This window comes from Simochromis diagramma, unplaced genomic scaffold (assembly GCF_900408965.1).
Source record: "Simochromis diagramma unplaced genomic scaffold, fSimDia1.1 OVJJ01000304.1, whole genome shotgun sequence".
Classification (NCBI taxonomy): Eukaryota; Metazoa; Chordata; class Actinopteri; order Cichliformes; family Cichlidae; genus Simochromis; species Simochromis diagramma.
The window spans coordinates 21,114,463-21,237,229 of record NW_024387030.1 but is presented as its reverse complement, the minus strand read 5'-3'; the positions used below and the strand labels follow the sequence as shown (position 1 = coordinate 21,237,229).

Here is a 122,767-nt window from a genome sequence, read left to right as displayed (position 1 = left end):
AAGACACTTGATATTACAAGGGAGAGACCCTCACAACACAACTTAAAAATGTGCTCCTTTGTGCTTATAACATAAAAAATTGTAAAGTAAAATAATAAAATAAAATAAAATCGACAACAATTTCTTTTGTTATCGATTTAAATGTGACTCTTTGTCAGTCATAAAATGATGTTTTCAGATTTAGCATTTTGGTCTTCAAAGACAGTAGAAAGTCCCGTTTATCGACATTTGAATTTGGCCTTTTTAAAGTTTAACCTTGAAGACCACGTCCTGTTGGTGTACTTCCAACACTCTGCCTCTGACCCCACTCTGTCTGCAGGGCAATTGTGTGGCTCCAGAACCGTCGAGAGGCAACCATGGAGCGTTCTCGGCCGTCCACCACAGTGCGGCGGGACGATCCTGGTGACTTCAGGGTGGGTCGACTGAAAACAATGAACGAGTGAAAGTCCCCAGAGGAGAGACTATGATGGAATGGGCTGAGTCTGTCTGCACATCCATGCTGACCAAAAGTCTGTGCTAGAGGTGAGAGGGTGGTTTGTTTTTAACAAATAACAAAAGAAAACCTTCTGTGTCTACTGCTAGATTTGCAACATGCATTACAATTATCGGTCCGTGGCATGCCAGGCTAAGTGTGTCTGTGTGTGTTTCCAGGTGGAGTTTCAGGGTGAGGAGGGAACGGGTCTCGGTCCAACTCTGGAGTTTTATGCTCTGGTGGCTGCAGAGTTTCAGAAAACGTCACTGGGAATCTGGCTGTGTGATGATGACTTCCCTGACGATGAGTCACGACAGGTCAGTATTACCACGTTCACAAAGTGACAGGTTTAAAAGTAAAATTGGTGAAGAATCCCATTCTGTCATATTAGGAGACATTAAAATGAGGATCAAACAATGAGGTTAGTATGGCAAAATAATAATAAAAAGGGTTGTTATTGTTGCTGTTATATTATTATTAGTAGTAGTAGTAGTAGTAGCAGTAGCATTAGTGTTATATATTTAAATGTTGTAATGTCAGTACTAGTCTGTCTTAGTAGCTGTGATCAAATTTGAAGGTGGCATTAAAAGCCAGTGGTCATTAAGCAAGGAAAAATAATGTAAGTTTAAAAATAGGGATAACTTTATCAAACGGTGACAGTGATGATGCTTTTTTTATGTAAGAAGTAGAGATGGCACGATACCACTTTTTTATGTCCAATACGGATATCATAAATTTGGATATCGGCCGATACCGATATGAATCCGATATAGCGTGTTTCTAATCAATAAAACTGTTTTTATAATATCTTGTTGTTTTTTTTAAACTTCAGTTTGAGCTTATACAAAATGCAGCAACACTAAAGCTATTCTGTTATACCTGTATGCAAAAAAATACACTGCACCCAAATATTTCATAGTTCAGCAATACTGATCAATCTAATAAACTTAAACCTGCTCCATCCTCCCTATTCTGGTATTTTAAAGAGTAAGCAACCTAACTAATAGGGTTGCAAACTCCCAGCAAAAAAAAAATAGGGAACCACCCTCCACCTCATGATGCCTAATCGACGTAATCAACGTTAATTTGATACAGTGTGAAAAAATGCACAGAAATCAATTATTTTTCAAGAATAATTAAATAGATTCAACATCTTTCTTCAACAGAACTGCAGACTGCACAGATGGTACCCCTTCCCAAAGGAAAAAGTACTACAGCTTACTAGGGTATATTAGACTTAATAGTTAATATATACAGTAATGGACTCTATACTTTTTACATCAGATTAAAACTTTGGGTGTCAGATTCAGATAATTATTTATTGAGCTCGACATTTTTAAACGTAGAAAAGGATCCTGGTGTAGAAAGTAATATTAAATAAATTCTAACAACAGCTTATCAGGTTTAAACGTGCTGCTGTTGTTCAGCTGCTGGTTTCCTCTTTCTGGTGCAAAGTGGGCGATAAATAATGGCCTGGGAAGGGGTCTCAGTCATGCCAGGTCAATCGTAGGCTAGAGGTGGGGGGTTGGGATAAAGAAAGTGTCTTGGAGAAGAAGATTTAATCAGATGAAAGGTGAAAACCGTCGTCAAGCAACTTAAAGAGGTCCAGAAGAACCTATTCGTTCAAAGCTCCTTAGACTAGGTCGGGACTTCTTTAAGTTGCCTTGAAGACGTGTCAACACGTCTCATCTGAGAACTTCTTCGCCCAGACTGTTTGATTTCCAAGCCCCTTAAACAGAAACCAGGAGTTTAAAAAATCCTTTCCTCTCTCTCGGCCTTTTTATTTTTTTTTTTCATAAAAAAACATTTTTTTATTTTTTCCTTCTAGTTAAGTGCACTTTCCATGAGTGTGGGGCATATGTGTTAATGTGTTAGTATGTCATATATCACGAAAGCAGCGAAATTTGAATAGTGAAAAACATGCACGGTAGCATGTACTTAATCCATTGTCGCATTGCTGGAACCGGCACCTAGGGGTAACCACCAGAGTGGCACGGAAGGAAAACCCTTAAAAAAATAATTAAAAAAATAATAAACGGGGTCATAATGGCATGTTTGTTAATACAAGGATAGCATTGTGTATTGTAGGTTGAGTTATTCTTACACATCGGCCAGCAGGCTGGCCAATCCACCAGCACCTGTTCAAACTGTTTAATAACCGTTACCAGGGCACCCCCCCCCCCCCCCCCGCCCCAAAAAACAAAAAAAAAAAAAACAACTCCAAAAAAACCCAAACATCAGCCCCGTAAAAACAAAAAAACAGCCTATGGTTGGGCCAGTCAGTGTAACCCTTGGGCCGTGCCAGCTGTGGCACGGGTGCAGCAGTTTGCTGACCCTGTACTAGAGGAATAATTGAAGTGGCTTACGAGTTGTACACACACTAAATCATGACACGTCAGTAACAAAATAAAGTTTCCCAGCGGGTCCCGTGAGGCGGAGCCCACGGCTGTGTGTAGCATGCTTTTACACTAGACCGATGCCACTATTTACTCAGGAGGGGCACGATTCAGTAAGCTAGAAGTTTGCTGTTTGAATGGCTGTGGGACGAATGCTTGTTCTCAGCTTCAAATATTATCTCGTAGTCGTTTTAGTCCAAGTTACGCAGACCACATGTGGAGGATCCGTTCCTCTGGATCACTGGGTAAACCGCAGGAGCTGACCTCCAGCCAATCAGCTGGTTCCAGTGAATGACTGGAGCATAACGATCGTTCACCTGCTGCGGTGTTCTTTGGTTTTCCTGCAACTCCCCACCATTTGGTTGTGGTTTGTGGTGTGTGTTTGTTTTGCCAGCTTCTTCTCTCTCATGGGTGCTCAGAGCTTTCCTAACCTCACAACAGGGCACCAACCCTCACCGTTCCCATGTCCACCACCTCCAGAGTAACAGCAGCAATAAAGGTAGCACCACCAACACGGGTGTGGCGGTGGGCCCCATTTTTTACTCAGCAACCCCCTTACCACCCAGAACCAGCCGGACGTCTGACATCGCAGCGAAGGCGAAACACGGGCCAAAGGAGGCCGATTATCTCTCTCATGGTTGGTGAACCACCGCTCACCTCACATCACTGGCTGATGCGTACAGCTAACTTGTGCTAAGCCTATTGTCTCGCATAATAAGTCAGGCACACTGGGTTACCCTGGAACTGTGTAAAAGTTAGCAGATAGGAGCATAGAGCTTAGCTTAAATTTTTATTTGTAATATAACAAGAAAAAAGAAAAACATAGAAATCATTTCAGCTTGATGTGAAAAGCCCCTTGAAATCTTAACAACTGGCATCTGTAGACAGGGTGTTTCGCTCTCAGGTCCTGTGTGCCCGTGACATGGCATATATTGAGCCAAATCTTTAAAAACGGCAGGGAGGAGTTTTTTTAGCCTTTAACATAAGCATATGATTTTAAGCAAAGTTCTTAAAGGCAACGGTGACACATAACACTTGTTCCCACAGGTTCACGATCACGTTATGTCCAGGGCGTTCCCCAACCCCACGGGCCTCCGAAGACTGGTACCGGTCTCCGTGAGTCGTTTATGGTACTGGGCTGCAAGAGTTGAGGCTCAGGTGGTGAAATGTAATGGTTTTCGGTTGTTTTTTTTTTCGGTTTTCAGCATTAGTTTTGTTATCGTTTTATCGTTAACTCCAGTTTTTCTGGGGCTTTCACCACGTGTGTTTTATAAATAAGCTTCATTTTTTTCGGTACCGGGTACTAGTTTTATTTTGTGTAGATTTAACGCGCACACACTTAAAGGCCCGGTCCCCATGAAAATATTGTCGGGCATAAACCGGTCCGGTGGCGCAAAAATGGTTGGGGACCGCTGCGTTACTACATCCCTGCTTGGTGGGGGTACATACTCTTTAGAAACAAGTCTCAAGCAAGTTACTCGTTATAATAGAAAACCGTGCAGAGATCATTAAAACAAGAACATTGATCATTTAAGACTGTCTTTTCATGTCTTTGTATAATCATGTATGTAACATGGTTGGATTTGGATAACCGGACCAGAATGATAACCAAAACGAAGCTCATGTTCTAGAATTTAGCAACAATGTGTGCCAAGCGCGATCTTTTCCCCTCTTTCCCTATATCTCAGTTTGTTTAAACGACGACTTCATTCACATACTGCTGCAGTTTCTCTCCCGTTAGACGTTCCTGGACAGCTGCCGTGCCCAACACACTGTTGGCGAGGATGGAAGATGAGGAGGAACCTCCCAGAGCCGGAAATGAACGATGATGACGAGAACGAAGATGCAATCAGGAGGGATCAAGAGTATGGAAGGTCCTGGTACGTAAAGGGAGAATCTGGGCGCTTATTTTAAAGAATTTGGGTTTTTTTCCCCCTGATGATTAAAAGAATGATCTACTCGCTGTAGCTTTGTAGTTGTGTACAAAAGACCTTCAGAGGGGTGACTATGTCACTGCTGTTCTGCAGAAGAGGAGGATTATGAGGACCAAAGGATGACAGCAGGAGAGACATGGATGACTACTTTGTCCTAAATATGCAGTCCTCTGCTCTTGTTTCCTGCCTTTGACCCCCGACCAGGAAGAACCATGTCAAGAAGACGCCAAAGACCTGGAGATCCCGCCTCCAGGGAAAAAAAAAAAAATGCCAAGGAGGGAGTGTTTGCTCATGACAGACTTTCAGCTAGTTTTTTCTGTAATGCTGTTGTTGGGCATTATATGTTTATTTTGTTAGTTGTCAAGCTTTGACATCACGGCAACATAACTTGAGCGGTGATAGTCCTGCAGCAATGCTAATATGAGTTTTAATTATAAACCAGTAATTAATAGTAGAAAAAATTTACTTCTGATGTCACTATCCTGATTCTTCTGTGGTTTTTTTAAATTGACCGACTGGTGATCAGGTAAAATGAGACAGGTGCCTCCTGGTAGTGTATCTGACGCAACCCGTAGAACTAATAATTGCAATTACAGGGAAATTAGTTTTAAGTTCATTTTTCATTTGTTGAATAAAAAGTTTCGAGGTTATGATGGACCCAACGCATTTGTTTTCTCAATGTAGCCAGAGCAGGTTTAACACCTTGTTGATGCTAGGCTGAAACGGGTAGAGAAAGTATTTGATATTAATGGAGTAGTAAATAAAATAGAAAGATATTAACCAAAATAACAAGTCCAAGAGACATGAGGACTGAAAAATCCCTTGAGGCTATAAACTTGCACAGAAATTTTTGACTACGGGTGTAGCAAGCTTTTTTCAGGAGTTCAGTTTAGTTTAATTTGAAGATCTTAGGTTAGATCTGAAATCATCACTTCTTCAAAGAAAAAATCCCCTCTTTTAATGAGAGGTCTGCAGTGTCAATGTTTCCATCCATGTGAGTTTAAAAAGGGGGTTGTTCTCCTCTGTCTCCCTTGGTCCCAGGACCTCCTCGATCCCGTTAGGAGGAGGTGGAGTGTGCTCGCCCTCTCCTCACCCTCGCTCCACACCTTAAGGTCGATCATTACTTGGTGCTCAAATGAAATGTTTTTTTTTTCCCTTAAATAATTATTGAGTCAGTTAATCACAGAAGACTTTGAGTAATTTTTGTCGACTACGTCAGTTCCATCCCGAGCTGTCCATTGGTGACTTCCTCCACAGAATACTCTTTTCTTTTGCCCAGCGCTATCCGCAGTCTGTCCTGTGCGATCACAAGGCTGAGGTCCCTGTTTTAAGCACGTTTGGTCTCCTCAGATTTTTGCAGGTGCTGGTGCACAAATTGCCATGGTCAAGTTGATTGACACACACAAAAAATCCTCAGGTTTGCATTTACAAATGAACGTTAAATTGGTACGCAAAATAATTTTAGGAACATATTCAGTTTTTATATCATTTATAGCCTTTTCCTTTTCTTGCGTGTATAGTTTTTTGGACCCAGCGTTTGTTGTAATCTTCCTGTCTGTGTGTTCAGGTGTGCTGGCCTGGGTAGCCACCCGGGAGGTGGAGCTTCCTCTTAACAAACTACCGTCCACCATCTTCTTCTAATGGTCAAGGCGGCTGCCTGCAGCTCTCCTGCAACGGAGCTGTCAGACGGATAAACTGAGGCGCATCTGGGAGTCCCACGTACACTTAGGAAGGAGCATCTGAGGCAAACTTTAACTGCTTGACAGGGTCCTGGTGGAACCAATTGTTTGACTTCTGTTTTTAATGGCAGGATAATGTACGAGAGAGCTGAAAAGAACTCTGATAAAGAGAGGAGAAGTGGAAAAGATGGTTGGAATCTTGTCCAAAGGTTGTCTCTTTATGTCTGAGAAACGGATGTCCGGATGTCCGCTCATATGACCTCGGATCTGTTCCGCGTCACAAGGAGTTTTTTTGAACACAGCATTGGAGTCGGGGGCCGTTCTGGTGGCCTTGAGCCCCAGTTCAGATTTTCAGCCCAATCAGAGCAGTGAGAGTCTGGGCGGTGCCAGGGAGGGGTTTGCGCAGGAAAGCGAAGGCAGGAGGCAGCCAGAAAATGCCTGTGGGAGTGGAGGATGGCCTGCAACTACTGCGGATCTCACAGCATCGGAGGAGGACTCGGCTGCTAACGACGCGCACGGTGGTGCAGAAGGTACGAAACACGCAAGTGTGCAGACACTGAAACACCTGCCTTTTAATGCGAACTGTGTCTAATGTACATGCGCATTTGTAGTTCGCTTAAATCTGTAGCATTTTTTGGGGACTTTTGAGGACTATAAATAATATGAAAACAAAACAGTTTGTTCAACATTTCCACGTACCACATAATGAGTATATGGAGTACCTCAGTTGGAATGAATGGGTAAGGAGAACGGTGCGGTTGAACAATCCTTAGGACAAATGAGAATTTGTTGCTGTTGCTCACTTTTGATTTGGTAGTCAAACCAAAACCACAAAGCAAAAATGGGGCTGGAGAAAAAGCCGAATTAGAACTCAGGGGAAATCCACATGCCAGCTAGTGGTGGCTAAGAAGCGAAAGTGGACAATTAAGCTTAGCTTTAATAATCCAACAGACAAAAGGAGGTCTAAATAGCAGCATGATCTAGCCTGACTTGTCAGAGTACTTCTTAGGAGGAAGTGACTAACGTAAGACTGATGAATACTGTGATGACAGAGGTGGATGGTGCAGACATGCAGTACATATCTCATCACAGGGTCAGCAGGTGTGAAAATAACGCTTCTACGGAATACGGAAACGTGACGGTGTAAACATCCGCGTACTAGAGGGTGATTGTACTATGTCTGTTCCACATGCATGGGCAGAGAAAGACAAGTAATATACGACACAAGCGTGATACTGACTCAAATCCACTATAAGTCTTTCCAGCCCCTAAGGGCGAACTTAGTGTGATATCCACTATCAAGGATTGTATCAATTTATGGTTAAAAGGATGACAAGTGGGTTTTAAGTGGTGTAGAATGAGAAAATGTTATTTAAATGAATGTAGAGTGGCCTGACACAAATGAGAATATGTGACAGTTGTACAACTTTATCCAGCAAAGAAAAACAAAATCGTCAGTTAAAAAAAAAGTGTAACTGTCTTTTAGCTCTTTGACCTTTTTGCTTTAGCAGCAGTGCGTAAACATCGAAAATACTGATTGCCAATAAATATGTCAACAGGAGCCAGGTTTGTCAATATCGCTATAAATCCTCCTTCTAATATAATGAGTGGTGTCCGCCGAGGCTACTGTGCATGATTCTCGCATTGGCAAGGCACTGGCTTAGAGAGCTACAAAACATCATTTCTATTGGCCAGATCAAGACAGGATATAAAGGCTATAAAGCATCTGGTTACTGTGTGGGCCACGCTTACTTGTGCTCTTGTTGGTCGATCAACAATGCCATGGAGAAAGTTTGGTATTAACATACAAAGGAGTTTCCGTCAAGTTCATTTTTATTTCAAAAACCAACGCCTGGGTTCAAGAGACACGTTGGCTCTTTTGTATTCTGAACGTTTCTCCCTGGTGCTTTAATTTATAATCGGGAATCGCTGTTTAACATCAAGACTCATGGAAGATCTACTTGTGACAGCTGGACCAGCTACAGAATAAACTTTCGCTCCTCCTCTGGAGTGTTCCCGCGCACCTGACTGCGTGCTACTGTGCAACAACACAAAGAACCCGGCGGCAATTTTAACACCCTCAAGAGACGAAAAAGGAGGAACGAAGGGCCGCGGCCAGGTGAAACGGAGAAGGGTACCGGAGCTAGCTGCTGGCTGTGGGGTGACTCTCTCGTGCCGCGACCAGTTCCTCTCCTGTCGTTTGTTGGGATGGTGGCCGCCGCCTGGGACCGCCGAGCCGCCTGGCCTCGAAAGCAGTTTGCTTCCTCGGTGTCACGTCATCCATTTTTCCCCGTTTTGCTGGTGACAGCTAAATCTGCTTAGTGTCAAGGTTTTTCCACTCTGTAGGTCGGCCAGCCCCCTGCACGGCAGTCCACAGGTTTGGCACAGTGTTTGAATGCAAGTACCGTTGCATCAGCTGTAATTCCGCAGATAACCGTCATCAATTCGGGTTTTCTCGCTGCTTTAAAAATGGGAAAAAACAAATAACGTTCGCTCTATAAACAACAAATCATTTTATTATCTAAAGGAGGTGTTATGAAGAGTCGCTAGATTTTTGTGTCTGAACGAGACGTGGCAGCAAATAAGGATTATTATCCCTTGAAATGCAATCTAGCCCGTCGGCTGTTTTCTGTCATTGGAACTCCGCGTCTTTTAGGAACGTGGTGGGGACTTGCTGCTGTTTACCCAGGACAAAACTCATATGCAAACTGGTGACCACGTCGACTTCTTTTCTTCATTTGAGTCATCAGATGATGAAGGTCGGTTCTCTGAAAACCTTTTAACTGGTCTTTAATCTATCGACATCCGGGACCGGCGGGGGTCCCCTTTCTAACTGAATTTAACACCTTCTGATCGATCATTAAACTGGAAAGGTTGTAATATTGGGAGACTAAGACCCTTCATATTGATGACGCTTTCCTGTAACACGCTGCTGAGCTCATACAGATCACTGAGTCTTTAAACTTTAAGCAGCAATGTTTCGTGGCCCCCACATACAAAAGGGCCGACACTCTTGATCTTGTTTTCTCCCTGGGTTTAAATGTACAGGATAGGTATGTGTTGGAAAGATGTTGGGTGACCATAGTTGTATATTCTTTTAATTTGTTCATTTTAACGTGATCCTTCGAACGCCTAAATTAGATGATCCAAGAGGAAGGCGATTATAAACCAGGATGCTGCTAGAAGAGTTTTCTGCCATGTTTGTCCCCTCGAATTGCTCCAAAAGGAGATGGGATTTCACTAGGGGTGCAACGAGAGTCGTATCGTATTGAACCGTTACGATACCAGTGCTTTCGGTTCGTACCAGATGTATCGAACATACAAACAGTTGTAATTTAGTTTTAGTCAATTTTCCTTCTGAGGCGATGCTGGCTGTTGTTGAGCGATAAATCAGATGAATCTGTGTTTCAGAGCTACTTTCAAAAGCACAATGAGGCTGCCAACTGTCGAGCGGGGTCAGATCCGACTAGAGCGGAGTGCAACACAGACAGCATAGTACAGAAGGAAAGCGGCAGGGCAAGCTAGCGAGACAGAAGTTAAGGCTCTAACTTCAAACATTTCAGAGAAAATCCATGAGCTGTATTGGAATTATGATAGGGTGATTCTCAGGTGGAAGTGCTGGCGGAACCCTGAAGGCCAAACAAGGGCAGAGTCATACGGAGGCATAAAGGTGGAAGAGGACACGGAGGAATTGTGGCCGAATGTGCACTGCGGAGCTGCTCAATTACATTGGTGTGAAACTAGGGTGTATTGCGCAGGGAGCTCGTTGAAACGTGGTTTGCAGTCGAGCCCCATGCACAGAGGCGATCGGCGGTAGCTCCGTTAACGGAGATTGCGCGTGTGTGGCGGTAAGGTGGCATTTCACGAGAGTACCTGAAAGCACTAGTGGGGAGAACACAACGAATATGACTGCACATTTAACGCTGACGATCCTCCTAGTGGCAAGACAAGGTGGAAGCAGGACAAAAAAAAAGCAAGCGATGCTACGACTTTAGACCCGAGCCATTTTAGACAGGCTGTTAGCACGATGAGTCTCCTTAAATGCTGCTGAGAAATGAGAGCCCAGAAGAAAGCGGAGAGTATAGCTTTTATTTGGAAGGCATTTCTCCTGTATAAACTCTATTTTTCAAAGATGAGTGGATCCTCATCAGATTACAGGGACTGGCAATATCGCTAGGCCCGCCCGTCCCGGGGAGCTAGCCGATTTTTTCAGTCGGGCCTACCAAAATCTTCTCGTTCCCTGCCCGTCAGGGCTATTTAGGAAAAAGAATGTCAATGCTTTTGCTTCGATTCAGAAATGTAGCGGGGGTAAATTTGTATTGGCCGAAAGGGTCGTGAGCGCACTGTCAATATGGACATTTGAAGTCGCGTTTGAATTGCCTGTTATGTTGATGGTTTTTTGCTTTCACTTGGCAATCGTGGCGAACTGTGTATGAGAGCGACAGCAACCCCACTGTCTGGAGTGATGATAATTTTGTGCATAGTCTTATTAACTGGTTAGCTTACTAATGCAACAGTACAAAGTGAAATCCCACTTGTTTTCCTTTCCCCCCCCCCCCCCCCCCCCGGCGCAAGCTTAAACATGTGAGAGGTTTTGTGATCGAGCAGAAGAATCGCTGAGCTTGATGTGAGTGGAGCGTGTTAAAAGCATTTCAGTTCTGCGGAGGCCAAATAAGACGAGGTCAGGGTTGAAGAGTGACAGCGCAAGAAAAGCTTACGGCACAAAACGGGAATTATGACAAAGCGGACTGTAAGGCAAAAAAAGAAAAGTGCAGCTTTATGGTTGATGGACAAAGAATTTACTGTGGCTGCAATATGAAACGAGCTAAATAACCAGGGCTGCACATAATGGTCGCAAGTATGCGCATTCGCTGTCCAAATAAAAACACGCACAATGGTTAGGGTTAAAATTTAAAAACTGTACTTTTGAGGTAAAATATATATTTGTAATTTTGATAAATGACAAATTAAAAAATGCATGGAACATGGTTTTTGTAATCGAAAAAATTATCGAACCGTGACACCAAAAGCTATGAGAACGTCGAAACCGAACGTGAATTTTGTGTATCGTTGCGCCCCGAGGATTCACTTATTTTGGTCTTTTACCAATCAATGTAAATCTATTTTAGATCTATGGGGGCACCTCTGGAAACTAAAATTTTGTCCATGATGCTTCAATTTCTAGTCCTTGGATAATGGAAGTATTCGAATTTTAAGGAGATATTGGTCGCAAGTAGAACGTTTATGGGAAGGCTTCCGAAGCAGTTGAGGGCCATAGGGTAAATCTCAGGAATCAATTTTCTCACTTAACGACATGATAAAAAATGACCAGGAACCGGAAGATTTTGCAATCAATAGCTTCAAAAAAGAACAATCCCAGGAGTATTTGTTTTTTGATACAATTTAAAAACAATTGTCTCTCCTGATATTCCTCATGTACCATCTATAACTAAATCTACGATTGTAGATGACTTTTTGTAAACTATGTTTTGTTAAGAAGGTTCCCGCTGCTGCAGGTCTAAGTATTTTTCCATCACCTCTCCAAGTATCACACTGACACATGTGCTTTTACCTCTGATACCTGGTCCTCTTGTAACGCGCTGTTACCAATTACCCAGGTCATCAGTGACTCTGCTTGGTCGAATGAAACTGACTTCAAGCCAACTTTGAAATTTACTTTCCTCCACATTTTTCATTATGTTTTGATTCTATGGGCCCCGTATCTGGAAATAATTAATACTGGGGAGGTCTGCGTTATAGGGGACTGGCTCAGTTCCCATCTTTAGGTTAAACAAGCAATTTGTTTTGAACCAATTTAAGAAGACCAGCATTGGGGACCATCTCTCAAAGCGTGTACAGGCCAATAGCAAACTACCAATTGGTGTCAAAGATCTTGGAAAAAACAGTTTTGCAGAACAACGTTTTGGAAAAAGAGCAATGTATCTGGACAATTTTTCCCAGTCTGGTTTCGCGCAAATTCACTCTACTGGAAAGCTGCTTTGCTTAAAGTGTCATAGTGACATTCTGAATGGCTAGCAGACTCTGGAGAAGTAGCACCTGTTCTGGTTATGTTTGGGATCTCAGCTCTGCTTTTTGACTACTGTTATCCACAGCATCATGAAATAGGCTGCAGGATTGTTTGGTATTACTGGGGGTTGTTTTAAAATGGTTTAGGGCAGTATCATCTGAGAAGATCGCTGTTTTTTGTTTTAACTGGCTGGCTAAGATCATGTGCTGTCGGAAGCCCAGTGCCGTTCGGCCTTCGGGGGTACCTCCCGGAGCGGTTTTTCGGGTCCTATGCTCGTTTTGCTGATGTACTGGCGCCTCTCGGCCCTCCTTATCCGACGTGACGTCCATATTTCGTTATCATCGCTCTGCTGCACTGACCTCGTCAGTTTGTCTTACTGAATCACAGCTGCTGCGTCGTTTACACTTCTGCTGTTTCCACTCAATTGTCCTGTCAGAGAATCCAAACACTGGTTCAATGCCGACTTTTCCTTCCAGTTCATGCAGCACATCCCCCAGACAACTTTGCTTCGTGCACCTGCGCCCATCGCGCGACCTTAGGCCCCCCCCACCCCCCCCGCCTCTTACGTTTTTTTCAGACCCTTCATTTCCCGTCGAGTCTCAGACACATCGGTGTTCTTTTTCCCGTTGCACTGTCTCTTGCGACCCCACTCCTGCCCCCGGGCAGGGGGTGGAGGGGTTGTCCGGACACTGTTTTTTACTCATCTCCTCCACCTTTCTAAACTCCGCTCCCGGGTTGTCAACGGCCGAACGTGACGCTGAGCTCTTCCTGCTTTTATCCTCTTCTCGTGTGGCCGTATTTGTCCGGTCCTTTTATACGTGTCTCCTGCAACTCAGCTCTGGCCGCCTTCCAATACGAAGCGTGTCCCGCCTGCCGCGGCCCGAGGGGAGGGCCTTTTACGTGGTCCGCAACCAGCGGTCCACACACTTACTAGGCCCGGGTTTGTTGGCTTCTCCTTAGCATGTGGTTTTGCCTTTCTTTTTCCGGGTTCATTATTAACACTTATATAGTTGTAACTTTTCGCGCTCTGCGCGTGCCGCTCCCCGTAAATCTCTGGATTGGTTGCCACCCTCACATGCTTCCTCGGCGAGAGCCAGCCTTAGGATCATTCCCGTCAGCCGGCTCTGTTAGTCCCGCACGTAGTAGGTTTAAACACGGGGGGGATCGGAGGCTTTTCCAGAGCACCATAGGCTGTGGAACTCTCTTGCCGTTGTCTTTACGCTGTCGAGACGCTACTGACTCCTTGAAACGCAGCGGAAGACAGTTTTAATACAAACGTACCTTTTCGATTAAGATTTTCAACTTGTATTTACTTATCTTATTGTCAATCCCTTATTAACGTGATGTATTTTTATTTTATTTTTAACTTCTGTGACATGTGCTAATATCAAGAAAATTTTTAAAACAACTTACGTAACTCTACTATTCACAATCATTATACAACTAGTCATTCCCATTCTTTTTGGTTGAACAAGAGTAGGCGCAGTGATCCACTTACATTCGTCCGCCTACTTTGAAAAGTGAAACCATTGTTTAACAACATGAAAAAGTCGTGGGCAACCACTCCTCTGGTATTTCGGCCTAATGTACGTTTTTCCACACGTTTTTATGTATTTTTTTTTTTTGTATAAAGTTTCAAGATTGTGGTTTTTTTTCCCTTCATTGTACAAACGTCTCGGTTACTCCCTTCCCATAGTCCTGGTCGCTAGTCAACCAGTGGTATTCAAAGTTATTGCTTTCAGGATTTCGCGCAGGTGTCTGGACGGGTATGTGTAGGTTTGCAGTCCTGCCAGTCCCCCGTTTAAGAAAAATATCTTGTAAGAAAGGGCAAGACCATGGTATACTATAAACTAGCTTCAAGAAAAGGTTAAAATAGTTGCTTAGGTTGAAAAATGTTTTGCATGGTTGTAATTGTTTAAGAATGGGCCTTAAACTTGGAGGTTTTGAGGGGGGAAGGGGGCTCTCAGTTCAAAATCATTGGAAATTGTGTTTGGAAAGATATATACTGAGCTTCAGTTCAATAGCATCTCTGAAGATTTCACCAGCAAAAAACACTACAAAGATACCGGCAACAGATGAGGTCAGTTTTGTTCCAATTTTTAATCACTTAAATATTAGTATATTTAGCAGCATAAAGTAAAAAACAGTACAGCAAATATTCACTTATTATTTATTTATTTATTTATTATTTAGTTAATGTTAATTTTTTTTTTTTTAAGTTTTATTTATTTATTTTTGAGGAATGTAGTTAAAATGTTCAATCTGTCTTTAAAAAACTCTTGACCAAACCCAGAGCCAATGCTAGAGCTAGTGCTCTAAAGAGCCAGTACGTGGTTTGATTCAGTTTCCTGCCCATTATTCCTAGTTGTGACATGTAAATGATGACCCCACAGGACCAAGGAAGCATACTGACAGAGCTTGGAGCAAATTTAACTGTTGTGGAGTGTAGCTCAGCAGATGCTTGGCTCTCAACTCCTAAAACTACAACAAACAACAAAAACAAAACAAACAAAACTGAAAACCATATGATGGCACATGTACTTGTCAGTGTTGATTTAAAAAGAATGATATATTAATGAAAATCTGTTTATCTATAGTTATTGGTTAGTTAAAATAATATCCCTTCCTCTTTAAAAATTGGTTATTTGGACACATTGTTGGATCTAAGATGGGAATGTGGTAGTCAGTTAACAACTCTTTTTATCAGGCAAAAGATGTTTTAACACCCACACCCCACAAACCCCCCAAAACGAAACACTCAAGTATAGTAATTTTCTCTCACTATACTATACTATATTTTCTCTCAGGCTAGTTAGTGCTTTGTTTCATTGTGACTCTAAAGCAATATTTCATGTAAAGTATTTGATCTGGCCCAGTGTGGAGCTGCTCTGACTGTAAGCTGCTTCTCTGCTGTCTACTTCTCTTACTGTCTCTCTTTCTCTGTCTCTCTCTCGGGTCTCTGACATCTATCCGTCCGTCTCCCTCCCATCTCTCTGTCCATCCAGGCTGGATTGATGTAACCTGGGATGCTGGCGGCTCTAACTCTTACCGTATGGGCGCTGAAGGGAAGTTTGACCTCAAGCTTGCTCCAGGGTACGACCCTGAGTCGGCTGCCACAGCGCCGTCACCCAAACCTGTCTCATCCACTGTTTCAGGCCCCGCCTCCACCACGGTGGGACCCTCTGTGACGCAGGCGGCGAGCGGCGGCGGTACCACCACCACCACTCATCATCTTCCTCCTCCACATCGTCATCCTCGCTTCAGCAGTCATGGAGCAGTCTGGTTAAAAATAACTGTCCTGATAAGGGCGGGGCCTCATCGCTTGGGGGTGCCAGCTCCTCCAGCAGAAAGGGGAGCAGCAGCTCTGTCTGCAGTGTCGCCTCCTCCTCTGACATCAGCCTAAGTTCCTCCGCTGGTTTTCCAGGTGCAGGAGGTCTGCGACTGGAGAGAAGAACTGATGGGCTAGTGCTTGACCAAGGAACCGGGATAGGAGGAGTAATGGGAGGCGGGGTTGGCTCTGATGGACATCAGCAAGAGCCAATTGTCGTTCTGTCCTCTGCAGCAGAGGCCGGATCTGGTTCAGCATCCAGCTCAGGCACACTTACTGGTGATGCATCCACCACAGCAGATGAAACCAGAAACAAAGACTCATCCACAGCAATGGCCACCACTGACCCGGCAACAGCGATCTCCATGGGGCTAGTGAGCGTGAGCTCCCCTGATGTCAGCTCGGTGTCGGAGTCATCTAGCAAGGACACGCCTTCCCAGAGGCCTATGTGCTCGGTGGCTAATGCCCGGCTATCGGTCAGCTCCCTCCTGGCTGCCGGCGCTCCCATGAGCTCCAGTGCCAGCGTCCCTAATTTGTCATCTCGCGAGGCCAGCTTGATGGAGTCCTTCGTCCGCCGCGCACCCAACATGTCGCGCACCAATGCCACAAATAACATGAACCTGAGCCGCAGCAGCAGCGACAACAACACCAACACGCTGGGCAGAAACGTCATGAGTACTGCCAGTGAGTACAGCAGGATTACTGCACTAATACTACAATATTCTTACAACATACCATTAAAAGACTGGTATTACACCTCAGTCCACTATCACGGAACATCACGGGTACTGCCAGCAAGTAAATAACTTGAGTATTACAATCTAATTATCTTTTGAGTTGGAGCTGGGGCGTATGGCAACATTGTTCAGCTGAATGGTGATACATGGTGCATATAACTTATTAAATATTTGCCACAAAAGCAATATATGAGTCGTCACAGGCACCGATTCTGAAATGCACTGATCGGTATAAAATGCAAAAAACAAACTCATGGGTAATACTTCAAAACATTTTTTTTTTTTTTTTTGTCTGGACCTTCTTCAATTTTTAGTAATCTTGGTAAAATAATTTTCCGTATTTCATTCTCATGTTTAAAATGTTAATCATTTCATTGTTTTAAAATTCAGGTCCACAGTTGGTGTGTTACCTAGAGTCGACGATAATAGAAACCACCACAGCAGTCAGCCCAACCACAGCCTACTGCTTTGAGAATAATCAGTGGCAGTACTTCTTCCACTAAAACGTTGCACAAAGTAGACCAGGAATTGCCTGTGAAGGTTCTCAGTCATCCAGGTCATCGTAGTCTAAGGAGCTTGGAAAGAAAAGTGTCTGGAGAAGAAGTTTCTCAGATGAGAGGTGAAACGTCTTCAAGCAACTTAAAGAAGTCCAGACGCTATTCTTTCCAAGCTCCTTAGACTAGGTCTGGACTTCTTTAAGTTGCTTGAAGACGTTTCACCTCTCATCTGAGAAACTTCTTCTCCAGACGGTTTATTTCCAAGCCCCTTACACTAGACCAGGAGTTTAAAAATCCTTTCCTCTCTCTCCCTTTTTATTTTTTTTTTTCATAAAAACATTTTTTATTTTTTCCTTCTAGTTAAGTGCACTTTCCATGAGTGTGGCATATGTGTTAATGTGTTAGTATGTCATTATCACAAATCAGCAAATTTATAGTAAAACATGCAACTGTAGCATTTACTTAATCCATTGTCCATTGCTGGACCGGCACTGGGTAACCCACCATAGTGCATGAGAGAAACCTTAAAAAAATAAATTAAAAAAATAAATAAACTGGGTCAATATGGCATGTTTGTTAATACAGAGATACATATGTTATTGAGTTGAGTTATTCTTACACATCGGCCAGCATCTGGCCAATCCAGCACCTTTCACTGTTTATACCGTTACCCCCCCCCCCCCCCCCCCCCCCCAAAAAAAAAAAAAAAAAAAAAACCCCCAAAAAAACCAAAACATCAGCCCATAAAAACAAAAAAACAGCCTATGGTTGTGCCATCAGTTAACCCTTGGCGTGCCAGCTGTGGCACGTGTGCCCAGGTTTGCTGACCCCTGTACTAGATGAATAATGGAGTGGATTAGAGTTTTACACAAACTAATAATGACACTTAGTAACAAATAAAGTTCCCAAACTGGGTCAGTGAGGCGGAGACCACAGGATGTGTGTTTAGAATTGCTTTTAAAATTAGGAACGAATGCACTATTTACTCAGAGGGCACGATTCAGTAAGCTGAGTTTGCTGTTTGAATGGCTGTGTGAAGATGCTTGTTCTCAGCTTCAAATATTATCTCGTAGTATTTTTAAGTCCAAAGTTACTCAGACCACATGTGGAGGATCGTTCCTCTGGATCACTGGGTAAACCGCATGAGCTGCCTCCAGCCAATCAGCTGTTTCCAGTTAGATGACTGGAGCATAACGAGCTTCACCTGCTGCTTTGTTTCTTTGGTTTCTGACAAACTAACCACCATTTGTTTGTTTGTGTGTGTGTTTGTTTGCAGCTTCTCCTCTCATGGGTGCTCAGAGCTTTCCTAACCTCACCACCACTGGCACCACCTCCACCGTTACCATGTCCACCTCCATAGTAACCAGCAGCAATAATGTAGCCACAGCCACCACGGGTTTGTCGGTGGGCCAGTTACTAAGCAACACCCTTACAACCAGCCTGACGTCTACATCCAGCGAGAGCGACACGGGCCAGGAGGCCGAGTTCTCTCTCTATGGTTGGTGACCACACTCTCACTCACTCACTGAGCCTGCTTCAGCTAACTTGTGCTGCCTATTGTCTCTCATATAAGTCAGCACACTGGTTACCTGAACTGTGTAAAAGTTAGCAGATAGGAGCATAGAGCTTAGCCTTAATTTTATTTGTAAATATAACAGAAAAGAAAAACATAGAAATCATTTTCAGCTTGATGGTGAAAATCCCCTTGAAAATCTTAACAACTGGCATCTTGGAGACAGGTTGTTTCGCTCTCGTCCTGTGTGCCCTTACAATGCATATATTGACGCAAATCTTTAAACCAAGTAGTTTTGCTTTTAAACATAATCATATATTTAAGCAAAGTTATTAAAGGCAAACGGTGACACTAACACTTGTTCCCAGGTTCACGATCACGTTATTACAGCGGTCCCCAACCCCCGGGCCTCGGACTGGTACCGGTCCGTGAGTCGTTTGGTACTGGGCTGCAAGAGTTGAGGCTCAGGTGTGAAATGTATGGTTTTCAGGTTGTTTTTTTTTTTCGGGTTTTCAAGCATTAGTTTGTTATCGTTTTTATCGTTAACTCAGTTTTCCTGGGTCTTTTCACGTGTGTTATAAATAAATCTTCTTTTTTTCGGTACCGGTACTAGTTTTATTTTGTTGTATTTTATCCGCGACACCTTAAAGGCCGGTCCCTGAAAATATTGTCGGGCATAAACCCGGTCCGTGGCGCAAAAATGGTTGGGGACCGCTGCGTTACTACCTCCCTGCTTGTGTGTGTACATACTCTTTAGAACAAGTCATAACAGCAGTTACATATCTTTATAATAAGAAAAACGTGCAGAGATCATTAAAACACATAAACATTGATCATTTAAGACTGTCTTTGCATGTCTTTGTATAATATGTATAGTAACTGGTTGGATTGGATAAACCGGACCAGAATTAACCAAAAACTAATCTCATGTTTCTAGAATTTATCAACATGTTGCCAAGCGCCATCTTCCCCTCTTTCCCTTATTCTCAGTTGTTTAACCGACTTCATGTCCATCTGCTCATTTTCTCTCCCTTTAGACTTTCTGGACAGCTGCCGTGCCAACACACTGTTTGGCTGAGCTGGACGATGAGGAGGACCTCCCAGAGCCTGATGACGATGATGACGAGAACGAAGATGACAATCAGGAGGATCAAGAGTATGAGGAGGTCCTGGTACGTAACTAGATCTGGGCTTATTTTAAAGATTTGGGTTTTTTTCCCCCTGATGATTCAAGATGATCTCTCGCTGTAGCTGTGGATGTTTTGTACAAAAGCCCTTCAGAGGGGTGACTATGTCACTGCTGTTCTGCAGGAAGAGGAGGAGTATGAGACCAAAGGAGGACGCTAGGAGGACATGGGATGACGACTTTGTCCTAAAGAGGCAATTCTCTGCTCTGGTTCCTGCCTTTGACCCCCGACCAGGAAGAACCAATGTCCAGCAGACCACAGACCTGGAGATCCCTCCTCCAGGTAAAAAAAAAAAAATGCAAAGGAGGAAGTGTTTGCTCATGACAGGACTTTCAGCTAGTTTCTGTAAATGCTGTTGTTGGCATTTATTTGTTATTTTGTTAGTTGTCAAAGCTTTGACATCACGGCAACATAACTGATCGGTGATAGTCCTGCAGCAATGCTAATATGATTTTATTAAACAGTAATTAATATTAGAAAAATATTACTTCTGATGTCACATATCCTATTCTTCTGTGGTGTTTTAATGACACGGACTGGTGATCAGTTAAATGACAGGTGCCTCCTGTTGTTTATCTGACCAACCACTGAACTAATAATTGCATTACAGGAAATTAGTTTTAAGTTCATTTTTCATTTTGTTGAATAAAAGTTCTATGTTATGATGGACCCAACTCATTTGTTTTCTCAATGTAGCATATTCTGTTTAACACCTTGTTGATGTTAAAGGCTGAAACGGGTAGAGAAAGTATTTATGGATATTAATGGAGTAGTATAAATAGAAGATATTTAACCAAAAATACAAGTCAGGAAATGAGGACTGAAAAAATCCTTGAGGCTATAGAACTTGCACAGAAATTTTGACTACTGGTGTAGAAATCTTTTTCAGAGTTCAGTTGTTTATTTGAGATCTTAGTTAGATCTGAAATCATCATTCTTTCAAAGAAAATAAACTCTTTTATGAAAGGTCTGCAGTGTAATGTTTCCATCCATGTTTTTAAAAAGGGGTTTCTCTGTCTCCCTTGGTCCAGGGACTCCTCGATCCGAGGTTCAGGAGGAGGTGGAGTGTGCTCCCTCTCCTCACCCTCGCTCTCACCCTTAAGGTAAGATAAATTACTTGGTGCTCAAATGAAATGTTTTTTTTTTCCCTTAAAATAATTATTTCAGTTTAATCAGCAGAAGACTTTGAGTATATTTTGTAGGATACAGTCAGTTCCATTCCCAGCTGTCATTGGTGATTCATCCACAGAATACTCTTTCTTTTGCCCAGGCTATCAGTCTGTCTGTGCGATCACAGGATGGTCACAATGTTTAAGCACGTTTGTATCCTCAGATTTTTGCAGTGCTGTGCAAAAATTGCCATGGTAGTTGATTTAACAAAAAAAAATACCCTCATGTTGCATTTAAAATGAAAGTTAATTGGTACCAAAATAATTTTAGGAACATATTCAGTTTTATATCATTTATCCTTTTCCTTTATTGCGTGTATATTTTTGGAAAAGAGTTGTTGTATCTATCCTGTCTGTGTGTTCAGGTGGCTGGGCTGGGTACAACCCGGGAGGTGGAGCTTCCTCTTACCAACTACAGGTCCACCATCTTCTTCTATGTCCAGCGGCTGCTGCAGCTCTCCTGCAACGGAGCTGTCAAGACGGATAAACTGAGGCGCATCTGGGAGCCCACGTACACGTAAGAGAGGAGACATCTGATGCAAACTTTACTGCATTTGACAGGTCTTGGACACTTGTTGACTTCTGTTTTTAATGCAGGATAATGTACAGAGAGCTGAAAGACTCTGATAAAGAGAAGGAGAGTGGAAAGATGGTGAGTCTGTCCAAGTTTTCTCTTTATGTCTGACGGATGTCTGATGTCTCTTCATTGACCTCGGATCTGTTCCTCTTCACAGGAGTTTTGTGAACACAGCATTGGAGTCGGGGGCCGTTTCTGGTGGCATGAGCCCCAGTCAGTTTCAGCCAATCAGAGCAGTGAGATTCTGGGCGGTGCCAGGGAGGTTGCGCAGGCGAAGGCAGGATGCAGCCAGAATGCCTGTGGAGTGGAGGATGTCCTGCAACTACTGCGGATCCTCTACATCATCGGAAGGAGACTCGGCTGCTAACACGCGCACGTGCAGGAAGGTACGAAAACACTCAGTTGCACACTGGAACACACTGCTTTTATGCTACTGGGTCTATGTACATGCGCATTTTCCTTAAATCTGTAGCATTTTTGGGGACTTTTGGGACTATAAAATATATGAAAACAAAACAGTTATTCAACATTTCCACTTTAACCACATTAATGATTATATGTAGTACCTGATTTGGAATGAAATTGGGTAATGAGAACGGTGCGTTGGACAATCCTTAGGCAAATGAGAATTTGTTGCTTTGCTCACTTTGGTTTGGTAGTCAAACCAAAACACAAAGCAAAAATGCTGGAGAAAAAAGCCGAATTAGAACTCAGTGGGAAATCCACATGCCAGCTAGTGGTGGCTAAGAACAACGTGGACAATTAAGCTTAGCTTTAATCCAACAGACAAAAGAGCTAACTAGCAGCAGTGATCTAGCCTGACTTGGCAGAGGACTTCTTAGAGAAGTGACAACGTAAGAACTGATGGAATACTGTGATGACAGAGGTGTATGGGTGCAGACAAGGCTGTACATATCTCATCACAGGTCATCAGGTGTGAATACGCTTCTACGGAATACGGAAACGTGACGGTGTACAATCCTCGTACTATGGGTATTGTACTATGTCTGTTCCACATGCATGGCAGAAAGCAAGTAATACAACACAGCGTGATCTGACATCAGCCACTATAATCTGTCAGCCCCTAAGTGCAAACTTAGTGTGATATCCACTATCAAGTATTGTATCAATGTATGGTTAAAATATGACAAGTGTTTTAAGTGGTGAGTAGAATTAGAAAAATGTTATTTAAATGACTGTAGAGTGCATGACACAATGAGAATATGTGACAGTATGTGACAACTTTATCCCAAAGAAAAACAAAAATCTTCATTTAAAAAAAAAAGTGTAACTGTCTTTTAGCTCTTTGACCTTTTTCTTTAGCACAGTGCGTAAACATCAGAAAATACTGATTGCCAATAAATATGTCAACAGAGCCAATGTTTGTCAATATCAGCTATAAATCCTCCTGCTAATTAATGGTGGTCAGCAGAGGCTACTGTGCATGATTCTCCATTGGCAATGCACTGGCTGTAGAGAGCTACAAACATCATGTCTGTTGCCAGATCGAGGATATAAAGGATATAAAGCATATGGTACTGTGTGGGCCACTCTTACTTGTGCTCTTGTTGGTCGATCAACCAGCCATGGAGAAGAGTTGGTTAACATACAAAGAGTTCAGTTCAGTTCATTTTTATTTCAAACACGCCTGGTGTGTCAAGAGACACTTTTTGCTCTTTTGTATTCTGACGTTTCTCCTGGTGCTTTAATTTATGATCGGGATACACTGTTAAACATCAAAGACTCAATGGAGATCTACTGTGACAGCTGGGACAGCTACAGAAAAACTTTTCCTCCTCCTCTGGAGTGTTCCGCACCTGACTGCGTGCTACTGTGCACAACCCGCGGCATTTACACCCTCAAGAGACGAAAAAGGGGAACGAGGGCCGGCGTCCAGGTGAACGGAGAAGGTACCGGAGGCTAGCTGCTTGGCTGTGGGGTGACTCTCGGTGCCTGCGACCAGTTCCTCTCCTGTCGTTTGTTGGGGATGTTACGCCGCCGCCTGGGACCCGAGCCCCATGGCTCGAAAGCAGTTTGCTCACTCTGTGTCCGTCATCCATTTTCCGTTTTGCTGGTGACAGCTACATCTGCTTATTGATCAAGGTTTTTCCCAACTCTGGAGTCGCCGCCCTGCCCGGCAGGTCCACAGGTTTGCACAGGTGTTTTAATTCAAGTACCGTTGCAGTCAGCTGTAGATTCCGCAGATAAAACCGTCATCAATTCGGTTCGCCCTGCTTAACGTCGCTCTATAACGAACAAATCATTTATTCTAAATGATCTTTTTATTAAAGAGTCTCTAGATTTTATGTGTCTGACTGAGACTTGGCAGCAAAATAAGGATTATATCCACTTGAATGAAATCTGCCCGTCTGGCTGTTCTGTCATTGGAACTCCGCGTCTTTTAGGACGTGGTGGAGGACTTGCTGCTGTTTACCAGGACAAACTCATATGCAAACTGGTGACCTCGGACTTCTTTTCTTCATTTGAGTCACAGATGATGAAGGTCGGTTCTCTGAAAACCTTTTACTGTATTTTAATCTATCGACCTCCTGGACCTGCTGGGGTCTTTCTAACTGAATTTAACGACCTTCTGACATCGATCATTAAACTGGAGAAGGTTGTAATATTGGGAGACTTAAACCTTCATATTGATGACGCTTCCTGTAACACTGCTGCTGAGCTCATCACTATCACTGAGTCTTTTAACTTTAAGCAGCATGTTTCTGGCCCCACACATACAAAGGGCCACACTCTTGATCTTGTTTTCTCCCTGGGTTTAAATATACAAGATGTATGTGTGGAAGATTGTGAGTGACCATAGTTGTATATTCTTTAATTTGTCATTTTACGTAGATCCTTCACCTCCTAAATTGATGATCCAAAGGCGGATTATAAACCAGGATGCTGCTAGAAGGTTTTCTGCCATGTTTGTCCCTCGCATGGCTCAAAATGATATGGATTCACTAGGGGTGCAACGATATTCGTATCGATATTGAACCGTTCGATACAGTGCTTTCGGTTCGGTACGCATATGTATCGAACAATACAACATTTGTAATTTATTTTATCAATTTTCCTTCTGACGATGCTGTCTGTGTGAGCGCTCAGTGAATCTGTGTTCGACTACTCCGCCTAGGCTGCACTGTCGAGCGCAGATCCACTGAGCGCTCAACACAGACAGCATAGTCAGAAGGAAGAGCGCAGGGCAAGCTAGCGAGACAGAAGTTAAGCTCTACTTGCAACATTCAGATCTGGCGTTTGGAATTATTTTGGTTTTCATGTGACGTATGACCCTGAAGGTAAGCGAGTCATGGACTAAAGTAAAACAGTATGTTGGATGTGCCATGCAATGCTCAATTACATTGGTGTGAACTAGTGTGTTAGCGCAGTTAGCTCGTTAACGTGTTTGCCGTCTAGCCCCATGCACAGAGCGATCGGCGGTAGCTCGTTAACGGAGATTTGCCGTGTTGTGGCGTTAAGGTCATTTCAACGAGATTAACCTGAAAGCACTAGTGGGAACACAACGAATATGACTGCACATTTACGCTGACATCATCCTAGTGCAAAGACAAGTGGAAGCAGACAAAAAAAAGCAAGCATGCTACTAACTTTAGCCGAGCCATTTAGACAGCTGTTAGCACATGATTCTCCTTATGCTGCTGAGAATATAGCCCAGAAGAAGCGGATAGTATAGCTTTTATTTTGGAAAGAGCCATTTCTCTGTAATAAACTCTCTTTTCCAAAGATGAGTGATTCCTCAATCAGATACAGGGCTTGCAATATCGCTAGCCCGACGTCCCGGAGCTAGCGATTTTTTCAGTCGGGCTACCAAAATCTATCTCTTCCCTGCCCGTCGGGCTATTGTAGGAAAAATATATGTCAATGCTTTTGCATTCTTTCAGAAATGTAGCTGGGTAATTATGTCATTGGCATCGGTGAGCCACTGTCAATATGTGACATATTGAAGTCGCGTTTGAATTTGCGCTTGTGTTTTTGCTTTCACTTTGCAATCGTGCGAACTGTGTATAGAGAGCGACAGCACTGATCTGTGAGTGATGATAATTTGTGCACCAATTCCTCTGACATAGTCTTATTAATCGTTAGCTTACTATGCAAACATGACAAGTGAAATCTCCCGCAGCAAGCTTAAACATGTGAGAGGTTGATCGCGCAGAGAATCGCTGAGCTTATGTGAGTGAGCGTGTAAAAGCATTCAGTTCTGCTGAGCCAAATAAGACAGGTCAGGGTGAAGAAGTGACAGCCAAAGAAAAGCTTACCACAAAACGGAGAAGTTATGACAAATCAGACTATAAGGCAAAAAGAAAGTGCAGCTTTATGGTTTCATGGACAAAAGAATTTCTGTGGCTGCAATATGACGAGCTAAATAACCAGGGCTGCACATAAGTGGTCCGCAGGTGCGCATTCGCTGTCAAAATAAAAAACACGCACAAGGGTTAGGGTTAAATTTAAAAACTGTACTTTTGAGTTAAAATATATATTTATAATTTTAATAAATGACAAATTAAAAATGCATGAACATTTTTTTTGTATCGAAAAAATATCGAACCGTGACACCAAAGTATCGAACCGAACCGAACCGTGAATTTTGTGTATCGTTGCACCCCTAGGATTCACTTATTTTGTCTTTTAACAATCAATGTAAATCTATTTTAGATACTATGGTGGCACCTCTGAAACTAAATGTTGTCCATTCTTCAAATTTCTGTCCTTGGATAAATGAAAGTATTCGAAATTTTAGGAGATATTGTCGCAAATTAGAACGTTTATGGAAGGCTTCCAAGCTTGAGGTCCATAGGGTACATCTCAAGGAATCAATTTTCTCACTTAACAACATGATAAAAAATGCCAGAACGGAATATTTTGCTAATCTAATAGCTTCAAAAAAGAAAAATCCCAGAGTATTGTTTGATACAATTAAAAACATTGTCTCTCCTGATATTCCTCATGTACCAGTCTATACTAAATCTGATTGTAATGACTTTTTAAACTATTTTGTTAATAAGATCGCTGCTGTCAGGTCTAATATTTTTCCATCATCCTCTCAGTATCACACTGACACATTGCTTACCTCTGATACCTGGTCCTCTTTTACTCCTGTTACCTTACAGGTCATCAGTGCTCTGCTTGGTCGAATGAAACTGACTTCAAGCCACCTTGATGTACTTCCTCCATCATTTTTCATTAGTGTGTTTGATTCTATTGGCCCCTGTATTCTGGAAATAATTAATACTTCTCTTTATACTGGCTCAGTTCCCAGCTATTTTAAACAAGCTATTGTTGAACCAATATTAAAGAAACCACATTTGGACCCATCTCTTCCAAGCAGTTACAGGCCAATATCAAAACTACCATTGGTGTCAAAGATCTTGGAAAAAACAGTTGCAGAACAACTTTTTGGAAAAGAACAATGTTCTGGACATTTTCCAGTCTGGTTTCCGCAAATTGCACTCTACTGAAACTGCTTTGCTTAAAGTGTCTAGTGACATTCTGATGGCAGCAGACTCTGGAGAGTACACTGTTCTGGTTATGTTGGATCTCAGCTCTGCTTTTGATACTGTTGATCACAGCATCATGATAAATAGGCTGAAGGACTTGTTTGGGATTACTGGTGTTGTTTTAAAATGGTTTATGTCGTATCTATCTGAGAGATCCTTTACTGTCTGTATAAATCATGTGCTGTCGGAAACATCAGTTCTGCCTTCTGGGGTACCTCAAGGATCTGTTTTAGGTCCTATTCTCGTTTTGCTGTATGTACTCCCTCTAGGCCACATTATCAGACGTTACAGTAATATTTCTTATCATCTCTATGCTGATGACATTCAGTTGTACTGTTCTTTCAAAGCTTCTGAGTAGTTTAAATTATCTTGTTTAAAATAATTGTCTGTCAGAAATCAAACAATGGTTAAATGACAATTTCCTTCAGTTAAATGCAGATAAAACAGAAACTTTGATTATTGCACCTGATCACATGCTCTCAGAAATTAGGCAGCATATTAGTTTTTTAGACCCTTCATTTCAGTCGAGTCTCAGAAACATAGGTGTTATATTTTACAGTTCAATGTCTCTTGAGAAACACTCTAAACAACTTGTCCGGAACTGTTTTTATCATCTAAGAAACATTTCTAAACTCAGGCTACTGGTGTCAAAGGCAGAACTTGAGATGATTATTCATGCTTTTATCTCTTCTCGTTTGGATTTTTGTAACGGTCTTTTTACGTGTCTCAACAAATCAGCTCTGGATCGCCTTCAGTCTGTACAGAATGCAGCGGCAAGACTTTTAACTGGTACAAACAAGAGGTCACACATTACTCCAGTTTTGGCTTCTCTTCATTGGTTGCCTGTAAATTTTAGGGTTCATTTTAAAATTTTAGTTGTAACTTTTAGAGCTCTGCGCGGTGAAGCTCCCCAGTACATCTCTGACCTGTTGAAACCTCATGCTTCATCCCGAGCACTTAGGTCTTCAAGTCAGAGGCTACTGGTAGTCCCACGTACTAGGTTTAAAACACGTGGGGATCGAGCTTTTCAGGCACCTAGGCTGTGGAACTCTCTGCCGTTGTCTTTACGCTGTCTAGACTCTACTGACTCCTTTAAAAAGCAGCTGAAGACAGTTTTATACAAACGGGCTTTTAATTAATTTTAACTTGTATGTCTGATCTTATTGTAAAGCACTTTGTGATTTTTTTTATTTATTTTTAATCTGTGAAATGTGCTATATAAATAAATTTTACTTACTTACTTACTTCACAATCATTATAAAATATCATTCCATTCTTTTGTTTGAAAAGGAGTAGGCAGAAGTATACACTTATTAGTCCCTACTTGAAGTGAAAACCAATTGTTTAAAAACATGAAAAGTGTGTGCAACCACTCTCTGTACTTTCCATAATGTATTTTTCCACCCACATTATTTTATGTATTTTTTTTTTTTTAAGTTTCAAGATGTGTGGTTTTTTTCCTTCATGGTAAACTCTACTGTTGCTCCCTTCCCTATTCTGGTCGGCTAGTCAACCAGTGGTATTCAAGTTATGTGCTTTCAGGTTTCCAGGGTACTGGACGGGTATGTGTAGGTTTGCAGTCTGCCGTCTCCCCTTTATAAAATATCTTTAGAAAGGGGCAATACCATGGTACGATAAACTAGCTTCAAGGAAAAGGTTAAAATAGTTGCTTATGTTGAAATGTTTGCATGGTTGTATTTGTTAAAAATGGGGACTTAACTTGGAGGTTTGAGGGGGGAATGGGGCTCTCATTTCAAAATCTTGAAATTGTGTTTGCAGATATAGATGAGCTTCAGTTCAATGCATCTCCTGAAGATTTCACCAGCAAAAAAATCACTACAAAGATCCTGCAACAGATTGAGGTCAGTTTGTTCCATTTTTGTCATTTCATCAATCTGAAAATTTCAAGACTTTCTTAAAAAAAGACTTCTTGAAAGTCTCTAAAAAGTTGGCCTTTCAATATTGTCAAAAATCACAACTCCATTTTCTGTTAACATAATGTGTTGTAGTGCACAATGTGCAACACCAGGTTTCAGTATAGTGATTAAAATGTGTAACCTGCTGAAACCTCAGACAATTATGGTGGAAAAAACCCTAAATGCAATACAAGCTCCAGTGAGTGCTATAGTTCATTAGTTAACGATGTCAGGTTTTAATTGAATGTTTTGGTTTCCCAGGAGCCTCTAGCCCTTGCAAGTGGAGCGCTGCCCGACTGGTGTGAACAACTCACCTCCAAGTGTCCTTTCCTCATCCCTTTTGAGACCCGACAGCTCTATTTTACCTGCACTGCTTTTGGAGCCTCCAGGTGAGTGTGATACAGGAGTAAACAAACATACCACACATAACTTGAGGCATCTCAGCTCAGTTTTATTTGTATAGCTCCAGTCCATAGCAGTAGTTCCCTAAAGACACTTGATATTACAAGGGAGAGACCCTCACAACACAACTTAAAAATGTGCTCCTTTGTGCTTATAACATAAAAATTGTAAAGTAAAATAATAAAATAAAATAAAATCGACAACAATTTCTTTTGTTATCGATTTAAATGTGACTCTTTGTCAGTCATAAAATGATGTTTTCAGATTTAGCATTTTGGTCTTCAAAGACAGTAGAAAGTCCCGTTATCGACATTTGAATTTGGCCTTTTTAAAGTTTAACCTTGAAGACCACGTCCTGTTGGTGTACTTCCAACACTCTGGCCTCTGACCCCACTCTGTCTGCAGGGCAATTGTGTGGCTCCAGAACCGTCGAGAGGCAACCATGGAGCGTTCTCGGCCGTCCACCACAGTGCGGCGGGACGATCCTGGTGACTTCAGGGTGGGTCGACTGAAACATGAACGAGTGAAAGTCCCCAGAGGAGAGACTATGATGGAATGGGCTGAGTCTGTCATGCACATCCATGCTGACCAAAAGTCTGTGCTAGAGGTGAGAGGTGGTTTGTTTTTAACAAATCACAAAAGAAAACCTTCTGTGTCTACTGCTAGATTTGCAACATGCATTACAATTATCGGTCCGTGGCATGCCAGGCTAAGTGTGTCTGTGTGTGTTTCCAGGTGGAGTTTCAGGGTGAGGAGGGAACGGGTCTCGGTCCAACTCTGGAGTTTTATGCTCTGGTGGCTGCAGAGTTTCAGAAAACGTCACTGGGAATCTGGCTGTGTGATGATGACTTCCCTGACGATGAGTCACGACAGGTCAGTATTACCACGTTCACAAAGTGACAGGTTTAAAAGTAAAATTGGTGAAGAATCCCATTCTGTCATATTAGGAGACATTAAAATGAGGATCAAACAATGAGGTTAGTATGGCAAAATAATAATAGAAAAGGGTTGTTATTGTTGCTGTTATTATTATTATTAGTAGTAGTAGTAGTAGTAGCAGTAGCATTAGTGTTATATATTTAAATGTTGTAATGTCAGTACTAGTCTGTCTTAGTAGCTGTGATCAAATTTGAAGGTGGCATTAAAAGCCAGTGGTCATTAAGCAAGGAAAAATAATGTAAGTTTAAAAATAGGGATAACTTTATCAAACGGTGACAGTGATGATGCTTTTTTTATGTAAGAAGTAGAGATGGCACGATACCACTTTTTTATGTCCAATACGGATATCATAAATTTGGATATCGGCCGATACCGATATGAATCCGATATAGCGTGTTTCTAATCAATAAAACTGTTTTTATAATATCTTGTTGTTTTTTTTAAACTTCAGTTTGAGCTTATACAAAATGCAGCAACACTAAAGCTATTCTGTTATACCTGTATGCAAAAAAATACACTGCACCCAAAATATTTCATAGTTCAGCAATACTGATCAATCTAATAAACTTAAACCTGCTCCATCCTCCCTATTCTGGTATTTTAAAGAGTAAGCAACCTAACTAATAGGGTTGCAAACTCCCAGCAAAAAAAAAAAATAGGGAACCACCCTCCACCTCATGATGCCTAATCGACGTAATCAACGTTAATTTGATACAGTGTGAAAAAAATGCACAGAAATCAATTATTTTTCAAGAATAATTAAATAGATTCAACATCTTTCTTCAACAGAACTGCAGACTGCACAGATGGTACCCCTTCCCAAAGGAAAAAGTACTACAGCTTACTAGGGTATATTAGACTTAATAGTTAATATATACAGTAATGGACTTCTATACTTTTTACATCAGATTAAAACTTTGGGTGTCAGATTCAGATAATTATTTATTGAGCTCGACATTTTAAACGTAGAAAAGGATCCTGGTGTAGAAAGTAATATTAAATAAATTCTAACAACAGCTTATCAGGTTTAAACGTGCTGCTGTTGTTCAGCTGCTGGTTTCCTCTTTCTGGTGCAAAGTGGGCGATAAACAAACAAGAGAAACGGACTCGTGACAGAAAAGCCGATCAGCTGATCATTAATCAGTTTCACGTTTGAAGTAGCAGCAGGAGAGGGAGGGGGAGAGAAGAGGCAGGCGCTCCATATATCGGTTGTTAAGCTTAACACTGGAATGCTTTACAAACATTCAGAGATGAACTTACACACTTGCTTTACTTCTCTCTGGGATCACTTCCTTGGAGATAAAATGCCGGTTTGGTAGCGAGGCTCCAAATACTCAACCAGACCGCCGACAGGTCTCGCACGCCACAGCCGCTCTATCACGTGATGCATACTGCTCCAACGTGCTACGGTTATGAGCCGAGTTATGCCATGTCGCAAGTTTTGTGAGGTGCTTTTTTTTTTTTTTGTGATTAATATTTTATTGTACTTTTAGAACACTACAGTCCACTGCGGAGACAGATTACATCACATAAAACAAAACATCAGCATAGCAGCAGAACAGTAGAGAATACCAAACCAAAATGAGGGGGGGCAAACAAAGCAAGAGATAAACAAAAGCATGGAAAGAAAAACAACAACAAACAAACAAACAAACAACACAAAAGAAACAAACAAACAACACAAAAGAAACAAACAAACAACACAAAAGAAACAAACAAACAACACAAAAGAAACAAACAAACAACACAAAAGAAACAAACAAACAACACAAAAGAAACAAACAAACAAACAACACAAAAGAAACAAACAAACAACACAAAAGAAACAAACAAACAACACAAAAGAAACAAACAAACAACACAAAAGAAACAAACAAACAACACAAAAGAAACAAACAAACAACTCAAAAGAAACAAACAAACAACTCAAAAGAAACAAACAAACAACTCAAAAGAAACAAACAAACAACTCAAAAGAAACAAACAAACAACTCAAAAGAAACAAACAAACAACTCAAAAGAAACAAACAAACAACTCAAAAGAAACAAACAAACAACTCAAAAGAAACAAACAAACAACTCAAAAGAAACAAACAAACAACTCAAAAGAAACAAACAAACAACTCAAAAGAAACAAACAAACAACTCAAAAGAAACAAACAAACAAACAAACAACACAAAAGAAAGAAACAAACAACACAAAAGAAAGAAACAAACAACACAAAAGAAAGAAACAAACAAACAACACAAAAGAAAGAAACAAACAAACAACACAAAAGAAAGAAACAAACAAACAACACAAAAGAAAGAAACAAACAAACAACACAAAAGAAAGAAACAAACAAACAACACAAAAGAAAGAAACAAACAAACAACACAAAAGAAAGAAACAAACAAACAACACAAAAGAAAGAAACAAACAAACACAGCCAGCCTTTGACTATGTGGGTCTTACTGCATGCCACACTCTGACATCCCTGAGAGTGCTTCATCAGAATTCCAATGACTATCGCACTCTAAGGTCTAGTCTGTTCGTTTTATTCTGGACAGATATGGATCCCACTTCAGATGGAAACTCTCCACTTTATTCAGGAGCCTGTATGAGAGTTGTTCTAGTGCAGCGAGTCTCCCTAGTTGAATATGCCATACAGAGACAGGTGGGGTGGAGGGGGCCTTCCACTGGGAGATAATGAGTTTACGCCCCAGCATCAATGCAGTCTGTACCCACTCAGCAGCCTTAGGTGGAGCATAGTTAAGGAGTGATGGGTCTCCCAAAACAAATAGTCTTGGTGAAAAAGGAATATCCCATCGTATGGTTGATTTGATAAAGTCATGTATCTCAGTCCAAAAGATTTGGGTTTTAGGACAGCTCCAAATCATATGGGTCAATGTGCCTACCCCAGTCTGACATCTCCAGCATTCAGGGGACTGAATGAGGTTCGCCCTATACAGTCTGTGTGGCGACCAGTAAATTCGGTGTAGTAATTTGAATTGGATTAGTCTCGTTCTAAGTTCCCTGGACACCTTTTTACTATTCTGCAAAATTGCAGTCCATTCCTGATCTGTAAAAGCCACACCAAGGTCAGATTCCCAAGCTAACCGGAGGGCAGGTAGTCCTTTACTCGTGCCCGTAACAAGCATTGAGTAATATTTAGAGACTTCACGACCCCCCCCAAAGATTTTTTTGATGTAGCTGAGATATTCAATATTTGGAGGTGGTGTGGAGGAGGAACCAAAGGTTTTGAGCAATAAGTGCCGGAGCTGCAAGTACCTCCAAAACTGACTTTGTGGCAACTGAAACTGTGCTTTAAGGTCGTTGAAGGACTTGAGAATCCTCCCCTAATACAGGTCTCCGAGAACAAGTATCCCTCTCTGGACCCACAGTCTCCAGAAAAACGGCGATTTATTAATGCAGAGTTTGGGATTGAGCCATATGGAAGCCTCAGTATGAAGGTGGGAGTTAAAATTTAGTAGCAAGGCCACCTTCTTCCAGACCGTCTGCAGGAAAGAAAGAATGGGGTGGGTTTGTATATCTGGTGGGAGCTTGGTGGTTAAAATGTGCATCGGAGGGAGTGGTGAGCACAAAGTACTCTCCAGACTAAGCCATGGGGGGGCTCGTTCTGGAGGGAGAGCCCAGTGAACCATGTGTCTCAGACTGAAAGCATAATGGTAAAATAGTAGATTTGGGACCCCCAGGCCACCCGACTCCACTGGTTGCTGTAGCTTTTTAAGCTTTATTCTAGGGCGTCTGTTATTCCATATGAATTGGTTGCATAATCTGTCAAATTGATGGAAATATTTTGATGGGATTTTTAGCGGGAGTGTTTGTAGTAGGTAATTAAATTTTGGAGCACAATTCATTTTGATGATGTTAACTTTACCCCAAAGGGTGAGGAACAAAGGGGACCATCTAATTATGTCGGTTCTGAACTTGTCCAATAGAGGTTCAAAATTAGCCTGGACTATGTTGTGTAACAAACGGGGGAATGTAATGCCCAAGTATTTAATACCAGTCTGAGGCCAGCTGAAATCCCCTGGCTGGAACAGGGTTTTGGGGCAGAAGGCTGTCAGAGGGAGCGCTTCAGACTTTGACCAATTTACTCTATATCCTGATATATTAGAGAACTGGTTAATAATTCTTAAGAGAGCAGGTAGAGATCGTTCTGGCTGTGATATTAGGACCAGGGCGTCATCAGCATAGAGCATCAATTTGTGGTTATTATTGTGGACCTGGATACCTGGAAAATCAGGGTCTCTACGTATTGTCGCTGCCAGAGGCTCTAAAGCAAAAAGCAGAGGACTCAGTGGGCAGCCCTGTCTTGTACCCCTGTGGAGGTCGAAGGACTGTGATATAATACGGTTTGTTAGTATTGATGCTCTTGGATTGTTGTAGAGAAGTTTGACCCACCTTATGAATTTTGGGCCAAAGCCAAATGCTTCCATTACACAAAATAGAAAACGCCACTCCACCCTGTCGAATGCTTTCTCTGCATCTAGGGAGAGGGCTATAGCTGGAGAAACGTCCCCCGTAGGGGATTTATTCTGGGTTGCCCACATAATATCAATTAGGCGTCTAATATTATCGGCAGAGCAGCGAGTCCGAATAAAACCAACTTGGTCGGGGTGTATTAAGTAAGTCATGACCTTATCTAATCTGGTTGCTAGTAACTTGGCTAAAATTTTGCAATCACAATTGATCAAGCTTATTGGCCTGTAACTCTTACAGTCAAGCGGGTCTTTGTTTTTCTTTAAGACAAGGGAAATAAGTGCCTCTGACAGTGTTGGTGGCAGGCTGCCCTTATCCAGGGCTTCCTCAAACATTTGCAGGAGTAAAGGGGAGAGCTCCTCTGCAAAGTTCCTGTAAAACTCTGCTGTAAACCCATCCAACCCAGGGGCCTTGTCAATTGGGAGATTTTTGATTACCCTTAAGATCTCTTCCTTTGAAATTGGGGCGTCCAGGGAGTCCACCTGTGTCCTAGAGAGAGTTGGGAGGTTGAGGGGGGAGAGAAAACTGTTAATTTCCTGAGAGTTTGCTTGTATTTCTGAGGAGTAGAGTTGCATATAGAAATCTCTGAAGGCTTCATTCACTTCAGAGGGTTTTGACACCATAGTGCCATCCTGTGCTCTAATTGCTGCTATGATAGTCTGAGCTTCTTTTTGTTTAATATATCTTGCAAGCAGTTTGCCAGGTTTATCTCCATCTTCGAAGTATTTCTGCCTAGCCCGAAATAGAGAAAACTCCATTTTCTGAGTCAAAATTGAGTTAAACTCATATTTAAGTCTAGTTAGGTGGGTCAGATTTGCCGAGCTCATGTCTGCCTTAAAAGCGGCTTCAGCTATGGCAATCTTCCTCTCCAGGTCTATCTGCTTGGACAGAGCAGTTCTTTTCCTATATGAGGCATGCTGGATGATGAACCCTCTAATAAAAGCTTTCAAAGCTTCCCATGCTACACCCGCACTGGGAGCTGTAGAGAGGTTAATTTCTATATAAGAATTGATCTGCTCTCTCAAGGAGTGGAAAAAGTTGGGATCATGTAAAAGGCTTGAGTTTAGCCTCCATCTGGGAGACTTGGGGGGGGGGGGTACCAAATGAGCTCAGATGTAGGAGCACCGGGGCGTGGTCAGAAACGTGTATACTACCAATAGAGCTGAGGGCATGATAGAATTTGACACAAGAAAATAATCTATTCTTGACAGAGTGTTGTGGGGGGCAGAATAAAAGGTGTAATCTCTTGCGGATGGGTTGAATACTCTCCATATGTCCACCAAACCCAAGGTCCTACACATTTTTATAGCGACCGAAGCTGATCTAGAGTGTCGCTGTGAGGGAGTGCTTCGATCCAGTATATCATCCATGACCAAATTGAAGTCCCCTGCTATCAGGATTGGGTAGTCGCCCATATCACTAATTTTGCATTCCAAGTTTCCAAAGAAGGTGGGGTCGTCCATGTTTGGTGCATAGACATTGCTTAAAATCATCCTATGGCCTTGAATCTCAGCCAAGAGTAGCAATGTCCGCCCATCTTCATCCTTAACCATCCGGGAGCATTTAAACTGTAACTGCTTATGAATTAAAATTGCGACACCCCTACTCTGACTGCTGCCACACGAAAAAAATACCTGACCCAACCAATCCCGGCAAAGTTTATCTGACTCTTGGGGAGACAAGTGAGTCTCTTGAAGAAAGACAATGTCAACTTTTTTTGATTTGATAAATGTCATGATCTTCTTTTTTTTGATTGGATGGTTAAGGCCTTTTACATTCCAGGTCATCAAAGTAAGGGCCCTTTGTTGCTTATTCGCCATCATGCAATACGTATCAGACGCATAGCAGTGGGGTAACTTATTATTAGAACCAGGAGTTCAGTACCGAGTGGGCAATATTTGGAAGGCTGGCTGTAAGAAAAATGGGGGGGGGTTTGGAAGTAAATAAAAATAACAACTGATAAACATTTAAACAGATACGTCTGGGGCAACCGAGAACACTAGTCACCCTCAGGTGGGCTATGAGCCCCAGAAAGCAAAACATAAACTTTATGGTCCGTGACTCTAACCAGTCGAACAGTCATAAACAGGACCCGTCGCCAGCAGCAGCAGCATATTAAGTCGGCGTAATATGAGGGAAAACAGTCATTCTGGGACTTAGCTAACTGAACAGACCTTTATGCAGGTTGGTTAGAACTGTCCCCTAACAAACTGAAAAGGGCTTCATGACAACTGAATTACTAAAAGAGGAATTTAACAGTCTCAGTGAGCTTCTCTACCAAGCAGATTGTGTTGTATTCTCAAAAGTAGCACAACTGAATAAATCAAATAAAGCTGCGAAGCCCTATAATATTGAAACTAAACAGTTAAGAGGTGCAAAGTATAGCGTGTATAGCGTGTTAATTAATGCTAGGGCGAAAAGAAAGAGAGAAAAAAAAGGGTAGTGTTTAAATCCAAGCCCTGACTGTAAATAACTCAAGGTAAAGACAGAATGTAGTCCTGGGCTTTTTTGGGGTCAGTAAACTCACGTCTGCCCTCTGTCATTTTCAGCACCAGCACTGCTGGGAACAGTAGGGAGAACTTTATCTTCCTTTCGTGCAGCAGCCGTTTACAGGGATTAAATGCCGCTCGTTTGTCCGTGACAAGTTTGGAGTAGTCAGGGAAGATCATAATGCGGTGGCCGTTCCAGTTCAGCTGTCCCAGCCTCCGCGCAGCTTCCATGATCTGTTCCCTGTCCTGGAACCGCAGAAATCGGGCGATGATGACCCTCGGGGGATGACCGTCAGGTTTGCGTCTCACCAGGCTGCGGTGTGCGCGGTCAATCTCCAGCCCGCCCGGGAAGTCGACCTTCAGGAGTTGTGGGATCGCGTTGCGCACGAATGCTAGAGCGTCCGATCCCTCGCAGCCTTCTGGAAAGCCGGCGAAGCGCAGGTTGTTCCTCCGTCCTCTGTTTTCGATGTAGTCTAATTTCTGTCGTAGAGCGTTCACCTCGTCACTAGTAGCAGGAGGATTTTCCTTTAGCGCTCTGCTAGCATCCTCAAGGAAATCTAAACGAGACTCAGTGTTGCTTATTCGAGTAGCCATATCCGCTAGCTTAGCCTCCACTGCCCTCGTAGCAGTTTGGATAGCGTTCAGCTTGCTCTCTTGTGTCTCGGAGGTTTCCTTAAGTAGCACGTAAATACTTGCAATGTCTTTGGCCATTTGTTCAGTTGTAGCAGTCTGAATAGTATCCGACATTGGAGGTGAGGGCGGGTGCACATTAGCTTTCGCCGAGGTTTCCTTGCTAGCGCCTTCTTGCCGTCGAAGCGTAAGTTTTTGTTGGTGACTCGGCATTTCTGAGCTTTCACAAAGAGTCTTCAAGCTTCCCACTGTCCTGAGGTTATATTTTGTAAGTGCTGTGTAGCGTAATGCTCTAAGTCCAATGCAAATTAGCTGCCCCTGCGACGGAGCTTCCCCATTCAAGCTGCCATCTTGACCGCTTACGTCACCGGACTCGTGAGGTGCTTTTTTTGATATTTAATGGATCGGATTACTTTTTTTTTTTTTATTTCTCTTCGATATCCGATCCAGTAATTTAGGTCAGTATCGGACCGATACGTAATATCGGATCGGTCCATCTCTAGTAAGAAGTACCACAAAAAGTAAGTTTTAAAATTAAGGAGAAAACCCCCCAAAAGAGCCTTGATTCCTCTCTGCCACAGCAGGAATCTTCAGTGCCTTAGCTCATTTTAAAGTAACAGATGAGAATTAACAGATGTCCCTCTTATGTTTGTCTCAGGTGGACCTGGGTGGTGGACTGAAGCCTCCCGGTTACTATGTGCAGCGTTCCTGTGGTCTATTTCCAGCTCCGTTCCCTCAGGATAGCGAGGAACTGGAGCGAATCACCAAACTCTTCTACTTCCTGGGCATCTTCTTGGCCAAGTGCATTCAGGACAACCGGCTGGTCGACCTACCAATATCACAGCCCTTCTTTAAGCTGCTCTGCATGGGGGACATCAAGTCTAACATGAGCAAGCTGCTATACCAGTCTCGAAGCTCACCGCAGGGTAACGACCCTGAGCGGCCCCACCTGCAGCCCTTCCTGCTACTGTCTGAGGTACAGTCTGAAGCATCGACTGAGGAAAGCCAGGAGACGTACTCAGTGGGCAGCTTTGATGAGGATTCCAAATCTGAGTTCATCATGGACCCACCAAAACCAAAACCTCCAGCTTGGTACCACGGTATCCTGACCTGGGACGACTTCCAGCTTATCAACCCACACAGGTCTCGAGACAGTTTTTAATGTTTAGCGTTCTCACAGTCAGCCTGAAAGCTCATGTTTTACCCAAGCAGGTCACCCTCTAGCTCACTGCTGAACCTGAACACATCCTGTGACATGTAGTACTGCTGAAGTTAAGTTCTAAGAAAACCATGAAATATAAGATGTGAGTTTTGGTCATTTTGAAACTTCTTGAAATCTGAGCAGCCTTAATTTTAAAGCACTAACAACAGAAACTTGGAAAGTGTCTGCCAACACTAAAAGGCTTGTGTTATCATCTGCACAAGCTGATGTGGTTTAACAACATTTGGTTCAATTTTGTTAAAGTGAAGCATGACTGAAACCTCATTCAGACAGAATTAACATGCAAAGTTAAGGAGGCAGAGCATAAAAAGAATATGTATTTTAAACTTGTGAAATTCTAGGATCTGTTCTGGTCTGCAGCAGAAACACAAATGGGGAGAGAGACGCACTAAACGAGTAGGAAATGATAGTCAGAGAGAAAGCAGGTCAACAATAGAATAACTACACTACAGCAGACTCATGATGCTCTTTTCCTCTCGCTCCTCTTCCTGCCTCCTCCAGGGCGAGTTTCCTGAAGGAAGTGAAGGATCTGGCAGTGAAGAGGAGGCAGATTCTGGCCAGTAAGAGTTTGTCTGAGGATGAGAAGAACACTAGGCTGCAGGACCTGATGCTGAAGAACCCGCTGGGCTCTGGACCTCCCCTCAGTGTCGAGGACCTCGGGTAAGAAAAGACGCATACAAAGGTGCTGAAGGTGTTACTCTTGTGGTAACGCGATCTGCATCTTTAGTGTTTGCTTAGAAGGGCTAGAGGTTAGTAAAAAGCAGCTATTATCAGAATCAGAATCAGAATGGGTTTTATTGCCAAATGTTGAGCAGGTTTACAACATTAGGAAATTGCTGCGGTGCTTCAGTGCAAACATACTGTCATAAATTGCGCTTAAATAGACATGAAAAAATAAAAGTAAGAATAAGAATTAAAAGTGCTACGTAGAAAGATATATGCATGAGATATACATGAGATATATACATGAGAATAAGAATTAAAAGTGCTACGTAGAAAGCACTTGAGTGCAGGTGGTGATCAGTGCCAAAACATGGAATGATGCAGTGAACACAGCGTAGGGTCATGTGTTAGTGGTGGGAACAGTCGTACGTTTATTGTTCATGTGTCCAACAGCAGAGGGGAAGAAACTGTTCTTATGGCGAGAGGTTCTGGTGCGAATGGACCGGAGCCTCCTGCCTGAGGGGAGCAGGTCAAACAGACTGTATCCAGGGTGAGAAGGGTCAGCTGAGATCCGAGCTGCACGCCGCAGTGTCACGGTCCTCTTGGTCTTTACTGTTACGCCTATAGTCCTTTTGGGGATACCAGACTGTAGATATAGTTTTTAATGCTCTAAATTTTTCATTTTAACATTGCAAGTCTAAGGGATTCACTTCCTTTTGGAGCCAGCCTCAAGTGGTACCTAAAGAAACTGCAGTTTTGTTGTGTGTTGGCTTTGTTCATCAGCCTCAGGGGGTTCTCCTTGCTCTAATCACAGCATACACAGCACGCTGGAGCTACCCTTTACCAAGAGCTAATAATAGCATTAGCAATTCATTTAAAAATCAAAAAAGACAAATGAAATGGCAAAGAAAGTGGTACATAGTTATTTGGGAAAAGATGAAGATGAGTGGTACCAGGAAAGGTTTAGCATTTGTTTGCTTAAAATAAACAACTGGACTGAAACAAAATGACATTCACTTAACAGCACTATTTTCTTACAATAATGTTTTCACCAGAAACTGAGATGTGAAAAATCTTGTTTCATGTGAGACCACATGGGTTAGAATAAAGTCTTATGAAGTATTTGGGTACCGAGATTTGACTAGGCAATCTTTGTTGTGGTCAAAAACATCTGAGCAGAGGAGCAGCTCAGTAAATAACTTGTGTTCTAGTTCCAGCTGACAAGCACACATGCTGTCAGGACTGTCGAATACTTGAGTTCAGTATTTGCAGTGAAAGAGTTTGCACAGCAAAAGCAGAAAGTTTACGATTTTTGACTTGTTTTCCCATATGACACGGACCAGATGTTTGACAGCCACTTGAACTTTTCTCTGCAGGTTAAACTTTCAGTTCTGTCCATCCTCCAAGGTTCATGGTTTCTCTGCAGTGGATCTCAAACCAAATGGAGACGATGAGGTAAAAATGCCTCAGAGCAAGCTTCTTATGTGGATGGAAATATCTTCACGTAAATTTGCACATTTTACAAGAGTTCACTGAGTGTTTTCTATGTGTATAGATGGTGTCCATGGAGAATGCAGAAGAGTACGTGGAGTTGATGTTTGACTTCTGTATGCACACTGGCATCCAGAAACAGATGGAGGCCTTCAGAGGTAAATGTGCAAAACTGGCACATTACTTCTCTACAGTGTCCTGTCTGTGGAGAAATCTGTTTTGCCCTCTTTGCTAGTTTTTCAGAAAAAAAACAACAACCACAAAATAAAATGGTTTCCTGTTTAAATGAGGAAAGAGGTGGACAACATAAAGCAAGAAAGTAGTGCTCTGTGTTCACAGGCAGTTGTTTTAATGCTGGGAACGCCCTTGACGCGGCCTAATTGGACTTGGTCTTGGTAAAGTTTGAGCTTTACCGAGGCCAACAGGAGGAGATGCTATTGGCAACAACATGAAATTTTGAAAAATACACAGCTGCCAGTCTATTCTCACACCTGTTTCTAATCTGAGCTCCTTACTTTTTTTTCCCTAAAGATTGACTCTCATTTTAGACCCTTATGTTCTCTCGACTCATTGTCACAATAGAATTGATTCCATTGCGACAAGAAACTTTTTTGGTTCCCTTTCCCTGGCAGTTTAGTAAATTTGTGATTATTTCTAAAATAGAGTGAATACTTGGATATCTAATATCATAAATGTTTACTCTCCTCAGAGGGTTTTAATCGAGTGTTTCCAATGGAGAAACTAAGCTCTTTTAGCCATAAGGAGGTGCAGATGATCCTCTGTGGCAACCAGTCCCCTTCCTGGACTGCTGACGACATCATCAACTACACAGAACCAAAGCTTGGTTACACCAGAGACAGGTATGACATGTTACATCAACACTAATGGAAACACCAAAAGTTGATTCTGTTCATCTGGACGTAGCGTCATGGTAACGCTACGTCCAGATGAACAGAATCAACTTTTGGAGATTTACTTTCCTGGATGATTGAGAATGCTAATGGAGACACTGAGCCACGGCATCGTGTATTTAACCTCTCCTCTTCCTTCAGCCCTGGCTTCTTGCGGTTTGTGCGAGTCTTATGTGGAATGTCATCTGATGAGCGTAAAGCCTTCCTGCAGTTTACCACTGGCTGCTCCACCCTGCCACCTGGTGGTCTTGCCAACCTTCACCCCCGACTCACCATTGTCAGGAAGGTAAACTGGCTCTCTGAATGACTGAGTTTGTTAATGTGTGTAGTTTTAGTCAGTAAGCTGACTGACTGTTGCCTCCGTAGGTGGATGCCACAGACTCCAGCTACCCATCTGTCAACACTTGTGTTCACTACCTGAAGCTGCCCGAGTACTCATCTGAGGACATCATGAGGGAGCGCCTGTTAGCCGCTACCATGGAGAAAGGCTTCCACCTCAACTGACCACCGCTGCCACACTGTGCATGCTTCTCAAGTCATCTGTCCGTCTCGCCTTGTGACTGACGGATCAGCCAGCCAATCCAAACCAGCTGACTGACTGACGGCCGGACCTCCTGCTACAGGAGGAGGAGGATTTATGTTGCAGAAACAAAATGAAAGAAACGCTGTCACATCTTTCACACCTCTCTGACCGCCTCCTTCATCATCAGCAGCAACATCCTCTTCCTCACCATCCTGAGCTGCTGCTGCTGGTCTGTTCCCAGCTTTGATGCTGCAGGCTTGCGTGTGTGTGTGTGTGTGTGTGTGTGTGTGTGTGTGTGTGTGTGTGTGTGTGTGTGTGTGTGTGTGTGTGTGTGTGTGTGCGCGCGCGCGCGCGTGTGTGCTGATCTCCTCCTCCTGTCTGCTCTCAGTTTGGTGCCTGGTTTGACTCGTAGCTTCTGTTTTCACTTCCTCCTCCCTGAAATGTTCATGGATCCCCACCTCCCCCCATTTATTGCTTTTTGTTTTTGTGTGTGTGCGACAGTTCTCTGGTTGTTACTGACCAGTTGTAAAGGTCAAAGGTCAGAGAGCCTTTGGTGTTTGTTTTACAATGAAGCTATAGAGACAAAAACACTGGCTGTGTGCAAGGCACATCTAAAGAGAAAGATAAAAAAAAAAAGAAAAAAGAAAGCTCTGCTATCCCTGTATTTTCTTTGTATATTATAAACATTTATTTAACTCAAGTTGCAGTTTGAGGTAAACAGATATTTTCAAATGTGTATGCTCCAAAAAAATAATCATTAAAATGTTTGCAAAGTATGAAGTAAAGAATGAGTCTTGTGGTCTGTGGAAGAATATGAATCTTTGATATTTTTTTTTTTTCCCCATTTCGTTTGCACGTTTAAGTGTTTCAGTATTACAACTGCACTTTAACCAACATGAGGCTGAAGCAGATTTATCATCTACAGCAGTCCAGTTGCTGAGAATCACCGCGTAGAGATGTAATTGATTTAGATATTTATCTTGTAGCCTTTTTCTAAATTTTTTTTGCAAACTTATCATACAGATGTTTCAGTATTAAGGATATATTTTAAAAAAATGAACTAGTTATAGAATTTTTATTTTGGTTTTTTTTATTGTTTTATTACATATTAGACATAATACCACCAAATGTCTTTACGTTTTGGTTTGTTACAAACAATTCCTGTGGTCTGCCAATACCCCGAAAGGCAAATTAAAAATAAAAAAATAAAAATGTAATTCATTCCCCGCTAAATTCACACAACCGGTTTTCTTCCTGAATAAATTCAAACTGGCCAACTTCAGAGGGAGGCTTCCTTCTCTCAGCTGTGCAGATCGAACATCTGGATACACTGTACAGATGTGTATTAATACACTGACCAGAGTACATATGGGCACTGAGTTGTTCTTTTTATTATTTTAACATCAGTACCTTTAAGCAGATTCTAAATTCAGACTGTAAGCTGCAGGCCAGTCCTCAGCCTGAAGAACAGTTCGTGACTTCCTTTCTTCTTTTTGTTAGCTGTCCACCATCTTGTCAATAGTGGTGAGGGGTGCGAGGATGCGGCTCTTGTTTGTTTCCACAATGTGTCCGTTCTGGATCATCTCATCCAGGATGATATGAACTCGATCCAGATTGAACATTATCTGATAAAGGCGAAGGGTCAAGGAAACAAGGAAATAAAGAAAGACAAAGACTCCTACTGAACAACTAGTGATGGGTAATTTTTACATGAATATTTGACCTCAGCTCTAAATCTATTGTGTGTCTCCAGGTTATTTTATTTTAGCCATTCTCTGTCCTTGTCAATGGTCACTGTCCTTCAGCTGACTATAAAATGTATATGAAGTAGCTTTTAAATAATAATAATATTATTTATTATTATTATTTGAAATTAGTTAACAAGCAATTAAAAATTACTGAGCTTTGGTAAAATATACACTGTGCTTTTAGCATGACTCTTATACATGCAGTGTGTGCAGCTGTGGTTGTGTTACAGGATACATCCAGTTCACTCTGTAGGGAGAAATACACATTAGACTGAAACATTCAAACAGCAGCAGCTTCATGCATTTCAGCAGTGTCTTCATTTGTTGTTACAGACATCTCAAAAAGTGTACAATATATGTTTGAAACTGTAATCATTACTTTTAATGCTTGTAAGACTCTTCTGTCAAGCCAGCCTCCAATTCGAGACTTGCAGTCAAGCTAGCCTCCTGTTTGTTTTCTGTTCCCTGTGTATTCAGAGATGTGGAAACCTGACTTCAAAATAAAAGCCAACTTCGAGTGAATTAACAGATATGTTAAGAACATAATAACATATAATTTAGTCTTGTTTACACACTCTAATGTTAGATCCACATGACACAACCTTGTAGCCTAGTAGCACCCTGTCAATATCAAGGCCATCTTATTTTGGATTTCAAAGTAAAAGCCCTGTGAATTTTTATTTTTGAACTGCTCTTTCAAATAGAGTAGAATAGAATAAAGTTTTATTATCCCAGGGATGCTCCATAAATCACCCCTCCAATAGCCAAACCCACCTGTTCTCTGATTGGATAGTTAAATTTGTGATTAACATGACATTGGCCAATCAGATGAAAGGAAGAAAAACCGGGTCAAAATTCGTACTTGTAACTTGAGTGCCGAGTTTCACACCTATTTTTTGGCTAAGTCCACACACAAATCTTTTTTTACGCACACACAAATTATTTTTACACATACGAATCCTAATTTACAAGTACAAAATATTTATGACCACAATTTGCGCCCATATTTATACACCCTCACAATGGTATCATGTGTGGGAGTCAGGGTTTTAATAGTTTTGCAGTTTTCATTAGTTTTTATTTTTATTTAGTTTTGACTTCAGATTTTCAATTTTATATCAGTTTTAATTCGTTTTTACCAATTGTTTGCTAGTTTAGTTTAGTTTTTATTTTTTTGAAAATCCTTAGTTTCAGTTTAGTTTTGATTAGTTTCAGTTATAGTTTTAGTTGCGTTTGCAATAATTAAGTGTAACAAAATCCCAGTTTCATCATATCAGTCATTCTCTTCTGCTTATCCTTGGGTATGTTGCTATTCCAGCTACCATACCCTGCACCCTGGACGGGTCGCAATGACCTTGTAGTACCATATCACCCTATTAGAGCACTTCGCTCTCACTCTGCAGGCCTACTTGTTGTTCCTAGAGTATTTAAAAGTAGAATGGGAGGGAGAGCCTTCAGTTTTCAGGCCCCTCTTCTGTGGAACCAGCTTCCAGTTTGGATTCGGGAGACAGACACTATCTCTACTTTTAAGATTAGGCTTAAAACTTTCCTTTTTGCTAAAGCATATAGTTAGGGCTGGACCAGGTGACCCTGAATCCTCCCTTAGTTATGCTGCAATAGACATAGGCTGCCGGGGATTCCCATGATGCATTGAGTTTTTCCTTTCCAGTCACCTTTCTCACTCACTATGTATTAATAGACCTCCCTGCATTGAATCATATCTGTTATTAACCTCTGTCTCTCTTCCACAGCATGTCTTTATCCTGTCTTCCTTCTCTCACCCCAACCGGTCGCAGCAGATGGCCGCCCCTCCCTGAGCCTGGTTCTGCCGGAGGTTTCTTCCTGTTAAAAGGGAGTTTTTCCTTCCCACTGTCGCCAAAGTGCTTGCTCATAGGGGGTCATATGATTGTTGGGTTTTTCTCTGTATCTATGAAGCGCCTTGAGGCGACTTTTGTTGTGATTTGGCACTATATAAATAAAATTGAATTGAATTGAAAATTGAACTTTTGACAGAGTAGGATAGACATTATCAAATGAGGAGAAGGAATTTTCTGGGATTGAAGATCCTCTGGGTGAGTGGCTAAAAGCTATCATTTTGTCATTGATTGGTAATTGACTGATAACTGGCCACATTCACAGCTGTATTGACTTGTTGTGGATGTTGTCTATCCCATGTTTGAGGACTCCAATTAACAGATTGAAAACAGCAACACTAAGGGAAGAACATGCAGTGCGACCCTATCAGTTGCCAGTGTCGGTTGGGCTCTGTGATGAATCAGGTGAGCTGGCTTCATGGCTGAACCAAGACATAAATTGCCCCCAGGTGTTTAGAGGTAGGAAAGGCAAAATGTATATTGCAATTTTGTGTTTAAGCTTTAATGATCAAAAGAAACTGAATCGTGTTTAGAAGATAAGATGCCTGTGTTCGTTTAATGCGTTCCCATGAGGAGGCCGGCTGACGGTCTGGAAGACCCAGTATCTGACCGACTGAATGGGGACGACAGCTGATTTAGCGCTGACTCGACCACAGGACACCATCCCAGTTAAGAGGGAAAAGCTGAAAGGCTGAGTATCACTCTGGAGGGAACCTGTGGGACAGCAGGCTGAACGAAACATGTTTTTTGTTCACACATTAAAACGTGTGAAAGGAGGGAATGTTGGGATTGAAAATGTTTGATTTCTATTACTAAAATAAGCGGTTCTAATCATTTTCATACACACATTGGAAATGTGCCCAATAATAAGTTGGCACTAAGTCTTTTGAATTTCAAAAGCTTCGTTCGGTGTGACTGACCACACTGATATATTGTTGGAAATGACTTAGAGGTGCAGAGGGATAACTGCAAACATGCTTACACACATAGATTATGATTAGAATAAGTCTCTGGGTCAGAGAGTGCCGAACATGATATTCTAAACCAACTTTGAATCACTAGAAGAACAATGGATAATACCATTAGATTATCAAGGCTAGGCAGAGAGGTGTTTTGCTTTTCTGTCTCTTACAGACGAGGGAGCAGATACCAGACGAGGTCACGGAAATACGAGGATGCTTCGGCGCAGACACCAAGACTGCCACGTCCGTGCGGGAGGAAGATAGCTCCTTTAATCTATGTTTTTGTCTTACTATATAATGTTGTACAGCACACTTGAGGGTCATCCTTTTTGTGAAACATGCTGCTGGTTCACATAGAGGTCCACAGCGCTGTGTAAACTTGTAATTTCAACTGCCAAAAGCAAAGTAAATCCTTTTTTAAAAGACAAACCTTTCTCCTGAGATTCCTTCCAAAAATTGTGAACATGACAACTGTCAATATAGAGTGACATTAACTTGTGGAAACAGCAACTTTGCTTTTAAGAGTGTTCTGAAGTCAGTGAAAGAGTGGGTCATATATGGGCAATTTCAACGGGCCATTACTTTGAAAGGCAAAATCAAGGTGACTTGAAATTGACTTGGTATCCCCGTGAGAGTGTACACTGTTGATCTAGAATGAAATTATCCTGTGGAAACAGCAATTTTCATTCTGAAGAAATTGAAAGAGTATATCATATATGGGGAAATTCAAAGGGGCCATTAATTTAAAAGGCAAAATCAGAGCAACTTGAAATTGGCATGGTTTTACTGTGGGGTTGGACACTGTTGATTTAAGGTGAAAAATTATCCTGTGAAAACAGGAATTTTCCTATTTAGAGCATTTTGAAATCATTGAAAGTTAAGTCATATATGGGCAATTTGAAATGGCTTTTATTTTGGAAGGCAAAATCAGACTGACTTGAAATTAACATGGTATCACTGTGGGGTTGGATACTGTTGATATAAAGTGCAACTAGTCTTTGGAAATATGAGTTTTGCTTTTAAGAGCATTCTGAAGTAATTGAACTGATCACTGACTTCGTCAGCTGGTGCGAACAGAACCATCTTCGCATCAATGCCAGCAAGAGGAAGGAGCTGGTGATTGACTTCAGCAAGAAGCCACCCACTATTACACCAGTGAACATCCAGGGTTTGGACATTGAAATGGTGGAGTAGTACAAATACCTGGGTGTTCACCTCAATAACAAACTGGATTGGTCCACAAACACAGATGCACTTTACAAGAAGGGTCTAAGTCGTCTCCACCTGCTACGGCGGCTGAGATCCTTCGGGGTGAACAGGACACTCCTAAGTAGAGCAGGGCGATATGGCCAAAAATATTTATCACGATATATATTTGAAAATTTGCAATAACGATATAACTGACGATATAATTGATGCGAGACAAAATACAACTCCACAACATTACTAGCGCAAAAAGACAACCTTCCATTTATTTTCACTTAAACAAGAAGCTGGTTTTTATGTACATTAAAGCTTTATAAAAATGTAACAGTGCAAATGCAAATTCCTTGCTGAAAGTTTAACCAAAAGGCATTTCCAGTAGAAATGGGCTGACATATCCTGAGCATAACCATGTATAATATCCACTGAAGTTAAAAAGAGGTGCTTTGCAACATTAAACTGCAGTGTGCAGTACGTATTTTTCGTACCATAAGGTGCACGGGATTATAAGGCACATTAAGCGAAACAAAGCAGTCAGATAAATCAAACTTTATTAAACTCATTCTTCTTGCTTCCTCCACTTCTGTACCATTGATTCATTAATGTTGAATTCTCTGGCAACTGCTCTACTCCCATGTTGTTGCAGTATATTAATGACTAACCTCGTATTGTGGATGGATTATTTCAGTTGTTCTCCTGACTGAAGTTTGGTCCGTTTACAGCATCCTGCCATGCGATTGCATTTGTCTCTAACTATCAGGAACCTTAACGTTAACTTTTATAAGTGGAAAAGTGTTAGTGTTTGTCCTCCAGCTTCACTGTTTATGTTATGCTAACATAGCTGTGTCGTTAGCGATCACGTAGCACATCATTATATACCAACTAGCCCAACTTCAGTAACCCTACAAACGTCACTGCTGTTTAGTTTCCTGTCTTCATTTATGTTGGAAGTGATAGCAGAGCTGTACGTTTGAATTTTTTCAGAAATCTCTCAGTCAGAACATGCAATATCATGCTTAGGTAACTAGCGAGCTAACTTCCGCTAGCTTCCTGCTAACGTCTAACTCCGTTAAATGTAATAAATTTTGTTTTCATGGATGCCTGGAAGTTAAACTTCATAGTTACACCTGGTAAAGCAGCAATGCTGATCGTTTTATTAAAGATGAAAGAAATTAGACAGTTTTTAACTCTCAGTGATGCTGCAGTGTTCGTTTGACCTGAAGTATACGGAGTTTAGGACCCAGATTACTCCCACATTTAAGAGCATCTTAGTCCGACAAATACGACAATAACGACGGCCGCTTGCATGTTCTGCAAAGAAATGTGCTTTGTCGTGTATCTGACGGACAAACACCAAACCAGTTCCACATCACTGAAGTTGCACCATTTTTACAAACCAATTCTGGTTCATCTGTTTCACTCAACAATCGGCCATGTGCGTATGAAAACAAAGGCACTGCGCATGCGCGTTTTACTCATATTCTATCGCGATATTTCATTTTCCTATCGTTGCCTAACATTATACCGGTATTACCGTGAACGGTATAATATGGCCCAGCCCTACTCCTAAGGACGTTTTACGACACTGTGGTGGCGTCTGCTATTTTCTATGCTGTGGTCTGCTGGAGTGGCGGAATGGCAGAGAGGGACAGGGAGAAACTCAAACTGGTCAGGAGTGCCAGCTCTGTCCTGGACTGTCCACTGAAGTCCATCGAGCAGGTTGGGGAGGAGAGGATGTTGTCTAAGCTAACATCCATCATGGACAACACCTCCCACCCCCTGCATGAGACTGTACGAGCACTGAGCAGCTCGTTCAGCAGTAGACTTACACCCACAGTGTAGGAAGGAGCGCTACCGCAGGTCATTCTTACCTGCAGCTGTCAGACTCTATAATGCAACTTAACATTCTTTTGGTCATCTTACTCACCAGCTTGTTTACTGTACATTTTATACATAGCTCTGTACATTTTATACATAGCCTTGTACATTTTATACATGTCTCTGTACAATTTTCCAATTTTTCTATACACATTCTGTACACTGTTATCTGTATATATCTGTTTATACCTGTATATACGAACTTCGGTTGCTTATGTTTATAGGACCACATTGTGTCTTCCTTTTACATTTTATTTTCCCTTGCTGCAAGAGCTCTGTAACGCCAAAATTTCTCATCCGTGGGATAATAAAGCTTTATTTTATTCTATTCTACTCTATTGAAAGAGTAGTTCAAAAATGAAAATTCACAGGGCTTTTACTTTGGAATCCAAAATAAGATGGCCTTGATATTGACAGGGTGCTACTAGGATACAGGGTTGTGTCATGTGGATCTAACATTAGAGTGTGTAAACAAGACTAAATTATATTTTATTATGTTCTTAACATATCTGTTAATTCACTCGAAGTTGGCTTATATTTTGAAGTCAGGTTTCTACATCTCTTCCCGTAATACTTTGAATACACAGGGAACAGAAAACAAACTGGAGGCTGGCTTGACGCCAGTTTTGAGACCTGCCTTAGACCTGCACTGATAATGGATCCAATGGTTTTCACCCCTCAGCAGTATAGCTCGAGAATGAAGTGAGGTAAAATTTACCAATTCAAAAGGTGCATCTACAAAATAGCTAGTCATTGTGACTTTGACCTCAAGTTCTGAGGCTTTTTAGGATTTTCACATTTCTACCACAGATGCATCTACTAGGAGGCTGAGGTGTAGCACTGGCGGCTACCAGTATTTATCTCTGTAAGAACCTCGATCAAACTGAACTCACCACCCGGCTGAAGTATTTATCCAAGACCTCCACAAAGTTATGAACCAGCTCGTAGATGGACAGCTCATTCTGTGAGAGTAAAGAGGAGAAACACGTCCTGTTGAACATTGAAAGGACGAAAGAGGTGTAAAATACCTCCGACCACACTCACCTCACTGTCTGTGATGCCCACCACGATATACAGAGCAGCATACTGGCGGTAAACCAATTTAAAGTCTTTGTACTCCACAAAGGAACACTGCAAACAGAGAGGTGTTATAAACATGATATTGTTATGTTATTTATTTGATCTAAACAAGACTGGGAACTCGCAGACAGACACCTGATCTTTCTTGCGGCTCAGGCAGTAGCGTACTACATCGGCCTCAAGAGCTGCTCTTCTGCTCAGCTCCACAGAGTGATAATACCTGGACAGCCTGGTCTGACCCTGTCGGTTCACCATTAGCACGAACTTGATCATTATCCGATCGGTTGCTGGCTGCAGAGGAATCGTAAAGTCGATATTATCAGTACAGACCATTTCCCCGTGGTATGAGATATTGCAATCTAATACCTCACTCCATACCTGAACGTTTGTTTTACTTACCGCCAGCTGTTAGCTTGTGCCAGTTGCTACATTAACTCCATCAAACGGGCTAAAACGGGAACTTCTGTTAACGAGTTTTTGCCCCAATCTAATGTTATTTTAAACACAATGCTGTCGGTTTACAGGATTGGAGTAAAATTACTGTAAAGTACTGTAAGGGTAAATAAATACCAGCGAAAGAGGACATTCAACAATATACAGCCATAGCATTTGGTACGCATGCGTAGACAGGTGCATTCCAGGGTAACAGTTATTCCCTACATTTGAACGCAAGTACTTTCTACTTATACTTTCAAAACATGCTCGTAATATAAGCTTTAAGACATTTGAGGGAGTAATTATTCCACGCAAACAATCCAAAAGAAAATCCCATTAATGTTTGCATTTTTCTCCTTTGAAATATGCATAATACATACTTTGTACATAATTTATTGCACTGTACTCACGGTTTAAAAATGCTCGGTACGATCCTGGACGGGGTTTTAGATTCAGCTGTTTAGAAGTTGTGGTTGTGGTACTTAAAAGGAGCAATAGACAATAACCACAATGTATCTGCTAGCTAAAGGTAAAACTGCTGTATTTCCCTATACATCTTAATATATGCTCCGTTAAAGAGTTATATTTTACTACCCTTTCTTTGAGCAGTGAAGGTTCCATAATATATTTGGATAGCAGGAAGGGAAAAGGAGGATGGATGTGTCCCGTCAGGCATTGCGGCTGGGTTCTCCCACCTTGACCATCGGATCCGAGAGAGGTCGGGGGAGAGAACAGCAATGGCGGCCGGTTAGCTCTATACAAAACACCAAGTCCCCAATCAGCCGCGCGCACCACATCGCTCCGAGGAAAGCCAGTTTTACACAACACAGCGGAGCCAGCGAGACAGGGACGGAGCTGAGACACGGGCTTTAGGGGGCGGGGATCCCTCCGCGGATCGTTGCTGCCTGTGGAGACTTTCCTTCTACTTAAAAAAAAAAAATTATGGACGAACACCCCGGCGGAGGAGGGGTCGGAACGAGTGCCCCACGACAGCCTCCGCCACCGCAGCAGCAGGGAAATAACAGTAGTGCTAATCCGCCAATTGGAGGCGGTGGTGGCGGAGCAGTCATGGTACCACACCAGCCCGATGAGCTACCTCGGCCGCAGCAGCAGTACACAATCCCCGGCATCCTGCACTACATCCAGCATGAGTGGGCCCGGTTCGAGATGGAGAGGGCGCACTGGGAAGTGGAGAGGGCCGAGCTTCAGGTTAGCCCTCACAACTTAGCACTGAATTCCAACCATGCTAACCCCCAACAACAACAACATGGACAGTGTGTAGACAATTGGTTTTAGAGAGGTAGTGGCAGTGTTGCAATATTTAATTTATTATTTCATCGATTAGTTAGGCATGGCCTTGGTTTAAACGGGAGGCAAAAGCAGCTAAACTCGATATTTGTAACCCGACTGGCTAAGTGGCTAAGCTAAAGGGTCAGCTCTGGGTTACCGTTAGCTCGACTAGTGGTAGCGCTTAGCTTCAGTCGGTGTCAGACAAATTTAGCAGGTAGCCGAAGCTGTTGTTGTCGTTCTCCTCTGTTAGCTGATTTGTTCATATGAAGCTAAAACGTTCCCACTGTGGCTACTGAGTTCAGGCGCTAGCTGGTAATAGAGAAGTGAATCCAACCGACTGTCAGCTATCTAATCTCAGTCATTTTGGTTTGTCACGCTAGCTGTTAGCAGTGTTAGTCGCTAATGTTGCTTTTGAGTCAACAGCTGGGCCCGAGCGACTGTGATTCACAGCACATAAGGAAAAGAAATGAAATTGGAGGAAAACTACGTAACCATTTAAAAGTTATTCTTTTCAGTATGAATGATGAAATAAACTCAGTAGTTAACTAAGTTAGTATTGAAAGATAAAAAATTTGTGACATCAAAATATTATAAACATGAGATACAAAATGTTCAAGCCCGTATATTAGTCATATCTTACTGTCATATTTGCTAAAAAAATCAAATTTATAAATTAAAATTAAATTTAAGAATAAAAACACTTGAATTTTAAAATCATAAGATAAAAGGCAGGCCTTAACTATCAGCGTTACAATTGTAAGTTAGGAGGGTAAGACAATCAGATAAAAGGTCAAAGCTTTTAGCAGGCATGATAAAATGAGAGCATTTCTAGTTTTTCACAGTCTCAGGTGGTAGAAGTACTTTCACCTCAGTAAATGGGCTGCCCATGCACTTAAGATGATAAAATGTAATCACCTATTGAATGTGGCATGTACTAATATGATAATCAGTGGCATTAAGTAACAAACAAAGACAAGACATTTTTAAACAATGTAGATTTATTTAAATCCACACCAGTGTGGAGTGCCTTTGGTTTCCTGTAAAAAGAATACAGTGTCTTTGTTTTGTAATAAACAAGGATAATTCTTTGACATATAAATGAGTTATTATCAAATCTTTTATCTGTTTTGAAAGGTATCCATGTAAGAACAGTTTAGTGTTACATAGACTTGGACTAACTAATAGTTTCTTGAAGCTATTTATGACCACCGTTTAGAGTGTATTCACCATGAGGCCATCAAATAGGGTTATGGCAGAACCATTCTATGTATTTATTTGAACAATAGTATTTGCTTTTATAAGTTTTCTGCTACTTGTATAGTTCCTGCTTTAAGAAAATGTTTTAATTCACACAATTATTAAATACATAGAAAATGTATGTAATTTAATACTGCTCTGTATGTGTCTCCAATGGTGTAATGGTTAACACATTCACTTGGTAAGAGAAAGGGCACAGGTTTGATTTTAGCCGGCAACATAAATCCTCTTTTGGGTTGGGTCAGGAAGAACATCTGACATCAAACGTGGAGCTACCCGCTGTGGCAACTCTTTGTATCAAGCCTTTGTGACAGGAAAGCAGTCGAAAGTAGATTTTTTACATACATTGTTCTATATAAAGCTCTAATACAGGTCGGAATCACCAGACACCCCACGATACAATATTATCACAATACCTCAGTGATGATATTGCAATTTTGAACATTTTGTTTGGGATATACTGAGTATTGCCATAACATATATTATGATTTGTGACCTTTTTTGACTGCAAATAATTTCCTCAAAGTTGAACTTTGTTAGTATTTGTTTTTATCCAGTAAAATAAAGTTGTCTCACTTGAGTTATTTATTTATTTATTTGCTGCAAAATGAGAACATCAATAGCAACACCTGGTATAATTGTTGCTATAAGATGGATTCAGTCTGCTGTCAGTCTGGAATTGAATGGGGTCAGGTTGGCAATTACATCTACTGTTTCTGATAATACAGCAGTAAACTGTGATAAATCATTGAAAATCACACCTGTTGCTGTCTACACTGACAGAAATTCATATTTAAATATTACATTTGCGCTCGATAACCTTCCTGTTCTTTTGGAATGTAACCAGAATACAACTAGCTGGCAGCCAGTTGAGTTGAGTCAAACTGTGTTCACTGGTAAGGACTCGTTCAGACTCATGGCAACATGTTGGCAATCTGTCTACATTTATAAACTAAACAGCAGCCGTTTGCAAACTTATTGAGAGTGACTGCTGTCAGTCCAAGTAAAACTGTGACCTCTTCTTCATAGTATTCCCAAAATATTTTACTTTTATTTAATAAAATACTGATTTTGTCCCTATATCAATATAACCTTGCAATGCAGAATATCACATTACTGTCCTGTATCAATTCTTTCCTCATCCCCAGTAATGTTTAACCTTAAAAATGTAGAACAGTTCAAATAATATGTGATACTTAAAAGTAAAAACCATTCATTGAATAGATGGGGTTTTTTTTTTGTTTGTTTTAAAGTTATAAATAGTTATTACTAAGTACAGCAGAAAGCAGATCTCTTACAGTCAGGCTGCTACAAATCACGCCCATCCAGTTGCAGCTGTGTCACCAAGCCTGTGTTATTTTAAAAAAGCTACCTTAGTTTATGTAATGGTGGAAGCTTTTGTGTCTATATCTGTGAATACCTCTGGGTTTGACCGATTGCCTTGTACTTTGGGACCAGTTAATTAAAAGCCACCATCAATCAAATTTATCACCACTGACCGTCATTGTTTCTTGCAGGCAAGCTCGGAATTGGACTTTGTTCTGTTCTTGTTATTTGTTGAGTTGGTATGTTTATCAGTACCCGAGCGCTCTCCTCGTCCCATTGGCAAAGAGTCAAACTTGTATTGCAGCGTCACTGATGCTGGATGCCTTAAGCGTGACTCTGTCAGAGCTCCTGATAAGAGTGGATACCAGCTGCTGATGAAGCTTGAACGGAACAAATAAGTGGAGGTGTGAACTTGGCGTGCAGGAGAAGGGGCCAGTGGGGAATTATTGGACACTGGTTTATTAATACAAACTGTCAATGAATGAATGTGAGTTAGTATAACCCACACTCTATGAACTCACAGTGAAAAGAATGAAATGGTGTAGACAGGAGACAAATGTAAAGGAACAAGCGGTAAAGTGTCTCAGTAAGGTGTTAGCCTCACATGTGAACATCACCAGAACATCTTCAGACATTTTTGATCCTCAAAGATGTCTTGTCTTGATTTGGAGTGAGGCTTGCATGGTCCCAAAACATACCAACGGAATGCCTCCCACAGCAAAATCAGAGCTCAGCCCAAATGGCTGAGATTTCATTCATAGTTTCTCCCTGTTCGTATGAATTTGTATGATTAGATGTGGTTGTTTTGAAGTTACTTGTAAGAAGATTAGATTTTAGCCACATTTTTTGTTGTTGTTGTTGTGGGTTTTTTTTTTTTTTTTTTAATTTTCTTATTCTCTCATCCAAGCCCGTGTAGGGCTGAACTACAGGATGCACAACCCTTTTGAACAGACAAGTAAAAAAGACAGAATATTTAAAATTTGTGGTCCTGGTTTATTTGACATTTTTCTGTGCTTTGTTTTCTGCCCTTTCATTTGAGCTTGGTGATTGTCAAAACAAGATATCCAGTTAGTTTACATAGTTCACAGAGCACATTGTCTGTTAACTGTTCATCTGCATATTAATGTAACTTCTGGGGGCTTATTGCAGATGTTTCTCTGTGTGAAACAACGAAGTTTCGATGGAGCAGCTACAAAGTTTGTTTTTCTTCACGTCAGAGTTTTCTTATCAGGTGGTTTGATAAAAGACTCACTAGCTTTTTCCCAGTAAAAATTTTAATGGTGATTTCAGGAACAGCGCTGCTGTTTTTGGATGTTAGAAACACGTTTTCTTCCATGCTACCTGATTTCACCATCTCTCTCCTGCTGCTGTTGTTATCGGTGGTTTTGTTTAAATCTAGGGCTCTGTGGGCTTAATGACGTCAGACTTCTTACTCACACACTGCTCCTGAATACGTTTGTATTTCAGGTCTGTTTTAGCAGCAAATGTGGATGAAACCCTCGCATTTACATCATTTAACACATCGGCGCCTACTGAGCTGTGCATTAAAACGAAACATCAAAGCAAAGAATTTATGCCAAGAGTTTCTTTTAAATCGAATTATTCGATGAATCGTTGCAGCCGTAAATGTCAGCATCACAGGTGTGAAATGCCTACATATAGACAACTAAGTTAAATGGGCCAGCCCAGGTCACCAATATGTGATCCAGGTTTTTGAGTCAGGATTTGACCCATTCTCGGTCCAAATACTGGATCAGTGCATCAAGATAAAATGCTCCCTGGCAGACAGAGTTTCACTTGTGGATGTCAAAACTCTGATCCAGTTTGATGTTAGACAAGTCTCAATTCAAGCTATACAGTAACATAAGTGTCTAACTGTGTTCTAAAATCCTGTCTCAATCCACACACAGGCTTTTTAATCCATTATTGGTCTAATTTGCCTAATCTTCACTCTGCTTCAGAGTTGTTGGCAACAAACAGAAATGTTTCAGTTTAGTGGCTGTGACTGTTAAAATGGAAGGACTTCCTGTTTTCTCTGTGTTATTTATTCAAATTCATAACGTACTTCATAGTGTACATTGTTAGTGTGAGAACAAAAACCTGTTGGTGTTGTTTCTTTGTGGTAATCACTTACGTTTTGGTGACATGGATTCAGCAAGTGTGTCTCTGACGTCTTCTCAGGTTCAGTGATGTGATCTAGGGTCGTCAAAAAGATACTCAAATACTATTGACACTAAAATTGCTCATGATCTTATATGCTCATTTGCAGCAATATTGATACTGACAGTGCTGTCTTCGCCTCCTCCAGATGACACACAGCCACAGTGCTGCCCTCACGAATAGCTAAGGCCGTTTTTGTGCTCGCTGCATCGCTTGTGTCGCAAGTGTTGTGTGATTTTTTTTTTTTTTTTTTTTTTTCTTCTTTCTTCTTCACACAGTGATGACTGATGACACAGTTTCGTGGCATGTCAGCCAGTCAAGCGCCTCTTGATTTTTGTAACTTGGTGTGTATTTGGGGGGGGGGGAAAAGCTAAAAATCGCAAATTATTAGCAATATATTGGGATAATATTGTAATGTTTGGGTGTGATGAAACATAAAGTGTTATGTTAAGTGTTAAAACCCAGATTGAAAGTGAAAAAGTTAACCAGCACCTAGACAGAAACAACAGCATAAAATATTGTCTTTGTTTGTTTGTTTACTTTTAAAAGTAGTATTGAGTATGAGATTTTTTCCTGGATGTCAGTATGGAGCTTGAAATTTTAGTATCATGACAACCCATAGTCCAATTTATGTCCTGTTTTCCTGCATAAACTGGACAGAATTGATAGATTGCGATCTACCTGCAGATGCAAGCATAATTTTGTCCTTCCGCAGCTTCCCATTTGCACTTCCCTTTTTGCATTCTGTTCTGCTCAAGCCCCACAGGGATCTGCATACCAGAACCTCCAAATGTGAAGATATGTGGCAAAGCAAGTTTGGAGTTTGTCTTTATATAGATAACCTGTTCCTAATAATTCAAATAAGCCTACAAAGAACGCTGTTGTGTAAAACAAACTGACATGTGATAGGGCTGCCACGATTAGTCGACTATTAAAATCGTCGAAGACTAATTTAATAGTCGACGCGTCGTTTGAAGCTTTGTAAGATCCCAAAAGACGCAGGAATAAGTAGTGTAATAATGGACTGAAACAGAAGATGGCAGCACTGCATGTACAAGGATGCCAGCTGCCATTAAACCCCGGAGAAGAAGCTGTGTCCCAGAATTCGTAGCGCGGCCCTGCTCAGTTGTCAACAATGGCGGCAGCTAGTTAGTTTTAATATTACTCATATTATTCTTTCTAGGTCACAAAATAAACGTTTAACATATTTTCAGGCGAGAATGTAGCTGTGTAAACTTCAAACATCTGCTCAGTTTATCAAGACACCACATATTTTCAAAAGCGCTCCGATGTTTTACGTGGGTAACAGACGTCTCACCAGCTCGATAGCAAGCCGGGGTTCAAGGCTCACTAGAGCCGGTGAGAACACCGGACTCCCGGCAAATCGTTTTCAAGCCCACCGCTGTCTTTCGCTACTCAGGTTAAACATGTAATATAAGTCACTTAGATAACTTAAAAATGGTATTGTTTGGCTTTTTTTTTTTTTTAGTATTTTATTTATTCCTGAGTAAATCGGTTTGGCTGAGATTAAAGTTATAGTTTTTACACAGCCTAATAAACGTCAAGCAGACGACTGATTATCAGAAGTGTGAGATGCGCGAGAATATACTCCGGTGTCCTGTTATATTTTAGATAGCAAGGAGCAGACGGCTGAGTTTATTAAACTTCACCGAAACAATCTGCAAATGTCATTAAAATTTAATAAACTATCATCTTGTCTTTATTTTTTAGTTAGCACATACCTTAAACACTTCAAGCTGTAAGCTAATGATAGTTATATAAGAGCAGATGCATGCTGATGGAATAAGCTGTAGTTGTACGTCCAATGGATGCATGATCTGATTAGTCGACTATCAAAATAATCGTTTGTGGCAGCCCTAATATGTGAGCTGTTTGCTGCCTTTGTTCTGTGGTTCTGCGACTTTGTAGAACTCAATCTGATCTTTGCTCACAAGACGTTACTAAACCCATGAGTTTTGATCACGATCAGGTCAAAGGTCGTCTTCTTTACCTGGAGAGAGAGTAGCAGTAGTTGGGGCAGGGCAATGGTAACTCTATGTTTTGATATAGAGGACAGGGCTGTAGCAGCCTGGCCTACTGGGACCTGCTCTGACAGCCTGATCCCAGCTGGACACTAAAAGTAGACAAGCCCGAAATAACTGACACACACGCGCACACACACACACACACACACACACAGACTGAGATCCAAATACCTGTCAGTCATAAACATGATTGAACGATCTGTGACTTTTTTTTTTTATTAAACTATAATATAATTTTTAGTTAAGTTATCATTTATGTTAGAAGAGGCAGGATTGAAGAGTTCCTCTGGTCTTTGACCTGTTCTTGTTTCTCAAAACATTCAGTGAGGATATGTGAAGTAGTCAGACTCGAACGTCAAGGAAGGTGGTAGGGAAGCAGACTATGCAGACATTTTAGGTTTCCAAGGTGAGCAATTTATTTGCAGTGAACTTAATTTTAATGTAACTTAACAAAACTTCCCCCAAATCAATTCATTTAACAAAACTCAACATAACATGGCTCTGGTGACACAGCTCACCTCTCCTCTCTCCTGCATCTGGTAGAGACTGGCTTTAAATAGGGCCATCAATTTCCCTCCAATTGCCCAGCCAGTACCACTCACTCAACTGAGGGATCTAAAACTCTACTCAGGTTATCTAAAAACACAAAACCTCTACACACTTCTAATATGCACATTTACACAACTAAATGGCAGTATTAACAAAAGGAAAAACATTCAACAAATCCCTTTAAACATTAACACAAACAAAAGGAAGCATCTCTCTGGAAAAAGAAACCCCTCCACATGGTTTGACCTGATGATGTCATGTGTGACATGATCAGGTCTTTAAAATGAGGAAATGCCAAGCGGGCGTTTCCCCACACCTGACACTCATGATGACTGAAAAGACAAACAGAGTAAGTATGAACAAATGACTTAATCTGTAACATAATAAAGTATAAAGAAACATAACTTAGTATTTGTCTTAATTTGCAGAATGTTTGATTTGCCGGCAACAAAACGCTTACACAAACAAACCCGGGATAGTGAGTGAAGCAATGTTACTTGACAAATAGCAAATCATAGCAAATACATAGAAACAGAATAATGTGTACAATGTGCAAAAAAAAAAGGTAAACACATATGGGACAAATGGAGAGAATTGCAACTGCTTCTCCACTTTGTCACAGGATATTTCTGGATCCTGTGGATGTTTTGGTCATTCTCCACAACTTTAAAAGATTGAGATCTTTTTGGGTTCAGCTTAAGTCTTAAAGACAGGTTGTCAGTAAGTGTTCTCACAAAGGAAACAAGTACAAATCTTTGTCTCTCAGTCATACAGTTGTTTAGAAGAATTGCACCGATGCCCCCAACCCCCATGTTCAGACCAGTCTTATCTGTCAGTGTGGCAAATCTGGGTCAATGAGCTCATTTCACACACACGCACACACCTTTGTCATCATCACCCCAGTACTCTGACTTCACCTTGGTCTCTAAGGAGCGTTTGATTCATGCACACCAGGTGCACTGGTTGGAAGGGGTTTTGTGACCTGTACACATCCAGTGAACTGGCCTTGAGGAGCAGCCTTTCTCAGATTAATGTGATCAACAACAAAGACCTTCAAACTGCAGGATATTTTCTAATTAGTCTGAAGTCTCTCTGTAAAAATACAAGCAGTGTGAGGGTAATCCTACCTACAACTATGTCTGTGGACGTTTCAACAAAAGAAAAAAAAAATCAGAATCAAAGTCTTATCCAGTTCTGTTCCAGCAAGGAACAATTGCTGGATTTGATAAAATATTGAATTTGTTATTTGGTTAAGTGTATATAGCATTAATTATGAGTATAAGAAGTTAAACCAGTACCTTTTACAAATATGGCAAGGGTAATTGCACAAAAATGGTACAATATGAAATTAGTAGACTGGTCAGTTTTTATATATACTTTCCTTCCAGCATTGTTGTTCTGATTTTTAATTTTTAAAAATGTTTTAGATATCCAATAGAACAGTTTGGCTTATGAAAGTGGTTAAAAATTTCTGCCTAATCAGCTTACGGTTGCAGCAGCAAACATAGCAGTAATAATTTGTCTATTGATACATTGTGCTTACGTAGACATGATTCTAACCCAGACTGGGGGGTGTGTGTGTGTGTGTGTGTGTGTGTGTGTGTGTGTGTGTGTGTGTGTGTGTTTTCACATTTAAACATTACATCTCAATTTCATAAACCTGGATTCGCTTTTATCTTAACCTTAACCTTCCAGCAGTCATTGCTACACCATACGGACAAAAGGGCACCTACACAATGCATATTTATATACAGGAGCTGCTTGGCTATGGAAAGCCATGCTATAAAGCTCTGGGCACATAGATTTTGTGCTGATGTTAATGACAGAGGAAGTTTAGAACTCTGCAGTTAGTGAGTCATCAGAGCTCTGATTAATTTTATTCTCTGTGTGCCTGTGCTGTCACACCTTCTTGGCTGAGTTGCTGTAGTTTCTAAATGTTTGCAGCTTGTATGTTGCCACTTACAGATGATTGTGAAATTTCTTCCCTACTAGATGTTTCACAAACTGATTTGTTGTAGTGATGGCATGCAAATTTGATAAGCTCTTTAGAATTACATTCTTTCCCGAATATTTTTAAAAGCAGACTGCATGACTAGGGGCTTTTATGAATAGTGGCATTGTAAAGCGCTTTGGGTGCCTTGAAAAGCGCTATATAAATCCAATCCATTATTATTATTATTATTATTATTATTATTATTATTATTATTTTATACACCTGTGGCAATGGATTAAAAACACCTGAAATCAAAGATTAAGAAAGAGTGGTTCAATCATGTATAGTGTTGTAAAGATTCTTATTCTATTTACCATTTTTCTCACTCTCCCTCGCCTCACCAGACTTACCTCTTTTGCTTTCTCACCACTGATTGACTCTGGAGTTTGTCCCTTAATTGAACTCACGTGGCACACATAATATAAGGACTGAACTCACTTTAAGCTCCCTCTTTTCACTCCCACATTCGGTGGCAGCTGAGGTGAGTTTGATTTGTTCTTCTAAATTTAAACCTTTATTCTTAAGTTAGTGACTTACAGTCGAACCTTGTTTTCTCTTTCAGAGTTTAGCAGTCCACATGTGTCTTCCTTTAAATTATCACCAATTACACTGAAATAAACTCAGATATACTGCAACTAATTGATGGCTGTTTTCTTTGCATTCTGCCCGGATGAGGCCATGGTGATAACAATTTCCACCTTCCTTTGAAAAACCACCTAATTAACATATAGTGTATATGTGAAGCTGTGCAGTGAACACACTGTGACAGTCTGCCTTAAAAAAGAAAATGAGAGCAATTATATTTACACATGCCAAGTGCTGACACTCACTGTCCAAACATGTGGTCTGTGGAGCTCAAATGCGAGCCCAGTGTTGTTGTATCTCCCCAATTATAAATCAAGTGCAGGACTCGAGGCACTTAAATTAGACAAAACACTGCTGCAGAGTTTTCTTTTGGCGGTGTTTTGGCTTGAAATTGTGTCTCTCTGACCCATAAACAAAATGACAGACAGCAAAGAAGCGGTAGCACAGCAAAAAGTGAACCAAGGTGAAGTGAAAGATGGTTAAACTTGTTTTTTCAAGTGCAGTCAGAGCCTTTGTGTCTAAAAACAAAATAAGCCTTTTTAAAGAAAAACCTGTTCAACAGGCTTAAACGTGTAGAAAGCAATCTTTGCATCGTTGTTCCATTATTCAGTGACAACATGCTTATCAAGATAATGTAAACTGTTTTGAAAAAAATTAAATCAAAGCCTGTCTCTGTGTAGACTCACTACTAGCATAATGTTCCACATCATAGCACAGCAGAGATCCACATCAGATACAAACAGGTGTTGACAGACAGACAATAAAGAGAACCAACATGATTGTTAAGTTCAGGATAAGAAGTATGGCTAATGTAGATATGAAACCCCTACTTGTAGCCATGAAGTAGCTTTGCTGAGAGATGACCATACATCTATCATATCACTCATGCAACCTCTGAAAGTTAAGGGAAACCCTGAATTTAACTGCAAGTTCTTAATTTCCTATTGAATATGTATTAGGGTTGTGTCACAATATATTTATACCTGTTATATAGAATAGAGAATGTGCATCTTCTTTTTGTTTTCATATTTTAATTGATATTTTATAGTGTTGGGGTTTGCAGTGTTTTGTGTTGTTTCACTTTAAATTTGTTTAAAAGGAAAAAGCTGAGAATTTAAATAGTTAAAAGTTTAAATGTAAATAGTTCTTTTTTGTATTATATGATTTATTTATTCACTCCACATTTTATGTGGAGTGAATAAATAAAAGTATATTTGCGTTGGGCCCTAGAGACAAAGCACGTACGAACTCCAAAACACGTACAAACCCCGAAGCACGTCCAAAACACAACAGAAGTGCTCCAGGATGCTAGGAGCAGTGTTGAGCTTTTGTTACCTAGTGGCTACACAAGCCAGGAAGTACCAACGACCACGTAAATTAACATTTTTTTAAATTATGTGAATACATATGAGTGCTTGTGTATAAATACACAAACAATACACATATGCTTTCAATTGTGTAATTTAAATGATCTAGGTAGCTCTGTTTTGGAAGTTCAGTTAATGCTAGAAATGTGTTTTGGAATTTGTACGTGGTTTTTGGAGTTTGTACGTGCTTTGTCTCTAGGGGCCACCGTAGGGCTGTGCGATATGACCAAAATCTCATATCCCGATATAAGAATTCTATCGTCCCGATAACAATATAAATCACAAAAATGTAACATTTTCTGTAAATTCTGTGAATCTCAGGCAGCTCGACTTGCGGGAAGTGTTTCCAGCTGCGCGTCATGTAGCTGGAGTCGAGTGTTTGCATGAAACTATACATTTTTAGACATAAGTTGTAACGGCCGCCGTTTTCTTTGTATTTATTACACGGCGTGCTGCGGGGAAAAGCCTGTTCTAACGTTTGAGTCTAAGGTTTATTTTTTAGCACCTGGCGGCTCTTTTTTACTTCTCATCTGTAAATAATCTGCTCTTTCACGTGATTCTGTTTATTTTGAAAAGTCTCAACAGGATCTTGAGCTTTATTGTGAAAGGTTTATGTGGAACATAAACAAGCGGACACGCGATGGCGTTACCGTCGTTGTTGCTAACCACAAGGCATAAAAACAGGCGCTTGTCCGTCTGTAGTGTGGTTATATAAAATATAAGAGAAAGAGAGAACTTTAAGGAATTAATATAGCCACTACAGTGACCATCAAAACGGTGATAAAATATTGCTGTAAACAGTTTATTTTGTGACACCATGAAACAAACGATAGCGTAAAATGAAACGATAGACGTTTTTATATCGTCATCCGATATATATCGTTATATCGAACAGCCCTAGGCCACCGTATTATTTATATTTTTAAACCACGTGTTTGTTTGTTTTTTTTGTTGTTTTTTTTTCTTTTACATTAGTAATTCCTTTTGTGCATAATTTTATATTGTTGTTAATAATAAATTAATTAAAGCAACAAAACAACCTGAAGAGCCGGTTGGGAGCCGAAAGAGCCGGTTCTCTGAAAAGAGCCGGAAATCCCATCACTAGTTGACACGTAGTCCTGAAGAGTGAAAATGGATGATACAAGCAGTCTGTCTTATGCTCTTTAACATACCAAAAGCTGAAGTGAAACTGAGCGTTAAAAACAATGAAAAGTGTCCACCATAACCAGTGTCTGCACTTTTCATACCGTGTTTTATGATCTTTAGGGTTTCTTTTTCCTCATTTCATCCAGTCAGGGTGAACTCTGCTGTCGCTTTTTCCAACATTACAGTTTGGGATTTTCAGAGAACTGCATGGGAACAAGTTTGCCGGGACTGAAAAAACCCTTTTGGTAGTTCCCTACAGGCAAATACATATGTAAATGGAAATAAATGTACTAGCATAAATTAAGCAGAAGGCAGCGACACACTTCTCCTATTCCAGAGTTCACCAGGAACAGAAGAAGCACACTGTGCCGTTCTTGTAACGCTGCGTGCATGCATTCACAGCTTATACCATCTAACACACTCTCACGTACATATTCTGGTATGTCAGAGTGATCTCGGGGGTTGCCGTGGAGCTGTGGCTGTCAGTCATAGAGCTGGCCAATCATAGCGGGGCTGAAATAGTGTGGTTTGTTATGTAATCTTCTTTCTCACATCCCAGTTTACCCCTGACCACTCTCTCCTTCCCACTCTGGCTGTCTCTTTCAATCTGGGGGAGGACCTTTGGTTTTCCTGTTACCAGGCCATGTCAATATGGGCACGCTGGCAGAGAACACTGTGTATAAATGGCTCTTGGGACCTATTAGTGTTGGGTTTCAAGAGCAGCTGCTGGACTGACTGACAGACAGGTGTGGTTAGTGAGACAGGAAGCATTGCTTTCTGACAGGTGAGAGGACTTCACTGGTCAAAAAGAGTCCAGAGTCTAGTAATTCTAATTGATCATCATCTTTCTTTCTTGTCTTTGAGTTTCCACGCAAAATGAAAGAAATATTCTAATATGTGGGTAAATTTGTAGTACAGTGCGGGTTTATGGTCAGATTATGAATCATCACTGAAATTCCATTAAAGAAGAGATTTTTATTACGTACTGACATGTTTCATCCTGTAATTAAAGGTTTTTAAACATTTTAAATGAATAATTATACTGTAAACTGAACTCCTCATTAATGCTTTGTTTGTATGTTTCTCCAGGCGAGGATAGCCTTCTTGCAGGGGGAGAGGAAGGGCCAGGAAAACCTGAAGCATGACCTGGTTAGAAGAATAAAAATGTTAGAATATGCATTAAAGCAGGAAAGGTAAGACACAGAATCTTCATAATATATTAGAGGGTCTCTTTACCTTACAATATAACATGTCTTGAGGTGAATTGTGTTGTTGTTAACTGGTGCTGTGTAAATAAAATTCAGTTGAATTGTTGGTGATCCGTAGGGGTTAAACTGGACTTCACACTGAAGGCTACCAACTATAACTTTAGATCACTGCTGATCTTTAAAAAAAAAATCCCGTTAGATCTTTAATTTCCTTATTTTCAGTGCCATGAAAAAATATTTGCTGCCTTTTTGATTTCTTAGTGGGTTTTTTCCTCGTTTGTCAAACTTAAATGTTTCAGAAGATCAAACAAATTGTTATACCAGACAAAGATAATCCAAGTATGTACAATATACAGTTTTATCACAAAGTTGACCTGTTTGAAAAAGTATTTGCCTCCCTTGTTAAATCATAAAGTAACAGAGATTAACCGCATTTTTTTTGGAAATCTGCGTTTGATTTCACTAGCCACATCCAGGCTCCAAGAGGGCAACAACACTCCTGCAGGAGGCTGCTAAAGAACCCAGAACAACTCCAGGTCTTACTTGCCACAGTTAAAATCAGTGTCCAGGTTTCAGTAATAAAAAAGAGACTGGGTAAAAATTGCACCCATAGAAGAGTTCCAAGGAGAAAACTACTGCTGGCTAAAAAGAACACAAAGGCTCGTCTCACATGTGCGAAAAGCATCTTGATGATTCTCAAGACTTTTGGGAAAATACTCTGTGGACTGATGAGACAAAATTTGAACTTTTTTGAAGGTTTGTGTCCTGTTACATCTGCTGTAAAACTCACACAGCATGTCATAAATCATCAACAGTCAAACATGGTAGTGTGATTGTCTGAGGCTGCTTTACTGCTTCAGAATCATGAAAAGTGCTCTGTACCAGAAAATCCTGGTTTCCAGCCATCAATTCATCCCACTTGGCTTATGCGATGATCCAAAAACACACACGCAAGCCCACCTCTGAATGACTTTATAAAAACAAGAAAACAAACAAACCCATAAATAAAATCAAAGTTTTTGAGCGGACTACTCCGGATTTAAATCTGATTTGCTAAATAAGTCATTCATGCTAGAAAACCCTCCAATGTGACTGAATTTAAACAACTCTGCTAAAAAGTAGTGGACCAAAATTCCTCCACAGTGGGAAGGATCCATTGCCAGTTTTTGCTGCTAAGGGTTGCACAACCAGTTATTAGGGTTTTTTTCTTTTTTAAATATATAATTTTTTGCCTTTTAACTGGCTTTATTGGATAGAAACAGCGAAGATCGACAGGAAAGTGGAGGGAAAGAGAGAGAGAAAGACATGCGGCAAAGGGGAACAGGTCGGACTTGAACCTGGGCCGGCCACTTTCAGCCATGCGGCATATGGTCACCTGCTCATCTGACTGAGCTAAACTGGCGCCCAACCCGTTGTTAGGGGACTATTCATTTTTCCACATAGGGCCCGGTAGGTTTGGATAACTTTTTCAGTAAAATCATCATCTAAAACGGTGTTTTGTTTTTTGTACGAGGGCTGTCTAATATCAAAATTTGTTCAACAATCTGAAACTTGTGACAAATATGCAAAAAAAAAAAAAAAAAAAAAGAAGTCTAGAAAGGAGCAAATACTTTTATTTCACTGTGCCGAGTCTTTCACTTCAGTTTGCAGAAGGCTAATTCATTCACAGTCATTGGCATGCTTGGATAGCTTGTCAGGGTTATGTTGTGATGGATTAGAAGTTTGTCTTTGGTTGTGTCGTCTCAGTGTCTGCCACTTGCTTATTTTCCAAGCAGCACAGGTACTCTGAAATATAGAACACAAAAGTTAATATACCAAATAACCTGGACTAGTGGTTCAAAACATACTTAGAAAACAGGAAATACTTTGTATCAATAGGTAACTTCACATCTGAGCAGACAAGTATCACATGTGGAGTTCCCCAAGGTTCCATCTTGGGACCTCCTCTGTTTAACATTTACATGCTCCCACTGGCACAGATTATAAAGAACAACAAAATAAACTACCACAGCTATGCAGATGACACACAAATATATATCACAATGTCACCAGGAGACCGAGGCCCTGTACAGGCTCTTGGTAAATGCATTGAGGAAATTAATGACTAGTTGTGCCACAATTTTCTCCAGCTAAACAAAAACAAAACTGAGGTAATAGTCTTTGGCGCCAAAGAAAAACGATTACAGGTCACCAGAGAACTTCAATCTATACACCTAAAAACCACAAACCAGGCGAGAAATTTGGGTGTAGTGATGGATGCAGACCTAAACTTAGAAAAACACATTAAGACAATAACAAAATCAGCTTACTATCACCTCAAGAATATTTCAAGGATAAAAGATCTGATGTCCCAACAGGACCTGGAAAAACTAGTCCATGCATTCATCTTTAGTAGGCTTGATTACTGTAACAGCATCTTTACAGGTCTACCTAAAAAATCAGTCAGACAACTACAGCTCATTCAGAACTCTGCTGCTCGAGTCCTCACTAAGACCAAAAAAGTGGACCACATCAGTCCAGCTCTGAGGTCTTTACACTGGCTGCCTGTCCGTCAGAGGATAGACTTTAAAGTTCTGATGCTGGTCTATAAAGCTCTGAATGGTTTAGGACCAAAATACATCAGTGACCTCCTGACCCAGTATGAACCTTCCAGATCCCTCAGGTCATCTGGATCCGGTCTTTTATCAGTTCCCAGAGTCAGAACCAGACACGGAGAAGCTGCATTCAGCTTTTATACTCCTTATATCTGGAACAAACTCCCAGAAAGCCTCAGATCAGCTGAAACACTCAGTTTATTTAAATCCAGGTTGAAGACTCACCTGTTCTCAGCTGCATTTGAATAAAGCACCAAATCCACACTTTTAAGCTTAAATTTCAAAACTAACATTTTAACTACTGATTTTATCTACTGTTCTGATTTTATCTGTTTTGATTTTATATACTGTTTTGTTTGTTTGTTTGCTAATTAGTTTGTTTGTTTGCTTGTTTTAATCAATTTTAAATCATGCTTTTTATTTGTTTTTGTTTCTAATGTCTCTGTAAAGCACTTTGAATCACCTTGTTGTTGAATTGTGCTATACAAATAAACTTGCCTTGCCTAGTGTATTAAAGGGATATGTTTAATTTGTTTGAATACAAAGTTAATTAGCTTTCTATAGTTCTGCTTCAGACTGCTGTTAAATTACTGCTTCGTTCTGTGATTCTTGGGTTGCTTTTGTGCACTAGTGATGTAATAGATTATTTGTATACTTCAGATTCTTTCTGTTTCACTGATAAAGAATCTGCCAAAGCCTTCTTTTAGTTTCATCTGTTTAAGTCATTTACATTTTCACTTTTGCTATGGTGGAAATCTGTTTCCCTTCTCTTAGACCACACACTTTGAGCTTTTTTCACTGTTTTGGGGCTGACAGAAAATATGCATTAAAATATGTTATGTTAATTTTAATTTTTAACCATGTCAATTGATTGGTTGATGATTAGTTTCTCTTTTTTCCATTTTCAGAGCAAAATACCACAAGTTAAAATATGGAACAGAGCTAAACCAAGGAGAAATGAAGATGCCAAGTTTTGAATCAGGTATGATGTCATACTCCCCTCCACTAATCTCCCATTGTACACATGCTTTATATTCAGTGTGGCCTTTTGTAGACTGCATATAAAAGATGTAGGTTCTTAGCCCCTGGGCAGCATGGTGGTGCAACGATTAGCACTGTCGCCTCACAGCAAGAAACTCCTGCGTTCAAATCCGTCACCTGGCCAGGGTCTTTGTGTTTGGAGTTTTCATGCTGTATCTGCATGGGTTCTCGCTGGGTACTCGGGCTTCTTCCCACAGTTTAAAGACATGCAGTTAGTGGGGTTTTGTAATAAACCGGAAACACGTGAGCATTAAACACTGTGATGTAAATCCCTCATCATACGCAGTTCTTTAAAATGTTAATTGTTAATTGGAATTGGATAAGCATAAGAAGATGGATTGATTGATGGACTCCTGACCTTTCTTCTTAGACTTGAAGTAACTCACAGCTTTAAATACAACTGATGAAATCCATCTCTGTTTTGTGTCCAGCAGGCAGTGCTGTATAAATCACTGTTTCTGTTTCTGTCCTTAGACACCAAAGATTCAGAGGTCTCTGCTGTTCATGCCAACAGTCAGCTCACCTGGAAACAAGGAAGACAGCTGCTCAGACAGTAAGAACATTTGAGCACTTGTATTTGCAGTGGAAGCAAAATGCTGAAATAATTTTTTGAATTAATTTGTTAACAAAAATCAGTATTTGACCAAATGATGTGTAGTTTACAGTGTGCACGTGTTTGTTTGGCGGTCAGGTACCTACAGGAGGTCGGATACACAGACACCATCCTGGACGTTCGTACTCAGAGGGTTCGCTCTCTGCTTGGCCTGTCGGGCTCAGAGCAGAATGGATCTGTGGAGAACAAGAACCTGCAGCACCTGATCAATGGGACCGAGCGCCGCAAGGACAAAAGGTACAGACACACGCACAGCTGTTCACATGCAGTACTGGCCAGTACTTTACTGATTTCAGCTTTTGTGAAAACCGCTCCAGTAACAAAAAACATAAAACAGCAAAACAAACACAAATTGTTAGTTCCTTTGTAACAAACTGCTTACTTGCCTATCTATAATAAGTTAATTCAGCATCAAGCTTCATTTCTTTGCTCTCAAGGCTTGATTTTGTTTCATGCCCCACTGTAAAACATGGATTCTCACTGTCCACTGTTGTGTTTACCATCTCAACATGAGCAGCACCACATCCCCTTCCTCTCATGCTGGTCAGTGGGTCAGTGTTTATATTATTCTAGCTACATCTGACTCTAACATTTGCCTTAAGTTATTATAACCATGACCTAGCCTTTGCCTAAGATAGTGGGCCCGAACCCAAACCTAACCTAATATCGCTTTCACATGAAAAGGAGCCAAGTCTCCCCAGTGTGACATCTCCCACCACACTGACAGTGCAAGCACAAACACAACCCAGCAGACAAGCTTAAGTGTAACAACATTGGTGTTTATATCCAGGAGTCCAGGTGATGTTCTGGAGACTTTTAACTTTCTGGAAAACACAGAAGACAGCGATGAAGACGATGATGAGGAGGGGGACCTGATGGATGACATCACCACTGACAAACATCACAGAGCCAAGAAACATAAGACCAAGGTAAACAGAGAGCAGGCAGCCCCTTTTAAATCACCACTGTTGTTCTTTTCCCCTGTACCTCCTTCCTTTACTCTGCCGTCCTTCAACACCTCTTCCTTAATTCTTAACTTGTGTTTTGTTTTTTGTTTTTTCTCTCTCTTTCCTCTCCTGCTATTTCAGGTGGGAAACGAGGGCTTAGCGTCAGAGGATGATGCCGACACAGAGGAGGCTCTAAAGGAGTTTGACTTCTTGGTGACGGCTGAGGATGGAGAAGGGGCGGGTGAGGCTCGGAGCTCCGGAGACGGGACAGAGTGGGGTAAGAGATGTACATGAATCCCACTGATTGTAAATATATGAAGGCTGTGTCCTTTGCTCTGTCTGTTGAATGATATTCACCTTAAATAAACAAATGCAAATTGTAAACTATTGATGATTATTTTTCCAATTAATGAATTGTGTGGCTGTAAAATCATTATGACAACAGCTAATGAATATAATCTTGTAATAGAGAGGTACAGTGTGTTTATTAAAGCCTCTCACTCTTCAGCGGAGCCTCTACCATTTCCTACTGGCGGGGGGAAGTCCTTCTTACTTGGGGGGTCAGATGATGTGTTGGAGAGCGTGCTGGGACTGGGTGACCTTGCCGACCTCACAGTCACCAACGATGAAACAGACTATGGCTATGATGTAAGGAAAAAAAAAAACCTAAGCTGCAGTTTAAAACTCAAACATTCTTTAGAAATTGCCCTAACATTGACATCTTCTTTTCCTCAGCTGCCGTCCAGTAAGGAGTCTTCGTTCAGGAAGACATGGAACCCCAAGTACACGCTAAGGAGCCACTTCGATGGTGTCCGAGCACTGGACTTTCACCCCGTTGAGCCCTGCCTGGTCACCGTGTCCGAGGATCACACCCTTAAACTGTGGAACCTCACCAAGACTGTCCCTGCCAAAAAGTAGAGTAACACCAGATGTACACATAAACCTCCAAGCAGAACTACCCGAATAATCAAAAGACTCTGGCATAAATTACACCAAAATATATAGTCTGAGGAGCTTGGAAAGAAAAGCTTCTTCAGTTCTGAACTGAAGAAGCTTCTCGGATGAGAGGTGAAACGTTTTCAAAGAAACCTAAAGAAGTCCAGACTCTTTTCTTTTCAAGCTCCTTAGACTACAATGACCTGGATGACTTTGTTTATGTAAAATAAGACATTGCCTTTACTTAAATAGCCAGCACCTGAACACCTTAGTCTTTGCTGCTGTGATCCCAATGGGACCTTCTCTAGTTACAGCATGATTATGCTTGTTTCTCTTAGCTGAACAGTTCTTGCCATGACTGGGATTACTGCAATAGTTAAATAAGGCTGTTTGCTCTATACCAGCATTACATTAACACAACCTAAGTGATGGTCTTGTATTGAAGAAAGAATTTCCAGTGATTAACTTGTTGCAACGGTTGCTTCTGGAAACCATTTGCAGTGAAGACCTCAGAGCTGGTTGAAATACTGGCAACATTGCAAAGCTGTGATCAAAGCAAAAATCATTTTCTAAAGGGTATCTTAAATTTTAAAAAAAAGAAAGAAGAAAAAGTTCAGTCGGTTGAGAAAAGAACGCTCAGCATGGACAGTATTTCCTCATCACATAGAAAAGCTTTTATTCACTCTGCTTCAGAGGAAAATCCTCTCCTTACAAACCTGGCAGATCCTTTCAGTATTAGCATCTCATTTTCTCCTCATCACTGCGTTTCCATGGCACTATTCTGATCAAACTCACACCACAAGCTTCTGATGTGTCAGTGTCTTACAGATAATCCCTTTAAATAATACCCCTCAGGACTTACTGTCGTACAGTGAAAAACAGTCACTGCTGCCTGTAACAGAGTTGAAGAAGAGTCTGTTTGATGATGAAGTAACAATCTGCTTGTTTATTTCACTGTTGTTGTTGTTTGTTTTTTCCAGAAGTGCCTCTTTTGATGTGGAACCGATCTACACATTCAGAGCCCATGTGTATGTATCCAAACACACACAGTGTGTCTAAGACTCTATTTGACTTGATGGTTGAGGTTCCATGGTGTTTTTAACTTTTTCAAGTTACATCAGATTTCTTCACGTTTTAAGTGACACAAGTAATATTAAAAAAAAAGTGAGGGTTTTTTTGTTGTTTTTAAAAAAAAAGGTAATTTCAGACCTGTGGTGAACTGCTGTTGGCAGGAAGACAGAAATTATGCTTTTTAGTGGCAGCAGCTATGAATAAATGAGCATTACTAGTGATTAAGACTGACAGGCACCCTGTAGCTACAGCATGAGAATAATCTCAGCAGCAGGAAATATGTCTGAGAAAATGTAAGTCAAACACCAGGAAAAAATTGTTATAAAGTAACAGAAAAGTGTTTAAAAAAAATCTGGAAAATTTAATGGACCAAATTGCCAGATAATAGTAGAATTAAAAATAACTAAAATGCAAATAAAACACTAAATCAAAATAAAAACTGTATTAAAATATGTCTGAAAAGTTGTTTTGTTTTTTTAATATTTAAAAAAAAAAAAAGAATTTGATTAAAATATCAGAAAATGTCTTTAACAAACTAAAAACTATCAATATCATGTTTGGACAAACTAGATGTATAGAACATTTTTGGTATATTATAGTTATTAAGGTCTTTTCACTGCTCATGTCTAAACTTGCTAGATGTTGATCTCACTCACACTCTTTGTGAGTGTAAGTGAGAGATCTCAGTAACCAGCAGGATTAAATGACTGTCGAGGTTACGTGTTTGCACTTGACATCATCCGTAAATATATGTATTTTATCAAACCTCTGGTGATGATGCTCTTTTCTGTCTTCAGTGGACCAGTGTTGTCATTGGCGATGACCTCCAGTGGTGAACAGTGTTTTAGTGGTGGTCTTGACGCAACCATCCAGTGGTGGAACATCCCCAGCTCAAATGTTGATCCCTACGACACTTATGGTACACACTATTTCACTAAGTGAAAGGGAAAAGGTTTAAGTAGTAGTGAGCCCTGCTATAGTTTGGAGTGGCGCTAACAAAAAGAGGAGAGGCCAAGCTGAAGATGGCAGAGACGGCTCAGGTTGGGCAGATATGAAAAGTTAGAGCGACAAGGCTGAGATGTTTGGGCATGCACAGAGGAGAGGCAGCGGATATATTGGACAAAAGACGTTGAAAATGAAGCTGCTAGGCAGGAGGAAATGGGACCACAGAGAAGATTCATGCTGAGTGTGGACATGCAGAGGGCTGGTGTAGCAGAAGGGTATACTAATAATGGGGAGATGATCCACTGTGGCGACTTGTTATGGTAACAGCCAAAAGAAAAACAAGTAAACCGGTTGTCTCCTTTCATAATGATCTCCTTGTTTTTTCAAAAATATAGATTTCTTAGATTACCTCACATGGCTCTGCTTTCCCCCCAAAATTTCTTTTTCTTTTTTTGTTTTATTCTTGGAATCACGGTTCCCAAGTTTGAATGTTTTTCTTTTAGGTCTGCTCCTATTAAGGCTGCTTTCCTCATGTCTTTACTTTCTGAACAAAATGCTGGATTAAAAAAAAAAAAAAAAAAGTCTTTACTTGGGAAAAATACAATTTTTGGGAACATTTTATTTCACAAAACCTTACAAAGACACCAAAAATGTCTTTCCTTTGTTAAAGTTTTCTCTTTCAATTGGGAATATTTGTCAGTTAGATGAATGTACAGTTATAAAAACAGAAGGCCCCTCTCATTTCTTATCTCTTCCAATCAGATCCAAGCGTCCTGGCAGGTTCCTGGTTAGGACACACGGACGCTGTGTGGGGATTGGCATACAGCGGTATCAAAAACCGCCTCCTGTCCTGCTCGGCCGACGGAACAGTGAAGCTGTGGAACCCAACAGAGAAAAACCCCTGCATTAGCACTTTCAATACAAACCATGGTAAGAAGAAGAAAAAGGGTGCGCTTCTTTGCAGGAGGGAGTTTGAACAGACTTGCTGATGTTTACATCTGTCAACAGAGCATGGGATCCCCACATCAGTGGACTTCAATGGTTGTGACCCTGCTCACATGGTGGCATCCTTTAATAGCGGAGACGTGGTTGTGTATGACCTGGAAACTTCCCAGCAAGCACTTGTGCTCAAAGGACAGGGAGATGGCAGTAAGAGCACAAACAACCATGAACAGATATGAGGTGTGTGATGGGTTTTTGAGGACAGTAAACAGTGTTATCCTTTTCTCTCCCTCCTCAGCTCTGTCGGGGTCAAATCATATAAATAAGGTGGTGAGTCATCCCACGCTTCCAGTAACCATCACTGCTCATGAAGATCGACACATCAAATTCTTTGATAACAAGTCAGGTCAGTCTGCAGCTACTCCCCAGCTGTGTCCATCACTCCAAAGATGGTGAGCCTGATTGGTGAGATCAGGTTTCACAGCTCCCACTTCACAGACACCGTGTACAGAGTGACTCAGAATTATTTTGACTTGAGAAAAACGAGTCCTTCAGGCTTCTGGAAGTGCTTAGGTGCCTTGTGTCCTCTATGCAGGTAAAGTGATTCATGCCATGGTGGCTCATCTGGATGCAGTGACCAGCCTGGCCGTGGATCCCAACGGCATCTACCTGATGTCTGGCAGTAAGTCTCATAAAAGTCTTCCTGGAGCTCAGAATAAAGCATTGAATTTAATTTAGCTTTTTTTGAATTAAATTCTGAAAGTTATTACAGTTCTTCATGTGTGCTGTAGATGGTGACTAGTGAAGATTGAAAGGTTATCTATTAGGGCTGAGTATCGTCACTGATTTCTAGAATCGATTCAATTCAGATTCACAAGGTCCCGAATCGATTCGATCCAGGATTTGATCCGATTCTATTCGATTTGAATCAGGGAAATTTTGCCTCAGACAGTAAGAAATATTATAATTCTGATCACGTATCAGTACATATCCATATTTTTCTATCTATAAAAAGAAAGCTGACACTTGCGAAACTTTATCAAAGGTGTAAGCATCACAGCAGATGCCTTTGTGTCAAAGAAACAGCATAAAACACAGAAAAACATGAAAGCGATTTTCCTGGCCTGGGATTTTATAGCAGATGACCTTAAAAATATTCTGCAGTAGATCAAAGACGAAAGAAAACCATTAATCAACATATGAACATTACATGATGCTGCTGAAGTGAAGCGGAGCAAAGTTAGAGGTTTTATTAGAGACACAGCTAAGGGTTTTGCAATTTTGCATAATTTTAAAAAGTTTTAATTTGTTCAGTAGCATACTGAACAGCAGAAATTAGGTTTTCTTTTCCGAAGTAAGTAAAAGGAAAAAAGAAACAGCGGCCGACAGCGCTGTAAACAACGGCAGTGGGTGATAAGCAAGCGAATAATGCAGAAAACAGATTTTTAGATGGGAAACTATTCCTGAGAGAGGGAGAGAGCTGTGCAGGAAGTGTGATTTTTATCTTGGTGGAAGCAAAACAGTAAGTAGGAGGGAATTCATGACGATGTTTATGTGAAGCGAAATGTGAAGCGTAGTTTGGATCTTTTTGCTGCGGGTTCAGTCAGAGATAAAACCTGCAGCTTCAGAATCTAGCGCAAAAAGGACGAAGCGCGAAACACCAGAATCGGTGAGCTGTCGGCTTTCAGCCCCGACCGTGTTCGTGCCGTCGGGTGAGAAAGGCGACATCTCACTGATTCTGATGCGTCAGCGGGTCCGCCCTTTACGTTTACGTCATAGTGCAGAACCCGTGTTCCTGCTCTCATTTACTGTTTTAGCTGTTTGGTGGTTGTTGAAATTTTGTGAGGTTTAACCTGAGATTCTGGCATTTTGGGCAAAATAAATTTATATTTAAAAATCGATTTGGGATTTTAATGAATCGATATCACGTTATCAAGCTAGAATCGATTTTAATCGATAAATCGATAATCAAAACCCATCCTATTATCTATGTAAGTTAGTTCAACTTTGCTTTGTACCATTACACGACTGAGTGTTCTCTTTAGTCTATTTACTTGTACAGCACATCGCATTGATTATCATGTGTGCTCAACTAGGACACTTGCCTCACAACGGCTTTGTTCACACCTTTAAGTCAAATGACCTGCAGTGCTATATGTTAGACCCCGTCTGCGTATATACCCCTGTCACCACAGTTATTCCTCAATCCTTATGCTCCTCACCTCACCACGAACACTTCATTTGGCAAGCTGGCTTTTCCATTTGAGGAGATTTTTGACTAAGACCCAAGGGCATGCATTTTGTCATGAGCTCTTTCACTCGGGTCATGTTAGTGGAGAAAGTCCTGGGAGGTGCTGCTCTTACACGGCACAATCCTCTTCTCAGAGTCCTTTGACCCAGTTTTAGAGTCGTCAGACCGGTATGCTGCCAGTCCTGCTGCGCTGGCTAGCCAAAACAAAACACCTGTTTTCTCTGTTTCACCATATAACTAAGAAGCTCTCCTCTGACAGCTGAGAAGCTATTTATGTTTTGTGAGGTTTTCTGATGACGGTAAAAAAAACGTCTTTTTTTTTTTTTCTCTTCTCAGGACTAACCACTGCATGTATCAATCCGAAATCTACTCATTTCACTGTGTCTGGCTATAGACAGGATCTGGAAAAAGCTGATTTAGTTAACCACCACCTATAGATCCATTACTGACAGTTTATTTGGTCCTGTCTCACAATCCAAGCACAGGTGCCCCCACAGCTCTTCCATCCAAGATTTTCCACATTTCATTTAGACACATTAATCAGGCTTAGTGACAGAGCTCATGGTGCAGGCATTGCCCATCTATGTTTGGATCACTGGTTCCCCAGACAACCCACTGGTGGCTCTCCATATTGAGGTCAGATGTCTTTGGCCCAAGTTCTGTTCAGGTTGTCAGCCCCAAAAGGTGATGCACTTTCCTATCACAGTCTGATAGGCACACCCCCACAAAAACACTTTTGGTGTCTCAGGTTGTAACATTCAGTTTGACATCAGCCGTTCACACTGATTTCCATCCACTGTTTCACTCTGTGTACTTTGACCAAATGTATTAACGAACTGTCAGCTCAATGTGAGGAGTGGTCACATCTTAGCCTATTTGGACAATTGGGGTTTGATAGCAGGATCCAAAGAGCAGGCTGTGATGCGGGTTTCACTGGTCCTGTCACACATTCAAGTACTCAGTTTCTCTGACCTTTCAAAAAATGCCTGCTAACCACAAGTCAGCAGGTCTCTTGTCTTGGGCTGGAAATATGCTCAGTTTCCAGCTGTGGATGTTTGTCAGGGCACAGAATAGCTGCACTCAGTTTCACTTGGGGCACAGACTGCATTTCCACATAATATTGCAATTTTATGTCATGGTGATGGCATGATGGTTGTAGAGCCTGACTGATGTAGTATTTTTCAGACCAATATTTGGTGATTTTTTTAAAATAGGCAATATATATTGGCCAATAAAGCTTTATCTTCTAGACACACAAAATATAAATGGATTTCCCTAAAAAGTGTTAGGTGTAATCATTTGAGTCCTTACCAAGATTGTATGAAAATGAAATTTAAAAATAGTTTTGTTTTATTGACACGAGAAGTCTTGGATTACTTGCTCTGCCCAACTGCAACTTCCCTGTTGGGAAACGGCAACCAGCTGATCCGAGTATACTGCAGTCTGGTGGACAAACTATCCAATGGCAACCCTCTTAACATGGTTGAACGGTCTTTTTTTTGTCTCTCCTTCCTTATTTATTTTTCAGTTATCAGCAGAACAATTAAAATTATTTGGCAATACTAAGAAATCGCCTTACCAATATATTGGCGTGTTCCACAATATTTAATCAAGGTTTTAAGGATGACAGCATGTCAGTGGTGAATTCAGTTTCTGCCTAGCTGCTCCTTGCATGTTAGCTTTTTATCCTTGGAGAGAGCCCGGCTACAGTGCATGTAAACATTTATACCATTATTATTACAGACAGTGTGTGGCATAACACTAAACATTGGTTCAGTTCATTGTGGGTTGTTGACATTTCTTTATGGGCTTAATTTATTCTTTTAGAATCTTTTTCACTTTAGAACGCTGGACTTTAAACTGTTTAGAAGTCTCCTTATAACCCTTCCCAAACTGAAGGGCAGAAAGAATTTCTTCTCCAATATCATCTTTTTAAAAGCTTCAAACTGCCAAGAACTTCTCCTGTTGCAGAGGTTCTCATACTCACTGATAATTACTTAAGTGCATCTGAGTAGCAGAATCTGGTTGCTACTTACTCTCTTGATTCCTAATGGCGTAGTAGGTTTGGAAGCACTAAGGTTTGCATAGTTTTTCTCACTCTCTTAATTTTTTGATACTTAAAATGTTAGAAATGAGAGATGATATGCTTTGTGCTTTTATGGCTATGTATGCATTGTAGTTTGTTCCTGCCCTTTGCTAGACCAGTGTTTCCCAACCACTGTGCCGCAGCACATAGGTGTGCCGTGAGAAATGATCGGGTGTGCCGTGAAAGATTATCTGGTTCCACCTGATTAATACTCTAAATGACTGGCGTGAGTAATGGGCAGAACAATTACATTCTATTGTAATCTCTTGTAAACGCTACAAGAGATGAACAAAATCAACTTTTGGAGAATTACATTCTCTTCCACTAGAGGGCAGTAAAACTACCTACTCTAATTAAATAGAATGCCAACTGCCAGTAAAACAGAAGACAAAGAAGAAATGACATAACCGTCATGCTGTGAATGAGACAATGCAGTGCGTAATAGCAATAGATGAATATTTGAAAAGAACAAGTAGTCAATCTGACCTGGGCCCTGGAGAAAATTCTGACCCAGATGAAGGCCCTAACATGAGTAGTGGTCAGAAAGCAAAAAAGGTACACTGGGGACAAACCAAACCAGTTCCACTCTGCCTGATGCACGGGGGAAAATTATCAATGTGCTTTTTGTGACATTTTTGGTTTGATGGTGTGCTGTGTGATTTTTCTAATGTGAAATATGTGCCGTGGCTCCAAAGGGTTGCGAGACAGTGTGCAGACAAATCTGGCAGTAGTTAATTTGAAACATTACAGAGCAAGCTAATTTTACAGCTATTTAAGCACAGAGAGCTAGAGATTAATTAGCTGACCTCTTTCACTCACTTTCTATGTACATAAGATAGTTTGCAGTTAGTCCAGGTAGCAGCTAAGATAGATTAGGCTCAGCGCAGGGTCAGTTTTGATCACAGGAACTAAGCACATGTGCCTTCGTAAGTCTCCGGCTTCTGCTCATGTTATGGCAGTTAAGGCAACTGTATGACAAAACTGTCAGTGCATTCAAGATTTTAATATAACATTAATCATTTGTTTCTATCACTTCTCAAGTCAAAAGAAACGGAAATGAGTTTGGTTTGTGCAATTAAATTACTTTGTAACAACACTGACATAATGGCTTACATTTTTTTCTTCTCCTCAGGTCACGACTGCTCTCTGCGTCTGTGGAACCTAGACAGTAAAACGTGTGTTCAAGAGATCACAGCTCATCGTAAGAAGAGCGAGGAGGCCATCTACGACGTGGCCTTCCACCCCTCCAAGGCCTACATTGCCTCCGCTGGAGCCGACGCCCTTGCCAGAGTCTACGTATAGACGAGGAAGAGAAGATTTAAACAACAGAAAAAAGAAAAAAGAGGAGATGACCTCGAGGTGAGGGATACAGAGACAGACAAAGAGAGAGAGGGACTAGTCTGTACACAAACAGGATTCAGGTCTGTTCAGGTCTCTGAACACAGAATATATATTAATATGAAAGACTGGAGAATCTCCAACGGACAACTGAACAAACACACACAGGTTTCTTACACAAATTTTTAAGTTAAGAGGTGGAGTGGTGTGATCTCCCTACAGCTAAGAGACAGCAGAAACGCGTTTAATGATCAACTTGGAGCAGCTTGCCTGAAACCCATCTGGCCCCTCACAAATCCCTAAGGTAGCTTTGACACTACATGCCTGTCCCTATTCATTAACACTACTGTGACTCCTGATCCCAGACAGAAGAGCTGGAGCTGAGGGCAGACGTAAAGGAAAAATCCCCCCCAAAATTAGACCTAGTCAGAGCTGGCCAAGGAAAGTAGCCTGACATCTAGATGAGTTAACCCATCGCTCTTTTATTTCTTACTGTTGTCATTTAGCATCGTAATACGGTGGTCAAATGTAGCACATTAAACTGTGGAATTGTAGCACTACAGTCTACATGTTGTGGGGACATTTTTGCACATTTCCCCCGTTTCTCTTTCTGTCCCACTGGACTCAATGCTGAGTCAATGCTAAATGTTCAGGCATGTCTGAGAGGAGACAGTTACAACTCGAAAAATGGCCCTCGTGAGAAGTTGCCTGGGATCTGTATTGAATTCACCCCCATTTGGCTAATTTTTCTCCAATAACTCTAAAGAACTCTACTTTCAAGGCAGTTCAGAGCAGGCTTGCAGTCCCGAACAGTTATAATTGGCTGCCACTGTTTTTTTCTATGTTTGTTATACATTATAAAAGCTCTATTACTCCCCAGGTGTTGAAGCTTCAGTGGCATATGAAACCAAATCTAAGCACAACTGTAGTGCATTAAGCAGTCTGCTCTCCCAGTCTGACACTTCACATGAGGTGATACAGCTAGAAATGTCCAAGAGTGGAGCATTCTAATGAGTCTCCAAAGTCTGCACTTTCTCCTACTGTAATCCATTTAGTAGAGCTAACCACTAGTTTAACTAGCAAAAATATAGAGTAGCAAAGAATTCGAGTTGAGTACAGTTTTGTACTGGCTCTCGCCTGCCTCAGGAGAGAGCATATGTAAAACATCCTCTCATTACACTGATCTCCTGTCTAGACAAAACAGTCTGAAGAAACAATTTTGACATTTTCATGGCTGTGCTAAGCTCTGGTAAAACAGGAAAAACTTAAACACCAGTGTCTTTGTTGTGCTTTGTACACACTGCTTCTTCACAGTGTTTACGTGGAGAAGAGCGTCTCCGTTCAGATCTTTTTTGTGTGTGTGTCACATGTCCCTGATTGGCTGGATTCATGTGAAAGAAAACTGAAAAGCAACAAGCAAACATCTGACCCAGGTTTCTGAATGCGGCCAGCTACCTGCACAGAAACAAAAAATTGAACTATGTCATAGACTATTATCAATCTTTAAATGCCGAAACACTGAAAAGTAGCAGCTATTTAAGTTGATTTTAGACGTTTGGCCTGTTCAAAATGATTTCCAAGTTGCAAAAATACCTAGTAATCAAGTGTTTTGTGTGTAGTCTAATTCATATGTGCATGAGTTTAAAGTGCATTTTAATTAGCTGCTCAAAAAACATTTGCCAATTTATAATCATACAACATCTAAGCTGTTCCACTGGTGGACATTATTCGAGATGCCCGTGTCCCAACACAGGAAGCTGTAAGCTGTTCTATGTATCATTCATAGTATGATCAGAATAGGGGTACTTGTGTCCATGGAAACACTCCTCCTGTCACAACAATTTCAGCATCTGTTTAGTGACAGTGAAATCATATTAGCCACATTAAACCCTGCTGTAAGACTGCCTGAGGAACTGTACTAAAGAGAAAGCCCGGAGGTTAATCAGGGGATTTTTCCTTTAAACCTTCAGAAACGTCAACCTGAGAACAGAACATGTGATGTTTGAACTTGTTTTTTTCTCTCTTTCACTTTTTAATAATTAAATCTGAACTAAAGCTTCTGCAAAGCAAGTTTTACAGTTTGTAAATGGGGAAAAATTAAGAAGAAATATGTTTTGAGCAAACAGAATGGATTTAATATCAGATTTTGTTTTTGCCTCTGAGAATGTTTTGATGAGAATGAAAGTTTGGTTAATACTCACCGACCTCAGCCTCCTGCTGGGCCTATCAGAGCCCCACGTTTAACAGTGTAACAAGCGGAGGATTCAGCATTACTGTAGTTACATATTTTTGTTTGTGTAAAACAAATCTAGTTTTTATAGTCCTTTTTAATTCTTTTTAAAAATCCACAATATAGTTACTGCCACAATGGATGACCCATCAACCAAAAACCTCACCTCAGTCTGATATGTCAAGACGTCTGGCTTCAGTTTTGGGCCCTGATCTCAAATCATGTAAACACAGGAACTGCTGCTGCTGAGTGTTGAGACAGCTGAGGAGAGGGTCAGCTGTATCTGTTAGTGTCTGTCCTGATGTTAAAATATCAACCTTTAATATACATTTGTCCATTCGAGCTAATGTCTAACATGGCACACATTCCAGTGTGAAACAGCAGCTTATCACAGTGATAAGGTGTTTGCTCCAGAGGGTAGAGCATGCAAGTCCAATATCATCAACTGAAAGACTCCAAGCACAAGATACATTTTAATTACTCCACAGTGAAACCCTTGCGTCTTTTACACAACAGCCTTGGCATGTTAACTATTAGCTTTGTCTTATGCTAGAATTAGTTTTAAAAAGTTACATTTTTAAAAGACTTATTTGGCATAAGAAAGTTACATTTATATGCCAACTTAATGCTGGTGTAAGACAGAACTAATTATGTCCTGTAAAGAAATGTACAAACAAAATTAATTTGCATAGAAAATGTAATCCAAGCATACAAATGCAGACCTATGAATAAATGCAAGGTGCCAAATGCTTACTAAGTCATTCTGTTCATTCTAATTTACACTGCAGTATCTAGTCTTTGTCACTGCAGCCGATAAAATCACTGGGGGAAAAAAAAAAAAAAGCCTGACCAACTCCTTCCTAGGCCAGTCTTATATGACCTTGTTTATGTAGACTGGATAAAATGACGTGAGGTCATAGCAAAAAGGTTTTACAGGTGAGAACTTCTTGAACTACAAATACACAACTTGCTGAAATGATGCCTTTTCCTCACAGTCAATATATTTGACATCTAATTAGCTCTGTTTGTTTTTTAAGAAATGAAGTTTTAAAATGTTGTGTACACTGTACACATGAGCAGTTTGTTATAGTATAATACAGCTGCCATAAAGATCATTTTGATATGGCTGTAATTTTTTTTGTTGATATTATCTGAAGGGAGGTCATGGGTATAAACTACAAAATCTCATCAGGTTGACACAAGTGAGTGTACAGAAAATATAATAAAACAACTACTTTTGATGGGTCAGAATATTAGAAACACCTCTCAGAGTTCCACATTTTATATGTTGAACCCACAGAACTGACTCATTTGTATACGCGTACACACTCTTACACATGCAAGTATGCATTTTTGACACTATCACTAAGTGGAATATTCTGATATTTGTGAAGACAGATCTTACAGCAAGGCAGCTGTACTAAACACCATCCGTGTTTAGGTACCTATAATAAAGTGGTCACTGTGGGGGGTTCTTTTGCTTTGTTTTGTTTTTTAAAATTTGTTGATTAGTAATAAGCAAATTTAATTTATGTAAAAACAAGTTTTGTCCTCAAACAGGGCAAAGAATAGTTTGATGTACACAGATTTGAACGCAGGGCTGCTCCAGTTAAAGGCCAACTTCCAATAACAAACCGGCAAATAATTGGTTTAATGAGCTGGGAAATGGTACCTGAATGCAGCACGAGCTCAGTTTGAGTGTGAACAGGTGAAGTTACAGCTTTGTTTGGTTCAGGCTGAGACTTCTGCTCCTCCGCCTCCATCATATCGCTTCAATCTTTGAAAAGCTGCTGTCTCACTGGCTGGCCCACAGGGGGAAGTCTAATTTGTTGTTCTGGTTTGTTACGATCCACGGTTTTATTATTATATAATTTTTTTTCTTTTATTTTCACCAATGCTACAGTTTACTGTGTAACTCTCGTTTGTGTAATGCATGATTAATACAATAAAATATTTTTTTTAGTCTTCCGAAAAATGAAAAAAAAATTCTGTTTGCGAGATTTGATGAGTTTTGTGTTTTGTTTTTTATTTACAAACTATGAACAGCAGATTTTAAAGGCTGTACCACATAGAATACAGCTGTTGAAATGTACATAAAATGTCTATAATAACTATTAAACTGTGTACCTGTACAACACCTGCTGCCTGCTCTTCATTCTGTAGGAAAGCACTCGGTGTGTTCAATAGATTGGAGTTCCTGTGGTCCATATACCATCAAATTAAAATTAATCAAATTTAGTCATTGCAACATTTAAGCAATGGAACGCTTGTCTGTAAGCTTTGCTGTCTGTTCTACAGCAACAGCACAGGTGATACAGTGACTGCTCTTTCTTGTGCCGTTTCATTTTCAGGCAGCGATAAATCAAATCTCAGGTGGTAAAACCACCTAAAGTGATGTAAGGTGCTAGTGTTGGAGGACTTGCACTAATGGAAGCCAGAGGTTTTGTTTATTCAGATAATATAACTTTCTTCTTTCTTTTTTTTTTTTTGTCATTGGACAGTCATACTTAGTTTCCAGTTTAGTTGTACCATCGCACTGTCTCACGTCAGTGTGAGTATGTCAGCACACTTTCAATGGAGCAACAGTAGAAGATGATCAGCAGCTCCTTTCTGAGGATTTTCAGAAAATGGAGAGGCTGTTGGGCCTTCTTTAAAACCGCCAAGGTGTTTAAGCTCCATTAGAGGTCTGTGTCTATGTGCACACCCAGGAACTTGAAGCTGGCCCCCCTTTCCACGTCCACGGCTGCAGCAAAGACTTCCTGCCTCTGAAGTTGATTGCCAGCTCTTTTGTCCTGGTGATATTGAGGTCCAAGTTGTAGTTTGCACACCAATACGACAGCCTCTGAACCTCAACTCTGTATGCTCTCTCATCACCCCCAGAGATGAGCCCCACCACAGTGGTATCATCTACAAACTTACTGTAGTGTCTGGGTGGGTACTGACACAGTCATGTGTACAGTAGGAGACTCAGTACACAGCCTTGTGGAGAGCCAGTGTTAAGGCTAAGGGCTGGGGAAAGATGAGGCCCCACTCTAACTCTCTGTACATGGTCTGAGAGAAAGTCTGATCCAGCAGCAGGTGGTAAAAGGAAATCTGATATCCAGCAGATATCAGTCTGTCCGGGAGTATCGTATTAAAGGCAGCACTAAAGTCAACAAAGAGCAGCCTGGCGTGACGCCCCTGTTGTTCAAGGTGGGAGATGGTGGTGTGGAGTGTTGTAACACTCGCATCTTCAGTTGATCTGTTAGCTCTGTATTCAGTGGTAATCTTCAGGCACAGGCATCATGTTTTCCTCTGTTTTTAACAATAATGACAATACAAATGAAGAATAAACCGGTGATCATATTAACCTGATCTATGAAAAAGTCGTTTGTAAAATTTCATCTCAATCGAAAGCTTCAGTAAAATTTCCACAGCAGTGAAGTTGCTATACACAGATACCAGGTGAAATAGTGACGGATCTGAAAGGTACACACACTCATCATGGGCATAAATGGTAATTTTGAGCGTTTAGTAATGTCTTTGAACTGCTCTTTTTCTAGGGTGAAATGATTGTATATTATACATCTTTAAAGACTTAAAAAACAAGAACTCGATGTAGCACTTTGAATTTATTTTGGGGGATTATCTCCAATCCACACAGGGTTAAAAGTCAGATAAATCAATTTTCCCTCTCTTCCTGTACTCTCTCTGTCTGGTGTTTTGCCATTGTGGTTTATTTTTTACTTTGGATAAAAGTATCAGAAGGAAGTTTGTGTGCTGATGAATACATCCAAAGCTCCTGAAGCAATTTCCTTGATAACATCTTCAGCTTGTAGTTTGTCCCAGTTTACCAGGATCAGCCTTTCCCCCATCTAGGTACTGTTTTGTTTTTTGTTTTTTTTACTGTTTCAGTGAGTGGTTAGAATATCGGATTTTCTGGGGTCCCTTAAAGCCTCTCTGTTTCAGGTCCTGTTTCTTTTGTGTGACCACAAGATTTGGTTTTGCTTTTTAGAAATGTAACAGTTTCAACTGAAATGTTTGAAACCAAAAACACACATAAAGACAGGAGACTACATTATAAGGATTTTATTTAAGAATTAATCTCGAATTTTAATCTCCATCTTCTAGATCAGGAAACAGGGAACCATCAGGTTCACTGCAACTTTGTGCAGCTTGACCAGTCTTCAGTCAGTTCGCTCTTTGGTTGATGGCTTCCTACAGTCTCATTTGAGGCTGTGTTAAGGAATAAACATATATTCTTAGTTTATGAGTCAAAAGTGGCCTTGCTTTACAAGCCTTTATTACTAAAATACATAAAACAATATAATCAGAAAATAAACACTAAGTGCTCAGCCAGACTGAAAAACAGGAAGTTAGTGTAGAGCTATACAAGCATATAAATAAAAACAGGAACCCAGACAAAAAGAGAAACTAGTAACATATAAGGAGTTGTTTGTATCAAAACTATGTGTGACGTGTAAAGTACCAAAATAACACCTATATGAGACACATTTTTAGCTTCTAATGTTAGAGATTCTGCAACTGGCTTTGGGCTGTGCAGGGCTCTCTCTTCCGGAAGATGATTGGATAAAGAAATATAAATATTTTGACCACTCTGAGTCGGGTTTTCTCTGTTCTACCATGGGGATCAAAGAATCGGGTTTAATAGCTGACTCTTTCGATCTTTGATAAAGTGTGTGATTATGATATGATGATGTGATCTAAAGATAAAGATGGGAAACGTGTTCCTTTTTCTCCGTTTACTGAACTCGACTGACATTTATCCTAATAATTTTCACTTACCAAGTTTAGAATTTTTATGAATTATAAGCAGTGATAATGACTGAGAACCTTCACAGACAAACAGTGATAATCAAAATTCAAACAAAGAAAGGGCTTAAAATATTTCACTTCATGCATTAAGAATGTACAACTCTATGTAATTTATGACCAAAAAACCTTTTCCACAATTTTCTTTTTTTGGGGGGGGTTCCAATTGGTTCTTATATAGCACTTTTCTAGCTTGAGTGCTTTCTATGCAACATCCACACACACATTCACACTCTAATGAAAATATTAGCTAAGTGTTTTATTTTATTTACTGATTTACACAGAGGGCTTTACATTTACATTAGGCTTACATTTTATAAAGCATGAAGACTCCTGTTTGCAGTGTCCCTGGAGACACAGACCTCGATCACTGGATTAGCATGTTGCTGAGGTAACAAGCTATCAGCTACATTGTTAACAGAGCAACAGGCAATAATAAAGAAGAAACTCCAGTAAATGAACTTACGTCTCTGTTCCTCATTGTTTCCTGTTGTCTATATTTTGGCCACCAGATGGTGCCCTGTCTATGTCAGTAACATGAACACAGGCAAGTGGAGCAGGTGTGAAAACAGCTATTGGCAAATATAGAAAATAAATACAGTTAAATGTTTCCATCAAAGAGTCGCAATTTAAAAATACTTGGCCAATTCTTTCCTCAGTTTAGAATTGTGTAAATTGAGTATATGGACATTTTTAGAAGAACTGATCTCTTGTCTGACAGATGAAGTGTCAGATTCCATACAGAGGGGATTTTGTGATGATAACAAGCACAATTTTCCGAACTTATTTACAGACGAATTCTTTGTCTTCAATATAGTTTCGATATAAAAATCCAATATGGCAAAATTTTAAATGTGACAGAAATGATGATGATTACTTAACTGGTGAAAAGAAACATTTTCTTTCTTTCTTTTAAACTAGCACCCTGCCTCAACTTACAAACATGTTGTTTGTAATCTGTCAAAGACTAAATGCAAACAGATGCAAAAATTGGCAAACAAAATGCAATAAATTTAGTAAAACAAGCTACTTCAGCCACTATTTTCTTATATCTTCCTACCTTTAAAACTGTAGTTGTTCAGACAGCAGATTTTTAATCATAATGGAGAAAAAACAGGTAGTCCTGCTCTGAGTCTTGCTCAAAGCTAACTAGCCTAGCTTAAATAAATTATATTTTTCTAAAGTAATGACATAAACCAAAAGATTTACAGTGGGGCAAAAAAGTATTTAGTCAGCCACCGATTGTGCAAGTTCCCCCACTTAAAATGATGACAGAGGTCAGTAATTTGCACCAGAGGTACACTTCAACTGTGAGAGACAGAATATGAAAAAAAAATCCATGAATTCACATGGTAGGATTTGTAAAGAATTTATTCGTAAATTAGGGTGGAAAATAAGTATTTGGTCACCTCGAACAAGGAAAATCTCTGGCTCTCACAGACCTGTAACGTCTTCTGTAAGAAGCTTTTCTGTCCCCCACTCGTTACCTGTATGAATGGCACCTGTTTGAACTCATCATCTGTATAAAAGACACCTGTCCACAGCCTCAAACAGTCAGACTCCAAACTCCGCCATGGCCAAGACCAAAGAGCTTTCGAAGGACACCAGGAAAAGTATTGTAGACCTGCACCAGACTGGGAAGAGTGAATCTACAATAGGCAAGCAGCTTGGTGTGAAAAAATCAACTGTGGGAGCAATCATCAGAAAATGGAAGACATACAAGACCACTGATAATCTCCCTCGATCTGGGGCTCCACGCAAGATCTCATCCCGTGGGGTCAAAATGATCATGAGAACGGTGAGCAAAGATCCCAGAACCACACGGGGGGACCTGGTGAATGACCTGCAGAGAGCTGGGACCAAAGTAACAAAGGTCACCATCAGTAACACACTACAACGGCAGGGAATCAAATCCCGCAGTGCCAGACGTGTTCCGCTGCTGAAGCCAGTGCATGTCCAGGCCCGTCTGAAGTTTGCCAGAGAGCACATGGATGATACAGCAGAGGATTGGGAGAATGTCATGTGGTCAGATGAAACCAAAGTAGAACTTTTTGGTATAAACTCAACTCGTCGTGTTTGGAGGAAGAAGAATACTGAGTTGCATCCCAAGAACACCATACCTACTGTGAAGCATGGGGGTGGAAACATCATGCTATGGGGCTGTTTTTCTGCCAAGGGGACAGGACGACTGATCCGTGTTAAGGACAGAATGAATGGGGCCATGCATCGTGAGATTTTGTGCCAAAACCTCCTTCCATCAGTGAGAACTTTGAAGTTGAAACGAGGCTGGGTCTTCCAACATGACAATGATCCAAAACACACCGCCCGGGCAACAAAGGAGTGGCTCCGTAAGAAGCATTTGAAAGTCCTGGAGTGGCCTAGCCAGTCTCCAGACCTCAACCCCATAGAAAATCTGTGGCGGGAGTTGAAAGTCCGTGTTCCTCGGCGACAGCCCCAAAACATCACTGCTCTCGAGAAGATCTGCATGGAGGAATGGGCCAAAATACCAGCTACTGTGTGTGCAAACCTGGTAAAGACCTATAGTAAACGTTTGACCTCTGTTATTGCCAACAAAGGTTATGTTACAAAGTATTGAGTTGTATTTTTGTTATTGACCAAATACTTATTTTCCACCCTGATTTACGAATAAATTCTTTACAAATCCTACCATGTGGATTCATGGATTTTTTTTTCACATTCTGTCTCTCACAGTTGAAGTGTACCTCTGGTGCAAATTACTGACCTCTGTCATCATTTTAGGTGGGGGAACTTGCACAATCGGTGGCTGACTAAATACTTTTTTGCCCCACTGTATGTGTCTAGGTGTACAGTGTAAACACAGCAACACTTCTGTCCTTGTTAATGAGATATTACAGAGAAAGAGACTGCACCTTAAGGAAATCCACAGACATCTACACAATTTGTATATTAGAACAATAACAGACGTGCCAAATGGCTTTATAGGTTAAATAAAATATGTCAAATGCAAATAGGAGATGACCAAAGACTTTATTTCTGTTTGGCAGAATTTAACAAACAATCACCGGTAAAACATATACCAAAAGAAAAGTCATGTGATCATATTGGAGCAAGGCTGTGAGATGGAGTTAAGGGCATGGGTTAGTCTATATAAAAAGTTGAAATCATCAGATGCCACAAATCAGACAAAGTAAAGAAAAAGAAAAAAAAACTAGAGGATTTTATACACCTTCCTGCAGGAAATGACTGCTGTGCAAAGCTTTCACCCCCGGCAAGCTTTTCAAGACAAACATTCATCAGGAGAGCTGCTCTGTCTACAAACTGTTAGCTGTTAGAAAATATTCCAGAATAATCTCTTAGCAGCTTTGTGATATAAACATGAATGTACAAACTACTGTTAGTGGATTACCCGTGATATATATAAAAAACATATTTACAAAGTAACCTTTGAAAAGTATTTTTTTACTCAGAATTATAAGGCCTATTTCATGTAAATTAACAATGGGGATTGTATTTTGGGCTCAAAATCTATTATAATGCCTCATTTAATGTATTCCATGGATTATGAATATATTCCTTATACCCTCCATGGCTAAAACCTATTTTAAAACTTTTATAGCACAAAGCTAGCATTTTTCTTAAACAATCATACCTGATCGAAGATTATTGTTTAGCAATTTTCTTTCATGTTGTTTTCTGCCTTCATATAGCTTTTTTAAAATTTTATTTTATTTATAGCCTCACACTGTAATGGTTATGGCTTCAGATTGGACTTGTCATTGTGAGGAGTTACTGATATTTTCATACAGACAGCTAATTATTGTTATTAATTAGTTGATTTTTGAATGATTTTCCAACAGCTTGTTGAAAAATTTAAATAGAATTAATATTTTAATGTGTAAGAGACCTTTATGTACATTAATGTGTTTTCTGTATTTGAAAATAAATGTGTACAGTATATATACAGATGTATATATGTTATTGAATTTATGACGTGTTTAGCTAATGGCAAGTTTTATAAGAAGTGTATTTTTAAGGCATTGAGTCATTATTTAGCTCGTGAAACTTTGAATCATTGCACTGTTATAATGTGCTAGGAGGATGTTCATGATTTATTTTAGAGAATATGATTTGAGATCGGTAAGCTACAAAGGCACATTTCACTTTTAGACTATTAAATGAGAGCCAATTAGAACTACTGTTACTGTTACTACTGTATATGGAGAACTGTGAATGTCATAGAGAGCTATATCTTGTAGTAAATAGGTGGTGGGGTTTTCATACTTTAGGTGCAAACAATATCAGTTAAAGTATGCTGTTAAGTGTCGGTTGGAGCAAATCAGTTCAGGTAACATAATTGATTTAATAGAGATTATAAATTTAAATAAGTGGTTGTACTCACACAAAAAAACAAGTGTTGGACACTTTGTGTAGGAAATTGTAGGAAAATCCATTGTCCTTAAATATATCTGTTTCTTTACATGTCTGAGTACACAGTGTAAAAGAATATAAGAAATAAGATATATAAAAGATGTTGCTGTAGAAACTTTTGTCACTGTAGATACGCGTGTTGTTCTGACAGTGTTTATGTGAATGTAATGGTCGTTCATGTGACTTTAATCAGTACTTTCTAATGAGGATGAACGACAAGGTAAGGGTCCTCACAAATAAAGAAATGCAAACCCTTGTGTGTGTTCTCAGTTATTCTCAGTGAAGTCTTTGCAAATGCCTCGGACCACTAGTGGGATAAACTCAGAAAGGCCGCTGAACTCTCTGGTGAAGAAAGTGTGGCTGTCCTTTGGCTCTGATGACATCGCTTTGAGATCATCCAGGGGTGCCCACGCCACGCCCACTGAGAAGATGGTAATGCCTGGTTGGGAAGGAGAAACAGGAGAAAAAGTGAGATGTCATCTGCATAGCAGTGAAAATGAATGCTAAGCCTTCTAATGATACTGCCTACAGGAAGCAATGTAAACAGAACTGGTCCTAGCACTGAACCCTGTGGAACTCCATAATTAACCTTAGTGTGTGAACAGGACTCTCCATTTACATGAACAAATTGCAGTCTATGCAGATATGATACAAACCACTGCAGTGCAGTACCTGTAATACCTACAGCATGCTCTAATTGTTCTAGAATATTATGGTCAACAGTATTAAACGCTGCTAGACCTCACTAGCAGGACAAGCACAGAGATGAGTCCATTGTCAGAGGCCATAACAAGATCATTTGTAACCTTCACTAAAGCTGTTTCTGTGCTGTAATGAACCTGACTGAAACTCTTCAAATTAAGCCATTCCTCTGTAGATGACCTGTTAGCTGTTTGACAACTACTCTTTCAAGGATTTGTGAGATAAGGGGAAGGTTGGAGATTGGCCTATAAGCTAAGCTGGGTCAAGAGATGGCTTTATAAGTAGCTGTTTAACTACTGCCAGCTTGAAGAGCTATGGTAGCCAATTATTGAGACAGGTTGATCATATTTAAGATTGCTCAAAGAACTCCTACCATTAAAAAATGCTTCAGTCTTGTAGGAATCTAAAAGATGATGGTTCGGATGACGTAATTACTGAAGTTAACTCAGAAAGATCAATTGGAGAAAAAGACTAAATAAATATCAGTGGTACTGAAAGTAGCTGTATATAATGTTACATCTGCGAGATGATGAGGAGTAAATTTTTCTCTAATGGCTAAAATTGTACTTGTGAAGAAGTTCATGAAGTCATTACTAGTTAACGTTAAAGGGATGGTTGGCTTAACAGAGCTCTGACCTTTTGTCAGCCTGGCTACAGAGCTGAAGAGAAACCTGGGGTTGTTCTTATTTTCTTCAATCAGTGATGAATAGTAAGATGTTCTAGCTTTAAGGAGGACTTTCTTATGATTAATATTTTATTGTACTTTTAGAACACTATAGTCCACTGCGGAGACAGATTACATCACATAAAAAAAAAACATCAGCATAGCAGCAGAACAGTAGAGAATACCAAACCAAAATGAGGGGGGGCAAACAAAGCAAGAGATAAACAAAAGCATGGAAAGAAAAACAAAAACAACAACAAACAAACAAACAAACAAACAAAAAAAAACACACAAAAGAAACAAAAACAGCCAGCCTTTGACTATGTGGGTCTTACTGCATGCCACACTCTGACATCCCTGAGAGTGCTTCATCAGAATTCCAATGACTATCCCACTCTAAGGTCTAGTCTGTTCGTTTTATTCTGGACAGATATAGATCCCACTTCAGATGGAAACTCTCCACTTTATTCAGGAGCCTGTATGAGAGTTGTTCTAGTGCAGCGAGTCTCCCTAGTTGAATATGCCATACAGAGACAGGTGGGGTGGAGGGGGCCTTCCACTGGGAGATAATGAGTTTACGCCCCAGCATCAATGCAGTCTGTACCCACTCAGCAGCCTTAGGTGGAGCATAGTTAAGGAGTGATGGGTCTCCCAAAACAAATAGTCTTGGTGAAAAAGGAATATCCCATCGTATGGTTGATTTGATAAAGTCATGTATCTCAGTCCAAAAGATTTGGGTTTTAGGACAGCTCCAAATCATATGGGTCAATGTGCCTACCCCAGTCTGACATCTCCAGCATTCAGGGGACTGAATGAGGTTCGCCCTATACAGTCTGTGTGGCGACCAGTAAATTCGGTGTAGTAATTTGAATTGGATTAGTCTCGTTCTAAGTTCCCTGGACACCTTTTTACTATTCTGCAAAATTGCAGTCCATTCCTGATCTGTAAAAGCCACACCAAGGTCAGATTCCCAAGCTAACCGGAGGGCAGGTAGTCCTTTACTCGTGCCCGTAACAAGCATTGAGTAATATTTAGAGACTTCACGACCCCCCCCAAAGATTTTTTTGATGTAGCTGAGATATTCAATATTTGGAGGTGGTGTGGAGGAGGAACCAAAGGTTTTGAGCAATAAGTGCCGGAGCTGCAAGTACCTCCAAAACTGACTTTGTGGCAACTGAAACTGTGCTTTAAGGTCGTTGAAGGACTTGAGAATCCTCCCCTAATACAGGTCTCCGAGAACAAGTATCCCTCTCTGGACCCACAGTCTCCAGAAAAACGGCGATTTATTAATGCAGAGTTTGGGATTGAGCCATATGGAAGCCTCAGTATGAAGGTGGGAGTTAAAATTTAGTAGCAAGGCCACCTTCTTCCAGACCGTCTGCAGGAAAGAAAGAATGGGGTGGGTTTGTATATCTGGTGGGAGCTTGGTGGTTAAAATGTGCATCGGAGGGAGTGGTGAGCACAAAGTACTCTCCAGACTAAGCCATGGGGGGGCTCGTTCTGGAGGGAGAGCCCAGTGAACCATGTGTCTCAGACTGAAAGCATAATGGTAAAATAGTAGATTTGGGACCCCCAGGCCACCCGACTCCACTGGTTGCTGTAGCTTTTTAAGCTTTATTCTAGGGCGTCTGTTATTCCATATGAATTGGTTGCATAATCTGTCAAATTGATGGAAATATTTTGATGGGATTTTTAGCGGGAGTGTTTGTAGTAGGTAATTAAATTTTGGAGCACAATTCATTTTGATGATGTTAACTTTACCCCAAAGGGTGAGGAACAAAGGGGACCATCTAATTATGTCGGTTCTGAACTTGTCCAATAGAGGTTCAAAATTAGCCTGGACTATGTTGTGTAACAAACGGGGGAATGTAATGCCCAAGTATTTAATACCAGTCTGAGGCCAGCTGAAATCCCCTGGCTGGAACAGGGTTTTGGGGCAGAAGGCTGTCAGAGGGAGCGCTTCAGACTTTGACCAATTTACTCTATATCCTGATATATTAGAGAACTGGTTAATAATTCTTAAGAGAGCAGGTAGAGATCGTTCTGGCTGTGATATTAGGACCAGGGCGTCATCAGCATAGAGCATCAATTTGTGGTTATTATTGTGGACCTGGATACCTGGAAAATCAGGGTCTCTACGTATTGTCGCTGCCAGAGGCTCTAAAGCAAAAAGCAGAGGACTCAGTGGGCAGCCCTGTCTTGTACCCCTGTGGAGGTCGAAGGACTGTGATATAATACGGTTTGTTAGTATTGATGCTCTTGGATTGTTGTAGAGAAGTTTGACCCACCTTATGAATTTTGGGCCAAAGCCAAATGCTTCCATTACACAAAATAGAAAACGCCACTCCACCCTGTCGAATGCTTTCTCTGCATCTAGGGAGAGGGCTATAGCTGGAGAAACGTCCCCCGTAGGGGATTTATTCTGGGTTGCCCACATAATATCAATTAGGCGTCTAATATTATCGGCAGAGCAGCGAGTCCGAATAAAACCAACTTGGTCGGGGTGTATTAAGTAAGTCATGACCTTATCTAATCTGGTTGCTAGTAACTTGGCTAAAATTTTGCAATCACAATTGATCAAGCTTATTGGCCTGTAACTCTTACAGTCAAGCGGGTCTTTGTTTTTCTTTAAGACAAGGGAAATAAGTGCCTCTGACAGTGTTGGTGGCAGGCTGCCCTTATCCAGGGCTTCCTCAAACATTTGCAGGAGTAAAGGGGAGAGCTCCTCTGCAAAGTTCCTGTAAAACTCTGCTGTAAACCCATCCAACCCAGGGGCCTTGTCAATTGGGAGATTTTTGATTACCCTTAAGATCTCTTCCTTTGAAATTGGGGCGTCCAGGGAGTCCACCTGTGTCCTAGAGAGAGTTGGGAGGTTGAGGGGGGAGAGAAAACTGTTAATTTCCTGAGAGTTTGCTTGTATTTCTGAGGAGTAGAGTTGCATATAGAAATCTCTGAAGGCTTCATTCACTTCAGAGGGTTTTGACACCATAGTGCCATCCTGTGCTCTAATTGCTGCTATGATAGTCTGAGCTTCTTTTTGTTTAATATATCTTGCAAGCAGTTTGCCAGGTTTATCTCCATCTTCGAAGTATTTCTGCCTAGCCCGAAATAGAGAAAACTCCATTTTCTGAGTCAAAATTGAGTTAAACTCATATTTAAGTCTAGTTAGGTGGGTCAGATTTGCCGAGCTCATGTCTGCCTTAAAAGCGGCTTCAGCTATGGCAATCTTCCTCTCCAGGTCTATCTGCTTGGACAGAGCAGTTCTTTTCCTATATGAGGCATGCTGGATGATGAACCCTCTAATAAAAGCTTTCAAAGCTTCCCATGCTACACCCGCACTGGGAGCTGTAGAGAGGTTAATTTCTATATAAGAATTGATCTGCTCTCTCAAGGAGTGGAAAAAGTTGGGATCATGTAAAAGGCTTGAGTTTAGCCTCCATCTGGGAGACTTGGGGGGGGGGTACCAAATGAGCTCAGATGTAGGAGCACCGGGGCGTGGTCAGAAACGTGTATACTACCAATAGAGCAGGACATTGCTGAGGGCATGATAGAATTTGACACAAGAAAATAATCTATTCTTGACAGAGTGTTGTGGGGGGCAGAATAAAAGGTGTAATCTCTTGCGAATGGGTTGAATACTCTCCATACGTCCACCAAACCCAAGGTCCTACACATTTTTATAGCGACCGAAGCTGATCTAGAGTGTCGCTGTGAGGGAGTGCTTCGATCCAGTATATCATCCATGACCAAATTGAAGTCCCCTGCTATCAGGATTGGGTAGTCGCCCATATCACTAATTTTGCATTCCAAGTTTCCAAAGAAGGTGGGGTCGTCGATGTTTGGTGCATAGACATTGCTTAAAATCATCCTATGGCCTTGAATCTCAGCCAAGAGTAGCAATGTCCGCCCATCTTCATCCTTAACCATCCGGGAGCATTTAAACTATAACTGCTTATGAATTAAAATTGCGACACCCCTACTCTGACTGCTGCCACACGAAAAAAATACCTGACCCACCCAATCCCGGCAAAGTTTATCTGACTCTTGGGGAGACAAGTGAGTCTCTTGAAGAAAGACAATGTCAACTTTTTTTGATTTGATAAATGTCATGATCTTCTTTTTTTTGATTGGATGGTTAAGGCCTTTTACATTCCAGGTCATCAAAGTAAGGGCCCTTTGTTGCTTATTCGCCATCATGCAATACGTATCAGACGCATAGCAGTGGGGTAACTTATTATTAGAACCAGGAGTTCAGTACCGAGTGGACAATATTTGGAAGGCTGGCTGTAAGAAAAATGGGGGGGGGGGTTTGGAAGTAAATAAAAATAACAACTGATAAACATTTAAACAGATACGTCTGGGGCAACTGAGAACACGAGTCACCCTCAGGTGGGCTATGAGCCCCAGAAAGCAAAACATAAACTTTATGGTCCGTGACTCTAACCAGTCGAACAGTCATAAACAGGACCCGTCGCCAGCAGCAGCAGCAGCATATTAAGTCGGCGTAATATGAGGAAAACAGTCATTCTGGGACTTAGCTAACTGAACAGACCTTTATGCAGGTTGGTTAGAACTGTCCCCTGACAAACTGAAAAGGGCTTCATGACAACTGAATTACTAAAAGAGGAATTTAACAGTCTCAGTGAGCTTCTCTACCAAGCAGATTGTGTCGTATTCTCAAAAGTAGCACAACTGAATAAATCAAATAAAGCTGCGAAGCCCTATAATATTGAAACTAAACAGTTAAGAGGTGCAAAGTATAGCGTGTATAGCGTGTTAATTAACGCTAGGGCGAAAAGAAAGAGAGAAAAAAAAGGGTAGTGTTTAAATCCAAGCCCTGACTGTAAATAACTCAAGGTAAAGACAGAATGTAGTCCTGGGCTTTTTTGGGGTCAGTAAACTCACGTCTGCCCTCTGTCATTTTCAGCACCAGCACTGCTGGGAACAGTAGGGAGAACTTTATCTTCCTTTCGTGCAGCAGCCGTTTACAGGGATTAAATGCCGCTCGTTTGTCCGTGACAAGTTTGGAGTAGTCAGGGAAGATCATAATGCGGTGGCCGTTCCAGTTCAGCTGTCCCAGCCTCCGCGCAGCTTCCATGATCTGTTCCCTGTCCTGGAACCGCAGAAATCGGGCGATGATGACCCTCGGGGGATGACCGTCAGGTTTGCGTCTCACCAGGCTGCGGTGTGCGCGGTCAATCTCCAGCCCGCCCGGGAAGTCGACCTTCAGGAGTTGTGGGATCGCGTTGCGCACGAATGCTAGAGTGTCCGATCCCTCGCAGCCTTCTGGAAAGCCGGCGAAGCGCAGGTTGTTCCTCCGTCCTCTGTTTTCGATGTAGTCTAATTTCTGTCGTAGAGCGTTCACCTCGTCACTAGTAGCAGGAGGATTTTCCTTTAGCGCTCTGCTAGCATCCTCAAGGAAATCTAAACGAGACTCAGTGTTGCTTATTCGAGTAGCCATATCCGCTAGCTTAGCCTCCACTGCCCTCGTAGCAGTTTGGATAGCGTTCAGCTTGCTCTCTTGTGTCTCGGAGGTTTCCTTAAGTAGCACGTAAATACTTGCAATGTCTTTGGCCATTTGTTCAGTTGTAGCAGTCTGAATAGTATCCGACATTGGAGGTGAGGGCGGGTGCACATTAGCTTTCGCCGAGGTTTCCTTGCTAGCGCCTTCTTGCCGTCGAAGCGTAAGTTTTTGTTGGTGACTCGGCATTTCTGAGCTTTCACAAAGAGTCTTCAAGCTTCCCACTGTCCTGAGGTTATATTTTGTAAGTGCTGTGTAGCGTAATGCTCTAAGTCCAATGCAAATTAGCTGCCGCTGCGACGGAGCTTCCCCATTCAAGCTGCCATCTTGACCGCCTACGTCACCGGACTGGGAGGAGGACTTTCTTATAAAGCAACAAACTATTTCCCCAGGCTAAATGATGATCCTCTAAATTTGTGACACGCCATTTCCTCTCCAGCTTACGAGTCATCTGCTTTAGGCTACATGTTTGAGAATTATACCAGGGAGTCAAGTACTTCTGATTTGAGGCTCTATTTTTCACAGACTTCAGTATCCAGTGTCATACATAGTGAGGAGGTAAAATTATTAACAAGATAACCGACCTCTGTGGGAGTAGCGTTCGGGTAGCTGCTCTGCTCTGTGTTGGTACTGGGCATTAAAGATGATAACAGTGGGTGGATTATATTCTTAAACTCAGTTACAGCACATTCAGTTTGGACTTTTTGAATACAAAACATGTCAGTGAAATGTTTGTGAAACAACACTACAAACACTGACTCTGTTTCCAGTGAAACAGAGTCACTGACCCTGCATGGAACGTGTTCCACTGAACTTGTTCTGGAACGGGGCTGGGTCGGGGCAGAGCAGCCAGGGGGAGAGGTTGTCAAGCCAGCCGTTTCTTTTTCATCTTGATTGCAGCAGCAGGGGGAGGAGCAACTTGAGGTCTGGCCTGGGGAGACTGCTAGTCCATGGATTCTTTGGACCCCCTACAGCCTGGCCGGCTGCCTGCACTTTAGGGAGCCTCAAAGGCAAGGACCTTTGAGGATATACTGCCTTCTAGTTTCAATCTCACTCTAGCTCAGCTTGGTAAGCTATAGAAGAGACACTGAATGCTCTTGCTGACAGAGACCTTGTAGCACTTATCAGTAAAGCTGGAATAGAAGTGGTCTTTCTTGAAAGGGAACAAAGATCATAATGACGGAGAAGTCTTCAGGTGAAGATAGCTTACTCCCAAGAGATGCACTTGGGCATGTAGCAAAGGCCATGGGACTCCATTCCTTAGCAGTCCAACAGGGATCTTCCTGTCCAGTATCCAGCGTATCCAGAGTAGTTTATCAAATTGCTCAGGAAAAACAGCCAACAAGTTTTGGCGTTTTTTTTTTTTTTTTTGCTTTTTGCAATTTCTTGCCATTACAAACACGATTTTACAAGCTCAGTTTACACATTTTCTCCCTGTATCCCTATTACAAAAGAAAATTCTATAACACAAACAACCTTGAAAACTGAGCCTTATGAAGTGTGGAGTAACATCAAATAGCTTTCATTTATTGTTTTCACACATACCTTGCTTATGTGCAGCCATTGCTGGGCCTCTGACGTCATCGTATGATTGGCCATCTGTCACCACTATGAGAAAATTGCGACCCGGTCCTGTTCGTCTGCCATAAACAACAAATACAGTGTAACTTCTGTAACTTCTGTTTAAAAAAAAACCCTGCAGAATGTAAACACAGTTTTCAGAAATTTGATTTGAGTATTTCCATTTTTGAGTATTTTAGATCGAACCTTAAGAGCACCTGACATCTGTCTCTTGTTGTGGTACAAATGTTACCGTTATTTTCATAAAATTACATTTTCTAAAGACAAAGATTAACACTTCTTTATCATTAATTATCTCATTAAGTATTGCAAGGCCCTTCAGTTTCAATAAAATAATGAATAAAATAATTTTTTAAGGCTAAACTTGCCAACACTGCAGGTGTGGCGAGCTTTGCTTAGAAAGAAAACAGCGCCACTGTTACCTGAACAGGTTCTGAGTGGTGTAGCTTATGGCTGAACCGGTCGATGTTCCTCCACTCATGTAGGAGATCCTTCTCAGAGCATTGATGGCATCGTCCTTGTTTGAGTAGTCAGACAGGCCAAACTCTAATCTCTGTTCATAGGTGAACTGCACTGCACCTACAACACCAATACAGCCAGTCAGCCAACCAGCATTAATAACGTATAAGATAATCAGTGGTTTGCATGTTGTGAAGCTGACCAATGTGAGCTCCCACATCTGAGATTTCAAAGCTTCTTGCAATTCCTGCTAGGAATTCCAGGACAAGTTGGAAATTTCCATCCCCAACGCTAGATGAACCATCGATGAGAAAGCCGATGTTCACAGAATTGTAACAGGTTTTACCTAAAAAAATACATTTTATGTCAATGTCACAGCAGAGCCACATCCATCTAAATAATCAAATGTAAATATTATGAATTCATTAATTTTGTTTCTGTAATAAACAAAATGACTTAAAAAGCTATACTGTTAATGGTGAAACCACAGCTGTAAAGAGATGATGCTGAAGAGACTGAAAGTATTTTCATGCATGTCCAAAAGATATTTTATAGTGTAGCAATTCTTTCAAAACTTTTTTCCAAGCAGAAAACAATATTATTTCATTTTTCTTGGTCAAATCTGATATTACAAAATTAAAGAATTATTGGTATTGTTTTTATGCAAAGGTACAACTGTTAATATTTGATTATCAAATGTAATGTGATGGCCATGACCTGTGTGTTTTCAAAGGTATCTCCTGACAGCTGCATTACAGTAGTTGATGAAGGTGTGTCTTACTACAGAGCAGGCTGTCTAGTGAACAGAGTCTCTGAATGAGAGGTCTGATGTGTTTGGTGGTGCTGAACCAGCTGGGGATTGGATAACTGAAGAAACCGTTGTCTTTACACACAGCCTGCAGGAGGACAGGTAGAAATTCTGTCATTAATACAAAACATGTTTACTGTGATTTGATGAATGCCTCTTGGGTTTGACTAAAACAATAAAATAATAATTCAAGTTTCTACTTTTATGCTGCACATAACCACTCTCAATAACCGCATGCATATGCTACATTTTTTGTTGTTGTTGTTTTTTTTGTTGTCCAGCTGAGCATGGATGGACAGATTGTGCTTTTTGGAAACTTTTCAGCTAAGGCAGTTCTGTTTCAGACTTCTAGGACCTGTATCAGGTCCTTTTTGTTTTTTGGAGTCATAGACACAATACTGAACACCAACATGTTCAAGCAGAGTTGAATTCTTTGTCTGAAAACAGGATCTGTCTGAAAACTGCTGTTTGTTTAGGGTCAACATTACACAAGGTTTATATGCGATTTTGTGTTGTTTAAAGGGAACTAAAAATCCAACTCTGCAACCGTGGACACTATTAAAGTAACTTTGCATGAGTCACTGTTTAAAATAATCCTTATTTATCTTAAACCAGGGCACATTTCCTGTCTAAAACACAGCATTTGAACTTCCTTTCCCTGGCCTTAATACAAAGTCTTACTGGACTTTTGCAAGCAGAAGTTTTGAACAGCAGATGGGTGAGGCTTCTGAGATGTCCATATTAAATGTATTCTCTCTTTTGACAACAAGCATCTTCTGCACATTTACTGACCTCATTATCTTAAATTTTGGCTATTTTTAATATGTACATGCATCACTGTTTTTATATGAAAGAAAAAAAGGAGCAGCATAATGTATCCATTTTAAGTTTAAACTAAACAAGAAGGGACAATTCAGTCTAAAGTATATTTCATGTTAGAGTGTCACTCCTTATTAATGAAACATATGAACATTTATCTAACATTTAGGCAATTCAAATAACATGTGAACCTTCTTCATGAAGTCTTTGTCTCGAACCATGCTGAGCTCCTCAGGCGCTGGTTTGGCGACAGACACCAGAAAGACATTGATCCCACTCTCTCTGGCCAACATGGCCGCCTGGTCCAGGTCATCAGATGGCCAGCCATCAATTAACACCATCATCACCCGGGGGTGACCCCTTCTCCCCCCATTCTCCTGAGAGAAAAAAGTCTCTGCTGTATGCATGATGGCTTTACCTAGGAAGACCAACAACACGATAAATATTTTTACATTACCTGGTTTTTTGGGGGGGTTTTTGTGTCCCGTTTGGCTCTTTAGCCATCAGATTGTTGTCTTAAGGCCAAGAAAGATGCCAAGCGGATTTATTTTACCAAGTGGATCATCATGGCCTTGCCATATTGGTCCATTTGATTGACCTTTATTATAATTATATATTTATTTTATTTTATTTTCGGTTGCTACAAACGGGACAGACATGACTGGGGGATAGGACAGGGAGAAAGAATGAAAGAAAGAGAGGGAGAGAAAGAAAAACAGAGGGGAGAAGAGATGGTGAGAAAGGGGGGAAGAAAGAAAGAAAAAGAAACAAAACACCTGGATCACCTGGTTTTTTTTTTTGTCTAACTGATGAAAGGAATGCAGGCAGGGTGGGGAAGAGTGTCAGTGGCAACTACTGACAGAAGGATAGCAGCAAGCGTGATAGGGATGGTAGTGAGAGAGATTTGATGACCAGTTTGGATTATTGTAGGGTCTACCTTACAATATAAAGCACCTTGAGGCAACTGTTGTTGTGATTTTGCACTATATAAATAAGATTGAATTGAACTTTGCCAGGTAGTGGGTTAGATTTCCTCCACAAAATGTGGGAGACTGATGTCATACAGACATTAATGCTGTTAAAGGTGATCCTACAGCCTACTGAATCATCACATGTACTTACTCTTTTCACCTCATTTGATCATAAATGAGGAAACTTTGTCTGATTGTCACCTTTTCAAAGAGCTATGGGCTACAGGATGTGTATTTTTTAACTTTTCAATTTATAATTCAGGTTAATCAAGATATGTCTAAATGTGTGTTACCTGTATTGGAGTCTCCTCCTAGGTAGGCCAGCTCCTTAATAGCAAACAACAGCTCTTTAGGTTGAGTGTAGTTAGTCAGTAGGAACTCTGTCCTGGGAGAGTCACTGCAGGCACATATGAAGACAAATGTTTAGTGTATATGTATATATCTGCATTTTTGATGTAATAATTCTTATCTAGCCCTTAAACCTAACTTTAATCTAAACTTTAAAAAGCATAAACCTGAGTTCACTCATAAGGGAGGTAAAAGGAATTTTATGTGGCATAGTATAACACACCATTGGATACTCTATTAAATACCCGATTTCCTTTCAGAATTGTCTAAGTTCATTGTGACACAGATTCAGCAGTCTTCAATAGATTGTTGAAGCTGTGAATGATGGACGTTTTCCTCACAGAGTTTGATCAATACTGAAATGATACAATTGATCATCAGTTGTTGCAGATTTGTCAACAGAACATCTATGAATGAAATGTCCTCTTTTCCATTTTTATTTGGACTAATGCCTGACAAGTTGCCTTTATTTTTTTTTACATTTATTTACTCACCACTATCCCAAAATACCACAATTCTCAAGACTTGTTAGTATAAATGACATTGTTGGGTGGTTTAAGGCTGAGGTAAAAAGAAAGAAATAAAGATTTTTCTGAAGTGACTCTGTGTGGTGTGCCCGACCTGGCCTGTATTAAACCAATATGAGGTCCTATTGGTCCGACTCTTAGCATAGCCGCCAGTTTGGCAATAAAGTTCTTCTGCAGGTTAAACCTCCGCTGCCCAATATTGCTGCTGCTGTCAATCACCATCGCAATGTCCATCTGACAATCTGCCCACACAAAAAAGTAAAGATGTTGATCCAGAGATTAACAACATTGATTATTTTTATGTTCAGTGTTACTATAGATAATAATTATTTTTGCAGTTTTTGCTTATATAACTTTCATTAAATTTTATTTGACCTCTGTCTACACTCGTGTTTTGGGCTTTTTCCATCCTATATAATTAAATATAATAAATAAGAACTTTTAGTGTATATGCTAAGTACGGTTGAGATATAAATGGGTGCTGGAAGATAGTTCTGTTAAGTATAAAACAGGACTAATGCTTGCACTCTTCAGTTTTGATGTATTAGTTAAAACTGAGGTTATTGTACTCGGCCCTGAAAAGCTTAGAAATATGGTATCTAACCAGACTCTTACTCTGGATGGCATTACCTTGGCCTCCAGTAACGCTGTGAGGAACCTTGGAGTCATTTTTGACCAGGATATGTCCTTCAACGCACATATTAAACAAATATGTAAGACTGCGTTCTTCCATTTGCGCAACATCTCTAAAATTAGAAATATCCTGTCTCAGAGTGACGCTGAAAAACTAGTTCATGCATTTATTACTTCCAGGCTGGACGACTGCAATTCATTATTATCAGGATGTCCAAAAAACTCCCTGAAAAGCTTTCAGCTAATCCAAAATGCTGCAGCAAGAGTACTGACAGGGACTAGAAAGAGAGAGCATATTTCTCCTGTTTTGGCTTCCCTTCATTGGCTTCCTGTTAAATCCAGAATTGAATTCAAAATCTTGCTCCTCACATACAAGGTCTTAAATAATCAGGCCCCATCATATCTTAATGACCTTGTAGTACCATATCACCCTATTAGAGCACTTCACTCTCACACTGCAGGCTTACTTGTTGTTCCTAGAGTATTTAAAAGTAGGATGGGAGGGAGAGCCTTCAGTTTTCAGGCCCCTCTTCTGTGGAACCAGCTTCCAGTTTGGATTCGGGAGACAGACACTATCTCTACTTTCAAGATTAGGCTTAAATCTTTCCTTTTTGCTAAAGCATATAGTTAGGGCTGGACCAGGTGACCCTGAATCCTCCCTTAGTTATGCTGCAATAGACTAGGCTGCCGGGGATTCCCATGATGCATTGAGTTTTTCCTTTCCAGTCACCTTTCTCACTCACTATGTATTAATTAATCTCCGTCTCTCTTCCACAGCATGTCTTTATCCTTTCTTCCTTCTCTCTCCCCAAATGGTCGCAGCAGATGGCCCCGCCCCTCCCTGACCCTGGTTCTGCCAGAGGAATCTTCCTGTTAAAAGGGAGTTTTTCCTTCCCACTGTCACCAAAGTGCTTGCTCATAGGGGGTCCTATGATTGTTGGGTCTTTCTCTGTATCTATTATTGTACGATCTACTGTACAATATAAAGCGCCTTGAGGCGACTGCTGTTGTGATTTGGCGCTGTGTAAATAAAATTGAATTGCCACAATTATTACAGTCAATTAAAAAGTGCATGTGATACTTATATATGCAGATGACTAAACTCTATTTAACCACCTTCTACAGTCATTGTTCTACAGTTACTGTCTTGTACCCATTTCTGGCTCACTTTTAAAAAAAAGTAATGCATAATAAACTCTGATGTAAACAAAAACCATAAAAAATAATAACTTAATTTAAGTTTTAATCTGTAAGCTTAAGCATCTCCAAGCAGGAGATTACATGAAATTTCCCCTTGTGGGACTAATAAAGGTATCTCATCTTACCACCTGGTGGTGATTGGGATCAGATGGCAGGGGACAGGTCTGGTGTGCTCAAATGTGTAATGAAGGTGTGCTGGGAGCATCTAGCAGAAGCCCCAGTCCGTGAAATATTAGGTCTTTAGCTATTGCTGCGAACGCAAGTGTGATTCTTTTTTACCAGACTGTTGATTTGGCCACTCCTTAAGTTCTTATTTAATTATGTCTCCCTGACCTGTATCAACATCTGTTTGAACCTTTTGTTGAGTGATTTTAAACAGCTACCAAACTGATATTCTATAGAATAGAATAGAATAGAATAGAATAAAATAGAATAGAATAGAATGCCTTTATTGTCACTATACAGATGAACTGTATAACCAATGATATATACAATGTACCTTTATTCCCACCTGCCAGGGCTTTTTTCACCGATGGCTTCTTCAGCAGTTTCTTTACTGCAACACACACATTTGTACATCTTTGTAAACAGTCATTGATACAATGCATTCCTTAGCGCAACTATAACTAAAAACTAAAACTTCTAAGGGCTTGGCACTCATATACACACTCAAATACACACACACATAAAGGTCAACTGAGGTAACACAGTATTCATGGTCGAAGCATCAAACTCCTGTTGAGTAATCCATATCCAGTGTTCTATTGTGTTTATGCCTTTATATTTTCAGAATATCTCCTGTCTGAGTCACCCCTATTGCTTAAATAGGAATGGGAAGGGACTGTCATAATAAATTATGGCCAGTACACATTCAAAGAGCATTTTCTGAGTAACTTGTACTTTGTATAAATTTTGGCAAGGTACTCTCTCATTAAAAAAGTATGATGTGGAACAAAGTCTGACTTGTGGAACAGGTTAATTATATTTTGTAATAAGACATTTACTTGGCAGAAAAAAAGTTAATCCTGCCAAACAGGTAATTATCTCAACCATCAAGTTATACTCACATGATCTGTATTCTGATCTGGTGGAAAAACAGCAAAAGAGAATAACAGGTCATAATGAAAGTTATGGCCCGAAAGTGGTCAGTACAGTATACAGAAGCATCTGTGCCGAGTATGGCCTGGAAGCCTCGAGGTCAAAATGGTGATGGCTAACCAACCGGACATAGTAGTAGTGGACAAGCAGCCGTAGTGATAGATATAGCGATATTGAGTGACAGCAACATCAGGAAGAAGGAACACGAAAAGCTGGAGAAGTACCAAGGGCTCAGAGAAGAGCTCCAGAAGATGGGGAAGGTGAAGGTAACAGTGATCCCAGTGGTAAGCACTCAGTGCAGTGACCCCCAAGCTAGGCAAGTGGCTCCAGCAGATCCCACAAACAACAACCGAGATCCCCGTCCAGAAGAGCGAAGTCCTAGGAGCAGCTAAGATACTGCGCAAGACCCTCAAGCTCCCAGGCCTCTGGTAGAGGACCTGAGCCTGAGGACTGCCCACAGGGCGAGAGGGGATTTTTTAAAAATATATTTATATGTGTTAATGTGTGATACCTTCCTTTTACTTCTGTATGAGCTCCTCTTTTAATTTTGCCTTTGACTTAAGCTCAGTGCAAATAAAGAAGCCACTTTTGGCTGCCCCCTTGTCACAGTGGGTTGCTCTACTTATTTGATTTGGCAGAGTTTTACGCCGGATGTCCTTCCTGACACAACCCCAAAGGAGATTTTTGTCTCAAGCTGGAAACCAGTGATCCTTCACTTGCCAAACAAATCTGTTAACCACTAATACTAATGAAAATAAAAATCTGACAAAAGAAAGTCAAAGACATAACAAGATGAATTACCAAAAGGAAACAGTTAATTAGAAAAAGTGCTCAGATCAGGGTGGTGTCATGACACTAGGAAAGCACAGACAGAACAAGAACAAATATATATTCCTAATATAAAGGTGTGTATCATTTACCTGGTCGCGCAGCTGCAGGAAGAGCTGTGGTGCTGGTCTCGCTGATCAGCTCCTGTGGAACATTAATGGGCTCTAAAACACACAGAAGGCATGATAATTAGTGGAGAAGACAGATATGCATCATTCACATCTGCAGTCAAATGATGATATTAATCAATTAAAAATTGTGTTTTTGTTTTGTCTAATCCCTGCTAATTTGCAGTTTTTAAAATAAAATTATTTTTCTGTTGTATAATTACAGGTAAAGCTCTCCAGTACTATATAAGTTTAAACAATCTCCAGATAAATATATATTAAAATAATGTATATATCATTCTGAAATCACAATTCTAGGTACTTTAAGCATATCTCGCAATACTTAATAAATATTAACATTATTAGGTTATTCATATTGGATTATTACTTAATTAAAAACAATTCACCAAAGTTGTTCCACCTACTGGTGAGGCTGAAGGAGGCGGTCCAGTGAGACAGGGCCTGTGAGTGTATACCGTGGGCATATGAGCTGATGTAGTTGTGCCGTCCCTGCAGCCTATGAACCCTAACAGGGCCCCCAGCTTTGCCCAGGATACCTCTGTATGAAATGACAAAATAAAAGTATTATTATCACAGTGGAAAAAGATCATCATTAACAGTTATGAGAGTTGCTACTCGTGAAGTCAATTACAAATGCATCTTGAACTAGTGCATCTGGACCGAGACCTTGTTAAAAAAAGATTTGTGTCTAAAAACACACACGTGCGTAGGAAGTTCTTTTCATAGTAAAATAAATAACTAAAAAAACCCTTTATGGGACAAGGAGAAGACACAGCTGTGAAGGAGAAAAAAGATAAGAATAAGCATAATTTTTCTTCTCAGTGGGCCACGGAGGCCCTCTGCAGAGGAATGAGGAGGTCACTCAGGGCTGAGAACTTAATCCTCCTTTCATGCACATTCCTTCATGGTGTTGGTGTTTTGTTAAGGTTCAGCAGGCAGCCGGACTCACACTGCTCTCTATTATGTCACATCTTGGCAGCGGAACACAGAGTCTAATCCACATGTTTGAAAAAACAATTCTCACTCCAACGGCACCGCTGTGATGAGGTGTTCATGCTCTGAAAAGGCTGCTAAGAGTATCATATACAGGGAACTAAACACAATGGCAAGAAGCAGTGGAAGTAACAAGGAAGTAATCAGTGAACCACAAAGCAAAATAACTAAATAGAGCTCCACCACCAAAAAAAAAGTTGCATTAAACTAAAAAATAAATAAATAAATATAAAAAAATACAAAAAAAAATGACTGAAGACCCTGAATAAGAAGGAGAACGTCTAATCATTAAAAATGTAATAAAAGCAAAGAAAAATTAAACTGAAGGAACTTTAACACAATATTGAAAAAGCCTAGGTTAAAATTAAAAAAAAAAACTTTAATTGAAAATATACACACAAAACAATACAATATACTAAATGAAAAAATGAATGAAAATTAAAAATGAACCAACAATACAAAATAGAATCAACTATGAGAAAAAACTGATTTTAAATAAATACATGAATAAAAGTTAAAAAAAAAGAAAAGAAAAATAGGAAAACAAGTAACAAAAACCCTCCAAACAAAATATGGAAATGAAAATCAGAAGATAAGAAGGATTTACTTTGTTTTCTATTTTTTTTTCCATTTTGCTTATTTTTCTGTCGGTCCTTTCAGCCAACCACGTCACGGTCCTCTAAATATTACCATGGTTTAATTGTGTAGCTTTAAAATCAAGCAAGTGTACAACATTATGTTTTAGTGTTTTCAGTGATAGACTGAAATATCAGTTAATATTTACTATAATATGTATTTAAAGCATATTTTGGTAAAAATTGAAGATAAATTTAAAAAGTACAGCTGATATGAAAGGAAAGCTGTACCTGTGGACTGCAGCTCCACAGATGGATGAGACAGCAGCATAGACTCCTGTCCCAAACACAGACATCCTCCACTGTGTGCACTGTGGTGGACATAAAACCACCACAGTGTCCTGGGTCAGGTCTGCTCCACGTGTTGTACAGGTCACTGGATAGGGCACTGAGTGGAAAACAGAAGATGTCCAGTCAAAATACTCCATTAAAATCCTTGATCTAGGTAGTAGGTTTCATCTTCATTAAATAGAGTGAGCTAGTTTAGTCCAGAGGCAAGACCAAGCATTTTTTAAAACAGACAGAAACATAAAAAAAGACAAACGACAGAATACAACTAAACAGATTTCTTTTACTATTAATATATAGTATTAATTTCATTATAAAATAATTTTCTAAAAAGATAAAAGGGGGAAGGAACATTTATAAAGTGTAAAAGTATAAACATATATCAAATGTAAATGTTAATAATAATAACAACAACAAAAAAGTAAAATATGTAAAATGCTTATAAAAACAGAAAATAGCTATGGCTATTGGTGATTTTACTACAATTGTGTTTTTTTTGTTGGTTATTTTTTGCAGCAATTACACAAATAGACACGTATTTATATATGTGTGTGTACTTTACATTTTCTACAGTGTATGACTCTAAGGAACAAAAGTGACCAGAGAACTTTAACAAACATAAAAATGATTCAAAACTAATGAAAATGAAATTAGAAGAGTAACATCATGGCTTGGAATATTATCTGTTTTTGCTGAACACTCATCATGGGCATGAATGAAAGGTGGAATGATGGTACAACAGTCATCTTTATTACTTGAAAAAACAGGAACCGAATGCACGTATTAATTTATTTTGGAACTTTGCTGATCCACACAGGGTCACAGTTCAAGGAACTCAGTCAATATCTAAGCAGGTGAACTGGAGCTTTACACAAGTTGGTCTCTTGGAGACAAACAAAAGTCTAAACAAAGTCAGATTCCAAGATCACCAGTTCAAACTGTATGTAAGTACAAGTTAGTGGAACACCAGCGTCCTGGTGTTATATCTCTATGGACTGAAAGACTGCCAGCCCCTGCTTCTTTCTGGTTATGTCAGGCATCAGGCATAAAATTTGTGCCAAGTCAAATAAGTGGATCTATCTGCTGTCAGGCAATCGGCTATTTTTCAGGACTCACCACTAACTTCTGAGCCAAGTACTGAGGAGAGCAGGAACAAAAGGCCTGATGGGGAAAAAACAGATCACACAAAGTTGTCATCATATGAAAAAAAGGAAGAAAAGAAAAAAGCAAAAAAAAAGCAAAAAAAAGAACAGAAGTTACCTGTCAGAGGCAGCACAGACAGCTGAGGCATTTCTGCAACAAGCTCAGTATACTGAAAAACAGGTATTACATATAGTTACTCTAATAATAATGAGTATTATTTTTAAATCGTATTTTTTTTAAACAAGTTTACCCAGCCTCCTCTGGCTCATCCAGCCAAAAACAAACCATCACCTATATCTCATAAAGCAAATAGGCAAGAGCTTTCCATTGGTGTGGAGGTCTAAGTTCAGCAACATTATCTACCCCCCAAAATGAGGCCAGCTGACTACTTGAACAAAATGAATGACTAGGTTTTCATTTCCTTTCCTTGCATTCCTCATTCCCCGAATTCCAAAAGAATATTCCAAGAGAAAGACACCAGGATTCACCAGGGTTAAATTGTGAAAGAGTGATTCTAAGAGCATGAGACATTATTTTCAAACACGGACTGGCCACCACGGAGACTCTTTGGGATGCACTGGAGTGGTCAGACTCTCCCATCATTAGTATAAGATGATAAAAAACCAATGCAGCTCTGGATGGAAATAAACATTGACACAGCTGAAATGATAAAATTCAGCTCATCGACATGATCCTACTGCAAATGCGTGCTATAATCAAAGCTAAAGGTGCTCCAACAACGTATTTTATTTTGGCCAATAAACCAGTCCACAAGCTAATTATGGATTAGTAAGAAATCTAGAAATGTAGTTATGTGTGAACCACAGAAGTGAGATTAGAAAACAATGTCATCACATCACTAAAGAAGAAGAGGCAGTAAATGGTTAAATGTCAAGTCCACAGCTATCTCAGGAAATCGTTTAAAATTTGTTTGTGACCGAATCCACCAATGACACAACAGCCAGTAACCAGTAGTGGTTTGTAAGCTCCCTATATTCCTATATACAAGGACTAATCAGAAGCCAGAAAGCAAGCCAGTACCAATCCCTAAGCTTGGGAGGTTAAACAGTCGATAAATACATTAAAAAAAGATGAAAAAAAAAAAAGAGATAAGCAGTTAGTAGAGGGTGTAATAAACATACAGCAAGTAAATAAAGTTATTGGTTAATCACTGAATGGATGTAAATCACCCAGCCTGTTAGTCATTTCTAAAGAAAGATCTCTGTGCAGAATCAGCAGGAATTTCAGTCTTACGAACTGTTTCTTCAGCAGACGTCTCTGAGGAAAACTGTTCAGACTGTTCACACGTTATTCCCTGGAAGGAGCAGCAGGCGGTAAAATGACAATGCTGAACTGGTGTCGATCGCCTGGCGAGAGAGAGGTAGCCCTTTAAATAAGCGTTCTCTCTCACAACACACACACATTCATACACACCTTACTGTGGTGACTTCAGAGGGGGAGGGAGGAGGGGCCTCAGTGACAGGTCAACCTGAGATGGAGCAGAGGAGTGAACTGCAGAAAAACCTTGAGATAACTGTTGTGCTTTAGTGCTATATAAATACAATTTATATAGCACTAGATATTTTTGTACAATAACCTGAGTGGGTTTAATAAAGACATGCCTTAAAAGCCCATGAGGTACACTGAAAGGATTAAAAATGTGGTGCTTCTAATTTGTATTTTTTATGCTGCTTCCAGTATATTTGGAGCCCTAAATTATTGAAAGTGCAATAGCTAGCTACATCACAGCAGCTTCAGGACGGAAAACCACATTTAAGCTTTGTTATAAAGAGAGGCGCCACCAAAGGGGGGCCAGGGAGGCACTGATCATCCCCTAAATTTGCTGGCTCCCCCAGTGGCCACCCCTGGTAAGACTGTCATATGTTGTTAATAATTCTAATAAACATGTGCACGAGAGAGGAAAACACACTACAGTGAGTTGAAACCCTGACTTGTTATTTATTCCTGCTTAAAACAGATTATTATTTGTTTTTCATATTTATTTAATTTTCAGTGATATCAAATTTAATAGCAGATAATTAAATAGGTATATTTAATTCTTTTCGCTCTCTCTTTTTTGCCATATTTTTCAAGTAACCTATATTTGACAACAGCATAATAAATCTGGAAATTGTGTTTTTTTGTGTGTGTTTTAGTGGCTCCCCTATGAAAAAAATTCTGGTAGTGCCACTGATTACAAATTCCACAACCACAATTTTTCCATAACATTTTTTTTCCTATCAGCAACTTCAAGTGTAAAAAATATCTAGAAAAAAAATGCAACCCTTTTTTTTTAAATTTCCGGCGCTGCTCCGAGCTGGCAGACAGTATCAGCAGCTCCGACCTGACCGAGTCCTTTTTTGTCTTTAATATATGTTTCTTTGTTGTTTTTGTTTTTCTATTGTGGACTGCTGCCCCCCACAATGGAGCTCAGAATTCTATGGACAACGGTGTTCTTTATTACATTTTTTACGGCGTCTTTGTCCGGAGAGCGCGTGGAGGTCCAACCTCCCATTGTTTACAGCAGGGATCAGCTGTTAGCCCTCGGAGCATCCGCTGCCCTGCCTACCGCCGAGCAAGCTAACATCCCCCGCGAGGTGAGGAGGAAGAGACGTGGTACTCGGGCCGGGACCGGCGTCGCAGTAAAGTTAGGAGGTACTGGCCAGCGATTCCATCTATTATTATGGGGAATGTGAGATCTCTCCCCAATAAGTAGACGAACTGGCGGCTCTTATCTCATCAGGGGAGCTACAGGGAGTGCAGCCTGATGTGCTTCACAGAGTCGTGGCTAACTGCGCTAACTCCGGACTCACACGTAAACATGGATGTTTTTCATCTGATCCGGGCCGACAGAACAGCGGAGAGTGGTAAGAAGAGAGGAGGGGGTCTGGTTGTGTTTGTGAACGATAGATGGTGATCTATCAAAGAGATGCTATGCTGAAAGGACATTGAGCTGCTAGCGGTTAGCATGAGACCGTACTATCTACCGCGAGAGTTTACATCTCCCTGTCTTCCACTCTCCCCACCTTCACCCAGGTGACAACCTGCTACACCCGAGACAATAAAACATTGGACTTATTGTATGCCAACACCAAGGAGGTGTGTATAAACCTCTAGTACACAGAAAACCAGATGTGAAACGCACAGTAAGGAAATGGTCGGCAGAGACTGAAGAGGCCCTGAGGGACTGTTTCCGTTCTACTGTGTGGGACAACCTCTGCAGCCCCCTGGAGGATGACCTCAACAGCATCACAGACTGCATTACGGATTACATGAACTTCTGTGTGGGCAACACCGTGTCCATCAAAAAGGTACGTTGTTTTTCTAACAACAAGCCATGGATAAATCCTGAAATTAAGGCTCTCCTCAAAGAGAAGAAGAGAGTCTTTAGATCTGGAGACAAACAGGAGCTGAGAGTTGTCCAGAAGAAGCTGAAATGGATAAGGCAAGGGAAGGAAAACTACAGGAGGAAGATGGAAGAGCAGCAACAGGACAACATCAGAGGGGTTTGGAACAGCCTGAAGACAATCTCAGGACAAAAACCAACCCCCCAGGCTGCAGGAGACTTGGGGTGGGTGAATGACCTAAATAAATATTTTAATAGGTTTGATCAACCACCCACCCCTCCCACAGCATCGTCCCCCCTGCTGCAATCTCCTTCATCTTCAGGGACTGCCTGTCCTTCATCTCAGGACTTCACACCTCTCAGCTTCACACCTCCCAGCTTCCAGTCATTACACCCACCCCTGGCTTCTGGACTCCAACATACACCCCCCTCCCCCAAAATCCACTCTTTCTATCTCAGCACTTCAAGTGAGGAATGAGCTTCGCAAGATCAAGGTGAGGAAAGCTGCAGGTCCAGATGGCATCAGCTCCAGGCTCCTGAGATGCTGCGCAGATGAACTGTGTGGCATCCTAGGATATCAGTTCAACCTGAGCCTGTCACTGGGGAAAGTACCACAGCTGTGGAAGACCTCCTGTGTGGTACCGGTACCAAAGACCTCCCATCCCAAGGACCTCAGCAGCTACAGGCTGGTAGCCCTGACATCACACCTGATGAAGACCCTCGAGAGGTTGGTTCTAAACCATCTGCGCCCCCTGGTGAGGTCTTCATTGGATGCGCTACAGTTTGCTTACCAGCCAGGCATTGGGGTGGAGGACGCCATCATCTACCTCCTGCACCGAGCTCTGACTCACCTGGAGAAGCCTGGAAGCACTGTGAGGATCATGTTCTTTGATTTCTCCAGTGCTTTCAACACCATCCAGCCATGACTTTTGAGAGACAAGCTGGAGCTATCGGGAGTGGACCACCACATGTCCCAGTGGATGCTGGACTACCTCACAGAACGTCCACAGTATGTGAGGTCACAGGGCTGTGTCTCTGATACACTGGTCTGCAGTACGGAGGCCCCACACGGAAACTGTGCTGGCCAGCTCCCCCACTGACCCCAGTAGGCACCCCCATACTCCGCAACCCGCCAGGGAAAGGGGGCCAGGCCCATCCGGACCGGGGCCCAGAACAGCAGCGCCGCCCGGCCCCACAGAGCCCGGGACAGCCCACCTGACCCCACTTCAGAGAAAACTGCACCCACCCTGTCATCCACTCATCTTCCAGACTACACAAGACAATAGACGCCCAGGCTGAGATCTTCCTCCACCTCTCCTGTATCTCCCCCTCCTGCAGAGTGAGTTCCTGAAGAGAGGAGAGCTCCTGCAAGATGTAACAACCTCCCCCACCAGTTGAAGAGCCCCCCAGGTGGCTTGATGCACTGGCGGCACCCTGCGCCGGGGCCGGGCCCCCCACGCTGCCACCTACAGAAGTTCTCTGATGACTCTGCCATAGTCGGCCTCATCACAGGTGAGGACGACTCAGAGTACAGACAGTGGACTCTGGACTTTGTAGACTGGTGTCAGCAGAACCACCTGCTGATCAATGCCGGGAAAACCAAGGAGTTGGTGGTGGAGACGCAGACCCACCACACTGACACCGGTGAACATCCAGGGAGTGGACATTGAGATAGTGGACTCTTATAGGTACCTGGGTGTTCACCTGAATAATAAACTGGACTGGAGCCACAACACTGATGCTCTTTACAGGAAGGGTCAGAGAAGACTCTACCTGCTGAGGCGGCTGAGGTCATTTGGAGTACAGGGAGCGCTTTTTCAAAGACCTTCTATGACTCTGTGGTGTCATCTGTCATTTTTTACAGTGTGGTATGTTGGAGCAGCAGTTTATCAACAGCTGAGAGGAAGAGGTTGGATAAACTCATCAGGAAGGCCAGCTCTGTTCTGGGATGCACCCTGGACCCAGTGCAGGTGGTGGGAGACAGAAGGACTCTGGCCAAAATAACATCTCTGATGGACAGAGTCTCTCGCCCCATGCATGTAAATGTTGCTGAACTGCAGAGCTCCTTCAGTGAGAGACTGCTGCGTCCTCGATGCATGAAGGAGTGTTTCCGTAGGTCCTTCCTCCCTGCAGCTGTCAGACTGTACAATCAACACTGCTCCCAACAAACATAGATGTTTATATCTGCGCTGTAACTGCAATAATTTAATCAATCGATTCGCACTACAACCTGGTTTGACTCTTATCTGTAGTTATTTTTATTTAATTTAATAACTGTACAGTACTCTGTTTATAGTAACCATTGTCCATATGTAAATATGTAAGAAAAATTGTGTATGTTTCTGTCCTGTTTCCTGTGTACTGTTTGTTTGTATATGTGTCTTTCTGGCTGCTGTTACAACCAAATTTCCCCTTGTGGGACAATTAAAGGATTATTCTATTCTATTCTATTCCATTCTATTCCAATTAATCGCAGATTGTTTAGTTTGGTACACCTAAGCTACTTGACTTGATTTAACATATGTGGTTGTTCACATATGTAGATGTAAAGGTGGATCATCCCAGCAGATAGAGAGAGAGAAGGTTATTAGTTTACTCTGATGTTGAATGTCATTTTAACACACTCCATGCCACCAACATAAAATTCAATAATAAGAGGTCATTGTAATTTATGACATGGTCAAGTATTTCTGGAAAGACTGGGGTAAATTAACAATAAGAATCACTAAATGAATGGCCAAAGTATAAGAGCCAGAACAAGAATCCTCATCACGGGATTGTGTCTAGTGTAATATTAAAGACAGCAAATGCTGGCTGACATACTGGCACTCACAAAAGAATCAAAGCTGCTGGGTGCAGCACATTATGTCAAACACTGGGGGTTTCATTGGAGTAATACCAATATTTTTAAGAAATGAACTAAATTGGATTCTTTACTATTAAGTCTTTAACCTCTTGATACCCTTAAGTGGACTATAAGAACCAGTTTTCATTTTAACCAAAGACCAATGAAAGAAATACTGAAAGCAAAGCTAGGGTAACTTTAGAGCTAGCTGGAATGATTAGCTGCTTTCAGTTAGCAGGCTCCGTGTTACAGGGCAATATGCTTTCCTGTCAGGGTACCTGACCAGTGACCCTGGTTTTGGTTTTGTATGTTGTATTCTTTGACTTGGTGTTTCTGTGGTTTGGTTTCTATATTTCTTGCTCCCTAGGTTCTTTATTGTCTCCTGATTTCTATCTTGGGTTTTGTTTGTATGCCTTCCCTGTGTTTAGTGTATTGCCTTTTTTGTGTCTCTGTGTTAGGTTCACGTTGCTGTGTTATGTTTCCTGTTTTACTTTGAAGGTCAATGTCTTATGTGAGTGTGTCTGGTTTTGCGTCCCTAGTCTCATTAGCCCTGATTTCTCCCAGCTGTGTTTCCCTCCTGTCTCCCATTCTTCAATTGCTCCTGTGTGTGTATATAAGCCCTGTGTTTCCTTTTGCTTGTTGCTGGTCCTTCTGTGTTGTCTCCCTGTGGTCCTCTATGCTGTCATTCTTCATGTACCTCCAATCTCAGTCTCCTTGTGTTCAGGTTTTTTGTTTAAAACAAAGCATTGCGAAGTCCCACGGTGGGTGTTGACGCGATGTGATTTCTGCCCAGTGGCGGGAGTAACTATGACTCTCTTAAGGTAGCCAAATGCCTCATCATCTAATTAGAGACACGCATGAATGGATGAACGAGATTCCCACTATCCCTAGCTGCTATCTAGCGAAACCAGAGCCAAGGAAACGGGCTTGGCAAAACCAGCGGGGAAAGAAGACCCTGTTGAGCTTGACTCTAGTCTGGCACTGTGAAGAGACATGAGAGGTGTAGAAAAAGGGGGAGGCTTCAGCCGGTAAAATACCACTACTCTTATTGTTTTTTCACTTACCCAGGGAGGTGAGCCCCAAGCGGGCTCGCGCTTCTGGTGTCAAGCGCCTGGCACCTATTGCTGTTTTAGACTGCAAAAATCATTCCGGTTCAGGAAATGTCTTTCTACCCCAGGATATGAACAGTGTTGGGCAAGTTACTTTGAAAAAGTAATTAATTATAGTTACTAGTTACTTCTTCAAAGAAGTAACTAGTAACTAGTTACTTCTTCTTCAAAGAAGTAACTGAGTTAGTAACTGAGTTACAATATTCTAAAAGTAATTAATTACTTGAAAAGTAACTATCGCGTTACTTGTTTAACCCTCTGGGGTCCAGGGTATAATTGGCCATTTTTAATTACTTTTGATTTTCCCTCCACATTTCACCTAAAAACTATTTACTTTGCCTTGTTTGGTATCATCCTTTTCAGCACAACCTCACGTGTCTGAATTTACAGTTATGTTTTCATTTTGACATACTGTATTAACTCAATTGATATAAAATCAGACACAAAACAAAAAAAACATAAAAAGTAAAAAAGGTTATATTTTTTACTGTAACAACCACAAACATGTTTATTGAATCATATTTCATAACTTTAAATGCAAATATAAATTGTCAATTTTAAAATCCTATGTACAAGTTTTGCAAACAAAGTTATTTGCAGCTGTTTACCTTTTTCTTTTAAAAAAAAGAACCATTTCAAACTATTTATATAACAATCAGCTGTTCTGCATTCAATAAGATGCCACACAAATTATTTGTGCCACTCCAAAGAAATAATTTCTGTCCACTATAAAGGAGAACATCACAGCCTGATACCTGCAGGTCTGACAGCAGCAGGTGTATCACTGTTAGATATGTGTTCTCATGAGTAAATATATTAATTTATCTTATGTTGTGAAAGACGTTTTCTGATTGTCATTTTATTTGAAAATGAGCAGGATAAAATCCATGAAAAGGATTTTATTTTGGTGATTATAGTTTACTCCACTTCCTGTTCCGTGTGTTCCGTAGCGCGAACTGCAGAAGTAATGTATGGTTTTCCCTCCTGTGTTGCTAACAATAAAAGAAACGGGAAAAGTAATCAACCAACCAAGTGTGTGCATTATTAAGAGAACATGGCCGAAGAAGAAGAAAACTCTTCGAGTTCAACAATCACTCATCCTGTTTTCATTCAGCAGTCGCCTCATTGTTCTGACACAACACAAAACTATCCACAACACTACACACTAACTACACAAGACAACACATTAACTACACACTCCAAACACCTTAAACGTCACAAATCTCTCACTTCTCAAAACTCGCTCTCTTTTTCTGCTGCCTTTCTCTCTCTCTCTCTCTCTCTCTCTCGCCGTCACACCTAAAACTTCCCCGTCTTCCTAAACAACCAAATGTCATGTTGCCATATCTTTTTTTTTGATTGGCTGACATGGTGCATTTTTTCCACCAACACGAAAGGGCTGTTTTTGTTTTGTTTTTTATTTTTTTTTGCCATAAGCAGAGAGTGGTTGCTAGCGCTGTCCTTAAATTCAGGAAAAAACAGGTGTATATACTGTTTATTATGACTGGTATATATCACCTTGTTGCTTTGTCATCTTGAAGTGGTCATGTGATTGGCTTACCACGACTCCTTTATTCTTCTTCAGTCAAACAGCAGCACACATGCAATTGTTTTGCCCCCTTAGCCCCAGGTGTTATGCCAAAAAGTGATCGTCTGCCAGAAAATGATTGCCGTCCGCGGGAGCGCTTAGCTGCTTAAAGCTGTAGCGCCCAGATTACTTACGTAGACAGCTACTTCCGTGCAACTGATATAAGAAGCGGTAAGCTGAAGACAGCTTCAATCGTTTGTTTGTTGAAAAATAGTAACGCGACCGCACCGCATTTTCTTGTTAGTAACGGTAACGGTGTTGTAACCATAGGAATAGTAATTAGTTAGATTACTCGTTACTGAAAAAAGTAACGCCGTTAGTAACGCCGTTACTTGTTACGCCGTTACTTGTTACGCCGTTATTCCCATCACTGGATATGAACAACCACAACCATTGACCTTTCCTAAATCCAGTAGGGCGGTGCCATCATTCTCTCTCTCTGCAGAGTATCACTTCCTGTTACAACACACAGTGGCTTTGTGTAGCTTATCTGTATAGCTAATTTAATTAAAAGCAAGATAACTTACTAAGTGTAATCTCCAAGTGCTTCATCCAAAGCACTCTTTGTTCATTCACTCCCTGTGTCTTTAGGAATTCGCTAGCTTAGCTTAGCTCATAACTGACTCACTAGCAGCATGATTAATGTAATAAATGTAGCCCATTTGCAGCTCTGGATGTCAGGATCACTGAATTGGTGTGTGCACATCAAACAAATAGGCAGGCCCTTGTAGCTGGTGCAGCCGAAGCTAGACCCTGTTAGCTCTCCCCCGGCAGCCGAGCCAATCTCCAACCTTCCCTTTATCTCAAAAATTCTTGAAAGAGTAGTTGTCAAACACTTGACAGATCATCTGCAGAGGAATGGCTTGAAGATTTTCAATCAGGTTTCAGAGCTCATTACAGCACAGAAACAGCTTTAGTGACGGTTACAAATGATCTTATGGCCTCTGACAGTGGACTCATGTCTGTGTTTGTCCTGCTAGACTTCAGTGCAGGGTTCAATACTGTTGACCATAATATTCTATTAGAGCGATTAGAGCATGCTGTAGGGTAGGTATTAATGGTACTGCGGTTCAGTGTTTTATCCATCTAGACTGCAATTTGTTCATGTAAATGGAGAGTCTTCTTCACACCCTGAGGTTAATTATGGAGTTCCACAGGGTTCCTTTTCAGTCGATTCACTCAGTATAACACATAAGTATGGGATATCATAGCATCGCGTGTCCTGGCTTTAAGGCGAATGACCCGTGATGACATCCCCACAGCCCTGCCTGAATATATGCCTCCTGTCATCACAGTCATCCTTCAGTTCTTACACTCCTTACCTGAAAACTTATCTGCTGAGTTGGGCTAGCTACCTACAAACTTGAAGTTAGCTTAACTGCCTGTGGAGCTCTAACTTTTAGTTTTCTTGTGCAGTGTTTTGCTTTGCGTTTTGTAATGGATTTCTCTTTGCAAGACAAGCATGTCTACCTGAGGATTCTCCATGCTAGCAGAGCGTTGACGGAG

General features: G+C 40.8%; 5 protein-coding genes, 1 long non-coding RNA gene and 1 pseudogene across 10 annotated transcripts; 4 read left to right on the top strand and 3 right to left on the bottom strand.

Annotated features, from left to right (window-relative positions):
* The first annotated feature begins 15,273 nt into the window (after window positions 1–15,273).
* On the top strand, window positions 15,274–21,419 carry LOC120740054 (annotated as a pseudogene).
* A 2,894-nt stretch (window positions 21,420–24,313) lies between these two features.
* LOC120740055 lies at window positions 24,314–28,168 on the top strand. The gene is made up of 2 exons (XM_040042141.1): window positions 24,314–24,474; window positions 26,146–28,168. The coding sequence occupies exons 1-2, from the start codon at window positions 24,391–24,393 to the stop codon at window positions 26,992–26,994; spliced, it is 933 nt and encodes a 310-aa protein (XP_039898075.1). The 5' UTR covers window positions 24,314–24,390; the 3' UTR covers window positions 26,995–28,168.
* A 123-nt stretch (window positions 28,169–28,291) lies between these two features.
* Window positions 28,292–42,990, top strand: LOC120740053 (E3 ubiquitin-protein ligase HECTD1-like). The gene is made up of 11 exons (XM_040042140.1): window positions 28,292–28,895; window positions 29,211–29,338; window positions 29,757–29,958; window positions 30,087–30,224; window positions 38,554–39,038; window positions 39,619–39,777; window positions 41,157–41,235; window positions 41,336–41,429; window positions 41,981–42,131; window positions 42,324–42,468; window positions 42,549–42,990. The coding sequence occupies exons 1-11, from the start codon at window positions 28,722–28,724 to the stop codon at window positions 42,684–42,686; spliced, it is 1,893 nt and encodes a 630-aa protein (XP_039898074.1). The 5' UTR covers window positions 28,292–28,721; the 3' UTR covers window positions 42,687–42,990.
* Window positions 42,991–43,545: 555 nt separating this feature from the next.
* Window positions 43,546–52,555, bottom strand: ap4s1 (adaptor related protein complex 4 subunit sigma 1). Of its 4 annotated transcripts, XR_005697317.1 has the most exons (7): window positions 51,850–52,212; window positions 51,586–51,741; window positions 51,415–51,501; window positions 51,264–51,332; window positions 44,689–44,700; window positions 44,116–44,330; window positions 43,546–44,035 (listed from the first exon to the last, which is right to left on the bottom strand). XR_005697317.1 is itself a non-coding variant. In XM_040042143.1 (6 exons), exons 2-6 carry the CDS (start codon window positions 51,721–51,723, stop codon window positions 44,202–44,204), a joined length of 435 nt encoding a protein of 144 aa, XP_039898077.1. In that variant the 5' UTR covers window positions 51,724–51,741; window positions 52,296–52,555; the 3' UTR covers window positions 43,546–44,201. The 4 variants fall into 4 exon arrangements, 3 of the variants coding, with proteins under 3 accessions (XP_039898077.1, XP_039898076.1, XP_039898078.1); XM_040042143.1 differs by lacking the exon at window positions 51,850–52,212 and adding an exon at window positions 52,296–52,555 and having other exon boundaries at window positions 43,546–44,330; XM_040042142.1 differs by having other exon boundaries at window positions 43,546–44,330; window positions 51,850–52,211.
* Window positions 52,556–52,583: 28 nt separating this feature from the next.
* strn3 (striatin, calmodulin binding protein 3) lies at window positions 52,584–85,942 on the top strand. The gene is made up of 16 exons (XM_040042139.1): window positions 52,584–53,094; window positions 66,693–66,796; window positions 70,314–70,387; window positions 70,921–70,999; window positions 71,138–71,296; window positions 71,850–71,988; window positions 72,148–72,283; window positions 72,515–72,654; window positions 72,742–72,920; window positions 73,923–73,970; window positions 74,811–74,932; window positions 75,721–75,888; window positions 75,967–76,107; window positions 76,199–76,306; window positions 76,496–76,582; window positions 81,370–85,942. The coding sequence occupies exons 1-16, from the start codon at window positions 52,828–52,830 to the stop codon at window positions 81,537–81,539; spliced, it is 2,121 nt and encodes a 706-aa protein (XP_039898073.1). The 5' UTR covers window positions 52,584–52,827; the 3' UTR covers window positions 81,540–85,942.
* Window positions 53,470–68,324, bottom strand: LOC120740058. Its single transcript, XR_005697318.1, has 3 exons — window positions 68,221–68,324; window positions 55,443–55,453; window positions 53,470–53,480 (listed from the first exon to the last, which is right to left on the bottom strand). It is a non-coding gene; the product is annotated as an uncharacterized LOC120740058 (long non-coding RNA).
* Window positions 85,943–91,617: 5,675 nt separating the features above from the next.
* coch (coagulation factor C homolog, cochlin (Limulus polyphemus)) lies at window positions 91,618–113,766 on the bottom strand. 2 transcript variants are annotated; one of them, XM_040042556.1, is made up of 15 exons: window positions 113,628–113,766; window positions 112,491–112,542; window positions 112,347–112,391; window positions 111,174–111,330; window positions 109,719–109,852; window positions 109,279–109,350; window positions 107,760–107,816; window positions 105,522–105,669; window positions 104,846–104,949; window positions 103,773–103,999; window positions 102,736–102,850; window positions 102,157–102,300; window positions 101,918–102,074; window positions 101,460–101,554; window positions 91,618–93,466 (listed from the first exon to the last, which is right to left on the bottom strand). In XM_040042556.1, exons 2-15 carry the CDS (start codon window positions 112,519–112,521, stop codon window positions 93,294–93,296), a joined length of 1,659 nt encoding a protein of 552 aa, XP_039898490.1. In that variant the 5' UTR covers window positions 112,522–112,542; window positions 113,628–113,766; the 3' UTR covers window positions 91,618–93,293. The 2 variants fall into 2 exon arrangements, with proteins under 2 accessions (XP_039898490.1, XP_039898491.1); XM_040042557.1 differs by having other exon boundaries at window positions 113,632–113,766.
* Window positions 113,767–122,767: the final 9,001 nt, after the last annotated feature.

Bases quoted from the DNA above. Each gene is read 5' to 3' on its own strand.
- LOC120740055 (XM_040042141.1), top strand. From the start codon at position 24,391: ATGATCCAAAGGCGGATTATAAACCAGGATGCTGCTAGAAGGTTTTCT. The intron at 24,475-26,145 runs GATTCACTAGGG...TTGCACCCCTAG, and splicing joins GCATGGCTCAAAATGATATG to GATTCACTTATTTTGTCTTT.
- ap4s1 (XM_040042143.1), bottom strand. From the start codon at position 51,723: ATGATCAAGTTCGTGCTAATGGTGAACCGACAGGGTCAGACCAGGCTG. The intron at 51,502-51,585 runs GTGTCTGTCTGC...CTCTGTTTGCAG, and splicing joins TGAGCCGCAAGAAAGATCAG to TGTTCCTTTGTGGAGTACAA. The intron at 51,333-51,414 runs GTGAGTGTGGTC...TTACTCTCACAG, and splicing joins TGGGCATCACAGACAGTGAG to AATGAGCTGTCCATCTACGA.
- coch (XM_040042556.1), bottom strand. From the start codon at position 112,521: ATGCCTCAGCTGTCTGTGCTGCCTCTGACAG. The intron at 107,817-109,278 runs GTAAATGATACA...TGTGTGTTGCAG, and splicing joins TCCTGCAGCTGCGCGACCAG to TAAAGAAACTGCTGAAGAAG. The intron at 102,301-102,735 runs GTAAGACACACC...GTATTTTTTTAG, and splicing joins ACTAGACAGCCTGCTCTGTA to GTAAAACCTGTTACAATTCT.
- LOC120740053 (XM_040042140.1), top strand. From the start codon at position 28,722: ATGGTTGTATTTGTTAAAAATGGGGACTTAACTTGGAGGTTTGAGGGG. The intron at 39,039-39,618 runs GTCTCGAGACAG...TGCCTCCTCCAG, and splicing joins CAGCTTATCAACCCACACAG to GGCGAGTTTCCTGAAGGAAG. The intron at 42,132-42,323 runs GTATGACATGTT...CTCTTCCTTCAG, and splicing joins CTTGGTTACACCAGAGACAG to CCCTGGCTTCTTGCGGTTTG.
- strn3 (XM_040042139.1), top strand. From the start codon at position 52,828: ATGGACGAACACCCCGGCGGAGGAGGGGTCGGAACGAGTGCCCCACGA. The intron at 73,971-74,810 runs GTATGTATCCAA...TTCTGTCTTCAG, and splicing joins TACACATTCAGAGCCCATGT to TGGACCAGTGTTGTCATTGG. The intron at 76,108-76,198 runs GTAAGAGCACAA...CTCCCTCCTCAG, and splicing joins CAAAGGACAGGGAGATGGCA to CTCTGTCGGGGTCAAATCAT.